General features: G+C 53.8%; 5 protein-coding genes and 1 pseudogene across 13 annotated transcripts; 5 read left to right on the top strand and 1 right to left on the bottom strand.

Annotated features, from left to right (window-relative positions):
• Positions 1–1878: 1878 nt before the first annotated feature.
• On the bottom strand, positions 1879–10361 carry C18H19orf81 (chromosome 18 C19orf81 homolog). The gene is made up of 5 exons (XM_027920511.2): positions 10295–10361; positions 4316–4388; positions 4090–4214; positions 2743–2893; positions 1879–2197 (listed from the first exon to the last, which is right to left on the bottom strand). The coding sequence occupies exons 1-5, from the start codon at positions 10359–10361 to the stop codon at positions 2002–2004; spliced, it is 612 nt and encodes a 203-aa protein (XP_027776312.2). The 3' UTR covers positions 1879–2001.
• Positions 10362–15999: 5638 nt separating this feature from the next.
• Syt3 (synaptotagmin 3) lies at positions 16000–30035 on the top strand. Its single transcript, XM_027920548.2, has 11 exons — positions 16000–16065; positions 16709–16841; positions 18350–18515; positions 21123–21651; positions 22986–23361; positions 23644–23862; positions 26209–26329; positions 26806–26977; positions 27051–27183; positions 28686–28754; positions 29557–30035. Exons 3-10 carry the CDS (start codon positions 18365–18367, stop codon positions 28749–28751), a joined length of 1767 nt encoding a protein of 588 aa, XP_027776349.2. The 5' UTR covers positions 16000–16065; positions 16709–16841; positions 18350–18364; the 3' UTR covers positions 28752–28754; positions 29557–30035.
• Positions 30036–41267: 11232 nt separating this feature from the next.
• On the top strand, positions 41268–44467 carry LOC114079199 (septin-7 pseudogene; annotated as a pseudogene).
• A 20869-nt stretch (positions 44468–65336) lies between these two features.
• On the top strand, positions 65337–98170 carry Lrrc4b (leucine rich repeat containing 4B). Its single transcript, XM_071604537.1, has 3 exons — positions 65337–65400; positions 78761–79092; positions 96335–98170. The coding sequence occupies exons 2-3, from the start codon at positions 78796–78798 to the stop codon at positions 98168–98170; spliced, it is 2133 nt and encodes a 710-aa protein (XP_071460638.1). The 5' UTR covers positions 65337–65400; positions 78761–78795.
• A 2889-nt stretch (positions 98171–101059) lies between these two features.
• On the top strand, positions 101060–103536 carry Aspdh (aspartate dehydrogenase domain containing). Its single transcript, XM_027920431.2, has 7 exons — positions 101060–101114; positions 101486–101630; positions 101870–101954; positions 102032–102181; positions 102262–102482; positions 102552–102706; positions 103219–103536. Exons 1-7 carry the CDS (start codon positions 101060–101062, stop codon positions 103260–103262), a joined length of 855 nt encoding a protein of 284 aa, XP_027776232.1. The 3' UTR covers positions 103263–103536.
• Positions 103537–103652: 116 nt separating this feature from the next.
• Positions 103653–107739, top strand: Josd2 (Josephin domain containing 2). Of its 9 annotated transcripts, none has more exons than XM_027920436.2 (6): positions 103741–103864; positions 104321–104399; positions 104536–104698; positions 106315–106440; positions 107185–107379; positions 107487–107739. In XM_027920436.2, exons 3-6 carry the CDS (start codon positions 104553–104555, stop codon positions 107584–107586), a joined length of 567 nt encoding a protein of 188 aa, XP_027776237.1. In that variant the 5' UTR covers positions 103741–103864; positions 104321–104399; positions 104536–104552; the 3' UTR covers positions 107587–107739. The 9 variants fall into 9 exon arrangements, with proteins under 9 accessions (XP_027776241.1, XP_027776237.1, XP_027776238.1 ...); XM_027920437.2 differs by having other exon boundaries at positions 104539–104698; XM_027920440.2 differs by lacking the exons at positions 103741–103864; positions 104321–104399 and adding an exon at positions 103653–103732.
• The last annotated feature ends 12428 nt before the right edge of the window (positions 107740–120167 follow it).

Here is a 120167-nt window from a genome sequence, read left to right on the forward strand (position 1 = left end):
GACACACGTGGGACACACCTTCCCTGCCCATCCGGACCCCACCCCCCCCCCCCGCCCCCGCTCCCTGGGAGCCTTCTCTGCTCAGTCCTAGCGTCTATCCGACTGTCCGTCTGTCGGTGCTCTCTCGTGCAGCCCTCCGCACACAGTTACCTCCATTTGCTTACGTCGAAGCACTTTCTCTTCTTTATCATGAACCCCCAGATTCTTACTCTACCCACCTCTTCCTCCAAGTGGCACTCTCACCCCTCCCCTGCCACTTTCTCCCTCAACCTCTTGCACTGTCACTTTTGCACACTTGCTTCACAGAACTGTCTCTCTCACAAATGCTCACTCCCCTCCTCTGCCAGGCCCCATTTCCCTGCACCCCTCTTCTTCAGACCCTTGTCCACCTCCACTTTTGACTCTCACACACCCTCTTGCACACTCGCCGTCACGTGCACCCTCCCCTGCGTTCTCACTCTTCCCCGGGAGCCTCTTCCTTCTGTGATGCTTTGCACCCGGGGACCTGCTGCACCCCTCTGCCTTTCCGCTAATGCAGCTCCCAGGAGAGCGTGCACTGCTCCCTCTTTCTGTTTGCACACCCATCTCCCCGCTTCTGGGCTGCACTGCCCCTCCTTCTCCTGACACCCTTCTCTTCTGCTCCTGTCCAGGCACAGCTCTGTGGCTGTTCGCACGCTCTGCGCCCCTCCCCGCTCCTCACTCCCTGGAGAAAGGCCGGTGCTTGCCTGCTCCTGCTCACCAGGCTTCTCACCCCCCCTCTGCCGCCAGCTCCCCTTCTCTTCCAGCTCTCTCCCCTTACTCTCCCTGCCCGTCCTGGGCCACCTGTTCCTCCGTTTTGCACGAGGATCCCACTCTCCTCCTACCCTCCTCTTCTCTCCTTTCTCTCCCCCTTCTCCCTCCAGCATGGCTGCTCCGTCCCGCACGCTTCCCCTTTCCCCTTATTCCTGGGGCTTGGGAATTTTAAGCCACCCCTACCCCTTGGAAGCCCCCTCCCCTGCTGTGGGTAAAGGGGGGAGGGCATAGCCCTCAGGTCCCCCCCCCCACCATGTTCAGCTGCCAAAGAAGGGAGCTCCCCCTCCGTCCCCCAAGCCCATTCCCCTCTGCTGCCCCCTACCCCCGAGGGGGGGGGCGCTCCGCCCACGAGGGGAGGGGGCTGCCCCCTCCCCTCACCACGTCAGGGATCTGCGGGGAAACTTGCGGGAGGGTTGTGGGAGGGGGGAGGGATGGCGAGAAGAGGAGCAGAAGTCGCGCTGGGTCCCTACCCGCCCCCTCCCCCTTGTCGGATGCCCCCCAGTCCGCAGGGGGCCTGCGCGGCACCTGTCTATCAAGGGCTTGTTCATTCTGGATGGGTGCCGCGGGGTTGAGGAGGGTGTTGGGGGTGGGGAGGGGGAGGAGAGGCGGGGGAGGGGGGAGGGACTGGATGGGGGGGCAGCGCGGGGTGGAGAGGAGAGACAAAGCAAAAAGAAACAATAACAAAAGAAGAAAATACAAAGCAAAAGAAACTAGAACACACATACACACAAAAAAAAATCCAGAAAAAAAAACCTGAAATAAAAGCCCGAGAATTGTCTTCCAAGGGGGGGTGGGAGGAGGAAGAGGAGGGGGCGGATGAAGACGTCTGGTTCTAGCCAAGACAGGGATGACATGCGTTGAAAGCCCCGGCGCCCGGGTCTTCCCTTCCGCTGGCCTCGGTTCCTCCCTCGAGGGATTGGGACCCCAGCGTCCATTTGCAGGGACTGGAGTACGATTAGGGAGGCGGGGTTATAATGTGGGGGTTCGTCCCTACCCCCCATCACCTCCCTCCCCCTGACTCCCCACCAAGATTTTGCAGAGAGAAATGGCTTTTGTACCAGGTCATTCTTTATAATTAAACTCACAGTATCCACCCCCTCGAGCCGGCCCCGCCTCCTTCCTGGGGAGGCAACGCCCCCTTTCCTCCGGGGTTTGGCGTGGGACGCCCAGGCCCGCGGGACGGTGTGCAGCTGGGGCCCGCCCTGCGCGTCAATCTTCCTCCGTAGGCTCCGCCCCCAGAGCCTGGAGCATGTGCCGCCGGACCAGGGCGCGGCGCAGGTGCAGGCGGTAGTCACCCAGCAGCAGCTCGTCGTGGCGCACCAGCGAGTGAGCAATCCCTCTCGGGCTGATCCCTGAGTGCAGCAGGCGCGAGCGCGTCTGGAAGTCCGTGACCGTGATGAGCCACCTGCGGGGGCGGGGCCGAGGGAAAGGGGCGGGGCGAACACCAAAGGGGAACTTGCTCCGCAGCCCTCTGTCCCTCGCTAGGTCCCTGTTCGTTTACTGACTGTAGCCACTCCGTCCCTGAGGTCCTCTCCTGCCAAGGTCAGTCCGTGCCCTGACCCCCATCAAGCTCGGTCCTCTCAGCCTGGCTCTGCCCCCTAATCACAGGCTCCCCCTTCTCAATCCGCCGCTCCAGGCCCCGCCCTCCCCTGATCGCCCCCGGACCTGCCACTCCTGTCTTCAATCCAGTGCCCCTTCATAGCCGCTTCTCCAGGCTCGGACTCCACATCAAGGCCTTGCCTTGGTCTTGGTCTTGTCACTGCCTGATTAACTCAAAGTCGGGTTCCCCGCTGCGCCCAGCTCCCGCCGTCTCTCAGTTCTCTCCCGGCCCCGCCTCGGCGCCCTGCCTCCGCCCTGCTCTTTCCTCGTCTCCCAGCCCTTACTCTGACTCCGCCCCCAGCACCACGCCCCGCCCCCCACGCTCCCAGCCCCGCCTCCACGCGGGCTTACCGGTCCCGGCGGCCCGCGGTTCCACAGATGACGTTCACGTTCTCAAAGCGGATGCTGCTCACGCACCCGCTCTCCATGGCCCCGGGCAACTCGGCCTCAAGCGCCTCCAGCACCTCCAGGTGGGTAAAATCCTCCTGGGGGAGTCGAAGAGCTTCAGCCCTTGATGCCCTGGTCCAACCCTTCAGTCCTAGTTAGAAAGTCACCACCCTAGACGCCCTGCAGAACCTGCCGAGGTCCCAGGTGGCGTTTGAGGGGCGGGGATCGCACTTGATCCCAGGGTCCTATTGCTTTTGTCAAACGGGAGTAGGGTATCTTTCAGCGTCAACTGTCATTCGAGGTCATTCTCCAGAGACTCAGTTCTCGCCAAGCCGATTTGCCCAAGCCAATGAACAGTTGCCTGAATGATTCCCAGGGTGGCCAACTTCAGCAGTCTACCAAAAACTTTTCCAGCAATGCGATGTATGGTACTATAAGCTCCTGAAGATTTCTGCCAGGATTTAAATTGTAACTTTTCCTTTTAAAGCCATATTTGCATTTTAAGGATGTTCATTTATCAAAACATAAGGGTCATGGCGTTTTGACGTCTTATCAATCTATTTAACATTCAGAGGAATCTCTTGATCACCAGCCACGTTTTCAGCATGAGACTGCAATTTCAAAAGCGATTCAGAGTTGTTAAAGCATATACCGTTACTGAGGAGCTAAGTGAAAACGCGTTCTCACCTCCAGAGAGGCAAGGATTAGGTGGGGAGGAGCAGGAGCTGAAGGGTCCCTTCCTCAAAACTCCACAGGAGAGGAGTGATGGGGTGGGAGTTGGTCCCTAAAAGGAGAACAATCCCTGTGTTGGTACCAAGGCACACAAATTAGGGACACCTCAGAGGCCGGTGCCTGGTGCACCTTAAGTTCCCATTAATATCGGCTCTTCTCGCTGCAGTTCCAGGTGCCTGGAACCTGCACATTACCTACTCTAAGAGCAGGGATTGCCCAGGGGTCCCGATGACCTGTTTGCTGAATCTGTCAAAAGCCTGAGTAGTTCCTTATGAGTTTTTGTTAGACTTGAAACTTTACAGAATTTTCTAGCATATGGATTGCAGGACCCCTTTGTCCTCAGTATTCCCTCAAACCTCTCAGACCCCTCTGGGATGAGCAGTGATAAATTGAATGACTAATCCTTTGACAAATTCACAATCAATTTTCAACAAACTGTCCCAGTGCCAAAGCCACAGCTGGTAAGCCACAGAGCCTGAATCAAAACCCTGGCCACCTCAATCCTGAGTCTGTGCCCTTTCAGTCTCACCACCCAAGCTGCAGAAACTAAGGCCCTGGGCCACAAAGGTCAGGGGTCACTCACCGAGGTCTCCATGCAGAGGCAGAGGGGCTGGGCAGCAGGCGGCATGGAGAACTTCCGAATGCATGGGAGCTCTCTGTCCAGTGCCTCATATTCTGCAATGACCTGCCGCAGGTACTGCTTCCTGGGGAAAGAGTGACAGGCAGGGACATCTGAGGTCAGGGGTCATTGCTGTCACATCTGTGGGAGCTGAGGTCAGAAGTCATGGGGCCAGAGGCCACTCACGAGGATTTGATGGGCCTGCCCTGGATCCGGGCCTGTGTGTCTTCGGGGATCTCCAGGTTCACAAGGAGGGCTCCTGTGGACAGAGAATGCAGTGTCACTGCCCTGAGCCCTCCTCAGTCATGATTCGGTTTAACTGGGGATCACTCAGTGCTATCTACACCACCCCAGGATAGCTCCTAGGTCAGTGCTGTGCTACTGTCCCTCAGTTCCCAACTCAGCTTTGTCTGAAATCCTGGGACTGGGACCCCACTGATCACCTCTGGAGATGCTTTGACACCTGGTTCCCATCAGGCTCTGCCTGAAGGGGGCGCCAGAGGGAGGTTGGAGTGAGACCCATTTGGAAGGGCTTGCTCCTTTCTGTGACCTCTTCTGGTGGCCCTGCCTGGCTTCTCAGGGCAGCATCATTACTTGGCTCCAGGAGCAACATCTGCATCTAGTTTGCTGTTTTTCCAACCTTTCAGAACCAGCCTCCTCCTCTGGCCCCTTCTTGACTACCTGGCTGTGGGTTAGCCGCTCTCTGCCTTACTCCTGCTGCCCACATGATCTAGCTCCTCTTCCCCCAGAGGTACCCAGCCTCCAGCTGCCCAGCCTCCCTGGCAGCGACCAAGCTCTCACCCACAGAGTGCTAGCAGAGTGAAGGGTGAGATTCTGGGGTCATTTCCTTAAAAGAAATTGCTTGTCTTGGGGTTTTCCCCTTTCCTTGGGCTGGAATGTGGGCGTAGCAGTAACCCAGCTTGCTCCACGCCAGGCTGTGCTGAGCACCAACATGGAGGAGCCTGGGGCTCTGAATGATCTCGTGGCCCCCAGGTGTCCCATAGCTCAGATCACGTGCCCCTGTTACATGAGCTCATGAGAGAAGTAGACTTCTGTCATCTTTATGCTATTTTGTTTGGGGGTCTCTTTGTTAGAGCAGCTGAAGAGAGAAAAGCAGCCCCTAACAGCCAGGAACTGTTGTGCTCAGAGCCAAGCCCTGGTGCGCTCCTGTAGGACATGAGCAGCTTCCCACACCACACCCCTGGCAAGGCCTCTGTGACTGCAATGAGGAGACAAGACCACCTTGAATCGCATCTCTGCACACACAAAATCACCAACATTGTCCACACCACAGAAATGAGCAAGCACTCCCTCCTGGCTCAGAGCCGGCGGCTGCTTCTTTAGTAGGCCCAGCAGCTGGGGATTGAACCCAGGGGTGCTTAGCCACTGAGCCACATCCCCAACCCTTTTTATATTTTATTTAGAGACAGGGTCTCACTAAGTTGCTTAGGGTGTCACTAAGTTGCTGAGTGTGGCCTCAAACCTGTGATCCTCCTGCCTCAGCCTCCAGAGCTGCTGGGATTACAGGCATGTGGCACCGCAACTGGCGCACCAACTGTTTTAATAAACAGTTTGCAGAAGTCAGCCTTTGGCACCTGTGTTCCAGTATAGGCGTCTCCAGCACACCACTTGCAGGGTTTCTGTTCTCGCGACTAAAAGGCTCAGGGGTCACTCCAGTTAAACTGGGCTAACTGGGCTGCAAGAAATAACCACACAAGAGACACAAATACCTTTTTCTCTGGGGTCGCTGTGACGGCTTCTCTGACCTTAAGGGTCCACAGAAAGAGAGAGAGCACCCGCTGACCCCTTTTACTGAGGAGAAGCTATTCAAATGAGGCAAGGGGTCAGGTTTCAGGGCTGAGTCTATCTTCATGATGTCCACTGTCAGCAGGTTGACTGACACCTGGGTAGGCCACACCCAAGGGCACAGTAAGAGAAGGGGACACACACAAGGCACTTCCATGGAAGATTGTATCTTAAACAGGGCAAGGGGTTACATTACAAAGGAACAGATGAGCATAGCTTCACCCATGGGGCTGTAGCAAGACACACCCATTTCTGTGACTGAGCACCTCAGCACCCAGCTGGGGAGTGTAACTCAGTCACCCGGAAGGTTGGCCTCCCACACCACTGCCACCTGTGCTCCTGGAGGTCTCTGACTCCAGGCTGTTGACACTGTAGGCACCCTGCTCTGTTCCCATCCTCCCTCTTCCTCTTTTCCCATCCTCCCTCCTCCCGTCTGTCCCCTGGGCAGCTGGAGTTGAAGCCCCCAGACCCCTGCCCCCAGAATACAGTCCTCGCATGGTGGAGGCTTGCTCTCTGCCCAGACCTCCTGGGCCAGAATCTGCATTTTTAAAGGCTGGCCTGTGAGAAGCCCTGCCCTCCCCGGATCACAGGTTGACCCTCCTCCCTTTCTTCTTGCCCTGCAGGCCTCCCCCACCACCCTTAAGCACAGAGCCTCCAGCTCCACCCCGTCTAGTCCCAAGTCCTGAAGAGCTTGTCATGGGCTTGCTCACGTAGTGCTCAGGACAGCTGCACTTTGACCTTTATGTCTGTGATATATTAATTGAACCTGTCCCCCCACATCTTGTGAGGGAGGAGGGCAGAGGCCCCGTTTTTTTGTCCCAGCATCTGGCACTCTGCCAGGCACATGGTTCATAGTAAGGACTGAATAAAGCTCAAAGGGACATAATCATCACAAGCCATGGGGGGTCTTTATTTGGGTCCTAATCATCATTTTTTTGGTACCAGGGATTGAAACCAGAGGAATTTAACCACTGAGCCACATCCCCAGCCCCTTTTCATATTTTATTTAGAGACAGGGTCTCCCTGAGTTGCTTAGGGCCTCGCCAAGTTGCTGAGGCTGGCTTTGAACTTTCAGTCGTCCTGCCTCAGCCTCCCAAGAGGCTGGATTACAGGTGTATGCCCGGCTTATCTAGGTCTTAATTCTGAAAAACCAAATAAAAAACAAATGTTTGACATAAGTAATGGGATATGAGTATGTAGTAGGTTTGGATGACATTCAAGAATAATTGTGAATTTTGCTAGTGTAATTATGGCACAGTGGGTATGTAACTAGTAGAGATGTGAGCTGAAGTATTTTTGGATGAAATGGAATTATGTCTGCAACTTTCTTAAAACAAGTTTGTCCTATAGAATGGCCTCCTAAAAGCGTGTGTGTGGGGGAGGGTGCCTGGATGAAACAAGACCAGCAAAGTATTGCTAGTTATCGGAGCCACTGCCTGTGTGAGTTCATTACAATGTCGTTCTATTTTTGTACACCGTCGGTTCTATTTTTGTATAGGTTTAAAATTTTTTGTAATAAAATTCTTTAAAATTTTATCACAGATAACTTAGAAATAAAAATCATATGCCCTGCAGGCATGGTGGCACTCACCTGAAATCCTAGTGACTTGGGAGGCTGAGGCAGGAGGATTGTGAGTTCAAAGCCAGCCTCAGCAACTTAGTGAGGCCCTAAGCAATTCAGTGAGACCCTGTCTCTAAATAAAATATATTTAAAGGGCTGGAGTTGTGGCTTAGTGGTAGAGCGCTTGCCTAGCATGTGTGAGGCACTGAGTTTGATCCTCAGCACCACATAAAAATAAAAGTAAAAGGAATGTAAGGCAAAATTAGATAAATAATATATATACACACACATATACACATATATTATGCATATACATATATATATAAAGGGCTTGGGATGTGCCTCAGTGGTTGAGTGCTTCTTGGTTCAATCTCTAGTACAAACAAAACCAAAATGATATGCCCTGGAAAAGTGTGTTCAATGACTCATGAAGTGGCTTTGGTGATGTCAAAGATGCTTATGAAAAACTGCAGCTGCAATGGCTTCTCATACAACATGACATTAGGAATAAGAAATAATGGGGCCAGGTTGTGGCTCAGCGGGAGAGTGCTTGCCTAGCAAGCATGAGGCACTGGGTTCGATCCTCGGCACCGCATTAAAAAATAATAATAATAAACAAATAAACTAAGGGTATTGTGTCCATCTACAACTAAAACAATATTAAAAAAAATAAGAAATACTTCTAAATTACAAGAGTGATGTTAATACAGCCTTTAAATATGTATATGAAAGGTATGCAAATTATATTTAAATTTAAATGTATGTGGATTATACATTTAAATTAACTGAAGTAATAAAAGCATAAATTTAAGTTTTTGCTGAATAATTATCATTTATTCTGTCACAGCATCTCAGAGGCCTCCTCTGTGCCTTGGAGGATGCTGGACACCAAGGGCTGAGTGAGGCCTGGGAACCCCCAGTCTGGGGAGCAAGGGAGGAACTGGAAAGTGCAGGGGAAGCTCAGTCCGGGAGCAATCAGGGAAGGCTTCCCAGAGGTGCTGTCCACGGTGACACCTGAGGGGTAAGGAGGAGCCTGCCAAATAAAGAGGTGGCAGGAAGAAGGATATTTCCTGCAGAGGGGCTGGTGTGAGCAGCCAAGAGAAACAAAAGGACAGGGTCATCTGCAGGAACTCCCCAGAGTCCTCTCTAGCCCAAGACCAGAGCACTTCCTGCAGTCATAGGTGATTAATTATTCCTGAGATGGGACTCGGCATCTGCCCTGTTTGTCCATTAGGCCCTCCAGGCAAATTGCCGGGCGTCCACAGGCTCCTGGCGGCCTCGGTCAAGGTCTGCAACCTGATAAACTGAAAGTGCTATTGGTTCCTAAATGCCACAACAGCAGCGCTGGACCTGTCCACCCACACAGCTGCCCAGCTGCCCGGGGCGCACCGCTCAGCTCTTCTGAGCTTGTCCATAAATTACCTTCAGCACGCGGGGCCTCTGGGGTGAGGGGGTATGGGGTCGGGCTCCCTTAGACAGCTTCACAGGCACAGCATGGCACCGGGAAGGAGACCCCCAGCACCTCCTCCTGCAGGCCCTATTTGGCAGAGTCCACTCTACACCCAAGTGACACAGGAGGCTCATGCACTGCCAGTTCCCTTGGGAATACTCATCCACCTTGAACCAGTGTCTCCCAACTCTTGCTGCTCATCAGAGTCACCCAGGAAGCATTCACAGAAACCATAAGTACTCACCCCACCCCACCCCCACCCCCACCCCAAACATTCTTGTTACGTGAGGTCCGAGGTAGAGTTAGCTACAATTTTTTTTTTTTCCAATAAGCTTCTAATTGGTATGCTGGGGAAGGGAAGTCTAAGATCCCTGGCTAAAATGATGATAATCCCATTCCTCTGCCTGGTAGGAGTGGGCAGCTGACTGTGAGCGCTGACCAATGGGATGTGAGAAAGGTCACTTGGGGGATCTAAGAATGAAGACCTCTGGAGGTGATGCCTGGGACAGTAGCAACCAAATATGACCATGAGATAAGCAAGATGGTATGCAAAGGTGACATATCCCAAACCAAGAAGCTGGACTACAGAAAGAAACTGGGTCTTCTGTGATATGGCTGAGCAGCTGACTCAACAAAACCCAAACCCTACCTACACACACGTACTTCTAGGTTTCTTTTGGGGTGAGATAATGATATTCCTAGTCTTTATCCTGAGTCCAGTTGTCTATTACTTGCAGCCAAATGCATCCTCACTGAAATATTAATTACTGTTGAGGAAGTGAATGAACTGTGCTAACGCACAGAGTGCAAGCCGGGAGAGCTTGCAGGGGGGCCTGAGGGGACAGACCACACAGGACCTTAAAAGCTGGTGGGGAAGTGGGAAGCCAGAAAGGGCTGTCAAGAGGGACAGCCAGGGTCAGTGCCATGTCAGAAAGACCACTTGGGAGCCATGTAGACTGGGGGAGAGAGACTGAAGACCAGGGAGAAGGTGACAAGAGGGTCCACGTGGAAGAGAACAAGACCAGGCAGACAGGAGAGTCAGAGGACAGGAAGACGGGGACTGAGGAGCTGTGGGAGGGAAAGGAAGGGGAGATGCTGAGTTCAGCATGGAAGAGAAGGGAGAGTTCGGGCCTCTAGGGGAAAAATGGCCTCAGAATTGCTGAGGCCCAGAGAGTCATGGGAAATGTAGTGCTGGGCTCAGAGGATTGGCCAGGGGCCTGCAGAGGCTTGTGAGAAGTGTAGCTGGAGGTCAAGGAGCCACTGTCCAGGATTCTGTGAATGAGAATGCCCGTGGCTCACTCAGGACCACGCGGAGGGCTTGGGCCACCCCCCCAGGCCCAGCTGGTACCTGCCTCCTTGTGCACGCAGGGGCTGCCCAGGGTGGCGGAACACAGAGGCTCCACCTCTGGCTGCATCCTGGGAAGGCGGGTGGGGGGTGTCTCAGGAAGCTGGGAAGGGGGGCTCTGCCTAGGCCACCCACCCCCAGTCCTTCTCCCTGCTTCCTCTTCTTTTTTGAAGCCCGGGAGGGGAAATGAAGAATTGGAAGGCGGAGACCACATGGTGACCCTGGTGCCCCTAACCTTGGGGACTTCCTGTGCGGCCCAGTGCCTTCTTCCCCACTTCACGGCTCCTTCCTTGGCCTCTCCCTGTCTCCTGGGGTCCCTTTCCCCGTCTCTCTCCTGCTCACTCTCTCCCCACTTCTCGGCCCCACTCCCCCCCACCCTCTCCTCCCTCTTGCGGGGCTTCTCTGCCCCCCTCTTCCCCGTCCCTCTCCTCCCTGGCTCCATTCCCCGCCTTCTCCCTCAGTTTCCCCAGCACCTCCCCAGCCCCACGGCCCTCCCGCTCTTCATACTCTGTGGCCTGTCTGGAACTCTGTCCCCCTCTCCCCCTGACCCTGCCTCTCTCCTCGCCTCTCCCCAGCCTCCTTCCTGCATCTCTCTTCTCTCACAGCTGCCTCCGCCACCGTCCCAGCCTCCCCTTTCCTCTCTCATCCCTTTCTGTTCCCACTTGCCCTCCGCTCATCCCTGTCTGACGCAGGAACTGGTTAGACACAGGCGAGTCAAACTGAAACGGGGTTCTCTAGGGGGAGGGGGAGGGGAACAGAGGCCCGTTGCCATGGAACCCGGGGGTGGGGCTGAGGGTTCTGACCCGGATCAGAGAGGAGAACTGGGGCCTGGTTCCCTGGGCCTAGGGAGGAGGCTGGGCCTGGACCCTGGGTCTGAGGGAGGAGGCTGGGCCTGGACCCTGGGTCTGAGGGAGGAGGCTGGGCCTGGACCCTGGGTCTGAGGGAGGAGGCTGGGCCTGGACCCCTGGGTCTGAGGAAGAGGGAACTGGGGCTGGACCCCTGGTTCTGGGGCTTTGGGTCTCAAGTGTTGGGGTGAAGGGTCCCGCCCTGTGTGTTGGTAGCAGTTCCCTTTTTGGGTCTTTAGAGCTCTACCCGGAGCTGCAAGCAGGAGCCTGGGCGTGTTCCCTCTGACCTCCGGGCCCTCTGCCTCTGTCGCTCTGATTTCTGTTTCCCTTTCCCTCCACTTCCAGAGGGTCCTGCCTTCACTGACTGTTGTCCCCACTTGCTGAGCATCAGTTTCCTCCTTTCTAGGCAGTAGCCCCTTGATTCCCTTAGTGACCTGCTTGGGGTGAAATTAAGAATCAGTCTAGCCTCCACAGACAACTCTTTTCATATGTCTCTTTTCTTTCTACATTGAACTTGCTGGGCTGATCAGAGTCAGGCTGGAGCTGGTGAGGCCACTGTGGCAATGTGCAAGGACAGAACCTGCCTGAGAGCGAATACAATTGGAGGGAAGCAGATCCCAAAGATGAGACAGTCAGGTTCCTGGTGATGATGGAGACAGCTGGATCTAGCTGAACCTGAAGCCCTCATCTACCCAATAAATTCCTCTTATACTTAGGTAGATTCAATGTGAGTTTTTGTCATTGGCAACCGAAACAGTCTTGATAAATGGTCTCACTCCGTTCTTCTGTGGCTCTGACTCCCTTCCTGCATCTTGACATCTCTTTCTCTCCTGTCAATCTGTCCCTCTCCAGTGCCAATGCCATCTTTGTAGGGTGGGGACCCTTTGCCATGGCCATAGGCACACCTAGTCCCCACAGCCCCTTGGTCCGTGAGCTCTCTGCCTCTTGCCTCTCAGCCCCTTCCTCTCTTCCTCCCTCTCCACTCCCACTTTCCCTCTCTGTCTGGAAGCCATTCAGTGCTGCTCTTGTCCCGCCTGGACCCGGGTCCTAGCCTCCTCCCTGTCCTCCCCACCCCCAGCCTCTTTCCCTCACCCCCTTTCCCACAGGCAAGACTCCAGAGAGGGTCCCTCGGCACCCAGAGCTGGCGCCGCCCCTGCCCTGCTTGTGCACTCTCCCTAGCTTTCTGGTGCCCTTGGGTGGCGTTCAGTCTTCAGTCCTGCTCCCCCCACCTCTGCCCCTCAAGCTCTTTCTTCTGCCTCCCTCTGTGAGTTAGTGGTCCACCCTCCCTCACCTCCCCCCATTCCTGTCTGCACTCCATGTGGGAAGCCACATGCTGGACCTCCGCCCACCCTCCTCCCTCACATCCCACCTGTTCTCAAAATAAGAAGCCCAAGTGCCCCCTCCTCCAGGAAGGACTCTGACTCCTCCTCCTGCCAGGAGTGTTTCTGGTCTCCTTCAGCTGCGGCTTCTTTTCTGCTCCTGTTCCAGACCTGTCAACACTGTCCCTGCTGCCCACTCTCTGTCTTGCTCAGGGATTGGTCCGCTGACCCATCTGTGCCTTCCAGCTCACCTCACAGTGGCCAGCCCTCTGAGAAGTTCAGTCCATGTGAACTGAATGATCAAACAAGTGACTATTTCCCCTCTATCTCTGTGACTCAGCAGCCCCCAACCCCATCTGCCCTGTCTGTCCTGGTCCCCATGAGAGAACAGACGGCAGAGAATAGGGTACAGGCTCTGGAGTCAAGCAGATCAGCATGGGATGCTGTGCAAACCCGGGCAAGTGTCTAGCCCTCTCAGAGCCTCAGTTTCTTCATATCTAGTCAATAATGCTGCCTTGAGGGGCTACTGGTGAATAAATGATGATATCTACCCACCCGACCCCAGCCAGGCGCACAGGGGCGCTCAGCAGAGTGTCTTCCTGGGTTCTCTGTCTCTGCATCTGGATTAAGCTGGCTTCTCTGGAACCCTCTCTCCGGTGTCCTTGTCTCTTCCCCCCTCTAGCACTGAGCCCTGTGTCTGTCTTTCTCTCTCTCTCTCTCCCTCTCTCTTTCCCTCCCTCCTTCCCCCTCACTGAGTCCCCATCTCTGTTCCACTGTGTCCAGTCTCACTGTCTCTGGGCCTCCCTCCCTGCCTTGCCCCCACCTGCACCCCTCCGCCCCCCATCTCTCTTGGGCCCTCCGAATCCCACTCTCTGGCCTGGGGCCCAGCCGGGGACAAGCGGTCCAGAACCAGCGTTTAGAGGTGATGTCAGCACTGCGGGGATGCGGCCGGTCACAACCTGCGTGGAGGGGTTCCTGCCCACCTCTGGCGCACGCCAGGCCCTGGCCAGCTGGACTCACCTCTCCTCCCTGCGGATACCCCCGCCTTGGGGAGCATGTTTCCACATAGTGGGTGCCTATCCCTGCCGTGGGTCTTGTCTATGTCCAGGAGCGTCTGTGTGTGAATCGGTAGGTATTCGTGCAAATCCGTCCATCCATCCATCGATACCTTTATTTATTCTTCCAACACCCGTCCATCTATTCAGTTGGTAACTGACCCATCCATCCTCCTGGTATCCATCGGTCCAGCACCTTCCATCGCCACTCCTTCCATCACCACCCACCCAGGGGTCCGGCACCCACCTAGCCATCCATATGTAATGAATACACCCCTCTATCCACGCGTTCCTCCATCCGGCCCAACAACAAATATGTCGTGAGTGCCTGCCATGTGCCAGACCCTGCGCCTGGTGAGCCGCGAGCCGTGTGCCCCCAGCCCTCCTGTGGCAGAGCCCTCCTGCCCCAGCCTGAACTAGGTTGCACCTTTTCCCTGGTATTTCCCCTCCTCCTCCCTCTCCCCTGCTCTAACCCACTCCCCCTCTGTGCTCGGCTCAAACGGGGCTTACACGGGGAGCACACCCTCCCTGACTTCTTTCTCAGTTACACAGCGCCCTGGACTTGCCTTGGTAGCGTCGATCCTAGTTAGGAGCTTGGGACGTTGCGTTATTTGATCATCTGTCTTCTCACTAGATCACGAGTTCTCCCTCCACTGGGATTTTTGTCTATTTTGTCTATTTCCCAGCTGAATCCCTGTTGCCTAAAAAAAATGTCCAGGACACAATAGATGCTCACAAAGCATACATCAAATGACCGAGTGAATTCAATGGGATAAATATGGAGGACTCTCCTTCTTCTCCTGGTTCCTGTTCTTTATACCATTCTACATTCCCAGGGGCAGGGGCTTGCAAGGGCCTTCCCACATCCCAGATGCACTAAAGTTGTGGCTAGGGCAGGGGCTCTAGGTTGACACGCACATGTTGCCGATCTCAAACCTGACACTTGCCAGCTGTGTGGTCCTGAGCAGATGTGTCCCTCTCTGGGCCTCAGTTTTCTCACTTGTCAAATGTGATTAAAGATTAAATGAGCAAACACACGCAATTATTAATTACGCCAGCACTAACCACTAGCCATTTCTTCTAAGCACCTCCCGTGCATTTAAATTAGTCCTTAAAATAAAGAGATTGAGTCTGATTTTCAAAAGTATCATCATCCTCATTTACAGAGGTGGAAACCAAGATGTGGAGAACATAGGAACCCGCCCAAGTCTCCATAGTGAGAAAAAGCAGAGTGGGACTTGAACCTGATGCTTGGCCCTCAAAGCCACACTGGGTGCCAAAGACTGCCCCTCAATGCCTGGACAGCCTCAGAGTCCAGGGCTCTGGAAACGTGCACATTTCTGAGTGTGTGCATGCCTCCTGGCCTGAGGAACGGGGGCTGTTGGTGGAGCCTGGACAGGCCCCTGCTGGGTGCAAGATCTGGCTGTGAGAATGGCCATAGAGCAGGGCCGCACTGCACTCTTTACAGGTATGGGCTCAGGCAAGTTTCCCTGGGAGTGAATGCAGACCCATCTGCAAAATGTGAGCAGACAGGAGGATGGGAGTCTGGGGTAAGCCAGGCGGCATTTTGGGAGGATTCTGCCATCTAAGGACTGTAAGATGAATACAGTTGCCCAGTAGAGAGGGCAATCTAGTTAGGGGAGAGCCTAGAAGACCTGTGTTACAGTTGCATTTGCAGAAGCAAGAAATCTTTTCCTTAAAGGTTGTATTTATTTGGGTGTCCCTGGTTGGGGGTAGGCACCAAGTGAGATTGGGGGCCTTCCAAAGCCACCTTTCTGGGCTGGGATGGTAGCTAGGTAGATCTGGACTTCGTCAAGGGAATTAACCTCCACGGGTCTTGTTTGTCTCCTCTGTGAAATGGGAATAACATAATTGCACCCATCTCAGAACCAAAGTGAAGATTAAACGAGAAAATGCTTTCAAAGCACTCAGCACATTGCCACTTTATCATAGGAAGAGGCAATTATCATTAACTGCTATTAATATACCAGAAACTGCTACTTGCTGCTTTTAAGAAGTATTCATTAAAGCACCGACTTGGTGCTAGAGCTTTATCTATCCTGACTGGTTTTTCAAACTCTGCATCCCTTAGGAAATAAGTGGATTGTTTACAATCTGCTGGTGAGAACGGGGCGAAGAGCCAGGATCATACAGCAAGGAGCGCCCGGCCCGGCCCAGTTCGGAGCCTCCAGCTCTGCCTCTGCCTGTGAGGCCTCCTCCTGCTGCCAGCCCTCAGAGCGGCTCAGGGGGAGGCACCAGGGTCCGGGGTTTCTAGGTCTGAGAGCCGCAGAGCCCTGGTGCCTGGGGGGACAGGGGTCCTGATCCCGGATCTCTGATGTGGAGGCGCACTGGGTCTCTGATGCCTCGGTGCGGGGAAGTCTCCCTCCTTCCTCGCTGCAGCCTCGCGATTTTGGCTTTCGGGCGGCGGGTGGGGAGGGGAGAAGGAGGGGGTGCAGGGGGAGGAGCTGCAGGCCTGCGACAGGGGCGGAGGAGGAGCCGGGCGGGCACCGCGGCGGGCGCGCGGGGCTGCGGCGGCGGCGGCGGCGGCGGCTCCGGTGAGTCCGCTCCTCCCCCTCCCCTGCCACAGCCCCCGCCCCAGCCCAAGCCGGGGGGCGGCCCCAGCGCGTGGGGCGGGGGTCGGTGCCGAGGCCCAAGGCTCTCGGGCTGGGCAGTGGGAGTCTGCAGCGCTCGCTGGCCGCTCCGGGGGAGGGGCACGTGGCCCTGGAAGGGGGATCCCAAAACACCTGGGTATACCCCACCGCTCGCCCACCGATCCCCGACTCTCGGGGATCGTTTACCCATTCCCTGGCCCCTAAGGACTTAGGTCCCCGCGGTCTTTCAAGGTCCTGGACATCGTTCCGCTCCCCTACAGTGTCTTGGGACCCTGGCATCTTAACCCCCCCACCACCCATACCTCCAAAAAAAAAAAAAAAAAATCTTGTCCTCTCTGCAGCCCAGAGAGGCATTCAGAACTTCAACTCCCAGCAGCCTTTGCAGCGCCCGGTCTAGAAAGCCTCCGCAGCGCGAGCGCGAGGCCTGTCGGGAGTTGTAGTCTCCGAGCTTTTACCGGCGCGGGGCCCGGAGGTGGGAGGGGGCAGCGGGACCCCCGGGGTCGCCTGGGGTTGGGTGACTGGTTCCAGTAGGGCAAGATGTATGGCTTTGGCTGAGCTTTCCCCCTCCTTCGGCCTCGGCCCCTAGATCAGTCATCCCCTCTCACCACCCGGCGCGCGTGGGGACGGGTCTGCAGCCCCTTGTCCGCCCTACAACCCCCATGGGCTGCCGCCCGCCGCCGCCTCGGCTGCCACCCAGGACAAGGCAAGGATAAGCGCAGGTGAGTCTGACCATGCCTCTTTCGGAGTCCTGGCCTTTTGCAGCACCCCCATGACACCTGCCCATCTGTGAGCCCGGATCTGTTCCTCCCTAATTTCCTTCTGCATCCCCCTTCCAACCCCTCTCTGATGTCTGGTTCCAAGCCATGTGTCACTAATTCTCCCCCCTCCCACATTCACCTCTCTCTCCTGGCCCCCTCTCATTTATGTCCCCATGCAACCTTCCCTTCTGGACCCACTCTGTCTGCCCAGCTCTCCTCTCTACCCTTGTGTCTGTCTTGAGCTCAAGCCATTATCTGTCTGGGCTTTGTTTCTGCATCCCTTTATCCTCTTCTCCTGCTGTTTCTCTTTGGAAGCTATTTCTGCTCACACTGCCACCTGCCCCTCATTGCTGCCCCTCTGTCCATTTTTCAGCTCCTACGAATTACATACCAGCTCATATTTTTGTCTCTGTCCAGCCCAAGTCACAATTCTTGACTTCCCCTCCATCTGTCTGTACCTCTCTCCTTCTCCTCTGGTCTCCAGGTTGCCCTCTCCATTATCTCTGTCTCTCCTCTCATCATCTCTCCCTTCCCTCAACTTGGTTCCCGTCTCTGCATCCCCATCCCTCCCCATAATTCACCATACCTATCACCTCTTCTCCTCTGTTTTCCTGGTCCTCTAACTGCCCACCCCAGTCTGGTTCCTTCTCCTTCCTCTGACCCTCTAAGCACTTTCCAACCTGAAGCCCTTGCTCATGCTGTTCCTGCTGCCCAAAATGCTTTGCCCTGCTCTAACCTCATTGCCCACTACTCATGGCTGGCTCCATCTTGTCCTTCAAGTGCCAGAGAGCCCTCCCTAACTGTCCCCTTCTTGGTTCCTTTGTGGCCCGTCCTCCAGCTGTTTCTTTTGAAGTGGAGCTGTGTCTTCTTGTTGGTGTTGGTTTGTTTACTTGTTTGCTCTTCGTCTCCTGTCTTTGGATTGTGACACTGAGGAGGCCCCGTACTTTGTGACACTGAGGGGCCCCCGTACTTTGTTCTCTGCTGGATCTTCAGCAGCCGGCACAGAGCCTGGTGTGTAGTTGGTGCTTGGTGAAGATGTGTTGGAAGAATGAATGAATGATGAATGGCCGTCTCCTCATGGGTCCGTCCCTAATCTCTGTCCCTTCCTCTGTGCAGCCCTAATCTCTGTCTCCTTGTCTGCCCATCCCTTTATTTGTGCATCCTGACTCTGCCCCTTTGCTGACCTTCCCAGTCTGCCCCTCCAGGTCCACTTGTCCCTGTCCTCGGTCACCTTGTCCACTCACGCCTCTCTCTGTCTCCTTAGTGTGTCCATCCCATGTCTCTATCTTCTTGTCTGTCCACCCCTGACTTCTGTCCTCTTGTCTATCTGCTCCTAATTTTCTTTCCTTGTCTATCTCTCCCTCATGTTTGTGTTCTTGTCCTTCTTCCTCTGATCTTGGTCCCTGATTCACCTGCCCCTGCTCTCTGCCCACTGCCCACCCCTTCTCCCCACCCCCTCCCAATCACAGGACCAGACGGACACCATGTCTGGAGACTATGAGGATGACCTCTGCCGGCGGGCTCTCATCCTGGTCTCAGACCTCTGTGCACGGGTCCGAGACGCCGACACCAATGACAGGTGCCAGGAGTTCAATGAGCTGCGAATCCGAGGCTACCCCCGGGGTCCAGATGCAGGTCAGCACCCCAGCTGTCTTGGCTGGCTGCCCACCTCCACAACAGCCAGGACTTCTAGGAATTCAGAGCAGGCTGCTCAGCTTCCCGTTCCCTTTGGGAACAGTCGCACTTAGCACCTTGAACCCCTCCTGCCTGCGGCTACCCCATTCCCCAAACCTCTCACCTAAGGAGAAGGAGCTGTGTGGTTAGTCACTTGACTGCGGAACCACTTGACCTCTGACCTTTTGCATTTTGCTCTGTGGCCTCCCCATAGCTGTGGCCCTTGGTGCATCTCACACAGTGGTTCCAAGCTCAGGTTTGAGTCAGACTGTCTGACTTGTGTGTGTCCAAATCCCACCTCCCTGCGTGGTAACTGGATGGCCTTAGGAAAGCGGCTCCTCTTCTGTACCTCAGTTTCCTCATCTGGAAAATGGGGACGATAAAAGTGACTACTTCATAGGGCAGATGAGAGACTCAAATGATGCAACCCATGGGAAGCACTTAGAACACTGGACACACAGTGATCCTTCAGCCAATCCTGGGATTTACTTATTGAGCACCCGCTGTGGGTCGGGGACCAGGCAAGGTCCTGATCATTGACCATGCACAGTGGTCCTCTGTGGTACATATATCCTGGTTTTCTACAGGGAAAACTGAGGCTCAGAGGGTGAGGTGACTTGCCTGATGTCAGAGAGCTAGGAAGCAGCAGGGTTCTGAAACCAGGAAATGTCACGCATGCCACCACAGCCTCTGGCCGAGCACCGGGGCAGGGCTGGGCCTCCTGTGTGTAGGACAGCCAGGGGCCACTGATGAGGAATGAGGGCCAGAGAGTGGCCGTCGCTTGCTCAGAGTCTTAGGTGAGTAGTGGGGCCAGAATTTGATCCTGGAGAGTCTAGTCCTTGGGATCCCAGGGACCCCCCTCAGGTTCAAGGATTTACTAGAAGAAATCGGAACTGAGAAAAGCTGTTGTATGGTCCCAGATCCCGGTGAAATAAGCCACTCCTATCAGGCCCTTGTCTGTCTGTCCTGGCAGTTTCCCTCCCAGGAGCTGGTCAAGGGCCAGCCTTCTCTTCAGGGAGGTGTGACTCTTTTGCTGTGGAGTCACACACCTCCCCAGACCTGGAGGCTCCCGGGCCTCGCGTGGGACTGAGGGACCCATCAGCCCTGGAGCGCTCACAGTCTGACTTGGACAGTGAAGGCTATTCAGTCTTCCTCCAGAGGGACCCCCGGCCTCCGCTTGACCCGCATTCAGGAGGCTTTTAAAGTCCGTGCCTCTGGTTTCTAACCGTCCCCAGAACTTGCAGCAAGTTTGGGTCACTTAGAAAGGAGCACCTCAAGGGAGGAGGCAGGGGAAATTTAGGATTCCTCTGCCAGTGGTTGGTTACAGCCCTGCAGGGTCACGTTCTCTCTCTCTCAGAGCCTCGGTTTTCTATGTGTAAGATGGGACAAGTGATCCCTAGGTTACACACAATCAAGGATTAGTGTCACACACTGCTGTAGCTTCACTGAGCAGTACAGGACCAGGAGGTGTCTGTTCCCTCTGTCTGTCCCCTGAACACTCAGCTGTCCTTGCTGGTAATGACTTAGCCACCTACTTCCCCACCATAATCTGCCACCTACACAGGCAGGGCTCACCTGTCTTCTATCTCGCTGACCCCCAGGAGCCAGTCCCAGAACAAGTGCACATTTCCAGAAAACCCCACTCCTGGTACCAATCACTGAGCAAGCCACAAATTTTGAGTGCAAGAAACAGGCTGTTGCCTGGGTTTCTCTGAGGCAGAGCAGCATGTCACAGGCATTTGGAAGCTGGTGTTATGGTGCTGGGTCACTTCATGGAAGCCATAGGACTAATTATTCCAATATGAAGTCACACTGGAACTAACATTTATTAAGCATGATTGAGGTAAGACAGCACAGTGGTGAGGACCATGGGTTTTACAGCCAGGCATCCCAGGCTCAAATTGTGACTCTACCATCTACCCGCTGAGGGACTTTGGGCAGGTGATTCTAATGACCCCAGTTACCTTTTGTGGAAAATGGGAATAATCATGTTGCCAGCTTCATCTGGGGCACTGAGGTGTCTAGTATGTGGCCACCTGTGAGCGAATGTCTTAGGGTATTCCACATTTACCTCTGCATTTCTTCAAACCAAAAAGCAGGATGATCTTTCCCATCGGGCAAATGGAGAATGTAAGGCTCAGAGTGGTTCAGACAGGTTGCCAAGGCCACAGAGCAAACTGTGATTTCAGTCCTGACCCTCCGGACACTGCCATGCATTCCCACTTTTCCTGGACCATCTCTGAGTGTTTGGGAGCTGCCTTGGTCTTGTCCCGGGTGTTGTGTTTTCTTATCGGAAGGCGGCCCGGGCTCTGATCAAGAGAGTAAAATGTGGAGGCAGACAGCTGGGGCCAGACCTCAGCTCTGTCCTCCACAACCTAATGCAAACTCTCAACCTCTTTAGACCGGTCCCGGAATAGCTCCCTCCAGGGCTGGGGAGTTTAAATTGCCTGCATGAGAAGTGCTGGGGACAATGCATGCCAAATACCGAGAGTCGGCCCCTTGGGGACTCAGCGGGAGGATGCACTCTGACCCACCCTGACCCCTGACCTCTGTCCTCACTCTTTCCAGACATTTCCGTGAGCCTGCTGTCGGTCATCGTCACATTCTGTGGCATTGTCCTCCTGGGTGTCTCTCTCTTTGTGTCCTGGAAGTTGTGCTGGGTGCCCTGGCGGGACAAGGGAGGCTCGGCAGTGGGCGGCGGCCCCCTGCGGAAAGACCTAGGCCCTGGGGTTGGGCTGGCCGGCCTGGTGGGTGGTGGCGGGCACCACCTGGGGGCTGGCCTGGGTGGCCATCCTCTGCTCGGCGGCCCACATCACCATGCCCACACGGCCCACCATCCGCCCTTCGCCGAGCTGCTGGAGCCGGGCAGCTTGGGGGGCTCCGACCCCCCGGAACCCTCTTACTTGGACATGGACTCATATCCAGAGGCGGCAGCAGCAGCTGTGGTAGCTGCTGGGGTCAAACCAAGCCAGACATCTCCTGAGCTGCCCTCCGAGGGCGGGGCAGGATCTGGGTTGCTCCTGTTGCCCCCCAGTGGTGGGAGCTTGCCCAGTGCCCAGTCACATCAGCAGGTCACAAGCCTAGCGCCCAGCACCAGGTGAGAGCGACTGCTGGGCCGGGGTCTACTCTGAACTTCTGCTCCTCTGTGTCTCTTTCCCATCTGTGATTTTTCTGAGTTCTGGGTCAAGAAGATTGTGGTCTGGACTCCTAGATCCCAGGAATGAAGAGGCGGAGGCCCCAGACTCGGGATCTAAGGGAGGATGGGGCTAGAGGGGCCTTTTTTCTTCTGACCTGAAGGAGAGGGGACTGGAGACTTGGGGACTTGGATTCTTGGGTTCAGAGGCAGGAGAGGGCTGGGGACAAGAATATAGGGTCAGGAACGTGGAGGAGAATGGGAGTTGGATCCCCAAGGCAGAGGCAATTATTCCTCTCATTCACTTTAAGCTGGGATTAGCCCTGGGGACCTGGAGCCCATTCCAGGGTAGCTCATTCTGCATGTGGACATTGAGCACCTGGCATGAGCTCGGCCTGACTGCCCTGGAGCACCCCTGAAGGTCCCGAGGAGACCCTGTTCCCAGGCTGGGAGGAGACCAGGGGCTTCCTGGAGGTGGAGGTGCCTCTGCTGAGTCAGGCAGGGGGGCAGGGGAGTGGCTGTGCATTCTGGGAAAAGGGAGCTGCCCGCGCAAAGGCGAGAGGGGAGCTGGAAGTCACTGGGGGAACAGCCAGGAGTCACTGGGTGGGAGAGGGACGTTGGAAGATGTGGCTGCAGACACCAGACCACAGAGGGCCTCAAGTGCCAGGTAGGGAGGCCGGGGCTTTGTCCTGTGGGCCCTGGGGAGCATTGGAGGGCTGTGAGCAGGGGAGGAGCAGGGTCAGCTCTGGGTGTAGAAGGACCCCTCTGGGGCCACAAGGAGTGGGCAGGAGGGAGACTGGAGGCTGGGAGTCCCGACCGAAGAGGACAGGCCTTGGTTGGGAAAGGGCAGTGGCAATAGAGAGGACAGGTGGGGGAGAAGAAGATTCAGAGGGTCTGGGCTATGTGAGACCCCAGGGGCCCAAGAAGTTATTTTGAGTCACCAGTTTGAGGTCCAGAGGAGGCTTCTGAAAGCCGATTCACAGGTCTAGGGACAGAGCTGGCCTAGCAATGGGGCTAATTCCCCCCAGATACAGATGAAGAAACAGGCTCAGTGAGACGTCAAGGTCACAGAGTGGGCACAGGAAGGGATCACAGCCACCTCTCTGGGAGCTGAGGGGGAGGCAGGGAGGAGTCCCCAGGTGGTCAGATGCAGCCAAAGATCAGAGCCACTGGGTCTGACCTGGACCCCTGGGTCTGAGGGAGGAGGCTGGGCCTGGATCCCTGGGTTTGAGGGAGGAGGCTGGATCTGAGGGAGGAGGCTGGGCCTGGACCCCCACCTTGGTCTCCCCTGCCCACAGGTACCCAGCCCTGCCCCGGCCCCTCACCCAGCAGACTCTGACCACCCAACCTGACCCGAGCAGCGAGGAGCGGCCACCTGCCCTGCCCCTGCCGCTCCCCGGTGGAGAGGAAAAAGCCAAACTCATTGGGCAGATTAAGCCGGAGCTGTACCAGGGCACGGGACCAGGTGGCCGGCGGGGTGGCGGGGGCTCTGGCGAGGCAGGGGCACCCTGTGGCCGCATCAGCTTTGCCCTGCGGTACCTCTATGGCTCCGACCAGCTGGTGGTACGGATCCTGCAGGCCTTGGACCTCCCCGCAAAGGACTCCAATGGGTTTTCGGATCCCTATGTGAAGATCTACCTGCTGCCAGACCGCAAGAAGAAGTTTCAGACCAAGGTCCGAAGCCGCGGGCTGCAGTTCAGGGTTCCGAAGAGCAGGGACCTAAGGGCCTGCACCCCTGGGTCTGAGGGAGGAGCCTGGACCTAACCCCTGGGTCTGAGGGAGGAGGCTGGGCCTGGACCCCGGGTCTGAGGGGGGAGGCTGGGCCTGGACCCCGGGTCTGAGGGAGGAGGCTGGGCCTGGACCCTGGGTCTGAGGGAGGAGGCTGGGCCTGGACCCCTGGTTCCTGGGAAGGGGCTGGGGGCATGTTGTCTGCTTCCCTCTCTCACCTGCTGCCAGGTGCATAGGAAGACCCTGAACCCTGTCTTCAACGAGACGTTTCAGTTCTCCGTGCCCCTGGCCGAGCTGGCGCAGCGTAAGCTGCACTTCAGCGTCTATGACTTTGACCGCTTCTCGCGGCATGACCTCATCGGCCAGGTGGTGCTAGACAACCTCCTGGAGCTGGCCGAGCAGCCCCCCGACCGCCCGCTCTGGAGGGACATCGTGGAGGGCGGCTCGGTCAGTAGCACCTGCGTCCCACCGGCCCTCGGCTGACTCCCCCTCCCCAGCCTGAGACACTGGTTTTGTGCCCTCCTGGCCCTGGGACTTCCTAACTTCTCGTCCCTGGCGGGGGTTTGTTGTTTGGTTGTTTTAATGGGTCGTGACACAGCAATGGGCCTCTCATCCCCGACCCCGTCTCTGTCAGACGTTAGCATCCACCTGGATCCCAGATCCCCGGGCTTCGGGCCCCCTCCTCACCCATCTGATGATGTCACGGTGCAACCCTGTGACATCTGCCCTCTGACCCCAGGTTTCTGACTCTCCAGCTTCCTTCACCTCCCACCTCCTGACCTTCCAATTGCCAGACTTCCGAAGCCGCAGGCCTCTCTGATCTCCACTTTTCAAACCCATGACCTTCAAACTCCCCCCTCCCCTGGCCCATCCTGTTCTGCCCACTGTTCCTTCCTGCCCCCTCCCCTGAGTCCTGATAGCCTGATCACCCAGGCCCCAGGCCTGATGGGATCCCCAGTCCCCCATGCCTCCCAGGGCCCGGATGGTGGTGCTCTCTCCCAGGGCGCCCTCCTCCTTTCTTACAAACCCACCCTCTGGCAGCTCATCTGTGTGACCCCAGAGTCAGCCCCAGGCCTGCTCCCCGGGATACCCACCTCCCGGTTCTCTGTCTCTGGGAGCCGTGGACGGGCAGCAAGGCCTGTTCGCACACCAGGACAGGGCTGTTTCCCTGTCTGGCCAGTGGCACACTGGGTGCCTACGGCTCTTGCCACAGGCCCCCACGGGCTCTCCCTGGCCGTGTGCCCCGTCCTGCAAGCCTAGCCTCTGGACCTAAGTGCCTAGTGTCAGGGACCCTGCCTGCCGTGCTCCCATCTGTCACACCTCTGCTCTCTGATGCTGCCTCAGCAGCCCCACAAGGCCCTCTCCCTTGTCCCCTTGTGCCTGTCCCCTCCCATCTGCCCCCGGCTCATCCACTCATCCCTCCTCCCCCCCAGCCTGTCCTTGGGAGCTCAGGTCTGGGTGGACACAGCTGGTGTCAGGGGCCAGTGTTGTGAGGACACACAGGAGGAGAATCTGCCCAGGACTTGTGGGAGGAGGTGACCACGAAGCTGAGGCTTGAAGGCTGGGGAGGTGACAGGAGGCAGGGAGGGAAGGGTATTCTGAGCCGAGGGAGCAGCCTGGGCAAGGCCTGAGGTGAGTGGGGGAGGGGTGGGACGCAGGGCTGCCCAGCGCAGCGTGGTTCCTGGCCAGCCCCGGCCACTGCTCCGTCTCTGTGTCAGGGACAGGGGGTCTGTCTCCCTTGAAGCCTCACTGCGACTGGGGAAGGGGTTCAGTGATGCCACCCTGTCCTGCAAGCTCTTGGGTCCCCTCCTACTGCCCTGAGCAGATGATTCGCCTCTGTGTCCCCAAAACACTGGCCCCTAACATGGTCGGTGATGACCTAGACCCGGGCCCCAGGTCTGCCTCCTGTCCCCTGCCCTCTCTGGAGCTAGCTCTGTGTCTGTTGCCAGTTCTTATCCCATCTGTCCACGTCGGTCTCTCTCTGCACGTTGGGGGTCCAGTCACTGCTCCCCCTCCTCCCCTTCACACCCCTAGGGTTCCCACGCCCCTTCCCACCCAGTCCCCCTCTTGCTCTGGTCTCTGCTCCCTCACAGGACCCCAGCCCTGCCTCTCCCTCCCCCACTGGGTCTCTGGGTCTCTGTCTCCCACTTCATCTCTGTCTTCCTCTCTCTGGGTCTCTGTCCTCTTCCGGCGTCTCTGTCCCCACCCCCCTGGGTCTCTGTCCCCCTCTCTCTGAGCCTCTGTCCCTCTCTCTCTCTCTGAGCCTCTGTCCCCCTCTCTCTCTGGGTCTCTGTCCCTCTCTCTCTCTGGGTCTCTGTCACCCCCTCTCTAAGTCTCTGTCCCCCCTCTCTGGGTCTCTGTCCCCCCTTTCTCTGGGTCTCTGTCCCCCTCTCTCTCTCTGGGTCTCTGACCCCCCCCTCTGGGTCTCTGTCCCCCTCTCTGTGGGTCTCTGTCCCCTTCTCTCTCTGGGTCTCTGTCCCTTCCCTCTGGGTCTCTGTCCTTCTCTGGGCCTCCACCTGTGGTCTCTTTCCACCTGTCTCCATCTGCATCCTGGCCCCTGGCCCCATCCACTACTCGCTGGTCCTCTCCTCCCCTGGCTCCCTCCCCTGGCTCCCTCCCACCTTCGCTTCAGAACACACAGGCTCTGACAGTGGTGGGCAGCTGTGTCCAGGGAGCTCAGGCCTTGGCCCAGAGTCAGGTGCTGAGTGGATGGGGCTGAGCCTGGGTGTCAGAAGGAGAGAGAGGAACCAGGGCGAGATGGGCCCGGCATCACTGAACCCCGTCCACCTGCAGGAAAAGGCAGATCTTGGGGAGCTCAACTTCTCACTCTGCTACCTCCCCACGGCCGGGCGTCTCACCGTGACCATCATCAAAGCCTCTAACCTCAAAGCGATGGACCTCACCGGCTTCTCAGGTGAGTTCCAGGGGGCCACTAGACTAAGGGAGGAGGACTGGGGCCTGGGTCTGAGGGAGGAGGGTCTGGGACGTGGACCCTGGGTCTGAGGAAGGAGGCTGGGGCTGGACCCTGGGTCTGAGGGAGGAGGCTGGGCCTGGACCCTGGGTCTGAGGGAGGAGGCTGGGCCTGGACCCCTGGGTCTGAGGGAGGAGGCTGGGGCTGGACCCTGGGTCTGAGGGAGGAGGCTGGGCCTGGCTCCCCGGGTCTGAGGGAGGAGGCTGGGCCTGGACCCTGGGTCTGAGGGAGGAGGCTGGGACTTGTGTCCTTGGGTCTGAGGGGGGAGGCTGGGCCTGGACCCTGGGTCTGAGGGAGGAGGCTGGGACCTGTGTCCCTGGGTCTGAGGGAGGAGGCCTGGCTCTGGGACCCCTGGGTCTGAGGGAGGAGGCTGGGCCTGGACCCCTGGACATGAGCCCTGTGCCCTTCCCTCTCCCTAGACCCCTATGTGAAGGCCTCTCTGATTAGCGAGGGGCGGCGTCTGAAGAAGCGGAAGACCTCCATCAAAAAGAACACCTTGAACCCCACGTACAATGAGGCGCTGGTGTTCGACGTGGCCCCCGAGAGTGTGGAGAACGTGGGGCTCAGCATCGCCGTGGTGGACTATGACTGGTGAGCGGCGCTGCCTGGGCGGGTGGCGCGGCCGACCTCCCCCTTCCCCTGGTAATCACCACCCGCACCCCAGCATCGGGCACAACGAGGTGATCGGAGTGTGCCGCGTGGGCCCCGAGGCCGCCGACCCCCACGGCCGCGAGCACTGGGCGGAGATGCTGGCGAACCCCCGCAAGCCCGTGGAGCATTGGCATCAGCTGGTGGAGGTGAGTGCGGCGGGCAGACGCTCCGGAGGGAGGAACCGGATGGTCTAGGGTCAAAGCCTGCTCTAGGACCCCTGTACCACCGGAGCAAGCCAATTTACCTCTCTGTGCCAGAGTTTCCTCTGCTGGGACATAGAGCTGTTAATAGCAACTACCCTTAGGGACAGATGTAAGGATTTGGTGAGTTAAGGGTTCAGTCAAGGGTGGGCTAATATTGTTACCCCTGGGTGCTAGATATTAATAAAGGGGGAAACTGGGTGATAAAATGAAGCATTTTGGAGCAGGTCGTGAAAATTAGTGGATGTGGTGTACTGGGTGAGGACACTTATGAGAAATAAGAAAATAATAAAGTCAAAATGGAACACAGCAGCTGGGTGAGGTGGCCCATGCCTGTAATCCCAAGGGCTCTGGAGGCTGAGGGTGGAAGATCCCAAGTTCAAAGGCAGCCACAGCCACTTAGTGAGGTCCTAAGAACTTGGTGAGACCCTGTCTCAAAATAAAAAATAAAAAAGGGCTGGGGATGTGGCTGAGTGGATGAGCACCCCTGGGTTCAATCCCTGGCACATAATAGTAATGATACAACACCAGGACTGGGGACATAGCTCAGTGGTGGATTGCATAGTGTGTGTGAGGCCCTGGGTTCCATACTCAGTAACACACACACACACACACACACACACCACAAATAACACGTCTGTAGGGGTGCACACTGGCCCAAAAGGGTCAACAGACCCTAAATCCTCGGTCAGTCCATCTGATGGCATGGGACCACTATCCTCATTTAAAATTTGGTATTTTGTTCATCATGGATTTTTGCATTCATTTTGACTTTTAAAGAATATCACATTAATATCTTCCTCAGCTTGATGGCTGGGTGGGGCCACAGCCTCACCCATGGCACTTGGGTGAATTCCCCATGGCCTCAGTCCGGTCCTGCCTGGACTTCCTTTCTGGTGGTGATGAGGGGTTGACCCTCTGGGTACAGAGCTTGGATCGGAGACTTGAAGACTCTGACTCTGGTGGGAGGGGGGCCCCACCAGAGCCCCCCACTCCTTTAGTCCTCCAGGCTTCTAACTCACTTGCTCATTCATTCCACAAACTTCTCTGGAAGCTTTCGCTGAGCCACAGCCCAGGCCGGGCGGTGCTGGAGGGCTGGCTCCTGACTCTGCCCCTGAGTTTCCGCCCACAGAGCTTTATGGGGCCCCAGAGCCGCCCCTGCTCCTCCCCTGCTTACAGCCCTCTCTGGCTCCTCAGTTCCCCCAGGACGAAGCCTCAGTTCCTCGGAGGCCTGTCGCCCTCGAGCCTCATCTCCCCTTGCACTTGCAGGGACTGGCCTTCTTTGTGCCGTGGTTCCCTGTCCACAGAAGGAGATAGTCATACCGATTGCCCCGTCCCCCCGGAGCTGAGTGTGAAGAGCACACAGGCAGGAGTGCTGTCTCTCCTGTTGATCCTTAGTGGTCATTTTGCCTCTGTCCCCTGCTGAATGTTCTGGATTTCCCCTTCAGGAAAAGACTCTGACCAGCTTCACCAAAGGCAGCAAAGGACTATCAGAGAAAGAGAACTCAGAGTGAGGGGTAAGGAACCCAAACAGGGTGGGGGGCCAACCTAGTCTGAGGGAGGAGGCTGGGCCTGGACCCCCGGGTCTGAGGGAGGAGGGATGGGACTGGACCTCAGGGTCTGAGGGAGGACGCTGGGTCTGGACCCCTGGGTCTGAGGGAGGAGGCTGGGCCTGGACCCCTGGGTCTGAGGGAGGAGGCTGGGCCTGGACCCCTGGGTCTGAGGGAGGAGGCTGGGCCTGGACCCTGGGTCTGAGGGAGGAGGCTGGGCCTGGACCCTGGGTCTGAGGGAGGGGGGCTGGGCCTGGACCCCTGGGTCTGAGGGAGGAGGCTGGGCCTGGACCCCTGGGTCTGAGGGAGGACGCTGGGTCTGGACCCCTGGGTCTGAGGGAGGAGGCTGGGGCTGGACCCTGGGTCTGAGGTTGGAGGCTGGGCCTGGACCCCTGGGTCTGAGGGAGGACGCTGGGTCTGGACCCCTGGGTCTGAGGGAGGAGGCTGGGGCTGGACCCTGGGTCTGAGGTTGGAGGCTGGGGCTGGACCCTGGGTCTGAGGGAGGAGGCTGGGGCTGGACCCTGGGTCTGAGGGAGGGGGGCTGGGGCTGGACCCTGGGTCTGAGGTTGGAGGCTGGGGCTGGACCCTGGGTCTGAGGGAGGAGGCTGGGCCTGGACCCTGGGCCTGAGGGAGGAGGCTGGGCCTGGACCCTGGGTCTGAGAGAGGGGAGGCCAAGGCCCAGGCTTTCTGGTCCCCACTGATGGGGACCGGAAAGGTCATGACCTTACTCTCTGGTTGCTGACCTCCCCTCTCTTGCCCTGTTGTGCAGGTCTGGCCTAGGCCCGGGATCGGACCAGGCCCCCATCCCTTCCTGCCCGGACTGTGAACTCATCTCCTCGAAGCCATAATGTCCGAGCTGCTGGTGCGGGGCAGCCCTGGGCTTGCCCTTTCTCCCCCTGGAGCGGGAGGCGGGGAGGCAGGCCCAGCTCCCTGTTTCAGGGTGGGGGGCTTTCAGCCTCCACTGTCTGTCTTCTCTTTCCTGGGGCTCCCCCTCGAGGCAAGGGGCCGTGCATGTCTGGGGGACCCCTGCCCCACAAACCCTCTGTCTCTGTCTCTTGACTGTTGTCCAAGACTTGGTGTCCTGACCCTTGTACGTGTGTGAATGTCATCAGACCAGTCCTCTGTGTCCCCCAACACTCGCTCACACCTATGTCCGCCCCTTGTGTTCGCCACACCCCGTGTCTGGCCGATCCCCCCACCGCTGCTGCTATCAACGCCAGAATAAACACACTCCGTGGGTCTCACTCACCGGCGGCTCCTGTCCTCTCTGGGACTGAGAAGCTGTCCTGGAACATGCCGGCCGTGCGTTGAGACACAGGCGTGTTTCCTTCCGTGGCTGGGCAGCTTCATCCATCCCTCTGAGCCTTAGTTTCTAAAGATTCCATTAGCCAAGACTGTTGTGGTTATAGGTCACAAAATGTTCCACAGATCCTCAAGAGAACTGAAAGACCTCTGTGCATGAGGAGTTTGGGGGCACACAGGGACTTCAGGCATAGTTGGAGGCAGGGGTCAAGTGACTCTTCCACGTCCGCTGCCCTCCACTGTTGTCATCTAGGTCTCGCAGTAGTAATGAGATGACCGTTTGGCATCCAGGCTTGTTAAGCTGCATCTGTTACAATGCCTTCGGCTGCAAAAACCAACCAACAAAACCCAACAACAAAACTGAATGGGCTTAAGGGATGGAGATTTCTTGTGCTCACAACAAATCTTTCAAAGACAGACAGTCCCAGGGTTAGTTCAGGCACCAGGCTCCACAACACCAGCCCCTGAGTGTTTTTGGCGTCTCCGAGACTGGCTTTGCCTTCCCCTCACGAGGACAAGCTGTCTGAAGCCACACCAAGCATGATGTTCTCACCCAGCGGCATTAAAGCAGGCCATGTCGACGGGCCTCGCCTTATGTGCTCAGCTCTTTCTCCCCCGAAGGGCTCTAGTTTCTCTTTTGCCAGAACTGGGCTCTGTGGCCACCTGAAGTTGCAAAGCACTCTGGGGAAGTGGGCATCTGTCATGTCTGGTCTCCATCACGGGGCGCAAGGCTTTGCCACTGAGGAAGCAGAGGGAGGGAGGTGGTGTCTGAGTGAGACATTCACAGGACCTGCTGCAATTTTAAGAGATTAGCAGGTCCTGCTATATTTGCCCACAGGGCAGATAATTTCTGAGGTAGCAAAATGTGGCTCCTCTCTGTCCCTCCATATTAATCAGGGAAAAAAATTCTGATTGGTCTTGTTCAGGCTTTAGATGCCCACCACCGAATTTGCACCCAGCTGGGCAAACATGCTCTTGGGTCCCTTCCCCCCCATCACTGATGGCTCCTGCCCTGCCCTCTTGCCTCTGATTGGCCCAGACCCCCTCGGGACTCCTCCCTTTTTCCTGGAAGGGTGAATTCATCTCCTGGAAGCCATAACATTCATATATATTTATACATTTTTTTTTTAGTTGATGGACCTTTATTTATTTTTATGTGGTGCTGAGGATCGAACCCAGTGCCTCACACATGCAAGGCAAGCTCTTTTACCACTGGGCTGCAGCCCCAGCCAGCCATAACATTCTTTAGCAGAGAATGTAGGGGGGTCCCTTGATTGTCAGTCCTGAAAGACTTGCATGGCAGTGGACAAGGGACAGTCCCTTAAAATAGATGTCTACTACATTCTATTACGTCCTGCCCTTGGCTATTTGGAGTTAATTCACACCTACACACCTTTTTTCCAGAAATCTGTGATGCCAAACCACATGACTGCTGTCCTTGCTTGGTAGGGCTGCTGTACCAGGTGGCTGCAGAAGGGCTCACGGGAACAACACGACCTATTCCCTCACAGTTCAGGAAGGCGGAAGTCTGGCGTCAAGGGGCCCACAGGGTTGGTTCCCTCTGAGGCCCTGGGGAAGAGCCAGTCCATGCTTCTGTCCTGGCTGCTGGCAGCTGTGGGCAGACCTCGCATTCCTTGGCTGGTAGATTGTCACTCCAGTCTCTATGTCCACCTCCAGATGGCTTTCCCCACAGCCCCCGCGTCTTTCTCTTAATAAGGACCCTTGTCACTGGGTTTGAGCACCAGCCTAAATATAAAATGATCTCCTTTGGAGATCCTTAACTTAATTACATCTGCAAAGACCCTTTTCCCAAAAGTTTCCATTCACAGGCTCTGGAGGTTGGGACGTGGACTGTCTTTTGGGGTCTACCGTGACCCTACGCCCACCTGGAGAAAGGGTGTCCCTTTCTTACACACATAATCTTAACATGTGACTCAGTAATCCCTCTCCTAAGTATTTACCCACAAGAGTAAAAACATGGGCCCACAAATATTCATAATAGTCCCGACCAGGAACATTGGAAAACAGCCAACTGCCCATCAGCGGGAGAAGGGAGAGTGGAGGGCGGTGTCCCCGCAGGACTACATGCGACTCGGCAGTGAAGAGAACCACCTGCCGACAGGTGTCGCACTGCAGGTACCTCTCGGAAACCTGTGTTTGGTGAAGGGAGCCTGGAGCAGAGGAGTCCAGGCGCACGCTGTGTGGTGACCTTTACATGAAATTGTACAGCAGGAAACTCTCATCCACAGGGACAGAAAGCAGATCTGTCGCCTGGGCCGTGATGTGCGGCGTGTCAGGATGGGCCATGATTACAGATGGGCACCAGGGAGTATTCTGGGATGGTGGAGCTGCCTTCTGTCTTGATGATGGGGGTGGTCACACCACTGGACACACCGGCCAGAACTCTTTGAACGGTGTGCGCTCAGAGTTGGTGCACTAAAATATTTTAATTGAAAAGGCTAAAATTTTTTTAATTGTTCCAAAATACATGTAAAATTTACCGTTATTTTTGTCCTGTGAAATTTCTATTTAATTTTTTTTGCTTTTTAAAATTGGTTAGCTACACATAAAAGTCATATGTAATTACATATAAAAGTGGGATTTATTGTTATTTATTTGTACATGCACACAACATGATGATATAATTGGGTCAGTCCTGTCCCCACAATACCTCCCCTCTCCGCTCCTCCCTCCTCCTCCTGGTCCTCTTCTTCTACTCTACTCCTTTCCCCTTCCATTTCCGTGAAGTCCCCCACCCCGTTTCACCCCCGCCCCATTTTCCTCTCTGGCTTCTACATATGACCCTTGACCTCCTGACTCAGACTTATTTCAACTTCCATCCATTTTTCTGCAAATGACATAATTTCATTTTTATTCGTGGCTGAGTAAAACTCCATTGTGTATCTCCACCACATCTTCTTTATTCATCTGTTGATGGACACCTAGTTTTCTTTCCTAATTTGGCTATTGTGGAATTGTGCTGCCATAAACATGGCTCTGCATGTGTCCCTAGAGCGCGCTGACTTTAATTCTTTTGGATAAACACAGGGGAGTGGTCTGGCTGGGTCGTATGGTGGTTCCATACCGAGTCCTTGGAGGAGGCTCCATACCGATTTCCATAGTGGTTGTACTAGTTCACGATCCCACTAACAGTGTTCCTTTCCCCACATCCAGCATTTATTATTTGTACTAGCCATGGCTGTTGATCTAACTGGAGTGAGATGTAATCTCAGTGGAGTTTTGAGTTGCATTTCCCTACTTGCTAAAGATGTTGAGGATTTTTCATAGAATTATTGGCCATTTGTATTTCTTCTTTTAAGAAGTGTCTGTTTAATTCATTTGCCCATTATTGATTGGATCATTTGTTTTCTGGGTGGTAATTTTTTTAATTCTTTGCATGTTCTGGATTTAATCCTCTGTTGGAAGAGTAGCTAGCAAAGATTTTTCTCCCATTCTGTAGACTCTCTTTGTGCTCTGATTGTTTACTTTGCTGTGCAGAAGCCTTTTAATTTGATATCGTCCCATTTATTAATTCTTGGCATTATTTCCTGAACTTTACAAGTCCTTTTGAGGAAGTTATTGTCTGTGCTTCTATGTTGGAGTGTTGACCCTATGTTTTCTTCTAGCAGTTGCGGAATTTCTGGTCTAATTCCAATGTCTTTGCTGCACCGTTGATTGACTCGCGCAGGGTGGGGGAATCTAGTTTCTGTCTTCTACATAGAGGCTTCCAGTTTTCCCAGCACCATTGGTTTAAAAGGCTGCCTTTTCTCCAATGTAGTGTTTGGCGTCTTTGTCAAGGATCGGATGACCGTATCCGTGTGGGTTTGTCTCTGGGTCTTCTGTTTTGGACCACTGGTCTGGGTGTCTGTTTTGATGCCAGTTTTGCTACTAGAGTCCTGTGGTGTGGTTTGCAGTCAGGTGTTGATACCTGGCCTTTCTTGCTCAGGTTTGCTTTAGCTGTTCTCACTCTTCAATTCTCTCAACTGAATTTTTAGGACTTTTTTCTAGTTCTGTGAGGAAGCAAACCACTTTTAGGTGAATGGGAACATCAGGCACACTCACACTGTTGTGCACACATCACTGCCTTGTCTCCAAAATTGTTCCAGTTTCACATAATTGGAACTCTGAACACAGGAAACAACTCCCATGCCTCTCCTCCAGCCCCTACCACCCACCATTCGGTGTGGGGGGGATCCTCTATGAGCTCAACCACTCTAGGTACCTCATGTAAGTGGAATCATACAATATTTTTGAGACTGGATCATTTCACTTGGCATAATGTGCTCGGGGGTCATCCATGTTGTAGCATGTGCCAGAATTTTCCTCCTTTTTAAGGTGAACTATTTTATGTGTTGACCACCTTTTTATCCATTCATCTGTTGGTGGACATTTGAATTACTTCCTATCATATTTTAGCTATTATGAATAATGTTCCTGTGAACATGTGGACACAGATACCTATCTATACACACACTAAGGTTAACACCCCGGGGTGCTCTGTCACTGAGCCACACCCTCAGCCCTCTTTTATATTTTATTTAGAGACAGGGTCTCACTGAGTTGCTCAGGGCCTCACTAAGTGGCTGAGGGTGGCCTCGAACTTGTGATCCTCCTGCCTCAGCCTCCTGAACTTCTGAGATTTTAGGTGTGCACCACCATGCCCAGCAGTATATTTTCTTTTACTTTAAAAAATTTTTGGATGTTGACGGACCTTTATTTATTTATTTATTTATTTATTTTAAATATTTATATTTTAGGTGTAGATGGACACAACACAATGCCTTTATTTTTATGTGGTCCTGCCCGTGCTAGGCGAGCGCTCTACCGCTGAGCCACAATCCCAGCCCAATGGACCTTTATTTTATTCATTTATTTATATGTGGTGCTGAGAATGGAACCCGGTGTCTCACACGTGCTAGGCAAATGCTCTACCACTGGACCACAGCCCCAGCCCCTAGTATATTTTCTTAGACATAAATTATAGCTCACCAAGGTTGATTTCTTTAAAAAATACTCCTACCTAACAAAATACAATCACCCAAGTGCAATGGCATAAGCCTGTACTCCTCCCCAAGGAGAGGTAGTGCAAAGTCATATGGAACTTCAGAATGGGATCTCCGGATGCTGGGCCTGTCTCTCAAGGACCACACACAGCCTCCCTTGATACAAAAAGGAATGCCAGGTGAACGGCCGCCCTCAGCAACCCATCCTGGGGCAGAACAGGGAGGGATGATGGGAAAACCAGCACAATTTATATTTGAGAAAGGGAAGAAGAGAGACACACAGGGTGGCCATTTGTTGTCTGTGTCACAGAAAACTGGCCTTTAAAAATGAAGTAGAATATGGCTGCAGGAAAATGCAGAAGTGTGCAGTGTGTATCACTCAGGTCACCAGTCCCCACATTCCCCCCAGCTCCCTGCGGGCTACTCCTTCATGACCAAGGTAACTGTGTGATTACTGCCTCCCTAAGTCTGTTTTGTCTGGTTTTGGAAACTCCTTTGAATCTGACTTCTTCCAGGTAGCACATCTGTGAGATTGGTCCAGGTGGTGGCTGGCTGGTCTGTGTAATTTACTGTCATTGTCCTATGAGAGCATATTAGGGGACTAGCATGCCCATGTTACTGTCACTCAACCTTCGGGGGGTTTCTGATTCGGCACTCACTGTTTTAGGGCACAACTGTAATCCCAGCAGCTCAGGAGGCTGAGGCAGGAGGATCACAAGCTCAAAGACAGCCTCCAGCAACTTACTGAGGCCCTAGGAAACTTAGCAAGACCATGTCTCAAAATCAAATATGAAAAGGGCTGGGGATGTGGCTCAGTGGTTGAGCGATGCTGGGTTCAATCCCTGGTACAAAAAACAAAACAAAACAAACAAACAAACAAAAAAACACATACACACACAAAACAAACAAACAAAAAAACTTCCCTGACTCTTTGGCTTGTCTGTTCATTTTTTTAGTGACTTTTTTGATGAACATAGTTTCTATTTTAATGACGTTCAGTTTATCAATAGTTTGCTTTATAGTTTTTTTTTGTTGTTGTTTCTTAAGAAATCTTTGCCTACCCTGAAGGTCCCAAAGATATTCTACAATGTTTTCTTCTAGAGGTTTTATTGATTAAGCTTAAACATTGAAATCTACAACCCATCTGGAATTCTGTGCCTGGTGTGAAGTAGAGGTCATTTGGAGATATATTATATCTCCAAATGATCTTTTGAAGAAATGATCTTCAAAAAGATCATTTTTTAAAATATCACTATACTTTGATTTTACTTTTGTTATAAAGCAGGTGACCATATATGTATGGACATTCAGGTGACATATATGTATGGACATTTAGTCTTGTTCTTTTGATCTATTTGTTTTCCTTGCAATAGCATGATGCTCTAATTATTATTATACTGTTTCACTTTCTGGATGTTATTCTACCTTTTGGGTTTTTAATTTTTTTTAGTTGTTAATGGACCTTTATTTTTTCATTTATATATGATGCTGAGAATTGAATCCAGTGTCTCACACATGCTAGGCAAGTGCTCTGCCACTGAGCCACATGCCCCAGCCCTATTTGTTTTGTTTTGTTTATTTGTACCAAGGATTGAACTCAGGGACACTTGATCACTGAACCACATTTCCAGCCATATTTTTATTTATTTAGAGACAGGCAGGGTCTTACTGAGTTGCTTAGTGCCTCGCTCTTGCTGAGGCTGGCTTTGAACTCATGAACCTCCTGAATTTACAGGCATGCGCCACTGCGCCAGGCTTACCTTTTTGTTTTCGACAACGGGAATTTATTGCCTCTGGAACTGAGCTACATAACTAGCTTTAGGCAGGCTGGATCCAAGTGCTCAGATGAATTTATCTCTTTTCCTATTCGGGCGTTACTTGCTGTATCTTGACTTTCGTCTCAGGTAGAGACTCTCCCCTCATAAGGCAAAGAGAGCCCAGGCTTTCATCCTATTAGCTCATCAACCTAGCAGGAAGAGGACAGCTTTGTGCTAAATGCTGATTCCAAAGTCCCAAGATTAGCTCTCACTGTCCTAACTTGGGTCGCATGTCTATTTTCAGACCAATTATTATAGCCCGGGTGATGAAATGCTCTCACTGACCTGGCCTGGCTCTTGTTCCCACTGTTGGATCCCTGGAAGAATACAAAGAATGTGGATTTCAGCTGAGGAGGGATGATAGGAGAATCAGGAGTTTCAGAGAATGGAAACAGAAGCTACAGATGATGGGGGAAATCTTTGCAAAACACATATCAGATAAAGGGATGGTATCCAAAATATACAAAGAACTCTTAAAACTCAACAATAAGAAATTAGGCAACCCAATTTAAAAATGAGCAAAATAGCTGAACAGAAAAAAAGAAGATATACAGATGGTTGTTACAGTGCGCGCATGTATGAATATGTAACAACAAATCCCACTATTATGTACAACTACAATGCACCAAAAAAAATGGTGAGGGGGGTGAGAAAAAAGAAGGTATACAGATGGCAAATAAGCATACGAAAAGGCATTCAACATCATATGTTGTAGGAAATGAAAAATTAAAACAACAATGAGATACTGCCTCTCCCCATTAGAATGGTCCAAATCCGAAACACTGATACCACCAAATGCTGGTGAGGACACGGAGCAGCGCGAACTCTCATTCATCGTTGGTGGGGATGCGCGCTCACGCAGCCACTCTGGAAGACAGTTTGGCCGTTTCTCACAGAACTAAACATACTCTAACCATATGGTACAGCAGTCGAGCTCCTTGGTATTTACCCAAATGAGTTGAAAACTTATGTCCACACAAAAACCCGAACATGGATGTTCATAGCAGCTCTATTCATAATTGCCAAAATCTGGAAGCAACCAAGATGTCCTTCAGTAGGTGAATAAATTATGGTTCATGTAGACTGAGTGACAAAAAGACAAGAAGGAATCTAAAATGCACAGTGCTATGTGGAAAACGTCCATCTGGTAGGATCCCAATGATATGACATTCTAGAACAGCGAAACTAGAGAGACAGTAAAGATCAGGGGGTTAAGAGAAGCGAAAGATAAATCAGTGGAGTTCTGGGGTGTTCAGGACGGTAAAACTATTCTATGTAATGCTGCAAGAGTGGCTACATGTCATTACAGCTTTGTCTGGCTCTATGGAATATAGGACACCAAGAACCAGGCTCAATGGCGCATACCTGTAATCCCAGTGGCTCAAGAGGCAGAGGCAGGAGGATTACAAGTTGAAAGCCAGCCTCAGCACCTTAGCAAGGACCTAAGCAACTTAGTGAGAACTTGTCTCAACATTAAAAAATAATAATAATTTTTAAAAAAGGCTAGGAGCCAGGTGCAGTGGTGCTCGCCTATAATCTCAGCAGCTTGGGAAGCTGAGACAGGAAGATCGTGAGTTCAAAGCCAGACTCAGCAAAAGTGAGGTGAACTCAGTGAAATCCTTTCTCTAAATAAATTTAAACACAAAATAGGTCTGGGGATGTGGTTCAGTGGTCGAGTGCCCCCTGAGTTCAATTCCCAGTACACAAAAATAAAATAATAGGCCTGGAGATGTGGCTCAGTGGCTAAGCATCCTGGGTTCAATCCCCATACAAACATGTAGAAGGAACTCTATTGTCAACTAGGATAGATTCTGGGAGATAATGATGTATCAGTGTAGCAAATTATCAATTATAAAAAATGTACAATTCTGGTGGGGGATGTTGGTAATACTAGAGGCTATTAAACAGGTGTATGAGGTGGGGGAAGGAAGGGTATGAGAAATTGATGTGCCTTCCTCTCAATTCTGCTGCAAATCTAAGGCTGATCTAAAACACAAAGTCTGATTTTTAAAAACCATATACACCATAGAATGTACACTGTGCAGCTCCATGGTGAACCCTAACATAAACTAAAGACTTTAGCTAATAACATTGTATCCAGTGTTGGCTTTTTGTAACAAATATACCGTAGTATTGCAAAATGTTAACGGAGGCTTTGGGAGAAGGAGGTAGTAAGGGAGTATACTAAACTCTGTATTTTTCACTCAAATTTCCCTATACACTAAAACTGCTTTTTTAAAAAGTAAGTTAATGAAAAAGAAAATCAGAGATTAACAGATGTCAGGCAAAAACGACAGGCGTCCAAGCTGCAGTAGGTGCCCACTCTAATAACAATTTGCACGTTGGGACCTGATTACGGCAATTAGAAAAGACAAATGTCCTTTGCATACTTAAGGATTTAAGAACAGAGTCACAATTCCTGGACACACAAATTTCTCCCCGTGATACAACTTTCCAGCCTTCTCTTTGTGACTTTGCTATTTGCAGGGACAGAGGAAGCCAATCACGAATGGACCACTACCGACGTCACGAGTCACCAAGGCTTCCCAGGGCTCAGCCCTCTGTGGCGCCCTCTGGCGAGAGGAGAGGTGGCTCGACCGTGAGAGCGCGCCAATCTTGTCCGTTGACTCTGGCCACGTTCCCGGGCCACGTCCAACACCCCTCACGCCCCCTGGCGACTCCAGTCACTTTCCGTCTCCACACCGCCAGGGCTTGCAGAAGAAACCCAACTGCGAGGGAAAAATACTGAGAGGAAAGAGAATAGCCAAAATCCCTGGCATCCAATCAGGTGCGGGCATTAGCACTGCAGCTACCCAATCAGATCAGCCAAAATAGCGCAGGTATCCAATAGGATGGGGCCGAGTTGCCATGACGACATGAGTTTCCATAGGTTTCCAGGGTCCGGCGCTCCAACGCTGAGCGCCGCCTGGCGCCTGGCAACTCTGAACTACCCGCTCCAGCCCGCGCGAGCCGGTCGGAGGCAGCCAATCAGGCAGGGCCGAGCCGTTCCGTGACGTCACTAGTGGCCCAGCCGCCAGCGCGCACTTGCTTCCGGAGTGGTTGGTGCGCGTGCGCACCTGGGTTCCCCTCCCTCCCTTTCCCCAGTTTGAGGAAGAGCTAAAGGGCGGGAAAGCGCGTGAGGCGAGGTGTGAGGCGAGGTGGGGACAGCCAGACTGACTGACTGGCCGACTGTCTGATAGACCTCGAGGCGGACTCTTCTGTTTCAGTAAAGGCCTGGGAGATGTTGTGACCCCTTAAAATTCTGAGGGACAGAGCCCCGAAGACAAGGCCACCCAGAAAAGGGCTGGGAGGAAGAGCCCCGCGGGCCGGGGAAGGCCAGCAGCAAGTGGTCTCCGCAGAGACCAGGGCGGAAGGACAGCGCAGGGCCAGGCCAGGGACCCTGCTGACCAGGAAGGACCGTTGCCTAGAGGGAGGGGACAGAAGTGGCCTGTGGTCACAGATGGAGGACCCCAAGGCAGATACGGAGGCAGGGGAGAGGGGACAGCGACAGGACAGAGGACAGCGTCAGGGCTGGAATGGACAGTGAGGAAGAGGATTGTAGAGGATTAGGGAAGGTAACAGGTAGGGACAGTGGGTCAGACAGGAGGGAACCCGAGGTGGAGACCCAGGGCACCCGGCAGCGTGGGAGCCGGCCGCACAGACATCCGGGGGTCTAAGAATAAAGGAAGAGAGACCACAGAAGGCAGCAGTGCAGAGCGATGGGACGGTGACAGGAGGGACAAAGGCCAGGGAGACAGTGGTAGGAATAGATACAGACAAGAACGTGGCAGTTGTAGGGACAAGAAGACAGGCTCCAAGGTGATAGCAGTGTACAGGGCAGTGACAGAGAGAAGACAGAGATAACAGAAGCAATACCAGAAGGAGTGACAAAAATAGAGAAGGTGCCAAAGACAGAGTTGGAGGCAACAGTGACTGAGGCAAAGAACAAATTCAGACAGAGCAAGCAGGGATAAGGGTACCCGTGCTGGAGAGGCAGGAAGATATTCCAGAAAAGGAGCACAGCAATACACAGAGGGGACAGAGAGAGAACAGAATCAGAGAGGACAGAGACAGATCAAAGGCAGAGATAGGGCACCATGACATAAATAGAGGAAACAGAAGCAGAGCAGGGGGCGGAGATGGTGGATTCAGAGTGGAAGGAGACAGACAGGGGAGACAGATTCCGAGAAGACAGCCACAGAATGCACAGACTCAAAGTGGAGAGCAATAGTGGTGACAGTCCCCAAGTGGGAGTAACAGAACAGTCAGTGACAGAGATGAAGAAACAGAGGCAGAGAGGAAGGCAACAGAAGAGACAGTGACAAAGATGAGAGCCACAGAAAAGACATGGAGATAAGATGGCAGTAAAGAGATATGTGGTAAGAGCAGACACCCTGGATGTAGAGCTTGAAAAAGGGGTACAGACAGAGTCAGAAGCAGATAGAATTGTGTCCTCGGAGGATGGCTATGGGGGAGAACATGACCAAGACACCCCAGAGAAAGATAAGGACACAGACCAAGTCTCAGAGATGAATGGGGACAAGGGCAAAGAGGAAATTAGACGGTCAGACTCCCTGAGAGATGAGGGTGATACACAAAAGCAAAGATGGCTGGAGATGCCACCAAAGACTCGGAGAACAAAAGGGTAGTTACCAACTGAGACCTACCACCCAGCCTAATAGCTGATTCTAACAAGTATTGAAAACCAGGAAGGATTAAGTTTCTTTATGCCACCTTGGTAAGTTATGACCTTAATTTGAGAGTGTATTTTGCAAGGTCTTCACCCAGGTTCTAGATTTGTGACCATGTTTCTGAATTCCCTTGTCTTTCTTTGGCCCACTGTACCCAAAGCATAAAGATGAAGAGATAGAGACAAGAGAGGTTGGCAATAGAAGTGACAGTGACAAAGGTATAGAGACCAGATGGGGATGTAGAAATAAAAGTAAGGGTTATTTCATTCATTCTTGAGGAAATGGCAGTAAACAAAACAACATACACTCACCCATGTAGTTTTCAACCTAGTTGGTAAACAAATGAAAATATCAACGAGTGTAATCTGCTTACAAGAAAACTTAAGCAAAGCTAAGAGGAGAGAGTGATGAGGTTGCTGGCTAGGTTATACAGACCAACGTTAACCATCAAAACAACTTACAGTGTTGGATGGTTTTTTATTTTAATCAAAGGCATTGAAGGTCTCACAAGATTTATCAGGCTGTAACTGAAGGGAAATCAGGAACCCAGGGAAGTAATCAGAATAGTTATCCTATACTGAGGAAATTTTACAATCCTGACAAATTTGAACTTTTTTTGTAATAGCATTTCTGATGATGAGAATAAAAATAAGATGCCTATCCGAGGTTGGTATTTCACATTAAACTATGAAAGCAATGGTTGTACCTTCAGGATAAGGGGAACCAAAGTAAATTGGCCCTTGGTTGTGAATTTGCATCCTGTTCCTTGTGTAGTCCAATAGCTTCAAGTTGTCGATTTATTTAAAGTTCTAGACTACAACTGTTTTTAGCACATATATAAAATTCTCTCTGGAGAAAAAAACTTTTGTTAATGGCCTCCATTATTCCTGTAAACATTTCTTTCAAAGACTGAGTAGCACTCAGTCAGATATAACCAAGGATCCTAAGTACCAGGATTGAGAAAAACAGAAATAAGAAACATTGAAGAGACCCACTAATACTTATGGTATTGGCATTACCAAACACATAACATATGCTTCCTTAAATAAAAAGTTGTAATTTTGTTGGATCCAAGAAACTATTTAAAAAGTATCTAGATGGTTTGAAAATAACACTTTTATAAATTGAAAATGGTGAATGGGGTTAAAAATAAAATTAACATCTGAATAGAGAAATAGTGAATTGGAACATAGGGCAGAACAATTTATTCACAATATAACTCATCACGAAGAGACAAGGCAGGAAGCATGTAAAAGAAGTGAAGTTATCTGGTGAATGGAGAATATAGAGTAAGAAGGGTTTATTGCTATGATTGTTGTGTGGGTTTGTGGGGTTTTGGTTGTTTGCTTGTTTCAGTGCCGAGAATGGAACCAAGGACCTGGCACATGAGAGGCAAGTGCTCTACCATTGAGCTACATCTCTAGCCCAAATGAGAAGCTTTTATCTATACTGTATTTTAAATCCTAAAAGAAAGGAGAGGGTAAAAATGTGGCTAAAGAAATAATGGGCCTCACTCTCGTACCCCACTGACCACTCCCTCAACGTCTCCAGAATTTTCACCAACAAATGTCATGCAGTAAACCTTAGAGGCACTGTTGAAGAAACATACCAAAAGGCCCAACGATCCACAATTGTGGACCTCAACCAAAGAACCTTGAAGCTATGTGGGATTTGCCAGTCTCCCAAATCAAGTTTACAGAAAATCGGTGAAGAGTAGGTTTGAATTCACATTTATGTAGTAGGTGAATCTGGACTGGGAAAACCAATGTTAATCAACTCATTATTCCTCACATCTGTATTCTCCAAGTATCTAGGTCCTTCCCATAGAATAAAAAAGACTGGGCAGTGGAACAATCCAAAGTTTTCACCAAAGAAGGTGGTGTTCAGTTGCTGTTCATAATAGTTGATACCCTAAGGATTTAGAGATGCAGTGGATAATAGTAATTACTGGAAGCCTGTTATTGACTAGATTTTAAGTAAATTTTAAGATTACCTAAATGCAGACTCTCAAGTAAACAGACATCAGATGCCTGATAACAGAGTGCAGTGTTGTTTATACTTCGTTGCTCCTTCAGGACATGGACTTAAACCATTGGATATTGAGTTTATGAAACGTTTGCATGAAAAAGTGAATATCATCCCACTATTGCCAAAGCAGACACACTCACACCCAAGGAATGCCAACAGTTTAAAAAAACAGACAATGAAAGAAATTGGAGAACATAAAATATATGAATTTCCAGAATCAGATGATGAAGAAGAAAATAAACTGGTTAAAAAGAAAAAGGACCGTTTACCGCTTGCTGTGGTAGGTAGTAATATTATCATTGAAGTTAATGGCAAAAGGATCAGAGGAAGGCAATATCCTTGGGGTGTGGCTGAAATTGAAAATGGTAAACATTGTGATTTTACAATTCTAAGAAATATGTTGATAATAACACACATGCAGGACTTGAAAGATGTTACATAGTAATGTACACCATGAGAACTACAGAAGCAGAAAATTGGCAGCTGTAACTTATTATGGAGTTGATAACAACAAAATAAGGAACAGCTTATGAAGAGTCCCTGGCGCAAATGGAAGAAGAAAGAAGGGAGCATGTAGCCAAGATGGAGACAGAGATGGAGCAGGTGTTTGAGATGAAGGTCAAAGATAAAGTTCAAAAACTGAAGGACTCCAAAGCTGAGCTTCAGAGATGCCATAGGTAAATGAAAAAGAATTTGGAAGCGCAGCATAAGGAATTAGAGGAAAAATGTCATCAGTTTGAGAAGGAGAAGCAAACTGGGAAGCTCAACAATAAAATTTAGAACAACAGAACTCTTCAAAGACCTTGGAAAAGAACAAGAAGAAAGGGAAGATCTTTTAAACTCTGTACTGACCCCCAGTTACATATCAATTGCCAATAATCCAGTTGGACATCAGTGTTTGTTGGATCTGTTTGACCAATTTGCACCAGTTTTATCCATAATGATGGATTTAACAGCATGACAAAAATTATTTTTTATTGTTGTTCTTGATGGAGATTAAGATGCTCTGAATTTTTTAGGGTGTTGTATACTTAGAAAGTAACAGCTCTAAGTACCTTTCTACATTTTCTTTTCCTTTTTTTAAAATTTTTATTTAAAAAGATGTCTTCAATTTAATGCAAGAGAACAGTTTACTGTTGTAGAGTCATGTTCTGTGGTTTGATTATTTACAGGATATTCCAAAACAAAAGGATCCTGAAAGGTTAAAAGAAAAAGAAAGAAAGAAAGGTGAATTTTTCAAGATTGATAAGAAATCCTAATCCAAAGATTTAAGAAGCCCAATGAGTCAAAAAGATTAAAAAGATCGATACTTCACAAGATTAAAGAAATCAACACTTTGAAACATTGCTGTATGTTTGCAGAACACCAAAGGCAACGACAAGATCTCAACATGCTAGAGAAAAGAGACAGATATCCTTCAAAAGATCAGCAATTTGAATAACAAGTGACTTCCCACAGTAACAATGGAAGCCCAAATAAGATCAATGTTCAGATAGCAAATAACTGCCCATTTTATACCCAGCAGAAAATATTCTTCAAGAATGAGGTCAAAACACATTTGGGGATAAATAAAATGAGATTTTCACCTTAGTAAAAATATTTTAAAGGATTTAGTTTAGGCAAAAAAAAAAGTGATGCTAGATGGAATATCTGAGATGCGAGATGAAATAAAAAGCAAAGAAAGTGATAGATGTGAATAAATTTGAACAAATCTTGGCTGCATGAAATAGTCACGAGGACAGTAATAATGAAATACTGTGTTATTCATGACAGAATGAAAACACATAAAAATAAATACACTAGGAAAACTTGCCTGGGGTTTAAGCATTCTGCAGCCCTTCTGTTATCTAAGAGGTGAGTAAAGGTGCTGGCTAATTTTAGACTTTGTAAGTTAATTTATAAATTTTACTTTTTAGAATAATCGTAAAAGGAATACCACTTATTGTTTTAAAAGTACATAGGAGTAAGCAACTCAGTGAGACCCTGTCTCTAAATAAAATACAAAATAGGCTGGGATGTGGCTCAGTGGTCATGAGCCCCTGAGTTCAATACCCAGTAGGAAAAAAAAAAAAGTATATGGGAGACTGAGGCTGTAGCTCAGTGGCAGAGCACTTGCCTGGCATGTGTGTGGCACTGGGTTTGATCCTTAGCACCACATATAAACAAACAAAATAAAGGCATGCTGTTCATCTACGACTCAAAGATTTTTTTTTTTAAGTACATGGGAGGTGCTGGGGTTGTGGCTCAGTGGTAGCATGCTCACCTAGGGTTCAATCCTCAGCACCACATAAAAATAAAGAAAATAAGTCCATCAACAACTAAAAAAAATATTTTTTTAAAAAAAGTACATGGGAATTATAAAAATTAACACATTTGAAAGAAAAGAAACAGGAGACAGCCTTGTTGGGTTCCCATCCATCCAGCTTAGCAGCCCCCTCTAAGTACTACACTCTAGCCTTGCTTTGTCACATGCCCAGTGTGACTGGCTGGAGATGTTAGGTTCTCTGCCTGACCAGGCCTGAACCATGTGCCTGTTGCTCACGAGGATCAGCCCTATCCAAGTCACACAGGCTCCTTGCCCCTCGTTCTGCCAACAAAATGGAGCCACCTTTGTTGGAATCAGGGAATGTATAGTTTTGCTGCTGCCATAAGAATTACCACAGCATAAATCTGCTGTGGTCCAGTTCTGTGATGAGAAGTCCAGCAGGCTCCATCTGGCTAGAACCAAGGTGTTGTAGGGCCTCCCTTCTTCCTGGGGAATCCATGTCATTCATTCCCTTTGGCTTCCACTGGCCTTGTCTAGTGGCTCCTTCTACCATTTTCAAGGCAAGCAGTGTAGCATGTCACTAATCTCTGTTATCATTCACCTCTCTGATCTCTTCTGCTCACTCTTCCACTTTTTTTTAAAGACCCTGTGATTACTGTAGGCCCAAGTGGGTAACCCAGGATGTTCTCCCCTCTTCAGCTCAGCTGTTAGAAACCATATTCCATCAGAAGCCTTCCTCTTTGCCATGTCCCCACACACGTCCACAGGTTCTGGGGTTAGGACTTCTTTGAGGAGCAATGATTCTGCCATCACAGAGGCATGAGTGCTAAGGAGGCCCCACAAACCGTCACCACAGCTGACATGGATTAGAACCAAGGTTAGGGCCAGCAGGGGCTGGGAGGTAGGAGAGAAGGAAATGATAGTTTAATTGAACACATACTAGCTGTCAGACACTGTGCTTGCTATTTTATATACATTATAATTTACTTTTTAAAAAATTGTTTATTATTATTATTTTATTATTACTTTTGTTAATTTAAGGTGAACACAATATCTTTGTTTTATTTTTATGTGGTGCTGAGGATTGAACCCAGTGCCTCATGCATGCTGGGTGAGCACTCGGCCACTGAGCCACAACTTCAGCCCTATAATTTACTTTTTATGACAAGATTATTATATGTAAATGAGTACCCCTATTTTACATTTGAGAAAACAGGTTTAGAGGGATAGAATGACCTGTCTAGTGACAGCTGATGGCAGAGGCAGGATTTGGATTTGGACCTCTGCCTCTAAAAGACATTTAAAATGGAGCCTTGTGCTTAATTCCTGGTATGCGTATATAAATTCATATATATTTCTTTGAAAAATATTTGTACAGGTAATGAATGGATAGACTGTCCTTGCTTCTTAAAAAAGTATTGCAAATAAAGCTAAAGTTCCCTTTGTTCACCTCTCACCAGGCTGGATCTTTTCCCTGTAAATAATCTCTGTTACCAGTTTATGGTGGACTTTTCCAGATCTTTGTCCAAAAGTTAAGGGGGGTATGCAGTGCATATGTACAGTGCATGCATAGTATTGTATAGTAAATGACTACTGCTGTTTTGAGCAAGCATGTGAGTGTGTTTTAACATAAATGGGATCATACCATACATATTGTTCTGCAGCTTTTTTAACTCAACAATATGTCTTGGAAATCCATCCAGATTTATTTAAAGAGCTCTGTCCCGTGCCTTTCAAGAACTGTGGTGGTATTCCAGAAAGCTCGCACTTTCTACATTCTCCTGTTACTGGACGTTCGGGCTCTTCTTGGTTTCTTTGCTCTTATAATATTGTTGTGAACATCTTTGTATAGGTCTTTTTTGGGTTCCAGTGTTTCCTTGGGGTCAACAGGGCAGGTAGAGGGCTGGGGTTGTGGTTCAGCAGTAGAGCACTTGAATAGCTTGCCTGGGTTCGATCCTCAGCACCACACAAAGTAAATAAATAAAATAAAGGTATGTGTCCAACTACAATTGAAAAATAAGTATAAAAAATAGGGCAGGTAGAATAATCAGGCCATATGAGTATATTCATTTTACTTTTCATCAACACCCGCATAATTGTCAACTATTGTTGTATAGCAAATGCCCAAAACTCAGCAACTTCAAACAACAATCATGTGTCATTGGTCTAGCCTGGCTTGCCTAGGGTCCGGAGCCCTGCTGAAGAGGGTCAGCTCCTGGGGGGTGCTTCTTGTGGCGATAGCAGGGACAAGAGAGGCCTAAAGACAACATGCAAGACCTCTTAAGGCCTAGACTCAGGGTTGACACACTTTGGCCAAACCAAGTCACATGGTCTGTGGAGAATACCTTACCCGCTTGACGAGGGCGAGGTAAGGCTGTGTAGCAGTGCAAGGGCCAGGACAGAGGACGGCTTCCCCGCACATTCACCAGCACTTAGTGCACCAGTCATCTTGGTTTCTGCCAGTGCTATGGGGAAATAGCTATTGATTTTCCCCCAGATGCTCTTCTGGCTACTGTCAGTGGAGACAGACAGCACAGCCCGGGGGAAACACCAGGTGGGAATCAGAAGAATCCGCGCTGTGGCCACGGCCTGTGAGTGAAGAGTTGTTTCCCAGTACATACCTCAGCTTCTCCATCAGAAAATGGAGGACGAGACTTGGAGCCACAGACCAGAGTTCAACTCTCAGCAGCTCTGGGTGTCTGTTTCATGTGACCTTGGCCAAATCCCTTTCTCTCTCCCAATTACCATATCTAAGTTGTAGAATAGGATCTGCCTTCCCTACTTCATGTAGCAGTATTCCTCTAAAATTGTGAACATATAGTCCGTGTGGGAATAGGAAGCATGTTGATTCCAGGCTTTCGTTTTGGAGTTGAGTACTGACACCCATAGAGGGGCGATGAGTGTGCTGAGCACCATGAGAGACTGGGGAGAGTTGGCTGGCAGTCCCTAACAGTGCCAGTCACTTCCGTTACACTTGCAAATAACAGAACCCCAGTGCAAATTCCTGTAAGCTGGTGTGGGAGGGGGTGATGCATATTTCTTGGCTCATATAACTGACAATCTTAGGACTAGCATCAACATCAGGAATGGCTGGATCAGGCACTCAACTGTTGCTGTCAAGAACTGTCTCTCCATTTCTCCCCTCTGCTTTCCTCTGCATTGCCTCATTCTCAAGCAGGTTTTCTCTATTATGGTAGAACCACCAGGTCACTTTTGGGGAAATTTCAAGAAAGAGAGAGGCCCCTGAGATATACAACTTAGAAAAAGCCACTAACTCTGGGAGGATACATTTCAAGAAAGCATTCCTTCCATCTGGCTAGAGCAGTCCTGAATCCAGAATGTATGGTTTGGCAAGAGGAACACAGGAACAAATTGCCCGAACGTGGGCAGCAGCCCTGAGTGCAGCAAGACTGTCACTGGCAGCTCGAGGTTGCACTTTTACCAGTATTAACACAACACACTAGCCACGCCGTGGCCCATGCCTGTAATTCCAGTGACTTGCTTGGGAAGTGGAGGAAGGAGGATTCTGAGTTCAAACCCAGCCTCAGCAACTTAGCGAGACCCTAAGCAACTCAGTGAGACCCTGTCTCTAATAAAATATTAAATAGGGCTGAGGATGTGCCTCAGTGGCTGAATGCCCCTGCGTTCAATCCCTGGCACCAAAAAAAAAAAAAAAAAAAAAGACAACACCTTTTTCCTGACAACTTGGAAAAGTTGCCTGAGATTCATTCTCACTGGCTCCGAGAATCCAGTGCCAGGCCTGGATCGTGCACTTTCCCCCAGTTAGTCCCACCAACATCCCAGAGAGTGAAAGGCAGGCAGGGAGAGCTCCCTGGGAGAACAACGGCGTCCTCCCACAAAGAGGGAGAAATACATGCTAGGCCAACAAGACGGTGGACATGTACTATAATCCTCAGGGAGATTTCAGTCTAGCAAAGGGGAATCACAAAGCAACCAAGTAAACTTAATAGATGGATTGTGAAAGTCATGGAGGATACCTCTTCCACCTCCCCTACTTTAAATTTGGAGAAACTGAGGTAAAGAAACCTTCACTGGGCTTGGGGTGCAGCTCAGTGGCAAAGAACTTGCCTAGTGTGCTCAAGGCCCTGGATTCCATCTTCAGCACCACAAAAGAAGGAGGAAGAAGAGGAGGAGGGAGAGGAGGCGATGTTCCATTGAGGTGTGGCAGTGGGCTGGTCTCTCTCCATGTCCTGTTTTCCACTGTTTCGTCCATCATTATTCCCCTGGCAACCGGCAGAGCTTAGTCCAAATATGAGATGAATGGATCAATTATCAATAAATAGGGCAGGAGTGATTAGAAATGAAAACAGGATGCAGGTACATCCCCAAGGTCACACCTCCTCCACTAATTTTTAACACTTAAGTTATTTTCAGACTTGGCTATTACAAGTGATTCTGTGATATACATTTTGGTGTGAATACTCTTATCTACTTCACTGATTATTTCCTTAATATAAATCCTTAGGAGTTGAATTCAGGATCACTAACAAAACTTCTATGCAAAAGCAAGAGTGATTTTCACATTAACTGTTTCACTTAGTTCCTTTTAGATAAAGCCCAAGGGCAAATGATTAAAACTACTCAGCGGTTCTTTCTTCTGCCCATTCTGTGAGCGACAAATATTTTAAGGTCTACTGAAGGCTAGTCAGAATGCAGCAAAACAGACATTCATGGTCACACACTGTCGTCGGAATGTAAATTGCTACCTGCCTTTTAGAAAGCAATTTGGCAGTAGATGTCAAATACAGGAAAAATGTCTTTGCCCTTAAATGCCCTGGCCTCCCATCCCTGGGAATCCACCTGAAAGTCAGAGCCTTATATACAAAAAGGTCCATCATGATGTTATTTATAATAGAATAAAATTGCCAAAGTATCCCACTAGAAGGGAATAGTTAAATTAACTATGCTACGTCCACACAATAGAATATCACACAGCCATTTAAAACTGCATTTTGGAAAAAATATATGAGCATGGAAATGTTGGTTAGTACAAATGTTCAGTGCAAAAGTAGAATGTGAACATTTTATATGAAGCACGGATCTAACTGTGCTTTTAAAGACTAAGTGGAAATGCACTGACATGTTAAGAGGTGGGTGTTTGGAAGGTGAGCACACAGAAATGTTTTCTGCCTTTCTTGTTTTCATTCATTCTTTTATGATCACTGTGGCAGACAGAGATGCCCATGTCCCAGTCCCTGAGACCTGTAAATATGTGACCTTGCATGACCAGAGGGACTTTGCAGATGACTAGGATAAGGATCCTGGGTGTCCCACCTGGATCATCTTGATGAGCCCTGTGTCATCAGAAGGGTCTTAACGAGAGGGAGTCAGAGGGTCAGGGTCCAGGCAAGCAGAGGTTGGAGTTATGTGAGGTCACAAGCCCAGGAATGCAGGCAGCTTGGAGGAGCTGGGAAATGCCAGAAATGAATTTACCTCCAGAGCCTCCAGAAGGAACCTGCTTTGATCCTAGCCCAGCAAGACTGACTCTGGACTTCTGATATTCAGTACTGTAAGACGGGTAAATCAGTGTGGTTTAAGCCTCTAACTTTGTAGTAATTTTTTGTCATAGCAGCTGCAGAAAACTAATATAGTCTTGAATCACGGTATTATTTTTTTTTAAAAACAAGCTTTTTAAAAATATGTTTTGCACAGGGAAAAATACATAAGTTTAAGTGTCCAGCTCAGTAAACTTTCATAAAACATATGTGTCCATGTATTCAGCAGGTAGGAAATATCTCTGTTCACTCACCTTCCAATACAGAACACCAGCCCCTCGGAAGCCTTCCCGTGCTCCCCTCCAGGCACCATCCTGACCTCCAGCCCTGTCAATCACGTTTGCCTCTTTTGTGATGAGCTTTTTTCACTCGGTGTTTGTGATTTCTGCCTATGTTGTGGTGTGTGACTGTAGGTCCTTCGTCCTTACTACTCTGTGCCGTCTGGGAACACAGATGACTCATTCATCCTACTGCTGTGTACGTTTGCATTGCTTTTCAGGTTTGGGCTATTACGAGCCGTGCTACTATGAAAGTCCTTAGGCATGTCTGTGGGTGAACACATGCATGCATTCCTGGTGGATGTGCACCTCAGAGTTGGGTACATGTGTTCAGCTGAGGGTACTATGCACAGGAGTGGTTGTAATCAGCTGTGTTTCACCAAAAGTGTGTGAGAGTTTGACCACTTTTCTATTGGTTTCTCTGACTTTTTAATTGATTAGAAGGAATTCTTTATGTATTTCACATAAGAATGACCCCTGCCTGTGACTTGCCCTTTTACTCTCTCTCTCCCTTTTTTTAAAAAATTTATTTGTTTATTTTTATGTGGTGCTGAGGATCAAACCCAGGGCCTCATGCGTGTGAGGCAAGCGCTCTACCACTGAGCTACAACCCCAGTCCCCTTTTAATCTCTTAATGTTGTTCTTTGATAAACAAAAGTTCATAATATAGTCCAAATTTACCAATTTTTTCCTTTATGGTTAATTTTTTTTGGTCTTGTTTAGGAAATATTTCCCACCCCAAGGACATGAAGATACTCTTCTATGCAGTCTTTTAAAAGTTGTATTGTAGCCAGGTGGAGTGGCCCACACCTTTAATCCCAGAAACTCAAGAGACTGAGGCAGGAGGATGGCAAGTTCAAGGCCAGTCTGGACAACTTATGAGATCCTGTCTCAAAATAAAATTAAAAGGGCTGGGGATGTAGCTCAGTGGTAGACAGCCCATGGGTTCAATCCCCAATACTGGGGGGAAAAGTTACACACTGTTTTTTCTCTAGATTTACACCCATAACCTGTGTAGAATTAATTTGTGTAAATTATACAAGGTAGAGGTCAGTGGATTATTTTTTAGGGACAACTCATATACAGTGAAATGCAGGTATTAAAGTTACAAATCAGTGTATAGTTTTGACAAACCTATACATAGGTGTAACCATCACCCCCATCAAGATAACAGAAATGCAGAAAACTGGGGCTGGGATTGTGGCTCAGCGGTAGAGCCCTCGCCTAGCAAGGGTGGGACCCGGGTTCGATCCTCAGCACCACATAAAAATAAAGGCATTATGTTGTGTCCATGTACACCTAAAAAATAAAATTTAAAAAAAGAAATGCAGAAAAGTCCCTTGCACCCCTCTCCAGTTAATTCAGACACTGATAGGTAACCTCTGTTCTGATTTCTATTACCAAAATTTAATTTTGCCTTTTCTTGAACTTGACATAAATAGACTCATGCAGTGTGGACTCTTGGTGTCTGGACTCTCCTTGCTCAGCTCACCCCTGCTATTGAATGTTCTAATGGCTTCTTGCTGCCAAAAAGCATTCCACTCCGTGAAGACACTGCCATTGGTTTCTCGGTTCTCTTGTTGGTGAACACCGGGATTGTTTCCAATTCTGTGCTATTATTAATAAAGATGCTCCAAATTCTTACCTAAGTCTTTGTGTGGAATGTGGATATATATTTTCATTTGTCTTAGGAAAATACCTAGAAGTGAAATTACTAGGTCACAGGGTAGGTTATATAACATTACCAGAAAATGCCAACACATGATTGTGCCATTTTATATTCCTATAGCAATATGTGAGAGTCAGTTTCTCCACCCAGACACTTGGTATTATCTTCCTAATTTCATCCATTCTATTTGGTATGGATTGTTATCTCACTGTGGTTTTAATCTGCATTTTCCTGATGGCTAATGATGTTGAGTGCCTCTTAACGTGCTTGTCAATCATTTATGTATCTTTTTTTTGAAGTGTCTATTCAGATCTTTTCCCCATTTTTGGATGGGTTGTCTGTAGATATTGATCTATAGGAGTTCTTTATATTTTTGCAGTTAATTCCTTTATCTGATACGTGTCAGATGAGTGTTTCCACAGTCCGTGGCTGTCTTTGCATTTTCTTGGTAATGTCTCTGGTCGTCACCCACGTTGTCGTGTATGTCAGTAGTTCCTTGCTTTTATTGCCTTCTGTTCTATTAACATGTCACAATTTATTTGCTCGCTCTCTTATTGATGGACGTTTCAGTCGTCTCTAGCTCTGACTATTGTGAATAAGAACAATATGAACATTCTTGCGTTAATCTTTTGTGGATATGTGTTTTCATTTTTCTCAGGCAAAAGAGTGCTGTGAATGTAGTTCAGTGTAGAGCGCTTGCCCAGCATGTCCAAGGCCCTGGGTTCTAGCCCCAGGACTACAAAAAAAAAAAAAAAAAAGATAGGTTTGGGTAAAAGAAACCAGTGAGCTATTTTCCAAAGTGGCTGTGTCACTGGGCATTTTTGTAGCTCTCCATTGTCATCAATATTTGGTGTGGCTCATCTTCTAAATTTCCACCATTCTAATTAATGAAAAATGGCATCTTATTGTGCCACTTCATTTGCATTCTTCTAATGACTAACAATGTTGAGTATTTTCTGTGTGTGTATGTCTATTGGATAATGTATATTTTCTTTGTAAAACGTCCTAGTATTTTGCCCACTTTTGATTGATTTGGCCATCATTCGTTACTGGCTTTTAGAAGCCCTTTACCCGTTCTGTTCATTTCTTCCTCATGGGTGTGTACTGTAGATATCATCTGCAGGCCTGCGTCTTGCCTTTGCATTGACTTAATGATGTTTTTGATAAGAAGCTGCTTTAGACTTGATTGGATCTAATTTATCTAATTTTTATGCTTACTTCTTTCTGTGCTTTGTCTAGGAAATCTTTGTCTCTCTCAGATTGCAAAACATGCTCCTATATTTTCTTCCTGGTTCTAGTTTTTATGCTGAGGTCCACGATCCACCCTGAATGGGCTCTCTGGTGTTGTGAGGCTGGGTTGGAGGTTAATCATTTCCCAGGCATTTGTCTACTTGCTCTGGGCTCTCCTTTCCCCAGCGAATTGCTTCTACTCTTTTGTTGAAGAAATCATTTGATTATAAATATGGGTCTAGATAAGGGCTCTCTGTTCTTAATTGTCTGTTCTAATGCAAAACCACATTCTCTTGATTACTAAAGCTTTATGGTTACTTTGAATTGGGTTGAGTACTGCAACTTTGTTTTTCTTTTTTAGGATTGTTTTGTCTCTTCTTAGAGCCTTTACATTTGTGCATAAATTTTAAATTGAACTTGTCAACTTCTACAAAAAACCTGTGAAATTCTTACTGGACTTGCATTGACTTTACAGACCAGTTGGGGAGAAGTGACATCTTAACACTATTGAGTCTCCCAGCTCCTGAACATGATGTCTCTTCCTATTTATTCTTTCAGTAACTTGTATAGTATTCAGTTAAGACTCACACCTCTTTTGTTAAGGTTATTTTTGTGCATTTCACATTGTGATGCTATTTTAAGTGGCATTTAAATTTTTCATTTTGCTCTAGTGTATAAAAATATAATTTTAAAAACTCTATATCAACCTCTTGTCTTGCATTGTAGCTAAATTCACATATTTGCTCTAGAAGTTGTTTTTGCAAATTCCTTTGAGTTTTCTACATACATGATGTTTTCTATGAATAAAGACAGTTTTATCATTTTTTTCTACATCTATTGAGACAATCATATGATTTTCCTCCTTGTATTGTGTTACATGCTAAATTCTACTCACTGCTTTTTGAATGTTAAACAAATATTGTTTTCCTGGTCTAAATCCCACTTGCTCATAATGTATTAACCTTTTCATATATTACTATTTTGATTTTCCAATATTTTATTAAGAACTTTTCCATCTGTGTTCATAAGGGATATTGGTCTGCAATTTTATTTTCTTGTAATGTCAGGTTTGGATATTGAGATTTGCTGCCCTGTAAAACGACTTCAGAAGTGTTTTTTCCCTTCTCTCTTTTTAAAAAAGTTTGTGTAATGTCTGGAATTTCCCCTGGATTATTCTTATAGTTTATCTCTGCTGAGATTTTCCATCTTTAACTCACTGTGCTATCTTGTCCTTTAAGTCCTTAAACATATTTATGATAGCTGCTTTAGGGGGCTGGGGATGTGGCTCAGTGGAAGAGCAGTTGCCCGGCATGTGCAAGGCTTGGGTTTCATGTATACACACACACACACACACACACACACACACACACACACACACTTTGTATTTGCACATAAAGTTTTAGATTGAACTTGTCAATTTTTTGTCTACAAAAAGCCTGTGGACTCCTGACTGGCCTTGTATTGAATTTACAGACCAGCTGGGGAGAAGTGACATCTTCACTATTGAGTCTCCCAGCTCCTGAACATGATGTCTCTTCCTATTTATTCTTTCAGCAACATTGTATAGTATTCAGTAAAGACTCGAACATCTTTTGTAAGGTTATTTCTGTGCATTTCACATTTTGATGCTATTTTAAGTGGAATTTTAAGTGGAACTGTGTGTGTGTTCTTTAAAGTTTTGTCTCTCAGTAGCAACATCTGGGTCATCTCGAGGTCTGTTTCTGTTGACTACTTTCTTGGTCTTCACCTATGAACACACCTTCCTGTTTCTTTGGAAGTTAGCGCTTTGAACTGCTTGTTGGAGACTGTGACTGGCACATAATATGGGACCTGTATCATGCCGTCTTCCCTTGAGAAGTGTTGAGCTTTGCTCTGAAGGACAGTGATGAGAACATGTCTTGGACCCTTATCCAATTTTCATTAGCAGGTCTGCTTCATTCTGCTCTTGGTCCTCAGCTGTGCCCTGACCCTAGGGAGTGGGTTTGTTCCTAAAGCTTGGCCCTCCCATTTTCGGCTGGGTGCCTGGGGTCTCAGTGAAGCCCCTGTTTTGGCTAGGCTGGGCCCTCCACATCGGTCTCCCAGTACCACACGGCCTCTGGTTTCTGTTCAGCTCTTGTCTCCTGAACAGCTGTTCCCTGGGGGCCTCGTGGAGTCCTGCCCTCTGCAGATACAGCCAGTCTAAGCCAGGGGCCTGGGGTGAACCCCTACCAGACTCTTGAGTGTCTGCCTCCTGCAGCTCCCTCTCCTCCACGTCCCTGTCCCACAGAGTCCAGCCCCTTCAGCAGCCTCTCAACTCTGCTCTTGCCTTCTATGCTCAGCAAGGTGGTTCTGTGGCAGAGACAGTGCTCCCAGGAGGAAGCCCAGGTAAAGATGGGGTTCACCCTCCCCATCTCTGTCCTCTCAAGGACCACAGTCCTCTTTCTCTCGTTCAGTGTCTGAACACAGTGGCCTGCACTTTGTCCGCCCTCATGGTTGTTTGCTGCAGGAGGGAGGTCTGGTGCCAGTCACTATCAGGGCCAGTGCAGGAGTTCCCAGGTGTGGCATTTGAAATGAAAAACACTCTTGATTCATTTTTGTCCCATGCTGTGTGGCAGAGTCAAACGGGGCAGGTCTGTGATCCAAACTCCAGTACTTCCCTCCGGGTGTCTTGGGCAAGCTCTTCACCTCCCTGGACTGGGTCTCCTCTGTAAGATGAGGAAATCGCATCTTCTTTGCAGGGTTGTTGGTGGGATAGGCTCCCTGTGGCAGGCGAAGCTGGAGCATGAGTGGAGGGCCGATGAGGTCAGCGAAGTGTCACAGCCCCAACAACACAGGGCCTGGGAGGCCAGGGTGCAGTGTGGAGGTTTTAACTAGAATGCATGGCGGGCACCCTGGGAGTGTGTGAAATGGGCACTAGCAGAATCAGGTTGACTTGCACGTTCACTGGCTGCTGTGTGGAGAATGGATTGTAGGGAGGCCAGAGCGGCAGTAGTAAGGCCAGGGAGGAAGTCTCCAGCTGCCCTTGAGAGGGCGGCTTCTGGCACCGGGTAGCAAAAGGCAAGGGAGGCAGGAACTGTCTGAAATGAATCAATTTAGAGGTAGGGCCACAGGACTGCAGGATAGATTAGACACAGGGAGGAAAGCAACTTCTGCATTTTTCCTCAACAGCTGAACAGATGTTTTGTGCAGTTTACTAAGAGAAGGAAGACCGGATGTTAACAGGTGTGTGTGGCAGTCGGATGGGAGTCCACTCTGGCCATATTACATTTGGGGATTGGGGCTGCCAAGGAGCCATCTGTACATGTGCAGGCAGAGCTCAGTGCAGAGGTCAGGGCTGGAGACCGCTCTGGGGAGCAGACTGGGTTTGAAGCCACAGAACTAGGTGTGACCATCTAGAGAGAGAAAGCAGGGTGCAAAGAGAGGTTGGACTCTGAGTCTCTGCTCCCACATTCAGGGTCCAGGCAAAGAAGGGGAGTTGGGCAAAGCCCCAGCATGATGTGGGAAAGGAAGGGGAGGAGGGGGTCAGAGCCACCAGAGCCCCTCAAGGGATAGGTGGAGGGGGAGCTGCATCAGTGGTGCAGAGTGAACCCATGGAGTGAGGATGGAGAAGCAGCCCTGAGGTGGCAGTAGGGAGTCATTGTGGTCTAGACAGGGCAGCTGGGTGAGGAGTTGGGGCCAGAACCCCAGCTGGTATCTGAGGAAGGATCAGGACCTGAGGAAGGGGAGGCCATGAGTCTTGGAGAAGCTTCATGGGAAGACAAGAGGACAGGTGTCAGAGAAGGGCGTGGTTACCTGAAGATGTGAGATGCCAGGCCAATCTTAAATGCTGATGGAGAGAGGGAGAGGGTATACAGGAGGGGGCAGGGAGAATTGCAGGTGACAACCTGCCCTAAATGTTACTTCTCTCAGCTGAATCCCCCTCAAATATTTATGGAAGGTGTCAAATGTATAGACAGTTGAAAAAATTTAATGAGCATCCATACACCCACCATTGAAATTCAATCATTGTTACTATTCCAAATGCTGAATTACTTGAAAGTAAGTTGCAGATGTAAATGCTTCATCAGGAATCTTCCAGGAATAGTCTCCTGCATAGCTACAATGCCATATCATGCCACAGCTAAGCACATTAATTCCCCAAGCCTTCCAAGAAAGTCCAATTTACATTGTCCTGATCATCCAGAACTATATTGAAGGGCTCTTAAAAATTCAAGCAAGGTCTGGGGTTGTGGTTCAGTGGCACAGCACTTGCCTCACACATGCGAGGCACTGGGTTCGATCCTCAGCATCACACAAAAATAAATAAAACAAAATAAAGATATTTTAAAATATTTTTAAAAATTCAAGAAAAGTTCATAATCGCAGGCAGCTGCTGAAAGAACTACTGGACAAGACTCATCGACTGAGAAATACCTGTTTATTGAGGAACAGCTTTGCACATTTATAGAGCAGGGGGGCGGTTCAACAGAGCAGGGTATTGGCATGGGGCGCTTTCTGATTGGTGGGTAAGGATCATAAGGGTCAGCAGGGCTCACCATTGGGCGGCTCTTCCCACCACTGACTCCCCGCATGGGGAAGTTAGTATAGGAAGAGAAGCACGGTGGGCGCCATCTTTGGAGCCAGGGCGACTCCCAACAGCTGTTATCTGCTTAGTCTCTCTTAATAAATATCCACTCCAAACTTTTTTTCTCCCTCTTGATTCTTTTTGAAGAGACTAGGCTGGTGGTTGTTCTTCAAGAATGTCCCGCCTTCTGGTTTGCCTGGTTGTTTCTTCATAGTGTCTTTTAACTTGTTCCTCTATCCTATTTCCTGTAAGATGAAAATTAGCTTTGGTGCAGAGATGTTCTTAATTCACAGTGCCTTTGGTGTCCTGGTAATTTCTTCATAGTGTCCCTAAGCCAAAAAAAAAAAAAAAAAAAAAACTAAATGGTTCCAACTTATCAGGCAGGGGGATCCTTACAAATTAAGATACAGTCGCATCCTACAACAGCACCAGTTGAAAAAGTAATGCATATAAGTTGAAAGAAAAATATTTTATTTCATTCTTAAATGATACTGATTTCTTACTAATGGTGTCTGCACATGTGGGTGACCTTCAGGCTTCAGAATCAGATCAGACCTCACCATGCTCATTTCCCGTTCCACAAACAGGAAGTGCTTGCTTTTTAATCACAGAACTGCCAAAAGCCTCAGCTGCACAAAAATAATATCATCCCAGAAATGTCGCAAAACCGAATGTTGAAACTGTGACTACCCTGAGCTAGTAGGTCACGTGGGGTGGGATAGGTAGCAGGCCTCATGACTCCATTGAAAACATTAAATACCTTGTGACCTGTAAAGCACTGGAGCCAGCAAGTACCGCCTTTCTAAGAAGAAAGAAGGAAGAACTATTCTCAACTGTTTGTGCCTACTCCAGTGTTCAGTAACAGCTCTAACACTCCCATCCCAGCACTGCTGGACTCATCGTTGGCTCTGCTAAAATTCCCTGAGGTGCCTTGGCACACAGATGAGGGACTACGGGTCTTGATGCTTAATCCTAATGAAACATTATTGGCAAGAAGATTTTTGCAAGTGATGCTGTGTGCCTTATATTGCATCACATCAGAAGGCACAGAATGGTGAGTTGGCCCGTTGTTCTGAGGCCAAGTTTCAACACTTGAAGTGACAACCCTCCATCCTTCCATTAAAGTATATTTTTTCCCTTATAACTTGGGCTCAATCTATAGGGCAAGATCAGGAGAATAACCTGGTGATTCTTGCAGGAATGAATTGGGGAGTTCCAACTGGTGTCAATCTGTCACTCTATCATATCTATATGGGGTGCATACATAACATACATACACACACTTGTTACACACACATTACCATTCATTATAGTCATCCCCCCCCCCTTTTTTTTAGTACCAGGGATTGAACTCAGGGGCACTCGATCACTGAGCCACATCCTCAGCCCTATTTTGTATTTTATTTAGAGACAGGGTCTCACTGAGTTGCTTAGCACCTCGCCATCGCTGAGGCTGGCTTTGAACTCTTGATCCGCCTGTCTCAGCCTCCTGAGCCTTGGAATTACAGGCGTGCGCCACTGCATTCAGCTTAGTCATTCTTTTTGATTCTCATATTGTCCCAACTTTTGCCAGCAGGAGCCCCTTCAACCTGGTTCCTGCATCCTTTTGATGTGACTCTATTTATTTTGGAGCGCTTCTTTGCCTTTTTGGCACAAAAGTTGTCCCATGCATACTTTGTACTAGCCCCATTCTAAACCTGCAAGCAGCCACCTTTATGAGCCTGTCTCACTGTTGTGGGGAATAACATCTGGAAGCCAAGAACAGGGCAGTACACGTGCTCACATCAGCCCTGCTTTCAACCTCTGAGGAGAGCAGATGGTTTGAGCCCATCCCACCTACTAGGTAGCTCCCATGCCTGCCAGGGCTCTACTGACTGCTGCAGTTACCCACTGCTGTGTAACACGTCACCCCACCTTCAGGAAATAGTCTGCAATACTGACACAATGATGGTCTTGTGGGATGCAGGCTATAAAAACAAAGCCTACAACTCGGTCAGCTATCGCCCATGTCTCTTAATGTTTGGGGTTAGGGTTTGGATTAGAGGATTGTCTTAGTTTGTTCAGGCTACTATAATAAAACTGTTTTTGTTTGTTTGTTTTTTAATAAACAATGGAAATTTCTTTCTTACAGTCTGGAAGCTGGAAGACCAAGATCAAAGCACAGAGATTCGGCCTCTGGTGAGTATCTATTCCTGAAAGGCGGTGCCTTTTTGCTGTGTGCTCACTTGGCAGAAGGCACCAACTAACAGCACTATAAAGTCAGTAACCCCATGCATGAGGGCTCTTCCCTGTGACTTCTCACCTCTGAAGTCCCCTCCTTTCAATACTATTGCATTGGTGATTAAATTTCAACATGTGATTTTGCGGGGGACACATGCAGACCACACAGAATAAAGGTCAGAACAGGGAGTAAGGACTAGGCCTTGCTTAGTGACTGCAGTGTCACCCACCTTTCTAAAATTTTGTGCCTTCAGTGATAATCTTGTTTACTTCCTAGCTAAGATGAAGGTATGTGGTAGCTGTGCAGAGTAAGTGTATCAAACATAATACATGAGCACCACATGGGTGGTGATTCTGCTGGCCATTATTCCCATGAGTCCCCAGAGACTTTTTTCTGAGCAAACTGAACTACATTAAGTGAAAAGTTCATTTATTTTCCCAATTTGTTTATTTTTTTATTTTGGTACCTCTGAGCTGTATCTCCAGCCTTTTTATTTTTTTTAATGCTGGCCTCAAACTTGTGATTCTCCTGCATCAGCCTCTGGAGTCACTGGTATTACACTATATCTGAACCCCATTTTCCCAAATTTTATTTATCACAGTTATAATAACTATAGATCACCCTGGTTAGGGTTCAGCAAGCAGTGAGTACGCTGAGTGGATTTTTTTTTTAAATAGCCTTAAGCAGAGAAACCCCATCCCAAAGTAAATGTGCAATTTCCAGGTGGTTTTTTGAAATAGTGAGAACATCTTTGAGCCTTCGTTACTGTGGAGGGACACTGCTTCTATCTCCTATCTAATGTGGTTTGTGGTACATCACAGGCTCCAACCCATGTTGAAAAATGGGATCTGGTTCAGGTCACCCAGCAAGGAGGCCCCAGCTGGAGATTAGGGTTGGGCCTTCAGGTGAAATCAGGACACAGGATGGGCTAACCCTGGGCTCCATCCCCATCTTTCCTCCTCCCCCTGTTTCTGGGTGTTCTTCTACCACACTTGTCTTATTTTCTGCCCTCAAAAAGACCTACTTGCAGCCATCTCAGTGCTCTGTCTGGAGTGCTGACCCTTGGGCACTCTGCACACCACCTCCTTGTCATTCAGGCCTTGGTGCAGTGCCACCTCATCCAGGTGTCTTCCCTATTATTTTTTGCATAGCTCATACATCTCTGAAGTTGTTCCTTGAGTTATCTTCTCGCCTCAAAGACAAGCTCAACAGGGGCAGGGATTTGCTGCTTCCTGTCCTTGAGCAGATTCCCCAACAGTGGCAAATTGTCCTCCTTCAGTAGAATAGACAGTCACCTTGTGAGCTAAGATTCAGACCCGTGGACCACAAGGGCTCACTGGCCCACTTCCCTACTTCTCAAGAGCTCTGGCCTTTGGCCTGGGACCCTTTTGCAATGAAAGAGTTAAGACCGGACAACAGGGGCATCCAAAACCCTGCTTTGACCTGGCCCAGTGCCCACATCCTAGCAGTTGATCCATAATGTAAAGAATCCATGCCTACTTGAGAGATGCTCAACCCCACACCTGGCCCAGAGCAGGTGGCAGGAAGCACCCACTGGCTGCTTGGCCATCTCTGTTCTGTCACCATTGTCATCAATGTCACCATTGATCCAGGGCCTGCGATGGGGGGAGGCCTGGGTTGCACACACACATTCCCTCATCCAGTCTTGTAAACCCGATTTTAGCGCTGCCCAGGTGCAGAAGGAACCCAGAGGCCCATAGCCCCACCTGCTGCTTTCTGGCCCTGGCCTGTCCCTCCTTTCCCTGGTTTCTCTCTTTCTGTCACCTTCAAGTCTCAGGTCCCCACCACCAGCACCAGCACAACTGCTACTTAAGCACCCATAGGTGACCTCGCTTCTCCCTGGCTTGGGCTCGGGCTTACCACACACGTCTGCTTGGCCCAGTTTCCTTCCAGCCTCCCAGCCGCCTTTCCCCCAGAAGGCTGCACTTTGCTCCTGCTGTCTGCTGGCAGTGGGGCCACCTTCCCTCCCTGGGCTCTTGGGAGAAGGGTGAAGATGGAGGGTCAGTCTCTCTAGGATCCCAGCACTAAGAATAAGGAAGCTTCATCTTTTATTTCCTCTGTGTCTTAGGTTAGTAGCCAGGCTTTTTTGGGGAGGGGGGACAAGGAAGAGGCAAAGTTTCTGCCCTAATTTTAACATCTGGAAGATATTTAGTGTCTTGCCTAGACAGAAGCTACCCCCTCTTGGCCCCCTTCTGGCTTTCTTTGCCCCTAATTCCTGATGCCCCCCCTTCCTTGGTGCCCCAGCTTCTGGTGGGAGGGGGTGCAGGGATCAGGGGGAGTAAATGAGAGAAGAAGGTGTCACCTCTGCCTTCTCCCTCCTCCCCTCTAGCTCTGAGGTGTGGCACCAGGTTCACACCTCTAAGTGTCCTGCTGCCCTGCTGTTAGCACCCAGGGAGGTGAGAGAGTGGGCAGGGGAAGCTGGAGGCCATGCCCCTGATCCTCCAGGTGCTGCCACCTGACAGATCTGTGCCAGGGCCCCAGCTCTTCTCCATCTCCCTTAGGGCTGCAGAGCCAAGGACTCTGGACTTCATTCCCACCCTTGCTCCTGACAGCCTCAGGGTCCAGGGCTGGAGCACCGTTCTCCATCCTCCTGCTACAGTTGGGCAAAGCGGGCACAGTAGGATTCAAGAAATGCCCTGCCCCTGCCCCTGCCCCCTGCTGTCCACTCCCCAGGCCCTCCTTCCTGTCCTGGGCCTCCACTGCTCTAGCTCCCAGCTGTCCTCCCACCCAAGGTCCTACCACCACCCCACTGGTCCTGCCTTCTACTTTCCTTCCTCTCATCTCTCTCCAGCTTGGTTCCTTCCTACCCTCTTTGTCCTGCCAGCTTCCCTCTGGCTCTCTGCGACAGCACTTACCCCAGCCCCATCCTTTTTCCTCCACCTGCCCCCTGCACCCAAGCCTGCCCCCCAAACCAATTCCCCCTGGAGCTTTGCCTCCTTCCTTTCCCCCATCCTTCCCGGCCTCTCCTCTCTCTTCCTCTCCCTCCTTTCCTCCTCCTTCCCAGCCCTGGCCTGGTCCTGACCACTGCCCCAACCACTGCTCTCTCCTTTCCTCCTGGCCCTGCCCCCTCCCCTCTTTGACCCACTTCTACACCATCCGCCCTCCCCTCCTTCATTGCCCCGTTCATCCCTCATCCCTCGGAGGTTTAGGAAGGTGATCGGGAGCCCAGGCTTCCCGGCTTCCTGACTTCCTTCTCCACCTGCTTCCCTCCCTCCTTTCTCTCCATCTCTTCCGGCCTCTCTCCTCTTCTCTTTCTTTCTCTCCCTCTTCTCTCCCCTTCTCCCTCCTCCCCTCTTTCCTCCACCTCCTCTCTCCCTTCTCTCCTTCCTTCTCCACCCCCCCCCCCCGCTCCCCTTCCTGCCCCTTGTCCTGCACCCCTCTCTCCCCTTCTCCCAGTCCTCCTCCTCTCCCTCGCCGTCCTCTCCCTCCCTCCCCCTCCCCCTTCCTTCCCCTCTTCCCTCTCCCTCCCTCCTCTCTGCCCTCCCTCCTCTCCCCCTCCTCTCGTTCCCGGGCGCCTCGCTCCCTCCCTCCCGCCCGCCCTCCCGCTCCCCACCATCATCAGTATTCCGCTCCCGTCTCCGCCGCTCTCGGCTGCTCTCGGTCGCTGCCGCACCGTCCGAGGCGGGGGCCGGGGCCGGGGCCGGGGCCTGGGGGGGGTGGGTGGGGGGAGAGCGGCGCCCGCGGGCCGAGGAGGGAAGGAGGAAGGAAGGAAGGCTGCAAGGAAGGAAGCAAGGGAAGAAAGAAGGAAGGGAAGGAAGGCGAGAAGGAAGCCGCGCGGCGGGCCGGCGGGCGAGGGCACGGGCCGGGCGAGGAGGGCGGCGAGGCGGCGGAGAGGCCCGAAGCCCGCGGCAGCTGCGGAAGCCCCCTCCCCACGCAGGAGCCGGGGAGGGGGCGCGACCCCGGCCCGGCCGCAGCCCCGCCCCCCGCGCCTCCCGCAGCGGCCTCGCACCCCGATCCTGAGCCCCACTGGGGGGGTCCCCCCCACGGGCATGGCATGCTGCCTCTCGGAAGGAGCCCCTTTCCTCGCTGTGAGTAGCCTCCGAGGGGCACTGGTTGGGGACGGGGGTGGGGGCATTCTCTAATGGGGGACCGTGGTCTTAGGCCTCCTCTGGGATGGGGGGACCGCAGAGGACAGTGGGCGGGGCCTGGTGGAAGCCGAAGCTGGAGGGGAAGACTGTCGGGTGGGGGTCCTTGGGCCGCGAGTTCTGAGTTGGGGGGCCACTATTGCCCAGGGACGGCTGGGGGGTATGTCCCGCGGTCACTGCGCACCCGGCCGTGGTGGAGGATGTGGGCTTAGGGTGGGGGTGCTCGCCGGGCGTGGGTCTGGGCCCCCCCTTTCTCGGGCAGGAGTCCGGGTCTTTCTCCCCCCCCCGTTGCCCCTCCCACCCTCCACACCGCGGCTGCTTGGGGGGGCATGCCAGTGATGGGGAGGGGGGAGAGGCGGGCACGGGGTTTCCTTGGTGACCGCGCCTGGCAGGAGCGGTTGCCGTAGCAACCAGAGAGAACCGGGGAGTTTGGGAAGTGAAAATGGGAAAGACGGAGGGGGTGACTGGGAGTGAGACAATCCCCTCCCCAGGCTTCAGCCCTTCTCCCTCCGGGGTCACCCAACCCCTCCTGGTGGACAGTGGAGCCCCTGCCCCTCCCTCTTCCCAGGACCCCCCTTTCTTGACCCCATTCTGCCTCAGGCCTCTATCCTCCACACGTGTCTCTCTGGGACCACTGCCTCTCTCCCACCTTCCTTGGCCCTCTCCTCTTGGGGGACCTCCCTGTCCCCCATTCACTGCCTTCTCCCCAGTCTCCCCACCCTCACACCTGTTCTTCTAGGCCCTTCCCCTCAAGATCCTCTCACCCCATCCCTCAAGATCCTCTCACCCCATCTCCACCCTCTCCACCGGCCTCCTGTCCTTTGACCTCCTCCGGAGGTGATGCACCTTAGCCATCTCCTAGCCGCCCCCCTCTGCCCAAGACCCCAGCCTCCTGCCTTCTGCAGAACACCCCAGCCTCTTTCTTCTCAGACCCAGCTCTTTCTGAGGCCTCCTTCTGTGAACCTCCTTCACTCAGAGACCCCTCTATGTTTGCCTCCACACCCTACAACGTCCCCCAATCCTGGGCCCCCACCACAGATCCTGGGATGCTCCTCTCTGGAACCTCCTAGTTCCTCATCTTCCAACTCCCCATCAATCCCAGGGCCCTGAGGCCCAGGCTCTGTCTAGGGTTCCTCCCAGCTTATCGCAGCGGCTTCTGTGGCCTCCTCCTCTCAGTCCAGAGGACACACCAGTCTCTCTCCAGGGCTCCAAACCCCCATGCCTGAGGTACCCCTGGCCCGCTGCCCTCTGCCCTCCTCTCCCCGGCCTCTCCTGGCACTCCCACCTCTGCTCTCCCGCCTGCCCTGCGCCTACAGCCTGGCCACTTTCTCTGGGGTGGGGAATTCCCCGGGGAGAGCCCATCTGGGGGGAGGAGAAGCCGCCTTGGGGCTGCCCCTCGCCCCCTCCGCCCCTCCCCAGCTGGGAGCTGCAGTCGGCACCTCCCTCCGCAGCGCCCCATTGCTATGCGCCTCACATCCCGAGTCCCGGCCGCGCAGCCGCCAGACAGGAACTCCGGCTCCAGTGGCAGCTGGGAGTAGCCAGAGTAGGCTTCCCTCCTGGTCCAGGCAGCCGGCAGCATCCTCTCCCCCCTTAAAACTGCCCCCAGGACCATGGCTAGGATCTGTGCCTCCTCTTCCTGTAGCATCTCCAGTCTCCTGCATTCTTCTAACCTGCAAGTCTCAGCTTCCTCTTCCCTGTCCCACCCTCCGCCTGCTCTTTCCTGGGTCTTCTCTCATCCCAATCACCTCACTGTTGAAATGCACACGCAGAAAGGAGGAAGGGAGTGAAGGCCCAGAGGTGGGAGAGACGCTCAGGTTGGGAGGGAGAAGGGCCAGCCTCCCGCACAGACATAGACTAGGTGCATCACCATGGAGTCAGACATACACAGTTATTCACTTAATTTCCAAAAGAAAGGGAGAGTCAGGGAGACACAGGAACACCACCATTCCCACACAGAGAGCAAGCAGAGCCACGGGGAGCCACAGACTCAGGGAGACTGGTGCAGACCACCATGCTGTGAGGAGCCAGAGAGCATGCCCCACCAGAGCAAGAGGGGACCCCACACCAGCCAGGGCTGAGGACAGGAGTATGTGAGAAAGACAGAGGTGTGTATAGGCAGATGCCCACGTGCACATGCACATAGCCATTCACAGCAGCCTGAGGCCCAGATGTGAAATCAGTGGAATCACAGAGACCCCGTGACAAATGAGACTGTGGTGGCCAGAGTTAGCCAGGCCAGGGGAGAAGGGCAGCAGTCCCAGGCCGGGAATCTTGTGCACACAGGGCGACACACATTCCCTCCTACACAGACCTGAAGGAAAAGACAAAGGCAGAGGCGTTGCACATGGACACCATCCTCTGGTGGCCTCACAGACACAAATGAGAGGCATGGAGGTGGCCTCACATGCTATTAGTGCCTTTGCAGAACCGCACACCGTGACCACACCCGGAGCACAGCCTGGGGGGACGCTCAGTGAGTCCCAGTGCTCACCCTAATCCCACCAGAGACAGGAGAAGGCTTCCAGCATCTGAGGGCTCCCCAAGACCTCCCCACTGTCCTAGGGGAAGGTGGGAGTAAGAACTCAGTATCAGAGGGCCACTGATGAGGCTCAGCTTGAAGGCAGAGCCTGGGCTGCACAGGCGCCAGTACTATCGGGCCCACATGGAGCAGCAGATCTGCAGGCAGGGGTGCCTCCTCCTGAGATCCTAGACCTCTTCTAGAGCCCCCACTCCAGTGTCCTGCTAGGTCCTCACCTCCTGGGTCCCCTCCTCCCCATGCTGGTCACCTGGCCTGCCTGCTGCTGGCAGCCCTCTCCTCCACACCCATCCCTCCTTACAGCCCCAGTGCCTCCCTCCTCAGCTGGGAGACCTGCCTCCTCCCCCTCTCCCTCTCCACTGTGGCCTTCCCACCAGCCTGTCTGCCCCACTGCTTCCTCAGGAGCCTGTGGACCACAGGTGCCATTTTTCCCCTAGTGCTTTCAAAATGCTCAATTCATGGCCAACATCTTTTTAAAAAAATAGCGAGTTCGTGTGAAGATCTAGTTTGCCAGCTTCTTTTGAGAAGTTCTTGCTCCTGGGTCCCAGGGGCTGTGCTCAGGTGCTTAGGGCCACTGTCCCTCCTCTCCTTCTACCTGCCTCACCATCGGTCTCACCTCCACATGGCTCAGAGTCAGCTGAGTTTTCACCCTGCTATTTTCTCTTCTCTCTTCCTCTCGCTGGCTCTCTTTTTGCCCCATCACTCCTTCAACTCTCCTCCCCTTGCTTCCTTTGCCAGGGACTCTGTCTCCCTCCTGTCCTCTATCCTCCTCCTCTAATAGTAAACCTCCCTGGTCTGGGCCTGTGTCCCTCTTGCCAAGAGCAGGAAGAGTTCCTTATTTGGGCAGGCTGGTTCCTGAGTACCAGGTTCAGAGCACACTCTAGTTCTCCAGGGCCAGGGTCTGGTTGAAACTGCCAATCACTCTCCATGCCCTAGGGTCAGCCTTGCACGAAGCCACCACGTGGCAGCCTGTCCTCTACTGGCTGGGACAGGAGTGAACCACAGTGTGTCAGGTGGCAGACCAGGAGCAGGGCTGGGTTTCCCTATGTGATGGGGGCGAGCTGCACCTTTGGCCAGGGGCAGGAGAGAGTTGGGCCTGTCCTAGAGGACATGGGACATGGTCCTTACAACAAACGGCAGTTATAGGCCTGGGTCTCTGATCCAGGAGACGGAGGGCCTCACTTGTCCCATCTCCAGGTCAGGGTGCAGACAACAGGTCCCCTTGGTGTCATAATAGCACTCAGGTCCGTCACCTTGGTGGGGGAGGGAGCACATCTTATTTCCTCTCTGGCAGCTGCAGGAAACGCCATCATCTCTGAGTTTAGGGATGGACCTTCCACCTTTCTCCTCCCTTCCACCTTTCTCTTCCCTTCCTGGTCCCTGAGGCAGGGATGGCTTTGCCAGACAGAGGGTGGCAGGAGAGTAAGAAGAGTGGCAAGATGCCCCTTGTTGCCTGGAAACCCACTTGCGACTGTTGTCATGGCAGGCAGAGGCAGAGGGGCTGTGCAGACCTGGGAGATGGGCTGGCAAAGACCCTGCAGTCAGGGCCAGACAGGAGGCCATCGTGGGAGACTGGTGGGCCCCCAGAGGGCGGCTAAGAGTGAGAAAGGGGTGGGGGTTCTGGTATCTGGTAGTATCTGGGGTCCTAGTGGAAGGCCACACAGGAAGAGAGCAAGGTGGCTCTGAGGACAGCACAGCAGCAACCTCAGAACCACAACCTGCCTCAACCCACAGCTGAGCTTAGACCCAGAGCTCTGTAACTATTCCAAACACTGGAACAAGACCCAAAAGCCGCACCAGCCCCAGCTCCACGGGGGAGGGAGCCCTGGGGAGGTGCAGGAGCTTCACCCTCCTCGTGCCTCGAACCCTCAGTGCAGAGCTGGAGGCAGCGATGGCAGCAACTAACGTGTACTGACAGCTTACTGTAAGCCAGGCCCTGTGCTAAGACTCCTCCACCAATTCCTTTTGGGGACCCTGCAAGAGAGGCACAGTCACCTCCAGTGTGACAGGTGGGGGAACCTAGGCACAGAGGGGCAAGGCCCATGCCCAAGATCACACAGCTAGAAGGGGCAGAGGTGGTAGTTCAAACCCAAGCACCAGCCTCTTTTACAGACGGCCTCCTACTCTGAGGCCAGTTTACACAAGAGAAATTGAGGCACAGAGGTGAGACCAATCTGGTGCATTGGGCCCACCAGGTGGAAATTAGGATTGTTAATAAGTGACAACGACATTGTTGACAGCGGTAGATGGTAGGAGGTTGGACTTTTCAAAAGACATCAATAGTTGTATAGCTCAGGGGCTCACCTCCTCTGCAGAGAGAGAGGACACTGCTTCTGCTAGTGGAGCATGGCCCTTCCCAACATGGCGTGTGTAGGATCTTGTTCATGAGGAAGAGCAAAGACCTCAGACGTGATTCTGTTAGTGTCTACGGGCAGCCAGGTGGTTCGGATCTGGCCAGACACGACGGATTTGTATATGGGAGGAGCAGGGAGCGTCATGGAATGGGGAAAGATTTGTTCTTCTGATCCAGGAAGAATCAATGACAACTTTGAACGTAGCTGTCATTTAAGACCCTGGGCTGTACATATGCCCTTGAATCCCCAGGGAGCTGGGTATCATCATCCTCAGGCTGCAAGATGGCGAAAGGGAGGGAAGGGGATATGAGAAGTGGAGAGTCAGAGTGTAACCCAGTTTCCCACCCCGGCGCCCTTCCCACCTCCAGCCTGCCTCAGACAGCGTGAAATGCGGAGGGACTTGATGGTCATGGAATAGTTTTGTCACTTGCGTTCCCTGTGCCGGGTGGTGAGTCCCTCACCTCACAGACACTGGACCTTCCCCACTCACAGATGAGCTAAGGGGCCCTAGGGGTGATGTCTCTTTTCCAAAATTTTGTGACTAGTAATGGTGGCATTTGAGGCAGACCCAGCCTACCCTGAGTCAGACCCCTCTACAGAGCTGGGACAGGGAGGGGATGATCATTCTTCTTCTGAAAGTGGAATGTGAGTGCATGATGACCCTGAGAGACCCCCAGCGTCCCACTTCTTGCTCGTGGCCAGCATCCCTGAGCATGACAGAACCTTGGCCTGGCCGGAGCACCTGGTCAGAATCTGCCTGTCAGCAGTTCCAGGTGATCTGGACGCACGTCGGTACTGAGTGTCCACTCCAGTTCCAGCTGCTGTCTACCCGCTGTTGCTCTCACTAGTGCCCTTTTAAAACATGAAACAGTTTTGCACAACCCTGAGAGAAACTCAGGGAGACCAGGGTTGGCTCGGATGGTGCCCCTGTAGGCTCCCCCTCACACCCCCGCCACAGCCTCAGCCGCGGACACCTTCAACACCTATCAGTGCAGGCCTAGTCCCAGTTCTCTCCCAGGTAGGTTCAGTCCAGGGTGTGGACCACCCTTCCCCATCAGCATCCAGGGGCCTGAAAACTCGGGCCCATCTAGTTGCGGGTGCCCCTGGATTCCAGGATAACTGGCCTGGCCACCATGTGCCCTTCTGTCAACTGGGCTGCTATGGCTCCTCCCTGTGTATTACTGGCTGGTCTGGATGCAGTCTCTATCCACAGAGGCCAGCAGCCAGGCTCTTGGTGTCACTCTCAGTGATGTTGGGTTTCTCGGGAGCTGTGATTTCCATGGCTTCTCTGAGAGTCCTACGGCTCCTGCAAGACCCCTAGGCAGGGCCATGGGGCGGAATGGGCACTGTTTTGGGAATTCAGACCCAAGAGCTCCAAGCTGGACTGGAATCAGCCTCCCCAGGGGTTAGAACCACACTGCCTACCAGGTGGTCCCTAACACACAGAACCACGGGCATTCACATCATCACACCATCACAGATCAGTCCTCAGTCACCTTTCTTCCCCACCTGCCAGACACCCCATCCTGTCTCACTGAGAGCCCAGGCTGGCATGGGTCCCCTTGATATGCCCCATGCAGCCAGGCGTCTCCTGTCAGGGGGGCAGAGGGAGCCAGATAGGCAGAGGGGCACCTGTGTCACCCAGCCAGGGCCTGGACAGGGAGGAGGCAGGCTAGTGTCACCCACCTGCGGCTGGCATGGAGGGCTCAGTTCCTGTGAGCAAGACGGGCCTAGGGCTGCTCTAGCCTCCTCTCCCGTCCTGGCTTTAAGGATCTGACTCCAGGTCCTTAGAGCCTGGCTCCTCCCCTCCTTCACCCCTGTGCTTCCTGGTGTTCCGCCCATCTTTCCTTCTTTCTCTCCTCTGCCACCCTCCCCCCACCCCCGCCAGGGCCTCACCTTTCCCCTTTCCTTGACCAGGCTCCTTGCTGGCCTCTGGCTTCTCTGCTCCAGTGGACTCGGGGATCTTTCCCATCTAGAGCGGATGCTGCCCCTCCCTTTCACTGACCCCCACCCCATGCCCAACGTGGTGAGGGAGGAAGGTGGCCAACCCCCATGGCTGCCATCTTCGTAAGTGAACTGGACTCCAAGGTGCCCACCCGTTCCTCCGCCCCCAGGCCTCTGCACTTTCCCCCTGACACACGCCCCTACACATCTCCCGCTGTCCTTCAGGTCTCAGCTTTGACATGGCCGCCTCCAGGCCCACCTCCACCCAGACAGGGGGCCACCCTCCTGCGCATTCCAGGCTTCCACCATGTGCGCCCTCTCCCGGGCCTGGACAGCTCTCCCTCTGGATCACAGATTCCCCCAAGACACAGGTGCCAGCAGAGAGCTCACTCCTTCCTTCATTCAGCAAGTGTGGACCAGGCTCCAGGCGGCCAGGCCCTGGGCAAGCAGTGGGCACTCAGACCAAGCCCCTGCCCTCAGGAGCCCTTCTAGTGGAGGACAGACGACAAGGTGCTGAGTATCAGATAAGGAAGCAACGCAAGGGGTTGAGATTCAGGCTCAGAGAATTCTCTCGGCCAGGCAGAGAACAGACCAGGAGGCACGGGAGCCATGTGGACCCAGGAGCACCTCTGAGCAGAGGCGGTGCAGGCAGAGACCCCCAGGAAGGAATGTGGATGGCCATGACCTCCTGCCCAAGCAAGTCACCTGCCCCCCAGCACCTGCCCCCAGGGCTGAGCGAGTCAGGAGCCTGCTGCCCAGTGCCGGGACTGGGGCAGAGGCTCCCTGAGCCCCCACCCTGCTTCCTCTGCAGCAGCTCCAGGGGCCAGCCCCGTCCTCAGGGCTCTTGTCTCTCAAAACTTAGGGATGCTCCATTCTTGGGCTGCAGAGCTGCTTTTGTTTTGAAAGCATTCAGACTGATTCAGAAGGACAAGCCTGCAGCCTGCTCTGCCCTCCCTGCCCCCTCTGCCTTAGGCCCTCCTGGCCTTCCCACAGGACAGGCTTCCCAGACTTTGATGCCTCTGCACCCTCCTGGCTGCAGGCTCCACTTCCATCCCAGTCGCTCACAGTTGGAAAGTTCTTCCTTAGCTCTAACCTCCATTCCTCGTGCTATGATGGCAATTTCCTATCTTTTCTCTCACCTTCTGAACTTACCCAGAAAAATGAGTGTGCCTGACAGGAATGCTTCCTGCCTCCCTTTTCTCCTCACCCCGCCTCCCCTGGGCCCCCGAGTTTCCGATCTGCCATCTGCCTAAATCCTCTCAGGCACAGTGCCCGAGATCTCTCAGAGCTTGGGTTGGGGAGGACGCGAAGCTGGTGCTGCCTCGGCACCTCCCCTCCAGTGCCCGGGCCTCCATGCCCTGCCTCCTGGCCTTGTCCCTGTGGCTGGTCCTTGCTCACTGGCCCCTCCTGTGCCTCTGCCTGTGTGTGTCCCCGCCTCTGATGTCCCACTCTTCCTCTCCTGGGCCTCTGCCCTGCATCTCAGCCTATTCTCGCGCCAGAGATCTGGGCGGCTGGAGGCAGTGGTGGCTGGCCCGGCTCTGAGCCTGTACCCCTGTACCCCGTCTGTGAGTGGGCACAGGCACTAGCCTCCCCAGGAGGGGAGCAGAGCCCGTGGCACCCGACAGATGCTTCCCTCACAGTTAGGGGCGTTAGGGGCGCCTGGTGTGGGGCATCAGGCACAGGTTGCCCCTGTGTGGTGGCCTACGGGCAGCTCTTGTCCATCATGCCTGTGGCCTTGCCTGCCCCGCCCTGCCACCACCTCCACAGGGATGATTGCTGCCTTCTCAACAAGCTTGTGGGCCTCTGGGCCCCCTGGCCTCTGATGAGGCCCACCTGGGCAGCCCCTTTCTAGCTCTGCTTGGCAAGTGGCTGGGCCTCTCTGGGCCCCGACTGCCCTATCTGTGAAATGGGGATAGAAGCAGCCCATTGGCGCCTGGCCAGTGCCAGGAGTGTGGGGACACTACCATCTCTTGGTGGTGCTGGTTCTCGGTGAGCAGGTACCAGCCGCATGCGTGCATAGGTGTGGCTTTGGCAGTGCTCAGAGCAGTGGTCAGTGCTGCCCCTCTGTATGGGCCTCGGGGCTCTGCACACAGCTGCACTGGGCACAGCTCACACTCGCTTTCTCTAGGTTTGGGGGCAGAGTTTCAGCTTTCCTCCAGGCCTGGGCATTTAGTAGGATGCACAGAACTGTGCTGGGGACCTGGGGCAGCATGTGAGACCCGGCCAGCCAGCTGGGCAGCACCACAGCCTGGAGGGAGGTCAGGGACAAGCTGAAGGCTGTGCTGGGAAGTGCCCCTCTGCCGAGCAGGCCACCTGGGGTGGGAGGGGACATTGGGGTTAGGGGACATCAGGGCTGGTGGGCCTGGGGTGTGCAGCTCCAGGAATGTGTCCAGGTGTCCAGGCCTGGACATGGCCAGCCGGTGTCCCTGCATGAGTGTGGGAGGGCATGTGGGGTCACTGGGGAGACTGGGACAACAGCACTGGTGGCATGTTCATCCACTCCTTCACCCGTGTTTGCTGAGCCCCTGTCATAGGTCCTGGAACAAAGCAGATGCAGGTCCCACCCCAGGTTCCATTCAAGTGCATGGGAGTACAAGAGGTCAGATGGCAGCAAGCCTCACGTAGAAAAGTAACACAGGCTTCTGACAGTTCAGGTGCCGTCTGATGTAGGAAAGCCTGGCCAGGAGGGCCTCACTGACAAGGTGACTGAGGAGGCAGGGAGAGCCCTATGGACTGCTGGGAGTAGTGTTGAGGCAGAGGGAAGAGCAAGTGCAAAGGCCCTGCGGCCAGTGTGCACAGCCTGTCCAGGAAATAGTTAAGAGGCCAGTGTGGCTCTAGTCAGTGAGTGAGCAGGGACAAAGCAGGAGATGGGGTCGGAGGAGCAGTCTTAAACCATGGAAAAGCCCTTGTCCTTACTGTGCATGAGCTGGGGGCCACGGAGGGTACAGAGCAGAGAGGGGCAGGACCCGACTTGGATGATGACAGTACCCCTCTGGCTGCCTTTGGGGCACAGACAAGGAGGGGCACAAGTAGGAGTGAGCGTCTTGGTCCAGGCTGGGAGCTGGCCTGCGGGTGGGGCTGAGAAGTGGTGGATTCTGCCAGGAGGTAGAGCCCTTTATCCAGCATTGGCTCTTCTCCCTCCAGCTGCCCAGGAGGTGGTACTTTTATCATCCCTCTAGAAGCACAGGAAACTGTAGCTCAGAAAAATGAAGTCATTGCCCTGAGGCCACACAGCAAATAAGCAGCGGCTTCAGGACTCAAACCCAGGCCCTGCCTCAGCCAGTGGGCTCTGCTGCTGCCGCCGTCACTTCCTCAGCCCAGGGAGAGCGGCCTGCACCGGCATCTCCACCAATGTCTGGCACATAGTAGGGGCTTTGTGAATAGTTTTGGATGGTGATGGATAAATCAAGTGGATGGACTTGGCTGCCCTGCCCGTCTGCAGAAGGGTATCCGCAGGCAGGTGCCAGTCTGTGGCTGAGGTCCAGGGTGGGAGCAGTTGAAGAGGGGCTGGCCCCCCTTGGCGGACGGGTGGTGGTGACGTGGGCCCAGGTTCACTGGCATATCAGGATGGGGGTTGGAGGAAACGGCATGTGGTGTGCTTCGGGGCCTGGGGAGTTCCGGGTACTGAGCTGGGTCAGGGATAGGGTGGTGCCCAAGCGGCAGGGGATCAGCGCGGCCCAGCCCAGCTTTGCCGCCATGAGGCCCTCTGAGTGCCACGAGGCTCCTCGGCTTGGCACAGCCCGAGCCCCCTCCCCTGGCAGCCCAGCCGTCAACCTTCCTCCCCCGCCTCCCGACCTTCCCGGCTGCCCAGAACCAATGGGTTAATTAGATAACGGAGCCTTTGATTAGCGGGGGAGGGGGAGGCCTCCTGGCAGCAGGGAGGGGGTGAGGAGGAGGAGGCCCTCCCCGAGCAGAGGCGAGGAGGAAGGAGGGAGGGGGCGGAGAGGAGGGACGAGGCACAGCTTGGCTCTGCACTGCCGTGTGACTAGAAATTGTAATCACGGAGAAAGGGAGAGACAGCCGGGAGAGAGACCAAGACAGACAGACGGACAGACCTGACTGAGCCTGGCTCTGCTAGGAGAGGGCGCTGGGGTGCAGCCAGAGCCAGGGATAGATGGAGGAGAAAGAGAGGGGGCCCCGGCGGTCCCAGGGGGGCCGAGACAGTGACGGGGTAGCCTGAGGAGGGGGCCAGAGCCGGGTGGGGACCGAGCGGGGCAGGGAGCGGAGCTGGGTCCGCAGGTGCAGAGGAAGGAGGGCTGCGGTGGGGACAGGAGCCGGGGCAGGAGCCGGGTGGAAGGAGACCAGGCTGTGAGCGGGGACGGGGCAGAGGACTGCTGCAGTGGCCAGGGACAGCCCTCCCCAGGGGCAGGAAGGGCGACAGGCCGGGGGGGGGCGCGGGGAGACCCAAGAAGCCCCTGCGCCCCCCCCAGCAGCACCTCGCAGGGAGCCCTGGAGAGCTGGGGAGGCAGCGTCCGGCCTGCTGCAGGCATGTGCAGGGGGGCCTGGGGCACAGAGAGGCCCAGCGGAAGCCAAGCCACCAGGGTGAGTGTCCCTCAGTCAGTGTTGGGGGGAGGGAGGCAAGGACAGAGATGGCGGAGGGCGAAGCAGAGGAGGGGAGGGAGGCTGAGCCTCTGCAGAAGCTGCCTTGGGGGGGATGCGGGCTGGCAGCGGGAGAGACGGGGACAGATGCGGAGGTAGATGCGAGGCAGCGGCAGGCCCAGAGGACCGGGGCGGGTGCTCTGGGGGGCCCTCAGCCTCAAACCCTGGCCCTGCTGCACCGTGTCAGCCCCTTGGCGAGGAGGGTGTGGGTTGGGTCATTACCAGATCTTGGAAGGTGAGAACGGTGGACCCAGGACTGGGAGCATGGGCCTCCCTGGTCACCTGCGGGAAACAAAGACCCTGTGCTCTCACACAGACGTGCCGGCTCAGACACACACACACACACACACACACACACACACACAGTCCGGGGTAGGGTGGCCACAGGCACAGCCACCTCTCCCCAGGGCTCTCTGCCTTGTCCAGCTCCTGCCTTCTCACGTGCACACACAGGCATTGTTATCCAGGGTAAATGGTTTTGGACGCTGCAGAAGGAGGCGTGGATGTGCCCCTGTGTGTGTGTGTGTGTGTGTGTGTGTTCCCGCGCGTGCACCTGCGTGTGCCAGGTGGCCCTGCGTCCCTAGATCTGAGGGTCCACCTGTGAGGGCGTGCCCTGTCGTTGCCGTGTGAGTGGGTGGCGTTGTGGTGGCCTGCACCCGGCTCTGGTGGCTCTCAGGGGCTGTGTTGGGGCAGCTGGCTGCGTGGCTGCATTCGTGTGGATCCGGAGACACTGAGTTGGAAGCCAGAGGGCAAGTCCCAGAGCTCCTGCACTGGCCACTTCCATTCCCTTCCCAGTGACTTGGTCCTGTCTGTAAACTTGGCATCTGGACAGCTTCCTCCTGCCGATATTATGAGGCTGAGGGAACAGGGAGCAGTTTGGTGCATGGGCAGGCTGGCCCGTGCTTGGTGAGATTACTGCTATTCCTGTCATCATTGTTATTGTCCTCGTGAGCCCCTCCCCCATGGTCTTATGGAGATGAGGGGAGGGCAGATTGAGGAGGTATAGCAGGACTTCTCAGACGACCCAGCTCCCCTCCTGAAACTCAGGCGCAGAGTCCCCAGGTGGCTGTCCCCATGTCCACCGGCTCCCAGCACTGTCCTGCGGCAGCTGCTGGCATGGGTCCCACAGACACTCGCCTCAGCCTGGAGCACCTGCAATCTCAGGGCACAGGTGGGCTGCAGGGGCCTCCGGCTGTGCTGCCACCCCAGGCCCCAATGGAGCCTCCAGCCACCCCTCTCCAGCCCTCAGCCCCCACCTGTCCCCCCAGTCAGCGCAGTGGACACCTTCCCTCTCCCTCCAGTTCTGATCTGACCCAGGCCCCTGAGCTGCTGCGGGGTCTGCAGGACCCGGGCAGGAGAGGGCCACCCAGGGGTGGGGTGGAGGTGTATGGGGGCGGTCATGTGGTTGCGAGGATGCTTACCATTCCTGCAAGGGGAGGTGAAGGGACAGGGAGAGAGGCCAGGACACACTGCCCAGGGGCCTGGCAGGTACCATGCTGGGAGCCAGGTCCCAACCCACACTGCGTCCGGGCTGGACCTCTCTCCACCTCTGCCTCAGGGTTGGGGTCTTTTTCCATCTCTACCTATGCAGTGACCTTTCTAAAACTTTCTGTTTTCCATTTACTGGCTGAGTAACCCTGGGTAAACCCCTCCTCTCTCCCAGCCTCAGTTTTCCCTTCCTTGGAATGGGTGGAAAGCCTCCCCACATGGAAAGGAGGATGGTGCAGCTGCGGCCTGCCCGCCAGCCTCTCTCCCGCCGCCTCTTTGTGCGGAGCCCCGGGAAGGGAGGTAGTGATGGAGCTGCCTGGGTGGTGGTGAGACCCAGGCCACCCTGTCCCTGACCGAATCTCTCCTGTCTTCCCTCTCGCAGCCCCCCAGCGGCCGCGCGGAGCATGAGCATTGAGGATGGCGTGTGCCCGCGGCTCCCAGTGCCCCCCGCTGCCGCCCGGTAGGATGTCCTGGCCCCACGGGGCACTGCTCTTCCTCTGGCTCTTCTCCCCACCCCTGGGGGCCGGCGGGGGCGGCGTGGCCATCACATCCGCTGCTGGAGGGGGCTCCCCACCGGCCACCTCCTGTCCCGCGGCCTGCTCCTGCAGCAACCAGGCCAGCAGGGTGATCTGCACGCGGAGAGAGCTGGCTGAGGTCCCGGCCAGCATCCCCGTCAACACGCGCTACTTGAACCTGCAGGAGAACGGCATCCAGGTGAGCCCGGCGGCCGCCGTCAGGCTGGGCGGTCGGGGAGAAGGCGCAGGTGGTGCTGGGGGAGGCGCAGGTGGCCACCACCCCTCTCCTCTCTGGTCAGTCTCGGCTTCCCTCACATCCGGGAGTCCGCACGCCCACCCTGTGCCTGCGTGAGATGTCGTTTGCGTCCCATTTACTAGAGCTGGCTGGGGGTGGGGCCAAGGCCAGGTGGGTTTTCCTGGGGCTGTGCCCGCGGCACAAGATAGGACACGGAGCCCTGGGCCTGGCGCACCCGGGGGGAGTTGGGGCCGAGGCGGCCTGACGCGGAGCCCCAGTTTCTTCCTCCAGAAAGAGAGGAGAGAGCCCCTGCCCTGAGGGCCACATACTTGTCAAAGATTTACAGTTGGTTCTGGCGCCTCGCCAGCAGTCCTGGATGTAAGTTCTTCCTCTTGTCATTTGGGGTGCAGTGCAAGGCTCGCGAACTCACACCCTGGAGTTGGTGTGCAAACTGGAGAACCCGCGTTGTTGGGCTGTTGCCATTCCATTAATTATGATTCTGATTAAGATAGGCCATAAACGGTGCCGGGGGGCGCAGAGCAATGCTGTCTTGAGGCAGGGTTTCTCAGCCTCGGGCTCTAATCTCGCGGGTCCGGGTCATCCTTTATTGTGAGGTGGGGGAGGGGCTGTCCTGTGCACCGTAGGGTGTTCATCCCCGGCCACTAGATGCCAGTAGCACCCTGACCTCAGTTCCAGAAATTCTCCTGCCATTACCAGGTATTTCCACCCCTGGCTGGGAACCACTGTATTAAGGGCATTTGGTCAGTCTCCTGCCCCCACACAGGCCTCCCTAATCCAACCCAGCTCATAAATTGGGGGAGAAGAAGGTTCCCATGCTGAAGGGACCAGCCACCCCCATCTGACTGTCTGGGAGAGCCAGGCTGGGGGGCAAGAGGAGACAGTCCTTCCTGGTGGCTGTGGTGCAGAACCAGGGTCCAGAAACCTGAGACCCATCACCAGCCCCGCTCCTGAGGAACTCTTTCAGGACAGGTGGCCCCAACAGCCACCTCCTGGAACAGGTCATAGGTTACAGGTTAGAGTCACCCCTTCTGCTGATCTTGTGAACCCACCCCATCCCACCAGCACAGCCTCAGCTGAGCAGTCACATCTCCTTCATAGGACCAAAGTCTGCACCAGGCACCTGCCTTGTCCCCTGTCCTGTGTGTCCCCTTCATTTCTTCCTGTGACAGTCAACAGATACCACAGCACCGACTGCCAAGTGTGGTCTAGGCGATGACCCACACAGGCCAAGCCCGGCTCCTCCCTGGCATCTCACACTGTAGAGAGGAAGAGAGAATAAACAAATGGTCGATGCCCTAGAGTAGCCGAAGCAGACCTGGGGGCCATGGGGCCAGCTGAGCCTGAGACTTCAATGGCAGCCAAGGCCACAGTGGGTCCCTTTGGAAGAACCTGCCCTGGATTTCCTTTGGAGAGTCCAGGGAGCAGCTCAGTCCCACAAACACCTGCTGAGTGCCACTCATGAACACGAGTTTATTCACGCATAAGTCACGCACAGGTCTGCTGTGTCCAGGCACATCGTAAAGCAGCCACCGAGGTAGCTGTGGTTAGAGGATGAGAACAGGAATAGCAACCGCACGCCTTCATCTCCATTCTGGGTTCTCACACCCGACTCCAGACCATGAGCGAGCGCTGGTGAGTGGTCAGTGGACTGGGCCTCCCCCAGAGGACACTTTCCAGACAGCAGCAGGGGCGTGCCATCTCCAGAGCAGGATAATTACAAAGTATTGTTTTTTCCAAATGGAAAAATGAAAAAAAAAAAAAAATCACTGCAGTCCCACCACCTAGCTATAAATAATTTCTGCTTTCACTTTGGGTTAATACCTTTCTGGCTCTTTCCTGTGCATCTATAAATGTATTTTTAATTATTTATTAATTTAGAAAAATTAGAAAATACACCTAAGTAAATAAAAACACAGACAAAAGCCAGTGGCACTGCACAGGCAGGCAAGAGCCACCCTGGGAGTCCCCATGAGCAGCCTCAGCAGGTCACCATGGGACTATTTCCTTTTTTTTTTTTTTTTAAGAAAAAATTGAGCTGGGCACAGTGTTGCACACCTGTATTCCTAGCGATTCCGAAAGCACCCTGACCTCAATTCCAGAAATTCTCCAGCCATTGCCAGGTATTCCCACCCCTGGTTGGGAACCACTGTATTAAGGGCATTTGGTCAGTCTCCTGCCCCCACACAGGCTTCCCTCGTCCAACCCAGCTCATAAATTGGATCACAAGTTCAAGGCTGGCCTAGGTGCATTAGGGAGACCCTGTCTCAAAACAAAAAGGACTGGGGATGCAGTTTAGTGACAGAGTGTTTCCCTAGCATGTGAGGCCCTGGTTAGAACCCCAGAACCAGGAAAAAAAAAGAAGGAAAGAAAAATGGAATCATTATTTCTGAAACTGGCTTTTGGCACTAGTAGCATTACCATGAGTATCTTTCTCTGTGGCACTAAATATTCTCTGGTGTCATTTTATTTTTTTTAAAGAATTTTTTCATATTTATTTTTTAGTTTTTCAGTGGACACAACATTGTTGTTTGTATGTGGTGCTGAGGATCGAACCCGGGCTGTGTGCATGCCAGGCGAGCGCGCTACCGCTTGAGCCACATCCCCAGCCCCCTCTGGTGTCATTTTAAATGAGTGTATCGTATTCCAGTGCATGGGTGTCCTGTTGTTAAAGAGGGACTCGTTAAATGACAGGATACACAAGCACTAGAACACGATAGCCATTGATGACCGTCCCAGGGAGGAACCAGGGAGCGGTGCCAGGCCCTTCGTAGCTCCAGGCTGCAGTTGACCTGAGCTACGCTGCAGTCAGAGGCCCTGCTCTAGGCTCTGGCCCTCTGGATTCTGCCCTTGGGATAAATTCCTAGAAGTAGACTTGCTGGGTCAGAGGGAAGATCAGAGAAGGGATACCCCTGAGTCCTGCGTCTTACTCATCTGCACGTCCACCCCCTCATACCCAGCCGGCACCAGAGCCTCTGAAGAGACAGGCTGAATCCCAGAGACTCCAGAGCCTCCCATGTTGCCTGGTTACCTGGCTGTCACCTGGTTCCTCAACTGCACCATCACCTCCATGAGGACAGGGACCTCGTGCTATTCCCTGTGTCCCCAGCACCTGGAACAGAGCCTAGTGTGCAATAGGCACTTAGCAGATGCTTGTGGTGAAGGGAAGGGGCGCTCAGGAGCTCTTGCCCTGGCCCTTGGCAAAAGCCTGGAACCATCTGTTGGTGGGATTCCCACGGGGGCCCTCCTGGGAGAACTGGGGAGGCTCAAAGGTCCCCATCACCTGTTCCCATGTGCTTCTGGCCTGGGGTGCAGTACAGGCAGCAAGGCCCTCAGCAAACTCCTGGGGACAAAGTACCCCAAGGGAGGTCCCTATCCTCACTCTGGGGGTTGTCACCTGGGGACAGAGGGGGATAAAATGCCCTCCTGCCACATAAGAGGGGTGGTAGGTGGTGTCCAGATGTAGAATGAAGGATTTATTTCACAGTTTATGTTTTCCTGCTGGGGACTGAACCAGGGCAGGGGTTGTTTTTGAATCAGCAATGGTTCCTGGGTCCCAGTGGTTTTTGAGAGAGGTGGGGCTTCAAACGCCCAGACCCTCCCGAGATGAAGCCTTCTAAGGCAGCAGCCAAGAGACCATCCTCTTGCCCTCCACCTCCCAGCCCCAGGCTGGTCCAGGTGCAAGGTGGGCCTGGTGGGCACCCCTCAGCCTCAGCCTCGGTCAGCATCCAGTGTGTTGCCCCTGATTCTTTCTACCGGGTGTGCTCTTGCGAAAGCTCCTTGTTGCTTTGTGTGTATGTATTTTTAATTCATGCAAAGGGAGCTGTGTTAGAGATCGCTTTCTTTATCTTGCTGTTTTACCGGGCCTGACCTTCTTAGAACCTTGCATGTGGCTGCTTCTGTCCCCTCAGTGACCTCAACTGTGGCAGAGTTCGCCTTGATGGGCACACACCCCCCTTGCCCGTCTCCCTGGCTTCCCCATCATGGAGCCTCACCAGGCCCCTGTGGGAGCTGAGTGATGATTTCTCTGGATATGTCCCCGGGGGAATTGCTGGGTCATTGGATAGCCATGTATTTAATTATACTAAGTACCCCTGGGTCCACCTGAGGCTTTCGTGGCTGCCCCAGTCCCTCCTGGGTCTGCCACGAGGTCAGATGGAAAGAAGGCTCCCTCCTAAGAAACCACCCGGCCCAACCTAAAGAGGTTGTCTCAGAGAGTCATGTCAAGGAGCCTGGCAGCTGGCATCCAGAGCAGCCTCAGTCCCCTGCCATGGGGACTGCTGTATAGCTGACCATGGAACACACTAGGCCTCCAAGGTGGAGGTTAGCAGGTGTTCAAAGCACAATTCTGAAATTATGAGCTTGCAAGGAAGGATCCAAGTAGCATCTCCAGTTCATTTAAGATCAACAATGCTATATGTGTATGTATAGGTGTGTGTGTGTGTGTATATATATATATATTTTTTTTTCTTAAGTTATTGGTGGACCTTTATTTTAGTCATTTATTTATATGTGGTGCTGAGAATTGAACCCAGTGCCTCACACATGAGAGGCAAGCACTCTACCACTGAGCCACAACCCCATCCCTCAACGATGCTTTCTTTAAAGACTGGGGACACCCTGGATGTCAACAGCACCTTCTCTCTGCACTCGCATCATGAGGGGGAGTGGTGTTTAATTTCTTCTTTATGTTTTCTCTATTCTCTAAATTTCCTGCAGTAAGAGAGAGCTTTTAATACTTTTTGTGATCAGGGAAAAACAATAAATGCAAATATGTGTCATACAAGCTGAAGAAAAAAATCACCCCTGGGATTTGCTCACCTTTGCCTAGAGAATGGGAGTGTGCTTGGTGGGGGGGCCTCCTAGGTGGGGGGGCCTCCTAGGGAGGGCCGCCTCTCCCATTTTACAGATGTGGAAATGGAGGCTCAGCTGGCTCAGAATGACTTGGCCAGAGTCGTCCAGCTAGCTGTGGCCCTCTGGGCTTGCCCTGTGCCCCCTGGAGTCACTGTGGGGAAGCCAGGCTGGAGAGCCATGATGTGTGGCTTCAGGAACAGGAACGCAGCCACCCTGCGGGGCTGTGGCAGACACTGAGTGGCAGGCACTGAGTGGCTCTGCAGTCACTGCTAGCTCAGCACTTTTCAGGACAGATCCCCTCAGGCAGCAGGGAATATGGAGTTTTTGACTGAAGGGACATTTCCCTGCTAGAGGAAAAAAATGGTAGGGGAGAGATCTAGAAGGGCCCCCTCCTGAGGTCAAGGACAGCTCCCTGCAGGAGGTCGTGGAGTGGGAGGGAGCAGCCTCCCTCTGCTGCCCCCCCAGGACTTCCTGTCTAACTGCAGCCTCTCCAGCTTCCATCCCAACTGTTTCCTGCGTCCCCTCAGGAGCACCGACCAGGGCCCAGGAATCCTCATCATCTGAGCCCCAGTTTCCACACTTGTCAATGAGACCCCCTTAATTTGTGGGTTCCTGCTTAACCTTTTCATCTCTGTATAACACATAGAGAACATGACATTAAATGTCCTTCTCAGAAGATCATCACAAAAGGAACAGTCCTGTAAATACCACCCAGCGCACATAGGGCTGCACAGGCCTATGATCCCAGTGGGAGGCTGAGGCAGGAGGATGGCAATTTCAAGCCTGGGCGACTTAAGGAGACCCTCCAAATAAAGTATAAAAAGGGCTGGGGAGGTGGCTCAGTGTTAGAGCACCCTGGGTTCAATCCCTGGTACCAAAAAAATAGAGGAGGGTCTGGCACGTGCTGGGTGACATAGCAGAGGGTGTGGTGAAGGGCAGCAGCTGAGAAGGATGGTGAGCAAGAGTCGCCAGTCTCTGGGAGCTCCGGCCATACCCCACGGCCCCACGGCCTGAGCTGTGGTCACTGTGTATCCATCTCAGTTACCACTGACCCCAGCACCTAGCACAGAGCCCACACACTGCAGGTGCCCAGAATGCAACTGTCAAACTGACGAATGTGCAGAATGGCTTGCCATCTGGCAAAGCCATCTGGCCTCCCGGCCCAGCGGCAGCCCCAGGAGAAGGTAGCAGGAATGTCACCCCCACTTCTCCGTTGAGTAGACTGAGGTCCTGAGGGGCTCAAGACCCCTGTTCTTCTGTCCATGAATGAAGTCAAGGCCTCCAGTCATCTCTTGGGGTCCTTTATCCAGAAAAATAGTATCAGATTCCTGCAGCCCCTGGAGGAGGAGGGAGGGGCCGAGGTGGCCCCCAGCATTGCTCCAAGCAAACCTTGGCTTCCTCGGTGAATTCCATCCTCAGGGCAACACTAGGAGTAGGTCCCTTCTTGTCCCCATTTTATAGATAAGGAAACTGAGGCACAGGAGAGGAAGGCTCTCCCACCCAACACAGGATCCTCAGTGATTACTACGGCCAGCTGGCTGCGGAAGTGACTTCTCCAGCACGATTCCTGATGCCTCCTAGTGCACACCTGTCCTAAGCCCCAGGTGACTTGATAACAGGAGTGTAACTGAGTCCTGACACTCTGTGCCTCACAGCCCTGGCCTGTCAGGACATTCTCTGGGCTTCCTCCTAGCTTCCTGGCCTGTCAGTGGCCCCTGCCAGTTGCCACATCCTCCACCCACAGGGGACTCCCTTCCCCAGCTGTCCCGCCTCCGTCCTGCAGCAGGACTTGGCCAACACTCCCAACTCCTCCACCCTCAAGGGCATGCTCTCCTCTGCCCCATATGTCCGCCCCAGGGACTGGCCTCCACCCTCCACAGCCACCTCCACAGCGCACCTGCCTCGTGGGCCTCTTCCTCCTGGATCTGGCCAGCCCCCATGGTCCACCTGCAGCACCCAGCTCAGCCCCAGGCTCATTTATGGAGCACCTACTGTGTACCAGGCACCACTCTAGGCCAGTGGGTGAGCAGACACAGTCCTCTGTCCACACGCTGCAGACGGAGAGGCAGTAGAGGAGGTGAGAGAGAGCAGTCCTCTGTGCTGGAGGCAGGTGGAGGTCAGGGCCAGGGAAGATGCCTGGGAGGGAGGTGCCTGCCCACGGCTGAGCCTCCTCTGCACCCGGCAGAGGTTAGGCGCACTGTCCCGCTGCTCAGGCACAGCAGGCTGCACTTAGCCCTCACGTACCCTCTGCTTGGACCTCGGTGCCTGGCTGTTTGCGCCAAGTTCAGATGCCTGTCTGGGCTCCTCAAGGGGAAACAGGCCGGACCTGGTACCTAAGAGAGGGCTTGTCCCTGGGAGCACTCGGGAGGCAACTCAGGAGTTATAAGTGGGAGGAAGGAGGGAGGAAGGAGGGAGGGAGGGAGGGAGGGAGGGAGCAGCTCGGGCAGTCCAGCACCCACAATGGCCCCTGCAATGCTGCCAATCATGTCCTGGCCACCAGGGAAGTCCTGATGAAGAAGGGGGTATAAATCCCTTATCTCAGGACTAGGAAGAAATAGAAGAAGTCCAAGTCCTCATAAAAAAAGAGTGAAAACAACATGTTTTTAAATTTTGAATATAAAAATTTGAGGAGAAAAAAACACCCAGTTAGCTTTACTAGACTTTTGTTATTGGTTCATTACATTCAAAACACATTGGGCTGCGTGTGGCTCAGAAGTAGAGCGCGCCTAGCAGGTGTGAGGCACTGGGTTCCATCCTCAGCACCACGGAAAAATAAAGAAAAAAAAAGAAAGGCCCATCAACTAAAAATTTTTAAATAAAAAATAGAAACAATTTATCTTAATAGCATTAAGATGAACAATTCACTTAGTCATTTTCCTACCACAGTTAAATTTTTTTACAGCATGTCTTTATTTTATTTGTTTCATTTTTATGTGGTGCTGAGGATCAAACCCAGTACCTCACACATGCCAGGCAAGCGCTCTGCCACTGAGCTACAGCCCCAGCCCCCACAGTTAAATTTTTAATAAAGGATTTCTTGACAATTTATTTTCTTAAAAGCCCCAGCAAGGGGGCTGGGGATGTGGCTCAAGCGGTAGTGCGCTCGCCTGGCATGCGTGCAGCCCGGGTTCCATCCTCAGCACCACATTCAAACAAAGATGTTGTGTCTGCCGAAAACTAAAAAGTAAATATTTTTTTAAAAAAGCCCCAGCAAAACACAGTGGGCCTTTTTTTTTTTTTTTCCATTCTCATAATGGTCACTTCCATGACTGAAATAGAAAGTCCCCAGAAGAGGGCCAGTTGCAGGGTACAAGGGTAAGGAAGAGCCCATTGGAGGCTGGGAAGCAGCCACTGAGGGACCATGTCCCCTGCCTGAATCCTGCCTGCATCCTTGGCCCTGGCACAAGTGGGGTGAGCCCAGCAAATGGGGGCTGAAGGACCGAGGGGTCTTGGAGGCATGGGCAGCTGGGTGGCTCTCCCCCAGGCTCCTGTCCTGGCTCCTCCACTGTATGACAGAACTTCAACATCTTCATTAGGCCAGATGTCAGGGTGGGAACAGGTGTCAACACCCACATGACCCTGCCATGGCCCCAGAGATCATTTGCTCTGGGGTGCCTTAGGGAACCCCAGGCCTGCCTCCCCCACAGTCAGGCAGCTGCACAGCCTGCTTACACCATCCCCATGAAGCGATCATCTGCATGATTACTGTGGGCTCTAGGAAGGCAGGCCTGTGTCTGTCCTGCTCCCAGCTGGACCCCCAGAGTCTAGCACAACACCTGACACATGGCAGCTCTCAAAGAAAATCCTGTCAAATGAGAACCTGCCATGTTTAAGCAAATGGGCTCTACACTCTAGTTGGGCATGAAACCCACGACAGCCCAACTCCATTTAGGGCTGTAGATGTGATGGAGATGCTGTGTTTGGATTCAGGAGAAGCAGACTCTGAGTCCTGGTGTGGAGCTTGAGGTGGAGAACAAGTGATGTTACCTCTATGAACCTTGGTTTCCTCAGCCATTAGACCATCAAATATGGGGAAGGGCCAGGGGCATATGGTTAATAACCCCCATGTGATAGGATTTCCACAGGATTAATGAGATTATGACCTCAGAGCATAAAGCACATATGGCATATAGTAGGCACCTAGCAAATAGTGATTCCCCTTTTTTACTTTATTGGGAACCTGCTCAGGATGACTCTTTGTTTTCAGAGTCAGCCTTGTATTATTTGGGAGCAGAAGAATGGAATTGATAAGCTTTGCTCTTTAGGTAGGTGTGTTAAATTTTAAGGAGAAAATATATAAATCCTGAAAGCATAGAGAGAGGAAATGGAGTCAGAAGAAATTCAAGCAATACAAAATAGGATGATAAATAGGAAAGAGTATGTTACGAAAAAACAGAAATAGCACAAAATATTAAAGACTATAGGAATAATCCTAAGTATATTATAGTAATTACAATAAATGTAAATGGACTAAACTTCCAGTTAAAAGGCAGAGATTTCCAGACCAAATTAAAACTAAAACCCTAACTAGAAGATGAGGATGAACTATGCAAGTAGAAATGATACATACACCAGCTGAAAGAAAGAAAGTGCTGCTTTTGTAATCTCAGACATGTGGACTTTAAGGCAAAAGGCAGAAGGATTAGGAACCAGAATGTTAGAACTTTCCCACTCCCAAGTTCTGCTACTGAGGATTTTGATGTGCTGTCACTGTCACCAAACCAAAATTCATGTAGGCACATCAGCCAGTACAACGGGGTGTTCTCCAGTTCACCTGGGTCCACTGCTCAGCAGACCTGGCTGAGGTCGACCATGAGTAGGCCTCACACTGGGTGCTGGATGCAGACCTTGTTCCAACAGAATTTCTGCTCCTAGACTCACAGGCTGGACAAGGAGACAGGTGCATTGGACCAAATGACAATCAGCATGACGGGGCCTCATAAGAGAATGTGTGTGATGAGTGAGGGAGTAGAGGTCAAAGAGGGCTTTCCTGGGAAGGGCCATTGGAATTTCCCAGAGAACAAGGAGGGCGACATTCCAGGAAGTGGTGCAGAGCCTGTGCAAAGACAGAGAGTGGCAAGCATAGTGAACTGTGTCCATCTCTCTCCAGTGGCTGGTATAGCAAGGAGGCAGGGGGCAGGTTCTGAAGGGACTCTGATACCAGGTAAAGGGACATAGAGAGCCTTGGGAAGGCAGGAACAGGGACATGCTGAGTTCTGAACTGCACCTTAGATAATTCTAACAGCCAGTATGAAGGAAAGGTGCTGGGGAAGGAACTAGAAGCCCAGAGACAGAACAAATGTCAGTACGGCCATTATCAGCTTGCATGGACGGTTTAGAAGTGAATGCTCTTGTGCATTTGCCACATCCCAGATGCTCACTGTCTTATCCTGAGCACACACTAACTTGTCAGAGACTTTCAAGGACTCAGGATACCCATAAAGAACATGAGCTCAGAGAGGCTAAGACATGCCCAAGATCTAGCAGCTGGTCAACAGCAAAGCCCGGATCCAACCCACCCACCTCTTCCCACCGCATTGCTCATGCTCAGAGGGGTCCTGCAGAGGAGGACACATGGCAGTTCTGTTCAAAGGAAGGGATTCACTGTCTACAGCAACCCAGGCTTCTTTTGCAGCAGCACTTCACCCCGCTTACTTCTCCAGTGCATTTGATTGGAGTGATTGGCAGGGGGACCCCACCCCCTTGGGGAGTGCCCCTTCATCTCGGTCACACACATCTTCTCACTGCAACAGGACAAGGCACACTGAGTGGGAACAGGCTCAGGCTCCTCTGTGGACATGCCATCAGCACAGTCCTCCATCCAGAGACACCTGGAGAGCAGCCTTGCTGAGCTGGACGCTGACCCCAGCCCTGCCTGCTGCACACTCCCTGGCCAGCTCTGCTGAGTCACTTGGCCTCAGTGAGCCTTGGTCTCCTTGCCTCTCAAATGAGTGTGATGTTTGCCTGTGGGGTTGGGGAGGGGAGTAAATGGGAGCTTGGGGTGCTGCAGAGGTCGGGCCATGTCTGGGCCCAGACCCGGGCTCTGCCCTTCCTCCCTGTGTGCTCCGCTGAGCCTTCTCCCCTCTCTGAAATGGAAGCCCCAGACCACCGCCTGTGTGGCTGCTTGTTTCAGTCAGCTTTTCCGTTGCTGTGACCAAATGATCTGACAAGGACAAGGCAAAGAGGAAAAGATTCTTTGGGACTCACAGTTTCAGAGGTCTCAGTCCATGGATGGCCAGCTCCACCGCTCTGGGCCTGAGGTGAAGGACAACAAGACAGCAGAGACTGGGGTGGAAGAAAGCAGCTCAGGACGTGGCAGTCAGGAAGCACAGAGAGCAAGCTCCACTCATCAGGGACAAAATATGCACCCCAGGGACACCCCACCCCTGTGGCCTGCCTCTGCCAGACGCACCCCACCTGCCTGCAGTTATGCCCAGTTGGACTGATGCATCAAGTGGGCGAAGGCTCTCTCCACACAGTCGCCCCACCTCTGACCTCCCCTGGATTGTCTCACACGTGAGCTTTGGGGAGCACCTCACAGCTAAGCCATAGCATGGGTGAAGAAAAAGCTGGGGTGACAAATGTAGAATGCCCAGCCCAGCCCGGCATTTGTCACCTGTGCTCAGTGCACCCTTACAGGAGCCAAGCCCTGCATGGACTGTGTCTCGCAGAGCGCCCAAGTCTCCAGAGCAATGCTGCAGGGCGACCCTGTGACACACCTCCACAGGTAACGGCCCCCCCGCCTGATGGATGATGGTTTCACTCATCCAAGAGCCATGGGTGCCTGAGTGAACCCGAGCCCTTTGGGTTGGGCCAGCAGGGTGACAGGTAGAGGAGGGGGCAAGGCAGGGGGAACAGTGTGTGCAAATGTGGAAGGCCTGGTGAGGTGGCCCAAGGACTGGTACCGGCTATTGGGCATCTGGAGTGAGGACAAGTGAGGGGCTGTTCAGAGGGAAGGGACAGGCGGGTAGATCCCAGTCAGGCAGGGCTCCCTGGGAGCACTGGGGAGCCCTGGAGGGGTCTAGAGGAGGGCAGAGTCAGGGTCAGCTGTGGGGGTTGCAAAACCCCAGAGACAGATTGGAGGGGAGAGGCTGGAGGCCAGGGACAGAGGGTGGCCTGCACTGGGCTTGGAGGTAGAGAAGAGATGGAGGCCACACAGAGGAAGTTGTGAGACTCCCAAAGAGGTAGCAGGGCAGGCCTGATGGCCAACCCCATGCTTGGGACGGCAGAGCACCTTCTGACTAAGAAAGTGAGCTGGAGAGGCCTCTCAGAGAACAGGAGCTCTGGGAGGAGGAAGGGGCAGGAGCAGGGCGCAGGTGCTCACTGGGAGCTGGGGAGGACTTGGACCCTCCAAGTGTGACCAAGACTCAGGGAATTCTTGCTGGCACCTGGACCAGAAACCCCTTTGCTCTCAATTTTTCTGTCCGGACTCGTGAGTCCAACCTTTAAAGGTGCCTGTTCCCTCCCAGGTGATGGGCCTGACCAGAAGCTCCTTGTCTTCTTACTGTTTCGTTGTTGTCATTAGTATCAATAGCAGCAGCAACTGAGCACGGGCTTCATTCATTGCCAGGGTCTCCCAGGGCGCAGGGAAGGCGTCCTGTGCTAGGGTCCTAAGGCGGATTCTGTTTGGGGGACCCAGAGCAGAGCCCAGCAAGGCGGCTCTCCCAGCCCAACTTCATGGAACTTCAACACCATGTGCGCGGGAGGAGGCGGGGCAGGTTCCAGGGGAACTTGATCATGAGATTTCTGTTGCCTAGCATCCCGTGGGACAGGCTGTGAGAAGTGCCAGGCTGGGTGTGCCTGAGATAATCTCACTAAGGGGTAAACTGAGGCTCCACGGGCCTGCAGGGAAGAGCCAGGGATCCTAGGCTCAGAAGCCAGAGACTTTCTCAGGCCCCACCTCACCTTCCTGGGATCTGCTCCTGCGCCATCTCCCTCAGATACAGCCATGGCCACTGGGGACTTTCACCAACCTTCAGGACCCACCCAGTACAGTGGAAATTAGAAAAAGCAGAAATATACCAAGAAAAATAAAGACCACCTTGACAATTTCAGCTCAGTGTCCAAAAGCAGGCACAGCCCTGGGCCTGGATTCCAAAAAGCCAAAAATGTTTAAGCATATTTCATGACATTAGAAAATGCTCCTGGTATAATATTATTAGAGGGAAATACAGGACACTGGAAAGTATATTACACCATCACAATTTTCTGAAAAACATTAAAAGATGGTAAAAAACATACCCCAGCACAAGAAGTGATTGGCAGGAGGTTTACACCAATCAGTTCATATGTGTAATTCTCTTGACTAATTTCTTATAATTTTTTACTAAAGTAATCACATATGACTTTTTCAGCAGAAGAGAAAAGCATATTAAAGTGGCTTTATCTATTGTTCTAACTTGGTACCCAGCCCAGGCCTGGCCCATGGGAGACTTCAATTAGTGTGTTCTAAAGGGGTTCCCTTCCCGTGATCCTTCCTACTCTGAGCTCTGCATTTCCATCTTAGCCCAGATTCCACTCATTGTACCCATAAACCATTCAGAGTGGCCTGAGAATCGTGGAGTTGTAAGGGCCTGATTATATCTCCTGTCTCTTTCACCTTGGGACAGCAAAGAATCCTCCACCAGGCAAGTGCCCTGGCTGTTTTCCGTGACCTCAGGAAATCTGGTTTCTGGGCAGGGACTGAACCTCAGTTCTGGTCAAGAGGGCCCCTCCTGAGCAAGGGGTGCAGCTCAGGGGCAGAAGCATGCTTGGCATGCTGGGGCCCTGGCTTCATCCCCAGCATAAAAACGGGGATGGCAGATGAAACATTCCAAAAGGGGCTGTAAGCTGGGCACAGTGGCACACATCTGTAATCACAGCAGATAGGGAGGCTGAGGCAGGAGGATCATGAGTTCAAAGCCAGCCTCAGCAAAAGTGAGGTGCTAAGCAACTCAGTGACACTGTGTCTCTAAATAAAATAGAAAATAGGGCTAGGGGTGTGGCTCAGTGTCCGTTGCTCCTGAGTTCAGTCCCCAGGACCCCCTCACACAAGGGGGGGGGGAGCTGTTTTCAAATCCACACTACTGAATGCCTGGGTACTGCCCAAAGCCACCGTGCTCTCCCAAACTCAGTGGTCCAGATGCAGACCCTGTCCTTGCTGGAGGGGCCCAGATTCTGGTGGATGAGATGGAAATAGCAGCTCAGCACAGATGGAGGCCCAGAGTGGGGGTACCATGACCAGGCTGGGTGGGCAGATGGGGAGGGGGCAGGACTCCTCTGGAACAGGTAACACCAGAGTTGGGTGTCAAAGGGAGCGGGGAGATAGCCAGAAAAAGTAGTGGAGGGAGCAGCAAGGGCCAGAGGGTGAGCAGGTGCAAGTTGGCTGTGTTCAGTGATGAGCTAGGACGGGATGAAAGGGAAGGTCCTCAGGGATGAGCTGCTGGGGCAGGGTCCCTTGGGGATGGGATTGCACCAGGAATGGTGGGAGCAGGGAGGGTCAGGGGATCCGAGGGTAAAACAGATTCTTCTGTTGCCGTGGGTATGGAGAGGAGGGGCTGCAGTGGGACTCACAGGCCCAGCAACAGGCAGGGGACTGAAGGGCCTGGGCTGCTTCATCGGAAGCAGCAAGGGTCTCCCTCCGCGGGTGGCGAAGTGTATGCGGCCTGTGGTCAGAAAGGCTCAGCGCTCTAACCCCAAGGGCAGGATACAGGTTACTACACGCCAATAGAACAGTAAGAATAACGGTGTGATGAGAGGCGCTGAGCGCTCGCACTCGACCTCTCTGCCCTCCGAAGTGGCTTTCATCAGCCTCCCTTCACGGCAGGAGTGGACCCCAGGCACAGAGAGCTCCAGTGACAGGTCCTACAGCCAAGGAGGAGGAGGTAAGATGTGGACGGGGCTCTGCCATTCCAGCCACACCCGCGGCCTCGGTTTCCTTGTTCACCCAATGGGAACAGCGGTGCTGCGGATGCGTTGCGGCCCAGCTCTGCCCACCATCTAGCCGCTTCTGTGGGCCTCGGTTTCCTCCATTCTAAAACGGGGCAGCGATAGTCCTTGTTCATAGTGCCGCTGGAGGATAAGGCACAATTGTGTTCATAAAGCATCACGGGCGCCGAGAAGGCTCCTGGTGAAGCTGCGACATCTAATACTTGGGCCCAAGTCCCACCGAAGGTGCACCCGGAGTGCCAAACGTGCTGGATTGGGAGCGCAAGCGACTCGTTCATAAGATTTCATCTTGATTACATGGTAAAAGGATGATATTATTGGTACATCAGCTTAAATAAAATATTATTAGAATTGACTTCATTATGTGTCAATTTTAAAAGAAACAAAAAATTTGATTTCACCTGTTCAGTTTTGTTTTTTTAATATGTGGATCTAGGAAATTTAGGAAGTGCACATGTAGTTCACATGGCATTTCCACTGGGCAACGTGGGTGTAAGTAGTGGCCGCTATTATCATTCTGTGACTATGACTTTGCCAAGAATATTGCATTTCTTATACTGAATGCCTTTCGGGTACAGTTTTTTTTTTTTTTTCTTTACCTTTTCTTTGTTAGTTTTGTTTTTATTCCTGCTTCTTATTCCTGCTTTTTGTTCATTGGGGGGGAAATAACAAAAGAAAAAATTTCCTATAATCCCCAACATCTGGAATTCAGTGCTAAGAACAGCTTAGAGGATTTCCTCCCAGGCTTTTTTGGCACATGTAGACAGATACCTAATTCTTAGTTTTATGAAATTGTGATTGTACAGTATCCTATCTGGGGCTCCCCATCCCCACCCCCAATATTCTACACAAGCATTGCCACATCACTAGGCTTCAGACATGTGATCTGATGGCTGTGTGGCCTTCTGTGCCTCAGTGCACTCAGCATGGCGACAGGAGGACCCTGTGAGACTGCCCACCATGCCCCAGCCCAGCACTGTCTCTCCTGTGGTCCCCAGCCCCAGCCCCTACGTGTAACTGGTAGCCAAGGTCATGGGCTAGGAGCTGGGACTCCAGTTCCAGAGGGCCTTGATCTAGTGGCAAGTACTATTCCCTCTCTGTGTCCTTGGATAAGTCAATGCACCTCTCTGTGCCTAATTCACAATCCCTCAAGTGAAAACCCTCGAGGCTAGACGTGTTTGGGCACTCTGATATTAGAAAGGTGGTAAAATGCAGCATATATTTTATAACATACTCTTGATCAAATATGTAACTATTTCTATAGTGAAATGTTTCAATAGTCAAGTGAGACCAATAAGAGCCTTAAATAAACCAGCTCTGTGGTACACACCTACAATTCCAGCTACTCCAGAAGCTGAAGCAGGAGGATCACAAGTTCAAGACCAGCCTGACAACTTAGTAAGACCCTGTCTCAAAATTTTAAAAAAAGGAAAGCTTTTGGGATGTGGCTCAGTGGAAAAGCACTTGCCTAGCATGCATGAGGCTCTGGGTTTTATCCCCAGCACTGCAAAAATAAATAAATAAAATACTTTCACGTGGAGTTTGGTATCCAAATTATGAAAAATATGGCTTTCAGGGTTTTGTGAATTTTGGGACTGCAGATATTAAATAAGGACTCCTAATAGTACCTACCTATGGCATAGGGCAGTTAGAGGGTTAAATGAGTTATTACCCATAAAGTATTTAGAGTAGTGCCTGGCACCAAATAATGTTCAATGCCTGTTAGTTACTACTATTCCTATTCTTGATCTTTTATTATTTTTTACAATAAGTATAATTTACACATAATAAAGGACCCCGTTTTAAGTGTACAGTTGGCAATTTTGACAGTTACACTCACCCACATAACACCACCCCAATAGACAACATTTCCATTGCCCCTGAACGTTCCCTCATGTCCCTTCCCACCTGCCCCCACCCCACCCACACTAGAAGACACCCACTGGGGACCCCTGGAGCGTGGCATCAGGCCTCTGGCTGCCTGGTGGGGCTTCCTCTGCTCTGCCCAAGGCTGGAGGGAGTGTGGGGGGCGGTTCCTTCCTTGAGGGCGAGGGGTAGGGTTCTGTTGTAGGGACGAACCTCTGTGCTTGTTGTTCACCCGTTGGTGGACATTTGGGGTTTCCATTCCAGGCTGTAATGAACAGAACTGCTGTGAACACCCACGCCGCGAGTGTTGCGTGGACATCTGTTTTCATTACTCTTGAGGAAGAGCCCAGGAGTGCAATGGCGGAGGCGTGGCAGCCCCGTCTTAACATTGTCAGCAGCTATAGTCTCTTCCAAAGTGGTCTCACCATCTGATTCTCCCACCAGTCAAGTATGAGAAATCCGGTGGTTCCACACTCTTGTCAGCACGGGGTGCCCGTATGATGGTCAGTATCACTGATCCGTTTCTCCTCCCCACCCCCAGGTGATCCGCACAGACACCTTTAAGCACCTGCGGCACCTGGAGATCCTGCAGCTGAGCAAGAACCTCGTGCGCAAGATCGAGGTGGGCGCCTTTAACGGGCTGCCCAGCCTCAACACGCTGGAGCTCTTCGACAACCGGCTGACCACGGTGCCCACGCAGGCCTTCGAGTACCTGTCCAAGCTGCGGGAGCTCTGGCTCCGCAACAACCCCATCGAGAGCATCCCCTCCTACGCCTTCAACCGCGTGCCCTCGCTGCGCCGCCTGGACCTGGGCGAGCTCAAGCGGCTGGAGTACATCTCGGAGGCAGCTTTCGAGGGGCTGGTCAACCTGCGCTACCTCAACCTGGGCATGTGCAACCTCAAGGACATCCCCAACCTGACCGCCCTGGTGCGCCTGGAGGAGCTGGAGCTGTCGGGCAACCGGCTGGACCTGATCCGCCCGGGCTCCTTCCAGGGCCTCACCAGCCTGCGCAAGCTGTGGCTGATGCACGCCCAGGTGGCCACCATCGAGCGCAATGCCTTCGACGACCTCAAGTCGCTGGAGGAGCTCAACCTGTCCCACAACAACCTGATGTCGCTTCCCCACGACCTCTTCACACCCTTGCACCGCCTCGAGCGGGTGCACCTCAACCATAACCCCTGGCACTGCAACTGCGACGTGCTCTGGCTGAGCTGGTGGCTGAAGGAGACAGTGCCCAGCAACACGACGTGCTGCGCCCGCTGCCACGCGCCGGCAGGCCTCAAGGGCCGCTACATCGGCGAGCTGGACCAGTCGCACTTCACCTGCTACGCGCCGGTCATTGTGGAGCCGCCCACGGACCTCAATGTCACCGAGGGCATGGCCGCCGAGCTCAAGTGCCGCACGGGCACCTCCATGACCTCCGTCAACTGGCTGACGCCCAACGGCACCCTCATGACCCACGGCTCCTACCGCGTGCGCATCTCGGTCTTGCACGACGGAACGCTCAACTTCACCAACGTCACCGTGCAGGACACGGGCCAGTACACGTGCATGGTGACGAACTCGGCCGGCAACACCACCGCCTCCGCCACGCTCAACGTCTCGGCGGTGGACCCCGTGGCCGCGGGGGGAGCCGGCGGGGGCGGGCCCGGGGGCGGGGGCGGCGGAGGCGGCAGTGGCGGCTACACCTACTTCACTACGGTGACCGTGGAGACCCTGGAGACGCAGCCCGGGGAGGAGGCCCTGCAGCCGCGGGGGACGGAGAAGGAGCCCCCGGGGCCCACGACGGACGGCGTCTGGGGAGGAGGCCGGCCGGGGGACGCGGCCGGGCCTGCCTCGTCGTCCACCACGGCGCCCGCTCCGCGCTCCTCCCGGCCCACGGAGAAGGCGTTCACGGTGCCCATCACGGACGTGACGGAGAACGCCCTCAAGGACCTGGACGACGTCATGAAGACCACCAAGATCATCATCGGCTGCTTCGTGGCCATCACGTTCATGGCCGCCGTGATGCTGGTGGCCTTCTACAAGCTGCGCAAGCAGCACCAGCTCCACAAGCACCACGGGCCCACGCGCACCGTGGAAATCATCAACGTGGAGGACGAGCTGCCCGCAGCCTCGGCCGTGTCGGTGGCCGCCGCCGCCGCGGTGGCGGGCGGGGCCGGCGTGGGCGGGGACAGCCACCTGGCCCTGCCCGCCCTGGAGCGCGACCACCTCAACCACCACCACTACGTGGCGGCCGCCTTCAAGGCGCACTACAGCAGCAACCCCGGCGGCGGGGGCTGCGGGGGCAAGGGCCCGGCCGGCCTCAACTCCATCCACGAACCTCTGCTCTTCAAGAGCGGCTCCAAGGAGAACGTGCAAGAGACGCAGATCTGAGGCCGCCGCGCCTCGGCCCGCGGGACGCGGGCGGGTGGGGACCGCGGCTCCCGCCCCGCCGCGCGCGCTGGGGTCCGGGCACGCGCCTCCGCGCCCCTCGCCGCCCCTCGCCGCCCCACCGGCCGGGCGACCGGAGGGGACGCGAGACCAGGAGAAGCGGCCGAGCCCGCGCGTTTCCTCGCGCCCTGCGACCAAGTCCCGCCCGCCCGCCGCCTTCCAGGGGAGAGGAGCTTTTTTGAGGGGTGTCCTTTCCCCTCGTCCCAACAGCCCTCCTTTTACGGTTCATTTTTTGCAGTTTGACGCCTGTCCCTCCCTCCCCTCCCCCACCCCCGAGACCCGAGAGACAGACACCGCCGGAGACACCCGGCGTCCCCGCGCTAGCTCCGCTCCCGGCTGCCGGCCGGTGGCTGGGGTCGGGGCGGCGTCCGCGCCCCAGCCCCTCGTGCCCGTAGACTCTTTTGATACTGAAGGGAGGTTTGCGTCAACGACTACCTGCTCTGTAATTACTTTAAAAAAAAAAAAAAAAACACGGAAAAAGTAAAAAAAAAAAAAATTTTTTTTTGGTCATGAAAGCATGGAGGAGACCCAAAACAAAATGGATGTGGGTGGGGACCACAACGAGGGGGTGGAACTGAAGCCTCATAGGTTCCAACCAGCTTGACTCATCTCCAGGTGGTCTTAGGCGCCCCCTCACCCCAGACCCCAGAGAGGGTCATGGTCACCCGGTGCACACCTGCTGCTCCCATCGCACCTCCCGGCAGCCAGTCTCTGCTGGGAATTCTCACACTGCCTCCCACATCTCGGCTGACAACATGGCGGGGGGCCTAGGGCTGCAAAGTACCACAGGCTGGGTGGCTTAAAACAACCGCGTGTATCGTGTGACAGTGCTGGAGGCTTCAAGTCCAAGCTCAGGTGCCAGCCTTGCTTTGCAGCATCGTCCCCCAGTCCTTCCCCTGTGTTGACACATCACCTTCCCGCTGTATGTGCCTGTCTGTATCCAACTCGGCCTCCATGCAGGGCCAGGTAACAGGGGATTCGTTAGGAGCCCACCTCCAGGAAAAGCGTCTCTTAACCTGATCACTGGAGACACCCAACCATCAGAGGTCACATTTGAGGTACCAAAGGTCAGGACTTCAACATCTCTTTCCAGATGGCAAAATGCAACCCACGACAGGGTCCAAATCAGAGGGTCGTTCTCCACTGCAAATCCCCACAAGCCTGCTGGGGAATGAAGCAGGTGGCTGAAAGGGGTGGGTGTGACAGGAGGGTGGCTCCAGCTACAGGAGGCCTGGGGAACATCAGGGGAGTTGCAGAGACAGGACAAGTGCCCAGGAAGGGGAAGGGGACTGAACTCGGGGACAGACTCTGGGGTCCTTCCAGAAAGAGTGGTGCTGGGCCAGGCCAGTGGGCAGCTGCAGGGGTGAGTTGGACATCTCCGGGGGTACACAGTCTCCAAGATTCAACCTCAAGAAGGCTGGAGTCCCCAGGGCTGTCATCAAAAGCAGGAGGAGACAGGGAAGCAGAGGGAATGAGGAGCCAAGTCACCCAATGGCCCCTCCCCCATTTACTTTGGCACAGCTGCCCCCATATACCGGTGCCCTGAACACCAGGGGGGACACTCCAGCCCTTGGTAGAGGCCACCACATAAGGTGGGGAAGGAGGAAACCCCCACTGCATGCATCTGTGTGCCCCAGAGGGGTCTGGTCAAGGGTCTGCATTCCTGGTGCCTGCCCTCTTTCCTGGCTGTCTCTGTGTCCAAGGCATCTTATCTCTTCCCCCACCCAGGGCACTTAAAGTGAATTCTTTCCTTATCTTCGGGGACAGTGCCACCCCTGCATCAACAGTAGGGCCTCTGGCCCTATCTGCCTGTGCCTGTCTCCTCTGGGCAGGTCGACCTGGGACAAGGGCCACTAGCTCGGATCTTTCATGCTTTCTCCAGGCCCTTTCAGTGCAGATCCTGGTTGCCATGGCAACACTGTGGTGGTACCAGGTGGTGGTGGGGGCAGGGAGCCAGGCCTGCTGCAGCTCAGCCATCTCCAGTGCCAGGCCCGCCAGGCCAGGCGCAGGGACTGTGCTGATCCTGGGGGCACTCGGGGACTCCCCAGGCCGCGCAGGTTCCTCCTCTGTGATGTGCTGCTGGTGGGGAGAGGGAAGGACAGACTGAGACGGGGAGCAGGAACACAGGGAGAAGGGGAATATGGGGGAAGCGGCTTCGAGGCTGGGGGGTGAAGGGTGGAAAGACAAGGTGAACTGAAGGACGATGGGCACTGGAGGGAGGTGGGACTTGCCAGGGCTGAGGGGTGCAGAGAGCGCACCCCCTCCATGGGACTGGGGGACACTAGGACCTGGAGCCCCTGCTGCCTTTGGGGAGAAGCAGGGGCACAGCCAGGCAGAGGCCTCCCTCCCACCTACCACTTAGGGGAAGTGGGGAGTGGAGGGGAAAATGAGGACCTGGGAGCAAGGGGACCAGCTGAGGGCCCAGAGTCCCTGTCACTGGCTCCCCTCCACAACCCAAGCAGGATGCAGTTTCCATGACAACCTGGCCAGCCAGAAAGGGGGCGGGGGACTGCAGAGGGAATTTTCCACATCAGCAGGAAGGAGCAGTGTGGGCTGCAGAGGAAAGAACTGCCAGGAAGGCGGGGGCCATACCAGGCCCCGCAGCCCCAAGTCCCCACACCCTCTGCCCTGTCCTCCCAGCCAGCCCAGGGCAGAGGGAATGCAGGGAAGGAGCCTCATCCCGCCCCATTTTGGCAAACCCACCTCCGCCCACTGTGCAGGAGGCTCAGGAAAGGGACAAGGGTCAACTGTCCAAAGATCAGCAGCTGCCCAGGCCAGCTGGGCAGTAGGCAGCACAAGGAGCTCCTGCCACAGCCAGCCAGATTCAAGGGCATGGCCCTGGATAAGGCCCCTTGGAAGGTGGGGGTGGTGGGCTATGGCCGCCTTGGTGAGTCGCTTATCATCTTGGGCTCCTTCCTCAGGACCCTTCCCAAAACCACCACAAACACATTTTTTATCTGTGTCCACCTATCCAGTGCCTTCCCAGTCCCTTTCTCTGTCTGTTCCCATCTGGGCCTCTATCGCTGCTCTCTGGGGATGTTCCCCTTTCTCTGTAGGACTCTCTGTCCCCCTCATCTCTGTCCATCTATGTCTGTCTCTCTGGACCTGTCCGTCCTTCCTCCCCCTCCCTCCCCCCTCCCCTCTCTCTCTGTCTCTCTCTGAATCTGTCCCTTCTCTGTGTGTCTCTGTCCCCACCCTTCTTCTGGCCCTCATCTCCCTATCTCTGGGTCTCTAGCCCTCTCCTTTCCCTCTCCGCAGGACAATCCCTTGTCTCCCACCTTCTGGCTCAGGGACCCGAACTGGGCCTAGAACTTGTTTTTGTTTGGAATCGCGACCCAGGACGCATGGCAGGGAGCGTGCCCTCTTCTCTGCAGCTCCATGATCTTGCTGCCCTTGGGGAAAGGTCAGTGGCCTTCAGTGAGAGTGGGGCGTCCTAAAGCTCCTGTTCTGGCCTTTTTGAGCTGTGTCTGATGTCAGGCAAGTCCCTGACCCTCCCTGGGCCTTGGGTCACTCCAACATGAAAAGGAACAAGCACACCCAGCCCAGGCCAGGGAGACTGACAGCCCTCCACAGACTCTGAGAGAACCTGGGGAGGGGAGGCCTAATTACTCCCCAAGGCCCCCCATCTCTCCCCTCTTCCAGGCACCCTGATCTTGTGGTAGAAGTGGCCCATCCCCAAATAATCCATGAATCTGGGGCACAAATCCTGCGCCATGCCAACCTCCTGGTGAGTCCCCTAAACCCACACCCAAGCCCTGACCCCTTCAGCCATCTGTCCCCTGAACTCAACCCTCCCTACCCCAGGTGGGGTCCCCCTCAGCCCTGGCTAACCAGACCACAGAGAGGCAGCTCCTGGGGGCCTCACACCGCTGGAACCATGCTGTGTTTGTGGCCCGAGGGGCTCTGTGGGGGACTGAGGACATCAGCAGATTGGATGCAGCTGGAGGCCTCCAGGTGAGGACCACTGGGATCCCCAGGGACCAGTAGGGGCTTGCAAAGACCCCAGTCCCCCTGACCACAGCTGTTGCTTCCAGAGCCTCCGTGTCACTATGGCCACACACCCGGATGGCTTCCGGCTCCTGGGACCCCTGGCTTCAGCCCACATCACTGGGCCTCGCACTGTGCTCTATGAAGGTCCTGTCCGTGGCCTCTGCCCATTTGCCCCTCGAAACTCCAACACCATGGCAGCCGCTGCCCTAGCTGCCCCTAGCCTGGGCTTTGACAATGTGATCGGGGTGCTTGTGGCAGATCTCAGGTGAGCCAAAATGAGCAGGGGTTTGGTCTGGGTCCCTGCCAACCAGACTGACTGCCCTGCTTCCTGCAGCCTCACAGACCTACACGTTGTGGACGTGGAGCTGAAAGGCCCCCCAGGCCCCTCAGGCCGAAGCTTTGCTGTCCAAACCCACCGAGAGAACCCTGCCGAGCCAGGCGCTGTGACTGGCTCCGCCACTGTCACAGCCTTCTGGCGCAGCCTCCTGGGTGAGGCTAGACCCTCCTCAGTGTTTAGTGGCCCCTCTCCCTGGGCTCTGGGTGCTTGTTCACAGAGGCTGGGGTCTTGGGCTCTGGTTCTAAGTTTTCCTTCTCTCTGTGAGTCTTTATTTCTGAATCTTCTTAACCTTTCCACTCCACAACTTGAATTTTTGTATGTCTCCATCTCTGTCCATGTCCCCTCTGAAGTCTCTGTCCCACCTTCTGAAGGCCTCTGTCCATACCTCAATCATCTCTCTATCCACACCCCAAGTCAGTCTCTATCTGTCCTCACCACAAGTCTCTGTCTCTGCGTCGCTATCTGTCCACACCCCAAGTCAGTCTATCCATGTGTCCACACCCCAAAACTCTCTGGGTTGTCCTCCTTCTTCACGTTCCTTCCACGTTGGTAGTCCCTTCACTTTTCTGCCCCACCCCCAAGCGTCGGTCTCTTCTCTCCGTCTTTCCTTCTCTCTTTTCCTTCAGTGGTCTTTCATTGTCCATCTTCCCCCCTCTCCCTGCAGGATGCTGCCAGCTTCCCTCCAGGCCTGGGATCCATCTCTGCTGAGAAGCCTCTTTCACCCTTGAGGACATCTTGTCTGACTGATCTCTCCACACCTCTGCCCCACTCTTGTCCCGGCCGCACTTTCCCAGGACTCCCTACTGTCACAGTAAACCAGAGACTTTTCCAGATCTGTCTACCGTCTGCTTCCGTGATTCCCTCTGTGACGTCACTACGTCTGCATATTGTACATTTGGCGCCATAGCAATGGGCGGGCCCACACCTCAACAAACCCCCTGGAAACTATCGCGAGAGCTTACGCACTACATTTCCCAGAAGCCTCTGGGTAATAGTGGGCGTGGGAATACGGGAGGGGTCGACCTTCCGAGACACATTTCCGGCACGTGCCGCAGGGACCGACGGAAGTTGTAGACCTGTTTTTTAACGGGTGATAGTACACTTCCGGGCCACGCAGCCTGGATATTCCGTGAGGAGAGTTTCGCGGGGGCCGCCGGGAGTCGTAGTCCGGAGCGCGGGTATCGCTGGGAGCTGTAGTCCGTCCCGCCTGTCCAGTCCGCGCCGTGCGGTCGCCTTGCACTCGGAGCCTAGAGCCGCCGCCCAGGGGGATGCGGGAACCCCTGGCACGGGGGAACGGAGAGGCAGGCGGGGTGAGGGGCGTTGCCAGGCAAAGGGCGAGCGCCGCGGTTGCGGTATGGGTCGGGGAAAGGGCTCTAATTATTTGGTGTCCGGGGAGGGGGCCTGTTTGCCATGTGATAGAAAAAGGAGATCCTATTGTTTAGTGACTGGGGAGGGGTCCCTGTTGCCAGGTGACAGAGGAGAGGACCTTGTTTAATGACAGGGGAAGGGGAGTCTTCTGTTGCTAGACAACCCGGAAGGACCCTGTTACCTAGAAACAGGGGAGGAGAGAAGAGAATTCCTCTATTGCTAGGTAATCAGAGGAGGGACTTTGATACCTTGTGTATGGGGGAGATCATCTGTTGCTAGGTAACCAGAGAGAGGTCCTGTAACCTAGGAACAGGGAAGAGGGGGTCCTCTGTTGCTAGGTGACAATGATAGGGACCCTTTTACTTACAGACATGGCAGGAGTGGTTCTCTCTTGCCAGGTGAGCAGAAGAGAGACTTTTTAATTTTTTTGTAAGAATCGCCTCTGTTGCCAGAAGACGGCCCAGGGAACAGGGTCAGGTACCCAGTGTCCTCCCAGGCTGCTCCTAGCCCCACTTTAATCTCCGTGCCCAAGGGGCCTGCTGGGAGGTGGGACCTCTGAGGTTGGCCCTCTAGATCCTGGGCCCCTGAGCACCTTTTCCCCTCCTAACCTTAGCAGGAGCTGAGGACAGCATGTCCCAGGCCCCAGGAGCACAACCCAGCCCGCCCTCCGTGTACCATGAACGGCAGCGCCTGGAGCTGTGCGCAGTCCACGCCCTCAACAACGTCCTGCAGCAGCAGCTCTTTAGCCAGGAGGCTGCCGATGAGATCTGCAAGAGGTGACTGTCACCTGCCCTGACTCTCTCAGGGCCGGCTCAGAGAGGCAGAACAGCCCACCTGGGATTCACTGTGGGGCCCAGACATGCTCCTTTAGCTGCCTGAACTGGAGCCTGGGACTAGGCATGGAGATGCTGCTTCTTCCACCCGTCAGTCCCCGCGTCTCAGCCCAGCCAGGCCTCACCTCTCTTATCACAGACTCTCAGTGGCCAGTTTTAGTCCTCTAGTACATCCTACCCCAGCCTCCGAGCTGACCCTGCCCCTCCCCTCTCCTAGTCCTCTGACTCCCCAGCCTTTCTCTGAGGGAGCATCCCCTTGGCCTGATATCCAAGGCGCTGCATGCTCTGGTCCCTGCCTGCCTCTGCAGCTTCATCTCTGTGTTCTCCTCAAACCAGAATCTCTGCAGCCCCTGAAGGGGCTCCCCTGTGGTGATGCCTTTGGAACTTTGCATTGGCTGTCCTTTCCACCTAACATGGTTCCTGCCTCTTGGCAGCCTTCATGTCCTGCCTCAAAATTTCAAGAATCACTTCTCCATATCTCCTTCTTTCCCTCCTCTGGCCCCGCAATCTGGCCCAACTCTCTGCTGTCTGGACCTTCCACCCAGCCTTCTCCTCAGCCTCCTCACCTCCAGTCTCTCTTCCAACAGTGCCCCATGTGACCCCAGAGAGATCCCTCTATATCCAGGGATGCTCCCTCCCCCAGCTCCCCAGCATCCTCAGACTGATTGTTATAGGATTCCTTTGTCTCCTCTGTCATTCAAAATAGGGGTTAATCTACTCTTTCATGCCAAGGCCATAATGGGGACCCAAAGCAGCCCTGCCTTAAGAGAGGTGGCAAGGGAAACAGGCCCACAGAAACATAAAACTCATTTCCTCCTCCCCCTGCCCTGCCTTCCATGGGCCCAGACAGGGAACAAAGGTACAGTTGTGGAGAGGAGCAGGGCTGAGGGAGACGTGTGGCAGGGTGGGCCCTGGGCGGGGGAGAGCTGGGGGGAACAGCAGGCAGCTGGGACAGGTGGCAGGGAAGGGCCACAAATGCTGGGTGGAAGAGGTGGGGCTCTGCTGGGGAGACAGGCACCTGGATGGCTGGGAGCAGGGAGGGCCGGGTAGCCCTGAGTGAGAGGCGAAGGCCTTAGAACACAGTGGTCTGCCAGGCCTCATGCAGGGGGCTTGGTTCACTGGGGGAGCCCGAGAGCCCCAAGCCCAGCTGGAGGCCAGGAGACTCCCTCAGAGGTAGTGACATCTGAGGTGGCTCTGGAAGGACACAGAAAGGAACTGATTATGCTAAGAAGGCTTCTGGGTGGGACTCTGTCCCAGGCTGCTGGGAAGCCACGGCGGGGGGTGGGGGGGGGGCTGAGAGCAGAGGAGGGATGGGGCAGCTCTGGGCCACGAGGGAGGTGGCTGGAGGGGATGGCTGGAGGCTGGGTGGGGATCCAGGTAGAAGGAGTCAGAAGCCTGGCTGGAGCCCTGGGAACCGGGGTAGTCAGGACAGGAGGGACAGAACTTGGGGTTGAAGAGAGGAGGGGTCGGAGAGGAAGCCCCGGGACCCTCGTGATGCATGGGAAGGTTGAGACCTTTCCAGGATCCCAGCTCAGACTCTGATCACCCACAACCACCAGGTTGGCCCCAGACTCCCGACTGAACCCCCATCGTAGCCTCCTGGGCACTGGCAACTATGACGTCAATGTGATTATGGCCGCCCTGCAGGGGCTGGGCCTGGCGGCCGTGTGGTGGGACAGGAGGAGGTAGGACCCAGTATCATGCTGTCCTGCCTTGGCAGCACAGTGCTGTGGGGGGGGGGGGGGGATGAGGGAGGTTTGCACAGCCTGCGCTGCAGCAGGCGGGTCAGAAGGCGGGTGAAGGACAAGGTGAAGGCCAGACGGTCAGGAGAGGCTGGCGGAGGATGACGAGCAGCATGATGGTCACTAGGCAAATTAAAGGAGGGCGAGTGAGAGGCTGGGTGTGCCTGGCAATGGTGCACATGGATGGGTGGGTGAGTGATTTAAAGATGGACAGCACGCGTGCAGTGGGTCTCTGACAGGTGGCTGATAACTGGATGGATGGGTGGGAGATTTTGGTGGGTGAAGGACGTCAGGATAAATAGGAGACTGATCAGTGGGTGGTAGTTAGCAGTTGAGGGGGGTTTGGAGGGTGGGTGGCTCGGTGGGATTTAATGCCTGGAGAATAGATGAGCAGGTGGGACGGTGGCCGTGGCAGGGGTTCTGGTAGGATGGATGGATCATGGAGGACGGGTGGGGTGAAGACTCAGTTGCTGGGTAGGTGGATGAATGGACAGATTGGTGGTGGGTGGAGCTGGTGGGATGGTGGAGGTCTGATTGGCTGGGAGGCTTGAAAAGGTGGACGAATGGATGGGTAAGAGGGGACTGGGGACCACAGAGGCCCACACCATCAAGAACCTCGGTAACATTTGGCCAGCTCATCAAGGCTAGGCAGAGCAGCCTGACCCACGTCCCCTTCCCACTCCCCAGGCCCCTGACCCAGCTGGCCCTGCCCCAGGTGCTGGGGCTCATCCTGAACCTGCCCTCACCTGTGTCGCTGGGGCTTCTGTCCCTGCCACTGCGCCGTCGGCACTGGGTGGCTCTGCGCCAGGTGGACGGTGTCTACTACAACCTGGACTCCAAGCTGCGAGCACCCCAGGCCCTGGGGAATGAGGATGGTGTCAGGTGAGCCAGGGCAGAAGTGACTGAGGCTGGGGCCTCGATGCTGGAACCCCGCTCTGCCCCAATTAAATGTGCTGGCTGGGCCTCAGTTTCCCCTTTCTCCCATCCAGGGCCTTCCTGGCAGCCGCCCTGGCCCAGGGCCTGTGTGAGGTGCTGCTGGTGGTGACCAAGGAGGTGGAAGAGAAGGGTTGCTGGCTGCGGACAGACTGACCTATGGCCTACTCTGCCTGTGTGGCTGCACCCAGCCTGAGTTCCAAGTGCCGGGGAAGGGCCTGTGCTTCAGGCACCTGGAGGAGGCCCTTCCCCTTCCCCACGTTCCCACTCCCCAATGCCGCTGCTGCCTCAATAAATCTGCCAATTTGCTCCCTGCCTGATCTGTGTCCAACTGACCCCCTGCACCTGCTGAGGGTCCCTTTCCATCCGAGAGGCCAGATACCCTAGTGAGAGAGATGAGGGGACAAAAAAATACTGCTACAGTCTGATGTGTGTGGTAGGGTAAGAGCTGAGCAGAATGCGAGGTTTATTTCTTGAGTCTTAATTGGGAGACAGGCAGAAAAATGGTCCCCACAGATGTTTAGGAATCCCAGAGCCTGGAATATGTTAGGTGACAGCAAGGTTCCAGCAAGGTTGCAGTTGGAATTTGGTGACCCATCAACTGGCCTCACAATAGGGACATGGTCCTGGCTCAGGTGGACCTCATGAGGCCACGGGGGAAGCAGGGGGGAGCTCATCCTAGGTCTGACCTCCAGAGGCATGAGATAATCCACCAACTGTGGACAGTGGCAATTCAGGTGGGGTACCAGGCCTCAGAGAAAGGCCACTGGGCAAGGGCTTGAAGAAGGCGAGAGAGGGGCTCGGGGGGGATGTTGGAGAAAGTCCTTCCAGGTGCAAAGCACAGCCCCACAAAAGCCTGAGGACAGAGGGGACAGGGGGAGATGATGGCTGGCCTTTCTGGCCACGCTACAGACCTGGCTCTGACCCAGGAGCCAGGAGCAGAGGAGCCTGCAGTGAGGATCTACCGCATCTCCACCTGAGCCAGGTCTGCCCTTGGGCCTCCTCTGCATGGTCCTGCAGGGCCTGTCTCTCTCCCTGAGATGCCCTTGCCCCAGTGGAGCCAGCCTCTGGGCCCAGCCTTGCTGAGGGACACCCTGGGCTGGAGCAGTCAGAGGCCCACCATCCAGGCTCCAGGCTGGGGGAGACCCAAGAGGAGGCCAGGTCTCCTGGCCCAGCAGTATGGAGGCCAAAGGGGGTCTCCCAGGATGCTGTGGGAAATAGCAGAAGGTGAAAGGACAGGGAAAGGGGCAGGTCACCTGCAATGGCACAGAGACAAGAGTGGCCATGGGGAGGGCCTCCAGAATGGGAACCGACTAGGTGAGACAGTGGCAATCCAGGGGGGTGCAGGGCCTCAGAGAAAGGCCACCTGGGCAAAGACAGGAAGAACATCCTCACAAGTGCTGCTGCTCGTCCCAGTAGTTTACCTGAAGAGGTCACGGAGAGAGGTGATCCTGGCCAGGGCAAACCAGGCAGACCAGGCAAACCCTGAGGAAGAGGAGGTGATGGATACTGTGCTGGCAGAAAGGAAGGGATGAGACAGCTCAGGACCAGTGACATCCAGGAGGTAGATTCAGGGGTCGCAGAGCTGTCCTCAGAGGTGAGAGTGTAAGTAGAGGGAGAGAATCAGGTAGAGAGAACCAGGCTGAACCTGGGGACCCCCTTACATGCCACCCAGGAGGGTGGAACCAGTGGCACAGGGACACTGGGGACACAAGGCAGGAGGGAACCTGGTTAGATGTGACTCCCCACCTCAGCCTCCATCTGGAAGCCACCAGGCAATAGAGTACCCCAGGACCACAGATGCCACACCCTGATGCCAACATGGGCAGGGCAGACGCCATGCAGGACGTCTAGTGAACCCTGGAGACACAGAGGCTCAGTAGCAGGTCCCAGCTTCCCAGATTTCTGAAGTCAGAAGTCAAGTTGTAACGTGAAAGACAATATGACACAGGGACAAGCTGCTGGGGCAGCCCGGCAGGCTTCCCGGCTTCCCTCCCTCCCCTCCCCCGCCCCACCCGTCTCAGCGCCCTAGGGGTGTTTCTGTGCCTCTGCCTTAATCCCCTCATTTCCCGTCACCTCAGTCCCTATCTCCACTGTCCCTTTCTCTCAGCTCAGATTCTCTCTTCTTATCTCTCACCTTCCTGGTCTCTGGATTTTTCTCAGCCTCTATCGCCCTCCTCCCTGCCCCCTCACTCATGCCTGTCGCCTGTCCCATCCTTGGTGGCAGACAGCTGACTGGACTCCTGAGTGCTTCTATTCTTGGTCTGAGTGGCAACAGCTGTGACCTCCCAGGTGCTCCCTCAGCTGTGGCCAAATAAGGCCCGGAGCGGGAGCCCAGACCCAGAGGGGCCCCGGGACCCTGGCCGTGCACAGGTGCGAGCTGGGCGTGGGCGCCTCCTTTGCCCCGCACTTGCTGAGGCCGCCCATCCTCCCCACCCCCGCCCGCTGGCGCCCCCAATGCTCAGGGAAGCGCCCAGGACCCGAGGCGCCCCTGACTGCTGGAGTCGGCCAATCCCAGAGCTGGGGGGCTCCCAAGAGGCCCCCGCGCGGACCCCAGGGCCACGGGCGCCAGGCTGCAGGAGGGCGGAGGTCACGGGGGAGGCGGCGGGCGGGGGCCGGGGGTGCAGCTGTCCCGCCGGCGCCGGTGCCAACAGCTGAGGCCCGATTTAGCTCCCAGGGCCCGGGTCTGGCCAGATAAGGCGACGCGGGGCGGGCCGGGCCCCAAGCTCCCCTTTAAATTGCGAGGCCCGGCGAGGGCGGTGGCTGCCGCCGACGCCAGGTGAGGGGCTGCGGCCCGACGGACCGCCCTGCCGCCCGCGCTTTCATCTGTCCCCGGCTCTGCGGGGTTTCTGCGTCCTGCCCGCCCTCCCTCGGTCTCCCCCACGCCCGTCCGCCCCACCGTCCCCCTCCCGGCGCTCTCCGGCGCTTCTCTCCCTCGCTCGAGTTCCTCCTGCCCGCCCCTGTGCCCAGAGCCCCGCTCCCTGCCCGGCCGCCTCCCTGTCCCGCGTCCTCCCTGTCCCGCGTCCTCCGCTCCTTCCGTCCCTCTGCCCCGCTTTCCCTCTGGGTCTCCGCGCGTCCCTCCCTCCGTCTCCCTCCCTCCCCCCTTCTCTGTTTCTCTCTCTCCCTCTCCGTCTCTCCCTCTCCGTCTCTCCCTCCCCAATCTTTCTGTTTCTCCCCTTCTTCTCCCTCTCTCCCTCCCTCCGTCTCCCTCCCTCCCTCTTTCTCTGGTTCTCTATCTCCCTCCCTCCCTCCGTTCCCCTCCTCTGTCTCTCTCCCTCCCTCCCTCCTGGTGTCTCTCTCTCTCCCTCCTTTTCGGTTTCTCTCTCTCTCTCCCTCCTGTCTTCCCCTCTTGCTCTCCTCCTGTCTCTCCCTCCCTTCTTCCCTCCCTGTCTCTCTCCCTCTCTCTGTGTGTCTCTCTCCCCATTCTGTCTTTCTGTCTCTCCCCATCGTCTCTCTGTCTCCCTCACTCTCTCTCTAGCCCTCCTTCTCTCTCTCTCCCTCTCTGTGTCTGTATCTCTCCTTCTCTCCTTCATCTCTCTCCTTCCCTCTCTCTCTCCTTCTCTCTGTCTCTGTCTCTCTCTCTCCATCTCTGTCTCCCCCTCTACCCCATCTCTCTCCATCTCTGTCTCTCCCAACCCCATCTCTCTCCATCTCTGTCTCCCCCACCCCATCTCTCTCTACCTGTCTGCCCCTCCACCCCATTTCTCCAACTCTGTCTCCCCCCACCCCATCTCTCAATCTCTATCTCCCCCCACCCCATCTCTCGATCTCTATCTCCCCCCACCCCATCTCTCGATCTCTATCTCCCACCACCCCATCTCTCTCCACCTATCTCTCCCACCCCATCTCTCTCCATCTGTCGGCCCCCCCACCCCATTTCTCCATCTCTGTCTCCCCCACCCCATTTCTCCATCTCTGTCTCCCCCACCCCATCTCTCTCCACCTATCTCTCCCACCACCCCATCTCTCTCCACCTATCTCTCCCACCCCATCTCTCTCCATCTGTCTCCCCGACACCATCTTGCTCCATATCTGCCTCCCCCACCACATCTCTCTCCATCTCTGTCTCCCCCTCCACCCCATCTCTCTCAACCTCTGTCTCCCCCACCCCATCTCTCCATCTCTGTCTCCCACCACCTCATCTCTATCCACCTATCTCCCCCACCCCATCTCTCTGTCTCCCCCTCCACCCCATCTCTCTCCATCTCTGTCACCCCCACCCCATTTCTCTCCATCTCTGTCTCCCCCTCCACCCCATCTCTCTCTATCTCTGTCTCCCCCCACCCCATACCTCTCCATCTCTGTCTCCCCCACCCCATCTCTCCATTTGTCTCCCACCACCCCATCTCTCTCCACCTATCTCCCCCATCTCTCTGTCTCCCCCACCCCATCTCTCTCCATCTTTGTCATCCCCACCCCATCTCTCTCCATCTCTGTCTCCCCCTCCACCCCATCTCTCTCCATCTCTGCCTCCCACCACCCCATCTCTCTCCATCTCTGTCTCCCCCAACCCCAACTCTCCCCAACTCTGTCTCCACAACCCCAACTCTCTCCATATATCTGTCTCCCCCATCCCATCTCTCTCCATCGCTACCTCCCCAAACCCATCACTCTCCATCTGCCTCCACCTCCAAGACTCCATCTCCATCTCTGTCTCCCCAACCCCATCTCTCCACCTCTGTCTCCCCCAACCCATCTCTCTCCATCTCTTCTCCCCCCAACCCATCTCACTCCATATCTGTCTCCCCCACCCCAACTCTCTCCATCTGTCTCCCCCTCCACCCCATTTCTCCATCTCTGTCTCCCCCCACCCCATCTCTCCACCTCTGTCTTCCCCACCCCATCTCTCTATCTCTGTCTCCCCCCACCCCATCTCTCTATCTCTGTCTCCCCACCACATCTCTCTCCATCTCTGTTTCGCCCCACCCCATCTCTCTCCATCTCAGTCTCCCCCCAACCCATCTCTCTCCATCTCTGTCTCCCCCACACCATCTCTCTCCAACTGTCTGCCCCCTCCACCCCATTTCTCCATCTCTGTCTCCCCCATCCCATCTCTCCACCTCTGTCTCCCCCACCCCATCTCTCTATCTCTGTCTCCCCCACCACATCTCTCTCCATCTGTTTCCCCCCACCCATCTCTCTCCATCTCAGTCTCCCCCCAACCCATCTCTGTTTCCCCCCACCCCATCTCTCTCCATCTGTCTGCCCCCTCCACCCCATTTCTCCATCTCTGTCTCCCCCACACCATCTCTCCACCTCTGTCTCCCCCACCCCAACTCTCTCCATCTCTGTCTCCCCCACCCCATCTCTTTCCATCACTGTCTTCCCCCACCCCATCTCTCTCCATCTCTGTAGCCCCCCACCCCACCTGTCTCCATCTCTCTGTCTCCCCCATCCCATCTCTCTCCATCTCTGTCCCCTACCCCATCTCTCTCCATTTTGGTCTTCCCCACCACATCTCTCACCATCTCTCTGTCTCCCCCACCCCATCTCTCTCCATCTCTGTCTCCCCCACCCCATCTCTCTCCATCTCTGTCTCCCCCACCCCATCTCTCTCCATCTCTGTCTCCCCCACCCCATCTCTCTCCATCTCTCTACTCCTCCAACCCCATCTCCCTCCTCTCTTGTCTCTCCCTCCACCCCATCTCTCTTCATCTCTGTTTATCTCTGTCTCCCCTACCACATCTGTCTCCATCTCTGTCTCCCTCACCCCATCTCTCTCCACCTGTCTCCCCCAACTCATCTCTCTCCACTTCTCTATCTCCCCCACCCCATCTCTCTCCATCTCTCTGTCACCCTATACCCCATCTCTCTCCATCTCACTGTCTCCCCCCACCCCATCTCTCTCCATCTCTCTACTCTTCCAACCCTTCTCTCTCAATCTGTCTCCCCCCACCCCATCTCTCCATCTCTCTTCCTCTCCAACCCCATCTCTCTCCATCTCTCTCTCTCCCCCACCCTGTCTCTCTCCATCTCTCTACTCCTCCAACCCTTCTCTCTCCATCTCTCTGTCTCTCCCACCCCATCTCTCTCTCCACCTCTGTCTCCCCACCCCATCTCTCTCCATCTCTGTCTCCCCCACCACATCTGTCTCCATCTCCGTCACCCCCACCCCATCTCTCTCTCCATCTCTCTGTCTCCCCCACCCCATCTCTCTACTCTTCCAACCCTTCTCTCTCAATCTCTCTGTCTCCCCCCACCCCATCTCTCCATCTCTCTTCCTCTCCAACCCCATCTCTCTCCATCTCTCTCTCCCCCACCCTGTCTCTCTCCATCTCTCTACTCCTCCAACCCTTCTCTCTCCATCTCTCTGTCTCTCCCACCCCATCTCTCTCCATCTCTGTCTCCCCCACCACATCTGTCTCCATCTCCGTCACCCCACCCCATCTCTCTCTCCATCTCTATGTCTCCCCCACCCCATCTCTCTCCACCTCTGTCTCCCTCCCACCCCATCCCTCTACTCCTCCAGCCCCATCTCACTCCATCTCTCTGTCTCCCCCCACCCCATATCTCTCCATCTCTGTCTCCCCCCACCCCATCTCTCTCTGTCTCCCCCCACCATTCTCTCTCCATCTCTGTCTCCCCCAACCATTCTCTCTCCACCTCTCTATCTCCCCCACTCCATCTCTCTCCATCTCTCTGTCACCCCATCCCATCTCTCTCCATCTCTGTCTCCCCCCTACCCCATCCCTTACTCCTCCAGCCCCATCTCACTCCATCTCTCTGTCACCCCCACCCCATCTCTCTCATCTCTCTATCTCCCCCACCCCATCTCTCTCCATCTCTCTGTCTTCCCCATCCCATCTCTCTCCATCTCTCTGTCTCCCCCCACCCCATCTCTCTCCATCTCTCTATTCCTCCAACCCTTCTCTCTCCATCTCTATGTCTCCCCCACCCCATCTCTCTCCACCTCTGTCTCCCCCCTACCCCATCCCTCTACTCCTCCAGCCCCATCTCACTCCATCTCTCTGTCTCCCCCCACCCCATCTCTCTCCATCTCTGTGTTCCCCTCCCCATCTCTCTCCACCTTTCTGTTTCCCCCCACCCCATCTCTCTCTATCTCTCTGTCTCCCCCACCCCATCTCTCTCCATCTCTCTACTCCTCCAACCCTTCTCTCTCCATCTCTGTCTCCCCCACCCCATCTCTCTCCACCTGTCTCCCCCCACCCCATATCTCTGCTCCCCCAGCCCCATCTCTCTCCATCTCTCTGTCTCCCCCCACCCCATCTCCCTCCATATCTCTGTCTCCCCTCACCTCATCTCTCTACTCCAACCCCATCTCTCTCCATCTCTCGGTCTCCCTCACCCTGTCTCTCTCCATTTCTGTCTCTCCATCCCATCTCTCTCCATCTCTGTCCCCTACCCCATCTCTCTCTACCTCTCTACTCCCCCCATCCCATCTTTCTTCATATCTCTGTCTCCCACCCCATCTCTCTCATCTGTCTCCCCATCCCATCTCTCTCCATCTCTGTCCTCCACCCCATCTCTCTCCACCTCTCTGTCTCCCCCCACCATATCTCTCTTCATATCTCTGTCCCCCCACCCCATCTCTCTCCACCTCTGTCTCCCCCACCCATCTCTCTCCACCTCTGTCTCCCCCACCCATCTCTCTCCATCTCTGTCTCCCCCCACCCCATCTCTCTCCATCTGTCTCCCCCTCCACCCCATTTCTCCATCTCTGTCTCCCCCCACCCCATCTCTCCACCTCTGTCTCCCCCACCCATCTCACTCCATCTCTGACTCCCTGCACCCCATCTCTCTCCACATCTGTCTCCCCCACCCCATCTCGCCACCTCTGTCTCCTCCACCCCATCTCTCTTCATCTCTGTCTCCCCCACCCCATCTCTCTCCATCTCTCAGCTCCTCCAACCCCATCTCTCTGTCTCCCCCCACCCCATCTCTCTCCATCTCTGACTCCCCCCACCCATCTCTCTCAATCTCTCTGTCTCCCCGCACCCATCTCTCTCCATCTCTCTCCCCCTCCACCCCATCTCTCTGTCTCCCCCACCCCATCTCTCTCTGTCTCCCCCACCCCATCTCTCTGTCTCCCCCACCCCATCTTTCTCCATCTCTCTGTCTCCCTACACCCCATCTCTCTCTACCTCTATCTCCTCCCACCCCATCTCTCTCCATCTGTCTGTCTCCCCACCCATCTCTCTCCCTCTGTCTCCCCGCACCCCATCTCTCTCCATCTGTCGCCCCCCACCCCACCTCTCTCCATCTGTCTCCCCAACACCATCTCTCCATCTCTGTCTCCCCCACCCCATCTCTCTCCATCTTTATCTCCCCCACCACATCTCTCACCATCTCTCTGTCTCCCCCACCCCATCTCTCTCCATCTCTGTCTCCCCCTCCACCCCGTCTCTCTCCATCTCTCTACTCCTCCAACCCCATCTCCCTCCTCTCTTGTCTCTCCCTCCACCCCATCTCTCTTCATCTCTGTTCACCCCACCCCATCTCTCTCCATCTGTCTCCCCCACCTCATCTCTCTCCACCTGTCTCCCCACCCCATCTCTCTCCATGTCTGTCTCCCCCACCACATCTGTCTCCATCTCTGTCTCCCCCACCCCATCTCTCTCCACCTGTCTCCCCAATCCATCTCTCTCCACCTCTCTATCTCCCCCACCCCATCTCTCTCCATCTCTCTGTCACCCTATACCCCATCTCCCTCCATCTCACTGTCTCCCACCACCCCATCTCTCTCAATCTCTCTGTCTCCCCCCATCCCATCTCTCCATCTCTCTTCCTCTCCAACTTCATCTCTCTCAATCTCTCTCCCCCACCCCATCTCTCTCCATCTCTCTACTCCTCCAACACTTCTCTCTCCATCTCTCTGTCTCCCCCACCCCATCTCTCTCCATCTGTCTCCTCCACCCCATGTTTTTCCATCTCTATCTCCCCATCCCATCTCTCTCCATCTCTGTCCCCACCCCAACTCTCTCCATCATTTTGTCTCTCCCCATCCCATCTTTCTCCACCTCTGTATCTCCCCCACCCCATCTCTTTCCATCTCTGTCTCCCCCACCCCATCTCTCTCCATCTCTGTCTCTCCCTACTCATCTCTCTCCATCTCTCTTTCTCCCCCACCCCATCTCTCTCCATCTCTGTCCCCCACCCCAACTCTCTCCATCATTTTGTCTCTCCCCACCCCATCTCTCTCCATCTCTATCCCCCCACCCCATATCTCTCCATCTCTGTCTCCACCACCACATCTCTCTCTACCTTTGTCTCCCTCCACCCTATCTGTCTCCCCCATCCCATCTCTCTCCATCTCTGTGGCCCCCAGCCCAACTCTCTCTGTGTGCCTCACTCTCTCTCTCCCAAACCCCTCTCTCCCCTCCCTCCTTTCCAGGTCTGGTCCCCTCTGCAGATGGAAGCCCTGCCTGCCCTCTGCGTTTTCTGCTGAATAAAGCCGGTTCTGTCCCCACCTCTCTTGCTCCTTTGCCTCTTCTTTCCTCCCTCCCTCCTCTGCCTGAGCCTGGTGTCCCCAGCCCTAGTCCTCATGGAGATCAAGGGGATGGGCCTACCCGGGGGTGGTGGGAACAGGCCTCCTCCCTCCCAGACACAGCAATCTGAGAAAGACCAGGAGAGAGAGATCTGAGGGAGAACCAGGGACAGGGAAACAACAGGGACAGAGGCAGACACAGGAACGGAGACTCAGACATGAAGAGGTCCCCACATCATGCCCAACAGATCCAGGGACAAGGGCTGGTGGCTGGGTTGCTCCTTCCCCCTCTGGACCAGGAAGTGCCTGACTCAGGACAATGGGCCCTTGTCCCCATCCTGGCAGCTGGTGAAGGCCTGTGGGCTGGCCAGGGGAGGGCCTGCAGAGAGGCCTGTGGCACCCTCAGCCCCCTCCACCCTCTGGCCCTCCTTTGGGGGCCTCCAACTGCCCTATTTGCTTTTGATTCTGCCTGGGGAAGGGCATTTATGGGCACCTACTGTAGGCAGTGGAAGCCTCCTCAGCTCTCTTCACCCTCCCACCCGTCCCTCCCTGTCCCTGTCCCAGTCCCTTCCTGTGCACCCTCTGCTTGTTCCTCCTGTGCTTCAGCTCCAGCCTGGGAGGAAGTGGGCATTTATTAACCCCATGTTTTAGGGCAGTTTCCACACACTGCCTCTGTGCCTGTCCTTTTGCTATCCTGTACCTTTCACCTAATTCTTCTGATTTGTAGGCTCCCTCCTGGCAAGGAGGTGGGCAATTACTGAGCACCTGCTGTGTGCCAGACACAAACACTGGCTCCTCCTCGCTATATCTGTCCCCACCTGTCCCCACCGTTTGCTTCCTTCCCTCTTTTGACTTCCTCTCCTTTCTGACTTTCTGCCCTCTCCTGGGGGAGAGAATGAACACATTTTGAGCACCTACTGTGTACTGGGCACTTTTCATACCGTCTCGCTGTTCAGCCCCTTTCCCTCTGCCCTCTTCTTTTCTTTCTGGGATCCCTGCCCTCTGCCAAGGCAAGGATCAAACTTACTGAGCACTACTGGTGTGCCAGGCCATTGTGTGCTTTGTTCACGGCATTGGCATCCCACCTCATTCCCCCTGCCTCTTTCTCTCTGCCCCTCTTACTCTGCCCACCTCTCTCTCCCCCACTCTGAGTGTGGGCATTTATTTAGCACCTCCTGTGCACCCCAATATTCGCCCACACCTGCCCTTCCCTGTATGCTGTCTCCCTTGCCAGCTTCTCCCCTCCCATTCTCCCAGCCCCCCCCCCACTCCCCTCCTGCGGTCGCCTCCAAGGACCCTTCTTGCCAGGCTCCTGGGCACCATGCCTCCCTGCACGCCTGACCCAGCTCCCTCCTCCCAGCTGGAGCCTGTGCTGAGTACCTCCTGTGTGCACCTTAGTGTGCACCATCCACCCGTGACGCCCCACAGGCTCTGTTCCTTCCTCCTGGCTTCTTTCTCTGTGCTCAGGGCAGGGAACAGGCATTTATTAAGCACCCACTATGTGCCAGCCACTTTATGCACATTATCTTCTTCCCCCACAACTTTTCTTCTCTTTGTTCTCTCTACTGACATTTTCCTCTCCTTTCTCCTGGAGAACACTTAAAGAGCACTTACTGTATACCTAGTTCTTTCTACCCATTACCCCACTCCTTAGGCTGATTTTCTTCCCCTGTTTTCCTCTGCAATGGTTTCTTCTTTCTTATCTATCTATCCTGAAGAAGGGAATGGGCATTTATTGAGTACCAGCTGTGTGCTGAGCTCTTCTTCAGCAATTCCTTCCCTTCTCACAATCTGCTCCCCCTTCTCCTCCTTCCTGCTCCCTGTATTCTCCCTCAGAAAAGGGAAGGGACACTAATTGACCACCAGCTGTATGCTAGGCAATCAACACACATTGACGTCCTCTTTCTAGTTCCCTTTCTCTTTCTGTTCCTTCTCATCAGTGGAAACTCCAAATTTTCTAGGTGGAAGGGGTTTAGGTGTCCTCTGGAGCCATGGAAAGGGCAAGTTGGCATTGCCTCATGGGGCTGGGAAGACCAAAATGGGGGCAGATTTGGGTCCCGATCTGACTTCTCCTGGGAAGCGCGGTGGGTGAGAGCAGCACTCCCTTGGAGCAGGCACTGGGGTAGAGTCCGTCCCCCAGAGCACTGACAGCCACGGACAGGGCCAGGCTGCAGCGGGAGCCAGTCTGAGCCGCTACTCCCCTTCCTCTGCCTCCCCCCTCCCCTATTCGAGCAGGGCAGGGGCTGTGGGTGGCCAGGGCCCCTCGCCCCAGCCTCCTTCCTCTGCACCCCACCCACCCTGGGCCTCTCTCATTGTATCACAGGCTCCCTCTCTTCTCCTCTGTCCCCTCCTCTGCCACACATTTTCCTCCACAAGCTGGTGCCCTCACCTGCGGTTCCGCTTCCCTCCCTGCGCGGTGTCCCCGAGGGCCCCCAGGCCACTGCCCCCTCCTGCCCTTCCTTCCTCCACCTCCTCCTCCATCGTCTCTTCCCACTCTCCTCCTCCGCTTCATCCCTCTGCCATCCTCCTCCTCCTCCTTTCTTCCCCCTCCCCCTCCCCTTCCTCCTCCCTCCTCCTTCCATCCTTGCTCCCCTGGCTCCCTCTCCTCCCCCTTCCTCCTCCTCTCCCCCACTCTCCTCAGCCCCTCCTTCATCATCATGTGCTCTGACCCCCTTCCTCCTGGTGTCTATCCCTCACCTCCCCCCTCCCTCATGGTGTCTGTCCCTCACCTCCCCCCTCCCTCATGGTGTCTGTCCCTCACGTCCCCCCCATTTCCTGACTCCCCACCTTTTCATTCTGCCTTTTGAAGACCTTCACACCACCCTGCTCTCCCCACTCACCACTCTGCTGGGGCCCAGTGTGCTCCCTGCTGTGCTGCCCCCAGGCCACCACCCTGGAGAGGAGGGGGATGGTGGGACGAGGGCAGGGTCCAGGCCACTTCCTGGGAAATTCCTCTTCCTCTCCGGCACCCTGCACTCCTGCCCCTTCCCCCCTTTCTCTCCCACTCCCCATCCCTTCCTCATCTTTGCTGTTTTTTCCAGAACCTTCTCTTGCTTTCCCCCTGCTCTCCTCTTCTTCGTCCCCTTGCTCCCTCCCCACAGCGTCCCTTGGCCACCTTGCCCCCCCCCCCCAGGCACTAGGAGCTGCTTCCCTGTGCCCTGAGCTTGGGGCCTTTATCTTCTCTTCCTTCTCCCTCCAGCCTCGGGTCCTTCCTGATGGCTAGCGCTTACACCTCCGCCCTGCTCCTTCCCTGTCCCTGAGGCCAGATGCTAGTGACCAGGAGGACTGGCAG

This window comes from Marmota flaviventris, chromosome 18 (genome assembly GCF_047511675.1).
Source record: "Marmota flaviventris isolate mMarFla1 chromosome 18, mMarFla1.hap1, whole genome shotgun sequence".
In the NCBI taxonomy this organism is placed as follows: Eukaryota; Metazoa; Chordata; class Mammalia; order Rodentia; family Sciuridae; genus Marmota; species Marmota flaviventris.

Bases quoted from the DNA above. Each gene is read 5' to 3' on its own strand.
- C18H19orf81 (XM_027920511.2), bottom strand. From the start codon at position 10,361: ATGCAGCCAGAGGTGGAGCCTCTGTGTTCCGCCACCCTGGGCAGCCCC. The intron at 4,215-4,315 runs GTGAGTGGCCTC...CTCTTTCCCCAG, and splicing joins GGCAGGCCCATCAAATCCTC to GAAGCAGTACCTGCGGCAGG. The intron at 2,198-2,742 runs GTAAGCCCGCGT...CCGCCCCCGCAG, and splicing joins ACCGCGGGCCGCCGGGACCG to GTGGCTCATCACGGTCACGG.
- Josd2 (XM_027920440.2), top strand. From the start codon at position 104,553: ATGTCCCAGGCCCCAGGAGCACAACCCAGCCCGCCCTCCGTGTACCAT. The intron at 106,441-107,184 runs GTAGGACCCAGT...CCCACTCCCCAG, and splicing joins GTGTGGTGGGACAGGAGGAG to GCCCCTGACCCAGCTGGCCC. The intron at 107,380-107,486 runs GTGAGCCAGGGC...TCTCCCATCCAG, and splicing joins GGGAATGAGGATGGTGTCAG to GGCCTTCCTGGCAGCCGCCC.
- Syt3 (XM_027920548.2), top strand. From the start codon at position 18,365: ATGTCTGGAGACTATGAGGATGACCTCTGCCGGCGGGCTCTCATCCTG. The intron at 26,330-26,805 runs GTGAGTTCCAGG...CCCTCTCCCTAG, and splicing joins GGACCTCACCGGCTTCTCAG to ACCCCTATGTGAAGGCCTCT. The intron at 26,978-27,050 runs GTGAGCGGCGCT...CCCGCACCCCAG, and splicing joins GCCGTGGTGGACTATGACTG to CATCGGGCACAACGAGGTGA.
- Lrrc4b (XM_071604537.1), top strand. From the start codon at position 78,796: ATGGCGTGTGCCCGCGGCTCCCAGTGCCCCCCGCTGCCGCCCGGTAGG. The intron at 79,093-96,334 runs GTGAGCCCGGCG...CCCCACCCCCAG, and splicing joins TGCAGGAGAACGGCATCCAG to GTGATCCGCACAGACACCTT.
- Aspdh (XM_027920431.2), top strand. From the start codon at position 101,060: ATGGCCCTGGATAAGGCCCCTTGGAAGGTGGGGGTGGTGGGCTATGGC. The intron at 101,115-101,485 runs GTGAGTCGCTTA...CCCTCTCCGCAG, and splicing joins GGTGGGCTATGGCCGCCTTG to GACAATCCCTTGTCTCCCAC. The intron at 102,483-102,551 runs GTGAGCCAAAAT...TGCTTCCTGCAG, and splicing joins GTGCTTGTGGCAGATCTCAG to CCTCACAGACCTACACGTTG.